At 40.9% G+C, this 144,179-nt stretch overlaps 3 protein-coding genes and 1 long non-coding RNA gene across 6 annotated transcripts in view; 2 read left to right on the top strand and 2 right to left on the bottom strand.

Annotated features, from left to right (window-relative positions):
* The window catches only part of smg6 (SMG6 nonsense mediated mRNA decay factor), an 11,905-nt gene extending 311 nt beyond the window's left edge, over nucleotides 1-11,594 (bottom strand). The window contains exons 1-19 of one of the 3 annotated variants that reach the window (XM_068716053.1): nucleotides 11,504-11,594; nucleotides 8,354-10,748; nucleotides 8,038-8,230; nucleotides 7,530-7,640; nucleotides 7,267-7,373; nucleotides 6,844-6,922; nucleotides 6,498-6,608; nucleotides 6,169-6,384; nucleotides 4,843-4,904; nucleotides 4,567-4,712; nucleotides 4,327-4,440; nucleotides 4,032-4,206; nucleotides 3,513-3,732; nucleotides 3,187-3,363; nucleotides 2,846-3,004; nucleotides 2,579-2,723; nucleotides 2,135-2,397; nucleotides 1,905-1,986; nucleotides 1-1,804 (exon numbers count right to left, since the gene is read on the bottom strand). The exon at nucleotides 1-1,804 is cut by the window's left edge and continues 311 nt beyond it. In XM_068716053.1, the coding sequence (XP_068572154.1) occupies nucleotides 1,674-1,804; nucleotides 1,905-1,986; nucleotides 2,135-2,397; nucleotides 2,579-2,723; nucleotides 2,846-3,004; nucleotides 3,187-3,363; nucleotides 3,513-3,732; nucleotides 4,032-4,206; nucleotides 4,327-4,440; nucleotides 4,567-4,712; nucleotides 4,843-4,904; nucleotides 6,169-6,384; nucleotides 6,498-6,608; nucleotides 6,844-6,922; nucleotides 7,267-7,373; nucleotides 7,530-7,640; nucleotides 8,038-8,230; nucleotides 8,354-10,748; nucleotides 11,504-11,594 (4,977 nt within the window). In that variant the 3' untranslated portion in view covers nucleotides 1-1,673. Of the gene's footprint in view, nucleotides 1,805-1,904; nucleotides 1,987-2,134; nucleotides 2,398-2,578; nucleotides 2,724-2,845; nucleotides 3,005-3,186; nucleotides 3,364-3,512; nucleotides 3,733-4,031; nucleotides 4,207-4,326; nucleotides 4,441-4,566; nucleotides 4,713-4,842; nucleotides 4,905-6,168; nucleotides 6,385-6,485; nucleotides 6,609-6,843; nucleotides 6,923-7,266; nucleotides 7,374-7,529; nucleotides 7,641-8,037; nucleotides 8,314-8,353; nucleotides 10,749-11,503 lie in introns of those variants that run through there. The other 2 variants (XM_068716054.1, XM_068716055.1) reach the window with 2 other exon arrangements.
* An 8,689-nt stretch (nucleotides 11,595-20,283) lies between these two features.
* LOC137876735 (uncharacterized) lies at nucleotides 20,284-24,657 on the top strand. Its single transcript, XR_011103456.1, has 2 exons — nucleotides 20,284-20,365; nucleotides 23,527-24,657. It is a non-coding gene; the product is annotated as an uncharacterized lncRNA (long non-coding RNA).
* A 4,652-nt stretch (nucleotides 24,658-29,309) lies between these two features.
* Nucleotides 29,310-31,009, bottom strand: ovca2 (OVCA2 serine hydrolase domain containing). Its single transcript, XM_068716529.1, has 2 exons — nucleotides 30,641-31,009; nucleotides 29,310-30,114 (listed from the first exon to the last, which is right to left on the bottom strand). The coding sequence occupies exons 1-2, from the start codon at nucleotides 30,792-30,794 to the stop codon at nucleotides 29,606-29,608; spliced, it is 663 nt and encodes a 220-aa protein (XP_068572630.1). The 5' UTR covers nucleotides 30,795-31,009; the 3' UTR covers nucleotides 29,310-29,605.
* Nucleotides 31,010-53,139: 22,130 nt separating this feature from the next.
* LOC137876456 (reticulon-4 receptor-like 1) lies at nucleotides 53,140-124,977 on the top strand. The gene is made up of 3 exons (XM_068716052.1): nucleotides 53,140-53,337; nucleotides 121,333-121,787; nucleotides 122,790-124,977. The coding sequence occupies exons 1-3, from the start codon at nucleotides 53,325-53,327 to the stop codon at nucleotides 123,687-123,689; spliced, it is 1,368 nt and encodes a 455-aa protein (XP_068572153.1). The 5' UTR covers nucleotides 53,140-53,324; the 3' UTR covers nucleotides 123,690-124,977.
* The last annotated feature ends 19,202 nt before the right edge of the window (nucleotides 124,978-144,179 follow it).

Genomic DNA, 144,179 nt, shown 5'->3' with positions numbered 1-144,179 from the left:
TGTGTTATGCAACATAACAGAACATAGATTACATGCATTTTGAGCATCCAAACTCCATCTCATATGCACAGAAACATTCACTATATATAACTCAAAATCAATGCAGAGCAAACACACAAATACTACATTTGTGTTGAATGTTTGTTTACAGCACATCAGTGAAGTGTTGCTTGAACTTGATGGTAATTGTACATGCTGTAATTTGTGGTGGCATATCTCATGTATCTTATTTCGACTAAAGAAAAGTGGGTCATGTGACCTCGAAAAAAAGTTCAGGAAAAATCACACACGGAGAAGGAAAACACATATTGGTGATTGAAAACATTACATGAAAAGGTAAACTTCTGTGGTGGTATGAACTGAAAAGCACAAAAAGAATGAGTGGAAAGCTAAATAGAAAATAAAGCAAAATAGAAGTCAATATCAGAGACCAAGCCTTCTTCTAACATCATGGCTGTCTGTTTTGTTTTAAATAATAAAAGGGGTGGAATTTTATTCAAAAAGGCTAAATCCCATAAAGATCAACATAGCATAATATTCTGCAACTGAAAACTCACTACAAACCAACAGAGTAGTATTGATATAGCAAATATTATGCATATGTTTGTACTGCTCGAAACCATAAACAAATGATAATTCACAAACATGTTTGTACCCAGATCTGTAAAAAAAATATGGTTCTGTTTTTGGGAAATTTCTTCAAAATGCTTATTATCAGAGTAAAAAAAATGGAGAAATGGCCCCCCGAGGAGGAAACTAAACTTTTTACACATAAGCTCAAAAACAAGTAAAACACAACAATTAAGTATGAATCAATTTTGTTGTTGTTGACTTCATCAAAATATGTCCTTACAGTATCCAGACTTAATATTACCATCAAGCTGGAGGGACAACCCAAGCTACCAAACAAGCATGAAGCACTTCCTGAGTTTGCAGGAAATACCATACCTGCAGGTGATGACTTGGAGGTGCTGAAGTTGCACAAGGGCTCAACTAACCCTCACTACAGTCACCCATTGTTTACTGTCCTAACAAAGAGCCTCCAGCTGTGCTTCTCTTCGACTACCTTTATCTCATCGCTGCTGTAGAGGCCAAAGCAGTCTATGCGACTGTGAAGTGTGGAAGTGCCAGTTATGGCCTTCATTACCGTTGTCTTTAATCAATTAAATGACCATAAACACTCTCCTTCTCTCTACACACTCACCAACAAGGCGCAGATGCTCAAGGCCGGACCGGACAACTTACATCCAACCTCTCCATTTCTCACCTCTTTCCTTCCTTTCCAGTCCAGCCTTCCTGAGACTTGTCAAGTCTCCCTTTCACTTTCTAGGGAAGCCCACTGATCTTAACACACACACACACACACACACACACACACACACACACACACACACACACACACACACACACACACACACACACACACACACACACACACACACACACACACACACACACACACTTCATCACAAGTGGGAAAGGCTCATTGAAACCACCCTGCTCTCATTGCATTTGCTTGTATTTCATATGAAGTGTTTCTACGCTTTCTTTATCATTTCCTCTCCCCTGTTATCTCCTCTTCTTCCTTTTTCTGCTTAAGTGTGTCTTCTCTCGTGGCTGAGTGGCAAGCAGGCTTCAGCAGTTGGGTTCCTTTGATTCCAACTTAGTCTGGTTCAGCCCACTTTGGCCCAGCTAAGGAAAGCAGGGATGTCTCGCACTGGGACGTTGCGGGTCAAAGCTTTGACGCGCAGGTTGCGGTCATCTGTAAGGAGCACCACCTCCCTTTGGAGCCTCACTGTTCCATCTGTGAGTGGGGGGGGGGCAGAGATAAACTTTATTCACATCAGATTACACGTGTGTTAGGAAATCTGTACACTGAATGAACGACAGGCAATGTTACATACTTCTCTGATCAGGCATGAAATCTTTTGCCTTGTCTTTGCAGTAGTGGAGGCAGCAGGACAGAATCACATCATCATTGGTACCCTGAGGAAAAATAAAAAAACGGTACAAACATTTTCAATCAGAAGTCAACGACTGTTTCCCAGCAAAAGAAAAAGCCTGAAATCTGAAACCAAATCACCAAAATTTAACAAGATTAAATAATACGAGCTATAATTATTTGGGCTCTCACCTGCTGTCCAGAGGTGTCTTCACTGCGGAAGGCAATAGAATCAAGCTGATTTCCTCTGCTCGTCAGAGCTCGGAGGTATGGTTCCCTGGCTTCGAATCCTTTCTCCAGGAAAGCCACAGCACACCGGGCCTTCTCCTGCACGGCCCGCACATGGGCCGCACTGACATTATAGTTGCCGCGACCGCCAGTGACGCGTCCACCTGAGCCCACTCCTCCACCAAAGTTGTCCTGGCCTTTAGCCAAGCCATCCAACTCTGTGATCACTGTGAGAGAGAACACACATCGCTTGAGTAAAGTAATAAGTATATGTAAACAAAGATGTCCTTTTTCTACACTTATCAGCCAAATGGGGCATTCTTATGATTCTAAACACGTCACAACACCACGATTTAATCCTTCTTCACTCATCCATTCATTTGTTTCCTCTTTTCGTTTCAGTCTTACCGATGAGTGGCACAACTACTATGTATGTTCCACACTGAAGGAGTTTCTTCAACCCTCCCAAGTGATCAATGAATCCATTGGTATCTGGAACCAAAAAGAGAGGCCTCACTTCCAGCTCCAACTGCCCGCCGGTCTGCAGCACCGCCTAGAACACACACGTTTTTTGATTAATCACTTAACATATCAAATCTCAGACATACAGGCTAATACCCATCACAATATACATGTTTGAATATGTATTGTTATGCATGTATACGTGTGTTTTACCTGTATTTTGTCCCTGCGCTTCTGTTGCTGTGCCAGTTTGTTTGTGAGGTCGTGGCGTCGCGCCTTCAGCTGTCTTATGTCATTCTCGCTGTCTCCCGCCTCCTCCTCTCCTTCTGATGCGGAGAGAGATGACTCCGCCTCGACTATGACATCATCAGCCTACCAAACACACACGGGTAAGACAGATTTTCAGCAATTTTGCTTCCCTCTGCAGTGAAGATCTAATTTACACAATTTTGTGTCAGTCAAAGTTTGAAAGAAAGGAGTGCAGTCAGAGATGAAAACATAGTTAATGAGGAAGAACAAATATTTTAGAGGGAAAGTAGGAGAAAATCTGTCACCTCTTTCTCTGTTAGAGAATCCTGCCTGCTCCTTGAATCCGTTGAGTTGGTAGGTGGAGAAGTTGCCACAGAGATGTATTTGCCTCCCTTGAAGGCCAACAGAGGCTCTTCCTGTCCACACAAAGCCTCCAGAAAGTACTTCAGCACCGTCACTCTCTTACAATCTGCTGCTATTGCCTAAGGAACGAGAACGGAGGTAGATGAGCCTGAGAACTGGAAGAGGACAATTAGTGGTACCGGTCAAATCTGGCATGTTGAAGGTGACAGAAGAATTATCAAGAAGCATGTACCAGGGCTGAAGAAACGTGCCTTTACTTTCCACTCACCATGTCAGTGTGTCTGTCTGTGTAACACGGCTCCTGTGGTGCAGCAAGCAGAGGGATAAAGCCAGCAAGCAGCCGGTCCTCCTTCAATTGCAGCACAGTCAACTCCTCATCGCCCTCAACTTCTTCAGTGTCGACTTTGAACAGCGGCACTTCCTCGTGGTCTACACGGGCCAGCATGTTGCACAGGTCAGCCAGGCACTGCCAAACATCTGGGCTGTAACTTGAGAAAGAAAAACAGCCAAAACTGATGCTGAGGAATGAGTATTTTAAAGAACTACTCTCTCAAGAGAGTTGGTATGAGTGGTTTGTGTACAAGTACCAGTAGAGGGTATGAGCAGAAATCAAACAAGAACTTGAAGAGACTATAAATCAATATATATTTCTGTCTAATCATTTTGTCTAATCTTTTTTAATTTAATTTACAAACATGATAATATGTCAATGTTGTGTTCACAACTTGTTTCCACGGCACTGAAGTGGCCCAAAAAACATTAGTCACTGCAGGTTTAAAATGCTCACTCTATACTGCAGGGTGGTGGGTTCCACTGGTCTGGTTGCCCCAACATCCAGTCAGACCAGACCTTGATACTTGGCAGTAGTTCTCTAAGGTCCAATGGAAAGGCAGAGACCCGCACCATACCCTCATGCTCCTCCCCTTTACCCTGCTCGTCTCCATCTGCCATGGGGACTGGTTCTAAAAGAGAGAAAGAGAATTTTGTTAAATACACTTAATAGACTTTAATTTCAGTGTTCCTGAATTAGATTCTAGAGCCACAACTTTAAGAAATGTAGCTGATACTTTCTGTGTCCATACCTGCAGGGGTATCCCTGAGCAGCTCTGTGCAGCGCTGCACCAGTAGTGCGAACATGCCGAGGCCCAGGGCAGTGCTTTGCTCCTGTAAAACGGACCGCACTTCTCCGTCTTCACCTGACAAACACAAACGATAACTTAAAACAGTACTTCCTCAACACCCTTTCTACCAACATTACCAGCAGCCCCAGCATGTGTGTGTTGATTATTATTATTATCATGCGATCCTGTGTGCAGTATCACCTCTGCTGTGGGCATAGTGGATGGTGAACATGTTGATGGTGATGATCTGCAGCATGTGTGTGAAGCCCAGTAGGGCGGGGCCATGCTGGAGCAGCGTCTTGAACTCCAGCAGAACACGGCTCGCCACTCCAGGGAAAGACTCCATGCTGTGTAGGCAAGACGCACACATTCATAAAACATACAGGAAAAAAAAAAAACAGACACACAAAAATAAATAATTCATAGACTCATTCAGTCTATGAATTTAAGAGCTGGAATACATGAGACAACACTCACCCCACTTTAGTGAAGAGCTTTCCATGTGCATGCAGGAAACTCAGAATGAATCTCTTATTTAGCTGGAGAAAAAAAAGAGAGAACAAGCACATGACAAGTAAACACATGACTTCATCCAGTGACAGTGGCGAAACACAGAGAGAGATTTGGAGCGGATGTCACCATTTAAATGCACCAGAGGATTTGAACAATAGGAGTGGGAGGAAACGGACTGAAAGGGTACTGAAGCTGGAAAGAGCAAAGAGGACACACATACAGATGCCTCTCCCAACAGGATACATTGACAAATACTAAACAGAAGCAGTGTACACCGGAGAGAGACTGATAGATTTGATAAAGGTAAAGAAAGTACTTTCTGCATTTGTGTCGGATATTTAAAGTAATATTCTCCAAAACCTTAATTTGAATAGAAGTCTGTTAAATCACTATCTATGGCAGAATAAGGTAACACAGTGGTGATTTAACCTCCAGCCTGCTGATGAAAGCTATTCCATTTGCAGTATTACTAACTGTGTGTCTGTAGCAAGATTACCGGGAAAAATCACAAGCAGCTATCTTTAGGAAGTGAGATCCAAATTCACACCTGTAAATTACCGCTGATCGCCATAGGTGCCGCCAAAGACACCAAAACAGAGATCTTCAAGATTGGAACTTTAACATTTATATTAGAATAATCACTGGTACTGCTATAAAGTATGTACAAAATTGGTCCTTTTTTTTTTAAAAACTCAAAAGTAGTTTCTACAGGAAAGAAAACAAAATAGTGGTATGAAAAACCCACTCCTGAAAGCAACAAATGATTTGCTGTGTAATGAATCAGACAAAGATGAATGCCTGAGCCCCTCCCCTTAGTGGGGTACTGGATACACACACCCAAGAAGACATTGCTATAAAGACCTAGGTCTTGCTGGAGAAGGTTTATCTTATCTATCTGCAATATTTGCCACAATGTCAATTAGGAGGCATTGACATAAGTTGCTCTGGAAAATCCATCCTGTTCTCTCAAATGCCACTGTTACAATTGACAAGAGAAGGCAGCGAAACAATGGATGGAGAGATGGTTGTCCAAATACACCAGATAAACACTTGAGAGAACAGCCCCTTCCATTAAAAAATACATGGTGAATCATTGCAACAAAAATGAAAACAAACCAAAAAAGGGCCAAAAAACGAAAAGATAAAAGACGGGGTAAGGAAGGAGTTAAAAGCATCTAACATAGGAACGTCAATAAAAAAACCAAAAGATTAGTAAAGAGAAATGAAGGCCCACAAAATTTGAGAGAAAGAAAGAAAGAAAAAAAAGAAAAAGAAAGAAAGGGATCTTACATCACTAGCGCTTAGACTTCCCAGGTCTCCATCCTGTTCGGAGTCTCTGCTGGATTCACTACCTCCCCTCTGAGACGATGGGGTTGCCGCTTGTCTGCTGGTGCGAATCCAAATTTCCACACGTGCTCCATCTTCCCCTCTTCCTCTTCCTCTTACTGCCGGCCCCCTGGAGCCTCCTTCATGCTCCTGCCTCCTCCTTCGCTCGAGCTGCTCTTCCTACAAGAACAAAGTCTGTAAACAAGAAGCACTCACACTGCCGAAACTTTTTGGTCCCCCCCAAAAAAGGTAAAATATTTGGCACATTTAAACGACTTAACTTTATGTCTGACCTTGCGCTTAGCTTCCTCAAACAGACTCATCAGGCTTTCCTTTGCAGTCAGGATGGGGTTGGAAGCTGCCAAGCTGCGCATGTAGTAATACACAGCATCCAACTTCCGCTTCTGTAAATGTGAAAAGTGGAAAGCAAGTAAGAGGGAGGCATCCTGCAGAAGGACGCACACTGGGTGGGTGAGAACAGACCATTACTCTTTAAGTGTAATTTAATGTGTTTTTCAATTATACCATGGATATGCCAGGAAAAATACAGTCAGTGCCATTCAAGTTATCCAATTGTGCCTGCAAAGAGCCTTTTCAGCTCTCAACCTACCACCCCTACTTAAACTACACATCACTTACTGTATAGACTGCTAGCAGGGCCAGCTGGTTATATGGTCGTCCATTTTTGGGGGCAATCTGCTGGGCTTTCAGGTACCAGCTACAGAAAAATGGAAATGTTTAATTATGAGATACCGTCAGAGAGACTATGTGGACTTTCAACATTTGCTGCTTCTACTTTAAATTATACGGTTCTTATCTAATTGGTAATATTTAGCTAGGAAGGAACTTTATCTTCAAAGTTCAAAGTTTCATATTTTTAGCAGCCAGCATCTCAGAAAAAACAAGTCCAAGACTGACTCCTGACTCCAGCTACAAGATATTTACATTGTAGCCTCCTGACTCAGTCAAAATCAAATATTCAATGCCAATACACATCCAGTGCTTTTGAATGTGTGTTAAGAAATTTCAAAATACGTAGAAAATGCTTGAATTACAGCTTACCTGCGAGCCTTGCCGTAGTTGGCCGAGTCACTGGCTTGTTCCCGGTAACGTGCTATATCTCCCTGACAGATCATGCAACGCTGTGCACTAATAAGAGCATACTTCACCTGGAAAAGACAAAAACATTTACCAATTTACAACATACTTTTGAATTTTAATTGCCCAATTCAGGGATATGCATTGGAAATATATATCGGATCATTTGAATATGCATCATTTGATAAATCTTAGAACATATGTACACAGAATAAAAGGTGCTGTACCGTTTTACGTAATGGCCGAGCCCTGATAGCCATGCCGTCCATGTAATCCTCTAACTTAAACTGGTACACTGTCTGCAGCTTCTGTAGCAGCCCATCAAAGAATAGTGCCCCCTGTAAAACACAAACAATGATCACCAGACAATCAATATATATGCATATGCATGTACACATACAAACTTAACAGGCTGTACTCATAATCAAAAATGTTTTAATTGTGGCCTGCTACCACTACAAGAAAGAAATGGTTTTGGACACAAGTATTTCTTAGGCAGCGTATTAACGAACTGTGTATTGTACTAATTTGGGTTTACTGATCAGTGCTTAACCAAATACTAAGCAAGGTCCCAACTGTGTATCCCATTAAGTGTCCAAAGAGACTAGTTAGTAATCATCTGCCTTGACATATCCTCAAGCAAGAATATGGCACACAGATGTCCGATGCTAGTTGCAGTAAGCTCCTGATTTTGTGAAATGCTGCCCTGTCTGAATTTCTCCACACATTCCTTACCTCATCAAGCAGCGTAAGCAGCATGTTTCTGATATGAGGGGTGTTGTCACATGTTGGGTCTTTAAGAAGCTGCCGGAAGCGCTCTATGACCTGGTAAAAGACATTCTTCCATAAAGACTGATCCACGTTCTGAGAGTCTGAGAAGTCGATGTCTGTCAGGATGATCTGCTCATATAGCCCCAAAAGGTCAGCTCTAGAAAACATAACAGGACAGTATAGGAAAGTGACAGCCAAACAAGTGCAAGCCAAAAGAGTAAAACAACCGCACACACACAAAAGAAAAAATGCCACTAACACCCCCCCCCCCTGTCCTCACCTGAGCTGGGCCATGCGATCCAGGCCATCAGCACTCACTCTGTCCCTGGACAGCAGGTTACTGAGCTGGAGCTCCTGTGCATCCGCAGCCCTCAGCTGCCTCCCCAGCTCTCCTCTGGCTTGTTGCTCCACCTCTTCAAATGACAAACTACCTCCTGCAGCAGGCTGGGAATAGCCTGCTCCCCTGTAACTCCCACCGAACTGACCCACACCAGGACCCGGGTACATACCATTGGGGGGAGCCATTTGGTAGGGCCCCATATGATAGGGATATGGATAGCGCTGGTTGGTGGTCGTGCCAGGACTATGTGAATTACTGGTGGACATGGGGTAGCAGTAGGGGTTGTCAGAGTTTTGGAATTTGTAGTAGGCCATGGCAGCAGCTTGCTGGGTTCGAAAGTGCTCACCCTGCGGGACCGGAGGACTGCCTGCTACCTCATCATCGGTGTCCAGAAAGTGAAGTTGTCCATATCCGGTCCCTGTCTGGAGATATATAGGCTGTTGGAGAGATAAATGCTGTGAGGACTGGGTGCTGGTAAGAGCAGGTTTCTGGTCGGGGTTATTGGGATCCCAGAGTCGTCTCATTCCTCCTCGGCCTCCTCGACTCCTGCAAGCTCCGCCTCCCCTAATTCCACCAAAAAGTAGCCTTTGCCCAACCTCAGGTGAATTGGAGATGTCTGTGCGAGCTGGAAGCACCAGGATACCTCCACCTCTGCCACGAGGAACCACAACTGGCTTGTGTTGCTGTGATGTCCTGCTATGTGACGCGGTACCAGACGTTTTTTCGAGAGACACCTGCAGGATTCCTCGACCTCCACCTTTGTTTCCTTTCAGTCTGTTCCTTTCTTCCCTCCGCCTCTCTGCACTTAGTTCTTCCCCCCCACCTCTTCTCCTCCTCCTATCTTCTGCTATGTCACTCATCTCACTCCCTTCCGTAGATGATTCCCCATTAGCTGTCCAGCTTTGTAAATGACTCCTTCGTCCGACTCCACTATTAGCCATCCCCTCTTTGTTATTGTGCACAGGCTCCAAGCGGGGCTTGCTACTCTCCACATCTCTCCCTAGTCGAGGACCATCCAGGCTGGTCACGCTGCTAGCTGAGCTACTGCTGTAAGTTCGATTCCGTGAGCGCCTAATATCTGATTTGGAATAGCGTTTTGAGGTTGGTGTTGGGATGTTTGCATTGGATTTGTTTCGATCGCCTCTTTCAACAGCCCTGTCTGGATTTCTTTCTATCTTTGCATCTTTCTCAGCATCTCTGGATTGGTTGTTGTTGTCTCCTCTTCGGCTTTCTCTGCGATTCTCTCTTCCTTTGCTTTGTTGTGCGTCTCCAGTCTTACCAGCTTTGGTATCCCTTTCTGCTTCTGCTGCTCTCCTGTCTCCTTGCTTCTCAGCTTTCCCGTTGTTGTTCCTTCCACCACCACCTGCTTCATCTTCTGTTCTTCTGGAATCCGGATTCCTCTCTTTTTCCTTATCCCCTCCTCTTCTCCTGCGGTTTCCCCTTTCCCTCTTCTTCTCTACCTTTTCATCCTCCTCTTTTGTCCCCCCCCCCTGGTCTCTCCACTCCTTGTCAATTGTTTCCCCTCTACCGCAACTTAACACTTCAACAGCTTGGCTATCACATCCCACTTTACCCCTGTCTTTCACACAGAGTTGTTCTACTTTGCTAGTAATTTTCTCCACTGAAGCATCAGAAGGTAATGGGGCTTTTTCCACATCACGGCTCCCATGCTTTCTGTTTGTTTCACTGGATTTAGATGATTTTATGTTTTCCAGTAGACCTTTTACTTCTTTAGCTTTCCCTCCCTGCTTCTGAATGGATGTCTTTTTGTTACCCTCCCTTTCCCCTGAACTCAACTGGCATTCTGGCTCAGTTTGCTGCATATTCTGCCTGGGGGGAGGCATATCCTGCTCCGTTCCAACTCCAGAGTCCTTTCCCTGGATGCTCCTGCGGCTCCCAGGTTGATAAAATTCTCGGTCGGGTTTGCGGGCTTTCCGTGTTGGCTTAGCAGCTCCAGCAGCTTCCTGGTGTTCTCTGTCATTTTCAACAAAGCATTTCTCTTTATTTGCTTCTGATTTAGGCTGAGAGTGAAAGCCCTTTCTACAGTTCTGAGTGTTACTACCGTCACCTCTCATCCTGTCTTCTTCCGTTATGTTGGTGTCTGCCCCGTCGTCTGTGCACCCATATCTCTCTGAGACTCCCCTTTTCTTACTCTGTGATGGTTGACCATGATCATATGAATCAGCAGCCAGGGGATCACTTTGACCAGTTTCTCCCTCTTCACTGTCACGGTGACACCGTCCATGTCCAGCTACCGGCTGGTAGCGCTGTAGTTCAGGGCGTTTTCCTTCACACTTCCTGTGCTGCTTGTTTACTAGATGCTCCGCCTGCTTCTCTGTAGAAACAAAAACACAAACAGTAAAAAGATTGCGTTTGGGTGTTAAAGAATAAGGTTGTTGTCTTCTTGTCAATAAATCCCATGAAAAAAACTAATTTAAAAATGCCTCAGACTGTCTCTCAGTACATTGTAATTGTGAAAAAGTAAGTTATCGGTCCACATGGGAAATGTGCAGCTTCAAATAAAATTGCAATAACGTTACTTCCAACAAGCACGAGAAACACACAACACGGTTGTCAACATGTTATATTAAGTTTCAAATAAACCTGTTGTTCTCTTCTGGGAAAACAACGCTGTAATGGTTCACGTTAACGATCGTTGTAGTCAGTTAAATATCTGACTTTTAACTAACGCTTAAGGATTAATGTTGCGAGAGTCGAGCTTATCTCTCGTAATACCTTTCAACGTCAACGTTGCATTCAAATAATACGGACTCGTTCGTCCTATTAATCAACTTAAAGTACATGGAGTAAATATAATTGACAATATGGCTATTAGAAACAGGGTTTAGTCGTGAAAGCAGTCGCTTATAAATTATCTGGTGTCGTTATGGTTGAAGGGGGCGTTTAAAACAGACCGCGCGGGACCAAAGAATGGGTAGGCAGATAGCTAGCTAGCTAACAACATTAGCTGGTTACAAACTTAGCAACTCCGTAGGCTACTTTTTTATAACTTGGAATACTTCTTTACTTAGATTTATCGACTTTTTCACGAATGTATTTCTTTCAGTTATCTACTTCACTTCATCTCACCGTTCTGACAGTCAATAATATCGACTGAATTCGACGTTACAGCTCTGAGTTCCGCAGCTGAGATTCGTACTCGGTCCAGTTCGTTCGCCATCTTTGCTTTCACTAAAACAACAAACACAACAAGTATGGTGGCCCAGCTAGATCAAACATGTTCACCGGGCGACACAAAAGCGAAGGCAGTTGGGTAATGGAGTACGGTCCCCTGTTAATTCAACCTGAGTGACAGGTTTCCGTCTCTGATCCTTTACTTAGGTAAAAGGAACAATATCATACATTTTTAATGTTCCATTATAGTAAAAGTCTTGCATTCAAGATTTAACTATTATACATCTATTTCACTAGGCTACGATAGCAAAAGGTTAACTTCGTTTTTTAAACTAAATGAAACACAAAAAGTCCTTATTAGTCTCACACAGAATATACTCATGGAAAGAAATCTTTACGATGTTTTTTTCTCTCAGCCTTTCGGTTAATTGTATTCATATCTGTATATCTATTTTTTATTGTGACTATCAACATAATTTCCCCTGAGGTTATCAAACATATGTTCTGTTGATGTAGGCTAATTGCTGGTTTTGTGATATGTCAAGCTATTGCTATCCTTAACCTATGCTATGTATACTATACTATAATATGTATATTCAACTTTATCTTAATGTTTTCTAAAAATTAAATAACAAATAGGGATTACATCTTTCCACCAAATGTGTTTATGTATACATGTGTTATTTGATAAAAAAAAAAAAAAAGGATTGTGGATGAGTTCACAAAGTTTTCCTCATAGTCATAGACTCTTGGTTAATTCTCCAAAATATTTAGCTATTAATTAAGTCTATAATTATAATATGCATTTTCTGTTTTAATCTGACGTGTGTGTCAGTCTAAAATGTTATGTAATTCTTATGTAGGCCTTGACCTACATATAAAGCCTGGGGGAAGGGGGCTTAAAGTTCTGCACATTATATAAAGAAACAGGCAGACAGATATCCTATATACACCCTCAATTCAACACAATAGCCACTAGATGTCAGGATTGATTACTTATTTGACTTTTTAGCTCAACTGTCCTGTAACCCTCTGGATTGGCCCAACAGCAAACTTTCTCCCATCTACTTTTGTTTTCCATCGAAGTACTTTATTTGAATGAAGCACATCTCCTCCTTATCACATCTTTTCTCTCATGTCTTCCACTCGTGACTGTGATGTGAACTGACACATTGCACGAGAAGGGTAATTGTGGGACTGCAGAAACAAATGACAGAAACAGAAAGACTGTGAGTAGTGCGTGTGTGTGTGTGTGTGTGTGTGTGTGTGTGGGGGGGGGGGGGGGGGGGGGGGGGGGGGGTGCTTGGAGAGTTCAGGCAGACATCATCGGTGTGGCTGATGCTAGAGTAAACAGCTTCATTTCCCTAGCAACACCAAATTAAAGGCACAGAGACTCGTGTCCTTGCTATAAATCTCCCACACATGATTCTTCATCCAGAGCCAAACCTCCTCTTTTTCCATACACGCTCCTTCATCCTGTCACTAAATTATTCATCCAAGGTGCTGGATGGCTCACTTCTTTGGCATAGTAATCAGATATGTCTACACTTATGTGTGTGTATAATATAAGTTCATCTGGTCCTAAATTGCCTATTATAGTATATCCTATACCACAAAACAGACAGGCAACCGTTAAATTGGGCTATTCATACAGTCTTATAGATCATGTATTTATCTATTGTTTGCATTTTCTGTTTATTTCAAAATGTTTCTAATTGTACAAGATTTGGTTTTACTCTCATGGTCTTATTTCATTATTGTTGTTGTCTATTACTATGTTTTATTAATGTATTTCATATTTTATGTAAAGCCCTTGCAATGCAAACTTAAATTAAGATGTTGATCATGATTCTTTATGATTCTCATTATTCCGTTAATCAACCCTTTCTCTTTTTTTCATTGTGTAATTACGCTAATTTGTTTGAGGTACAAACAATAAGCCACTTTGTGTGTGAATGCAGAATACTGTTTTGATGTAGTGCTAGCAGTGTCTCTTGATGAAGCACTGGCACACCAGGGGTTGTAGAATGTTTCGTGTCTGCAGTGGAGAGGTGTGAGAGAGGGAGAGGGGGGGGGGGGGGCTGCCGGAAGTGGTGGGCGTGTGTCTCCCTGTGTGTGCGTGAGTCTGTAAGTGTGTGTGCTTGCGTGCCTCTGTGTATGTGTGCAGAGTTCTGATTGTCAGTGCTGCACCATAGTGCAGGTGGAGCAATGCAGGATGATAAGAGACACAGAAGGACAGAATGGGGGAGGCAGGGAGGTGGTGAGAGAGGGAGACAGAGAGAAAGAGGAAGCGAGGTAAAGAAGTGAGGAGGCATGATGCAGGAGGAGAGAGCAGGAGGGGGAGACACTGTGAATACAGATGAGAAAAGCGGGGGAAGCAGGGAGTTTTTGCAGGTGAATTTCTGACACCAGGGGGTTTCTCCAGCCCAATCATATCTCGATGTCTTCTGCCCCCATGTCATCCTCTCTCTCTCTCCCTCTATCTGTCTGTCCGTCTCTCTCTGTCTCCCCCCACTGGGACACTGGGAGGTGGGAGGAGATGACTTTTAGAGATGATTGGAGTGGTGGAGGAGGAGGAGGACATATGGGGGAATACAGTCAGCAGAGAAAGGTGGAGAAACAAGAGTGGGACATTGTGGTTGAGGATGGAGCGGATTGAAAACGCTGGGGTTAGAAATCGGGTAACAAATCAACAAGAATGAGAATGGCAGAGAGATGAAAGTGAGATGACTGAAATGGGATCCACGGAAGTGGTGAGAGAGACAGAAATGAAAAAGGGAGTGTGTAGGAGAGACAGACAGAAAGACTTGTGTGACGCATATTTGCTGGCACTAGATGTTTGGAGTATATCCATTTTGACTGTTTTTTAATGTATAATTCACAAAATGAGATAGAGGGAGTGACAGGGGAGGAATGAGCTAAAAGACAATATGAGATAGAGTGACGTGTCGGTGCGGAGGAGCCAAACAGAAAACCGAGAATCTTAAACAAAGAATGCAGAATGGATCACATATTGTAGCAGTGGAAGCTATTGACTGTATTAAATCATCTGATAAAAGTTTCATTAAAGACATTAATCAAAGACAAAAACTACATTTCATTACTCCTGACTATGTTGTGCACTAACAACATCATCCTCAACCCTTACTAAACCATTTTTAAGTAGCTTCAGGCTTGTTAAAATCATTTTACTCCACATAAATTATTGTCTTATTCAGTGTATTTTCAGGATTATCTTGTTCCAACTCTTCATTGGAGCTGAGTAAATGTATCAAATGGCTGCACTTTTCCACCAAATAATAATATCCTATATGTTCTTGTGCTGCAAATTACGATATAGTTGGTATCATTTACAACTTGTTTTGATCTTTGCTCTAAAGTTCTGCTTATTTGAACATTATTTGGCTGCAGCCAAGAGTGGCAATCAAGAGTGGCCTCCCGTGTTACGATGCCACTATCTGGAACCAGTTGGCCTACATGAGAACAAACTAGTCTACAGGCGTTTAAATACTATGCTTTTAAGTTTTCTAATATATGTATCCAGGACTGGAACACAGTACAATTAAATTGATTGCACACAGCATGAGGTTGTAATGACACAGGTCTGTGAGTTTTTTTTTTACAGCTGATTTTGAGATATACACTGTCATTGAAACTCCTGCTTCATTTTCACTAGGCTATGTATATGCAGTACATACGACGCCCCCTCTTGTACACACACATACTCACATACAGCTGGCACTGCACGGTAATTACATTCAGCATATGACTTTGGCATAATGTTTTGAAGTTTTGTGTGAGTCACTGTTGGAGTTACAGCAGATGAGACGAGACGGGATATGACTTCACAAAAGGACGAGCCATGTAGGCATCCTTTTCCACAGATGCTCTGTAAATGTAATGAAATCATGGGAATAATCTTGTCATGTGCATCTCAGGTAAGTCAATTTTGCAGGAGCCATTTAATCGTCTCCAGAGGCTGAGGAACACATGTCACTGAGAAAGTAAATGAACCATTACTCGCATGTTTCTTCCTCCCCCTCTGTCACACAACCTTACAAACACACAAAGACACACACACACAACTATCCAAAGTTTCTGACTAGATATCTGTCACTGCTTAGGCGTGTGTGTGTGTGTGTGTGTGTGTGTGTGTGTGTGTGGGTGGATGTGGAGTTGCTGCTGTGTGTGAGTGTGGGTTTGCGATCTCACAAATCTTGCAGGCAAGAAGTGCACAGAGACAGAGGAGGATAACGACGCGGGGGCGAGAGGGGTTTCACTAATAAACACCCACTCTTTCTAAACCTCCATCTCACTCCGACACACACCCCCACCACCACCATCACACACACACACATGCTCCTCCTCCTCGCCTATCTGAATCCTCATTACGGGCACGTTTGGCAGGACGGAGTCCTCTTCTTCTTCCTCCTCCTCCTCCTCCTCTCCCTCCCTGTCTCCCTTGCTCTCTATCTTTTCATTTGCTCGTTCTCTCTTGCCCTGCTTACTGCGTTTGAGATAGCTTGGCAATCAAAGGGAGAGAAAACACAAATGAGAGCGGGGGGGGGGGGGGGGGGGGGGGGGGGGGGGGGGGGGGGGGAGGCTCACTGGGATTTCAGTATGAGTCAGAATGGGAGCAAGGGAGGTGGGAAGGCAAGGTAGGCGGTCGTGAGGAGAGAGAAGAGTGTATGGGAGGGATGAATTTCTGTTTCTTTCTCTCTTATCTGACTGCAATCTCTGTTTGGAATACAGATGAGGAGATAGAAAGTGAGGCAACAACTGGGCATGACAGAGAGATAAAAGATTTGAACAGGAAATTATCTGCATCCTGATACACAATCAAGCTTCCAGATGTACGCAAGCTGAAAGTTGAATACAAAATGAAGGCGGACTGCCTGAGGACTAATGTCAAAACAAGAAGCAAAAGGTGAACTTCTACAAATGATGAAATTAAAGATATTGAAATGATAACTTAAAGAATATGATACTGTTGCAGCGTTTGTGTGTTTATGGCACCATAGGGCCAGTAATTACATTACATTTACATTACAGTCATTTAGCAGACGCTTTTATCCAAAGCGACTTACAATAAGTGCATCAACATTGGTAATCAAAAGAACTACTAGTCACCAGAAGTCATAAGTACATTTCCTTTTCCAAACAAGCATCTAAGAGCATGAAGCAGAGCATAACTCAGAGCCAAAGTACAGTGCAGAAACAAGAAAAACAGTTAGTGCTATAAGTAATACGAATACAATAAGTGCAAAAAGCTAGTATGAATACAATAAGTGCTAAGTGGAAGGCTCAGGGTAGCACTTCCTGAAGAGGTGAGTTTTCAGCCTGCGCCAAAAGATGGGCAGCGACTCTGCTGTCCTGACGTCAGTGAGAAGTTCATTCCACCACTGTGGGGCCAGGACAGAAAACAGTTGTGACCGGGTCGATCGGCCGCCAGGACCTCTGAGGGACGGGGCAACTGTTCCTTTCACTGCCCTGTAGGCTAGCACCAGAGTCTTAAACTGGATGCGAGCTCTTACAGGTAGCCAGTGTAGAGAACGGAGAAAGGAAGTTGTGTGGGAGAACTTGGGGCGATTGAACACCAGGCGAGCTGCGGCTTTCTGGACAAGCTCCAGAGGTCTGATGGCCGACGCCGGGGCTCCGGCGAGTAGAGAGTTGCAGTAGTCCAGGCGGGAGATGACAAGAGCCTGGATGAGAACCTGCGCCGTCTCGTCAGTCAGGAAGGGATGAATCCTCCTGATGTTGTAGAGCAGGAATCTGCAGGAGCGTGTAACGGATGAAATGTTTGCAGAGAATGACAGTTGGTCATCCAGGGTCACACCCAGGTTCCTCGCAGTCCGAGTTGGCGTCACCACGGTATCATCAATGGTGATGGACAGGTCCCGGTGCGGGCAACCCTTCCCCGGGAGGAACAGTAGCTCAGTTTTGTCTAGGTTGAGCTTGAGGTGGTGTGTCGTCATCCACTTCGAGATGTCAGCCAAACACGCAGCGATGCGCGTCTCCACTTGGGTGTCACCGGGGGGAAATGACAAGACCAGCTGGGTGTCATCGGCATAACAATGGTAGGAGAAGTCATGCGAGCGAATAACAGAACCCAGAGATGTTGTGTAGAGCGAGAAGAGAAGGGGGCCCAGGACTGAACCTTGCGGAACCCCCGTAGTCAGCATGCGTGGTTCCGACACGTCCCCCCTCCAGTAATGAGAGACAGTGTACAATTTAGGAGGGAGTAAGTGAGGGACTACTTCATTCACACTTTTTTGTCATTCATCCCCCCGCTTGCATATTCATGTGAGGTGTAGAAAGAGAAAATTGGACTGTGTATGCTTGCGTACGCACGCTTGCACAATGCTCACCCTGCATCTCACGTCAGCACATTTATATTGCTGTTTGGTGGCAGTCAAAGGATATTCTACAGTTTTGAGGCCCAGGGGTGAAAGATTCATGCTCCTCCTCTTCTGCAATAATATCTGAGGCAAGTTTACTCTAAAAGAGTAAGGAAAATAGAGCACAAGTCACTGACCAAAAATGTAATAACAGAGTGAATAAAATCTTAATGTTGACTGGCCTCTGTGGGTGTATTGTTGATTTCCTACCGTGTTGCAAGGATGCTTTCTTTTTCTGCTAAGCGATAAACATACATCCTAGTGGGCTGCCTCTAGTGGGGATACGAATGTAAATTTTAAAGTCATGGGTGGAGTGAGCAACGGTCAATACATCTATTCATATTGCATCATCCTTCAAACATCAATGCAAGCAAATAATAGTTATCCTTGCTTAGAACACTACATGTTCTTTATAACAAATTCAGTTTCTAAATATATGATTATTCTGGACAAAATTGTACCGACATCCTCAAAAAGAGTTGTTTAAACAAATATATATATATACATATATATATATATATATATATATATATATATATATATATATATATATATATATATATACATATATATATATATATATACATATATATATATATATATATATATATATATATATATATATATATAACGTTGAGTAACAGATTGTGTTCCTACTGTTTGTTTCAATGAGTTCATTGAAATCCAATCACACACTTGTGTGAATTTCATTTCAGGGTGTATTCCTCTAAGAGTGCTGGTTTTGTGTTTGTTGCATCAGAAACATGTTTACAGCTGAAAAACTTGTTTACAACTCAATCAAGCATTATTATGAATGTATGAATTATGACTCATAAAATGTTTAAAATTACACACTGGAGTGAAAATGGATTGAAAATGATGTGGAGCAATTTTACAAATGTGATTCTACATTTGCTGTTGTTACATATTTAAATCTTAAAGTATCAAATTAGAGATATTAAAGAAACGTTCCTTGCAGCCTGCATGATATTGCTTTGATTTGGACTTTAAATTGAGAGTGGAATTATAATTTACCTTTCTTTTGAAATCCCTTGTTGTTGAAAGAGAATACATCTCTAATTTATTCAGCAATGTCTGGATAAAGGAGGCGTGTGTGGAGGTGGGTTGTGCAGGCGATAGATCACAATCCTCACCTGGCGAGTGTTTGGAGTAGTGCCGGGCCATATAAGTTTTCTCTCAATTTCCACTCTCGCGTGGCGTCACTGCGTGCTTCCTCAATTCAAGAGGACCCAAAGGGGCATTTAAATCATGCGTCCTAAGTGAATCTAATCTACAGGCTGCTGACACACCTCTTTACGCACGAGGGTCTCCCCCGAATGTGTTGTGAGCTCAACAGCGTCGGGATGGTTTATGCACGACTCCCGTCACATCTCTGCCGAGGTTTCTGCAGCTGTGTTAGAAACTAAGTTGGATCGAGTTTAATTCATGAAATTACACAAATATACAAAAAAAATACATCAACGCACTGCATCAAACATGCCCAGTCACTCTAAGCAGACAGCGGCAGTGATTCATCGCCTCATCTAAACATAATTATTTGCTCATCGCTATCATCATTTGACAAACACATTTTGAACATATTCGTGTGTTAGCTCTGGAGACGTGTTTTCTTTTTTTGATATTTTCCAATAAATCGACTGCATCGAGAGAGAATTGGAGCTGTAACGTTTTGGGTTGACTGATTTAAACATACATAATATTATTTGTCGATACATCAAAGTATCCACTTGGACCGAAGCAACAACTAAATCCAGCGACAGAAGCAACAAAAAAAATAGACAATCTGAAATGTATCCCTTGCTAAATTGAACGACGATGCAGTACGCTGTTAAAGCAATATTGGAAGATGGAAATGCGATTAGCCTACACTCACTAATGAGCGACTTCAGAGACTTCAAATGTCTTTATATTATAGGAATATTCTCGTCAGAGCTTTTAATATTTGACATTTCATTGTAAAGAGCGACATACACAACAGCCATGCTATTTCCATCCTCCTTTTTAAAGACCTGCACAGTGATTCAGGCTATACTTTTCCTCCCCTTTATAAATAGCTGCACTCCTTTCAATGACGTGGGATACGCACGTACATGTGTAGGTGAATCTTTGAATGAGCTCTCCCTCTCCACCTTCCTCCCTCCCTCCCTCCCTCCCTCCCCCGTACCCTCTACTAGTTACTACGGGATCTCTATAAAAAGCCTACGGTTGATGGGAGAGCCCGGTCTGTATGGAGAGCGACTTTGGAGAAGATCGAGACGACAGCGTCTGTGCGCGAAGACTGCATGGCACAGATTTGCGCTGACAGTTTCGTGTTGATGAAGATAGCAAGTTTAGAGATGCAGACATATTTCTACAGCAAGACGCCGCAGCCATGGCCACAGAGGGAACTTTGACTGAGGTAAGTTAAATTCATATACAGACCTGATTTTGTGTGACTTTATCTGAACCCTGGAGAGAGAAAAATCCCCTCTGATTAAGTGCAACCAAGAGAGACGGTGTATTCGATGGGCCATCCCCTTAATAAGCCCCATAGTCTGTTTTGACTGACGCTATTCCCATCTTCACTCTCCGGTTGGAAGTTGCTGCAGTGTGACTCATTTTCTCTCCCATGTGGGCAGCATTCTGCCTGCAACCTCAAAAAATATATAGAGAATTTCGGAAAGGACCTAACTGCAGACAAAAACCGCCTTCTAGATGTGTTATTTTCTGTCAGAGTCTGGCTCAATCTGTTTCAATAACGCACGGGACAAATATACTTTTATACATATATCACCATTGGTCATGTATGTTCACACAGGTTGACACTAGTTCACAATTAAAAAGGTAGGCGCTGTTTTGGTTAACCGGTATTGTCTACCTGATGTGCAAATGCCACCGTGCAATGTACACTGGCACGTGCGCAAACACAGAGGCGCACATACCCCTGAGCCCCAATGTGTGTGTTTATGCATGTTTCTTGTGTGAGCGTATTGGAGGAGTGAGGAGGCGGGGGTGTTCCTCACCAACCCCTCTACATTCTCGGGAGCGCGTGGCACCGGGAGGTTTCCGGTGATAGTGATGACATTATAGCCATCACTTTCTTCCGGTGTGGCGGTAAACTCCTCGCCTCCGCCTCTCCCCCTTTTCCTCCTCCTCCCTCCCCTTCGTACACTTCCGGTCGGCTTTTTCATTTAACTTTTTTTTTTTCAGTCTGAGTTCTGTGACGTCGTCAGCCAGTGAAGTCAGCCCTGCGTCATTCTTGCGCACTTTGCAGATGATACGCAGTCATCTACTATAGCCCTTTTATGGGCATAGCGCGCACGCACGCGTGCACGCACAATGCAGTGTGATCCTCTTCCGTGCGGGGGTGTGAATGCGCAATGTGAGAAGCTCGTGCGCGGACAGTACGAGGGAGGAGTGGGTGGAGCGAGTCAATGAAACCCCTTGTTCATTCACAACTCGTTGTTGTGGCTACTGTTGCACTGACGTTGATCAGACAATGTCAATTAAATCAAAGCAACGTGACATATTCTAATATAATATAGAGATAATAGTAGATTAACCGGCTGTTATGATAGAACAGTGTATGATACCAGAACAATAATTCAAACAACCTTGTTCATCATTATACTGAATGCTATATCTTAGTGTAATGTAACAGCATAATGCTGAAATCGTGTGAACTAATATAAGCGTTTAAGTGTCTTCTTATTGTTAGGCTTTACAACAAAAAAGAGTGAAGATCCACCAAAATCCAGGCTCACGTTCACGACTCTCTTTTTATGATTCCGTGCATATTTCACTGGATGCTGGTCAGGTTAAGCAGTTTCTCCCGGGTGCCATGGAAACCGAGCCAGACCAAGCCACTGCCCACGCGCTCTGATAAGCCAGGCAGCAGAATAGGACGAGAGCCGATTGGTTTTCTCGTGACGTGACGTCATATGCCCGTACCCTCGGGCACGTGACTTGTCGAGCAGTAAGACGCGTGACGGTACTCACCACCTGACCAACATCTACTCGGTGATGAGAGCAGAGACTGCAGAGCCTGTGGTCCACTTCAGACACGGTTAAGTTGGAGAAGATAGTATGTAATGGGAGATATACTTTCAGAGCAACCAACTATAGATTTAATTCGTTATGAGTTAAAATACACATTACTTTTCTCAACTAAGATTTGGGATGTTGACTCTTTGACTCGATCTGCTGCAAAAATGACACCTTTAAGTTGCCTCCCCGCTGTCAGTGTCGTCCACTTCAGCACCGCGGACAGCGCCGAGCCACAGCGCCGTTGTGTCGCTGTCCCAGCGCCGTGGTGCTGAAACACATGACAAGGAACCTGTTGCAGAGACCCCCTCAGAAATGAATATATTTCAACAAGACATTTGCTTGTTGAAATTAAACTAATCTCTGTTAGTGGAATATCCTCATAAAAGTGAAAAGTGATGGCTATCTTTTATGTTTCTTCTTCCTAGACAGACTTGATTCGTTGTTGTAAATATTTTGCCTATAGTTCTTACAGAGGTGGACTGCTGTCAGTGGTCTTTAGCATAATGCACCATAACTGCCTGGCTTTAAAAGGCCCCTGTACTTGGCCAGTGACTCACCTGATCTAATTAAGGACATCTCCTGGTTAAAGGGACGAAAAACCCAACAGCTTAAGGGTGGAGAGGTCGAATAGGAGAGAGTTGTTTTTTGTAAATGAGTTAGACAGATTCGAAAGTTCTTATTCAACAATTACTTGTTTGGGGCTGCTTGATGATATGGTAGCCAATGCAATAATAACCCAAATACTCAACATAATCTCAACCTAATGCAATCTCATAATTGGGGGATATTCCTAAAAAGTTCTTATTCTCCTCTTGTTTTGGTGACTTTGTTTCATTACAAAGGTGACCATCACGGGGTGATCGTGGCTAAGTGGAGAGCAGGGCCGCCTTTCAATCAGAGGGTCAGTGGTTCGATCCCCGGCTCCTGCTCTGCTAGTCTCATGTCAATGTGTCATGAGTTTTCTAGGATCTTACATTCAGATAAAAAATTTGAGCTGGATGACTGAGAATATTTGTTGACATATTATTACAGTTTGTACCTTTGCTTGACTGACTGACCGGCTAATCAGTATAATGTATAGATGATTCATTGATTGCTTTGGAGACCAAGATTGAGACACTATCTAGAAAATAGCACAAGACAATTAGACACTTTGCAACGTTTGAAAAGAACAAGATCCATCCACCAATGTGTATTTGCTTTTCATTTTACCCCAGTTCAGAGGATAGCAGTAAAGGCACATTTTGGATAGTCTTGACCTCAAGTTTTAATCAGCAACATGTTGTTTTAAAGTAACAGCACAGGGCCACGCATAATGGTGCAGAGTTGGCGGTATAACTTAAGAAAATATGGCCATTATGGTTTAAGCAGTAGCATTGAGCATCTTATACTCTCCCACATTTACTATTTAGGTCACTGGGATACCCCTGGTCAACAAGGACTGTATTGATCAGCATCCACCTCTTGGGAATTGTGTCAGGCTTGATTCCAGTAATGTTATACCTATATCCTCTCCTCTTTTTGCCGATGCAGGTTTCCACAAAGGGGAGTGTTTGCCCTTCTTCCCATCTCTTCCTCCTCACTTGGCCAGAGCATCAGCACCTTGGCTTTAGACTGCTTACTGCTTATACAGTGTCACAGTACAGTAACAGTCTACAGTCATGGCTACTGAAGCCTGGCAATGCACCAAAACACCACACTGAAGACAGCGTGGACATGCAGAGGCCATGCCGTATAGTGATATCTACCTAAAGGGGAAAAACATCATGGAGACACTGTTCAGTACACTGTGTGTCAGACATTTCTCTCTGTGTCTCTCCTGCTCAGTAAGGAAACCTGTGTGGGCTTGCATTGGGGGAGTCCTACACCATGTAAGTGCGTAATATCCAGTCTCAAACCAATGAGACCTGCGGTTTCGAGTTACCATGACAACACCAGCTCTTCCTCCACCCTGCTGTCTCCATGGCGACCGTGGCTTTAGATTGTTACTCTAGCAACGGCACCACGGTAACAGTCTACAGCCATGGTCGTTAGGGGCAGGTGACATCAGGAAGGTAAAAAGTTAGTTTGTTGCTAATAAGTGAGTTTGCATACAATTAAGATGTTGAAGTTCTCTTCTTATTTAAAAAGTAGGTCAGAGGTCGCTCACTCATCCACATACACTACTGTCTGGAGGAGCACAGTTGTCAGATTGACTTGTTCCTGACTGGAACAAATATTTCCCTGGATAATTTATCAAAACTGCATATATAAACAATTAAGTTTGCAATGACACATATAGACACATATGGCTTTTCACTTTATCTTTATTAGGTAATGATATTTCTTCATGGTTTGATTATTAATCACAGTAATGAATGCAAAGAGCACATGCTGAACGGATGAGTCAGCCAGCTCCAACACCTGTTCCCCTCTCTACTTATCAGACAAGAGCAGCCTCACTTTTTTGCAGCACAGCCAGGAATTCCCAGTAGGCTCCGCTGTAACCTGCAGGCGAAAATAAACCACACACTGGGTCCTATAGGCTAACCCACATGTATGCATGCACACGTGCAGATACTATGGCATGCTCACAACAAACACACACACAGACACACACAGACACACACACACACACACACACACACACACACACACACACACACACACACACACACACTCACACACACACACACACACACACACATAATGTACAAAGAATGTACTAGTCCTTGGCCTATTCGTCTATAATATTCAGAGTTATTCTGCCCTCTACAGGTCAGGAATTGTCTGTCATCTGCTTATAACAGAGCTACTAAACTTTTTCCAAGTTGAAATATTTTGGAGCAAAATATGTGCCTGATTTAATAGAATGAAATAAAATAAAATAAAACATTTGCCAGTGTTTTGTGGATACTTGCTTACATGGCTACCTTTCAGTTTGTAACTGATGGGACAGATGGTGGTGGTACTTAAGTTCTGAGTAGAAAAACGGGTTAAAACAAGGCAGATGCTATTTGAGTGACTCCAGATTCCACCATAACAGAAAGGTTGATATGTCTTTCAATTTATGTGTGGCAGCTGTTCAAACTCTGAGATATTCGACACAGTTGCAGTTCTTCAAAGTTAGTAAAAAAAAGGGGTGAGGTTGGGGGGGTGGAATTGATAGAACCAAAAAGTCAGCATACAGATCATGGCTACACCAAGGTAAAATTATTTTACAAACATGATACAATCATATGAGACACATAGTGCTGTCACTGTGTATCACAAAGAATACTGAAGTTGTTTTGAGAAAAGACTATTTTACTCTTCACTGCATCCCCCACCATCACATTCCAATTATGCATAATTTCCTTTGTCTGTGATCTTAAAAAATGGTAACATATTTGCTGTGTGCTGACTGAAGAAAAGAAAAGAGAAGAGAAGAGAGAGAAAGAAAAAGAAAGCTGGATGAACAGTTGTTTATCCTCGGCCTCCCTGTACAATAAAAGCTCATGTGCTGACAGATAAACAACAGCACATAAACTCTTACTGTTCAGGGCTGAGAAGCAAAGTTATCTGACACACACATACACACATACAGTCATACATGACTTTGTTTACATTGACTTACTTTCATTTCCTTGAGACTTACCTGAACCCTATACATAACTATCAGCCTAATCCTAAACCTAACCTCAACCTCAACCTAAACCCAAACCTAACCTTAACTTGAACTAAACCTAACCTTAACCAAACCTTAAACTAAGTGTTAATGATTTAAGTTATGGGGACGTGCAAATTTGTGAAAAAAAGTGAATTCATGTATAATTATTATGAAGCCTTTAAATCTTTAATATCAAATAAAAAATTGTGTGTATTATAGTATTAATAGTGTATTAGTCTCAGACCCCATTTGCATCAGGTTCCAGAGCAAGACTGAGAAAGTATTGTGTAACTTAACATCCACCAAGGGTTTAAGGCTTTGATTATGGTCTTTACTTCAGTAGCAATGCAATTGTTATCGCTTGTTTAAGATCTTTAGTCTGCAAAGTATTCCTCTACATCGATATCCCTGAGCTACACAAGCACAGCAAAGGCTCTTGATTGAATTGTTGTAACATCCCCTTTCCACCTCACCAAACCTTTTACACATTTTATAAAACTAAACAAGATTGCACAACAGGGACCACATTTTTGGGGGATATGTGAGCCAAGACGTGCCCTCCCCCCCCCCTCCCTCGCTCTGTTTTGTTTTATCCAGAACCTACCACAGTTCTCCTCCACAGTCTCGATGACTAATATTTACCCCAGCAGAGTCAGTTAGGCACCTATAAGGACAGCCAAACCACAGCTGTCCTCGCCAGGGCCCAGCCACGGCCTCTAAAACAGTCGAGTAAAGCACACAAGCAGACAAATGACTGCAGATGACCTCATACATCAAATGGATCGCCTCAGCTGTGTCCTTAGTTCACCTCCTCAGTCAACGGTCCACACAACCCCTGAACATAGTTACTCTGGTATTAAAGTTTGAACCAGATACAACCACTATGAACAGGTTGAGTGGTCAATCACAGGCAGGACGTTGCATTAACTAACAAATGATCAAATCACAGCCATATGGAGGAAGCAAAATATGCAGATACACACCCATGCACTCATAGGCATGAACACCCTCTGTACGTTGTATGGGCCTAGATTACACACCATGACTGCAGCATAGATTTCTTCACTGTGTAGTTTCATGTCATTAGCTGACACCGACTGACTTTTCTTGCCTTTTCTGTTCTTTAAATAGCAATTTGACTGACAACTCTAAATATACTCCCACTGTTCCCTCTTTCATATGTCAACACACATCACACACGTCAAACACGCTGCATATCTAAACAGCTCTCACATCATGAGGTTAGGTTGTTTTTTCTATGCAAACTATGCGGGCGCAAATGCACCAGCCCATACACACAAATACAGGAAGCAGGGAGACATGGCTAAATCCCATGTGATACTGGACACAGGCCATACCTCTGGAAAACCTCCAGCATGATGTAACATCACATCTATCTGCATACCAACGGTGAAAGCACACACATGCAGACACGGCGTATTATGTTTTCAGAGGTGTGAAACATCAAGTTAAAAATCCAAATTACACAACAATCCCTGTGTCTTCAGCATCTTCTCTTTGTGGGGATCAGATCAATTGTAGATTACAATGATGACAAAAGTACACACATCCAAAAGTTGTAGGCCAGGTGATACAATCTCAAGTCCTCGTGCTGAATATCACAGATTATTCCAGTGAGAGCTGTCAGTATAGCGGTAGCAATAGTACCACGGCAGAGTTGGTCAACTTTGTGAGTGTCTGGACGAGCCTGGGCCATGGGATGACCAGGCTCTTTGGAGTTTAAGTGCAAGTCTTATATAGACACATTCACCACATGGCCCCTCCCCTCCGTCCGTCTCCCATAACAACAAATGCTCCATAATCAAAATAGAGCCCATCTGTGCTCTGACACACCCCTCTGCTCCAACCCCCGTACTCCACCGGGGGAAGAGGGAAAAAGTGATCCTTCAATCGCAGCGAAAACTTGTATGTGCCCTTGCTCTCCCTTTTTAACCACAAAAGCCAGAGACATGCAGAGTGGGGAAAAGGGGGAGGCAGAGAGAGAGAGAGAGGGAGAGAGAGAGAGAGAGAGCGAGGATGACTCCACCCTCATCTGTCTCTGTCTCTCATTCCATTATTTCCCGGTTGTTGTGCAACAGGGGGAACAGATTCCTGAGAAGGGAGTCACGGCTCTGTTGTAAAACTTACTGGCAAGAGTGTCCCTCTGTGTTTTTCTTTTACTGTTTCCCTCGCTCACTCACTCTCACTCTCCATTCGCCTCTAGTTGTTATCAAAACCATGTGTATGAGTGTGTGTGTGTGTCTGTGTGTGTGTGTGTGTGTGTGTGTGTGTGTGTGTGCGCTGTGAGGTCTTGGAGGGACACAAGGGCCACGGGGGAGCACAGGAGACAGTGAATATGAGGGCTATTATGGAGAAACGAGACTACGACATAGCCATGATATGTGGGTGTGTATGTGTCAGTTGCAGCAGTGGCTCATAAGATGTTGAAACAGGTAACATGTTAAAAAAAAACATGAAGACAGATTCAGAGAGCAAGCGTTTTCGTGTACAGGAGAGGAAGTTGATGTTCAGATGTTTAACTGTGGAATTTCATGTCAGAAAGGCAAATCACCACCCACAACAGCCCGCAGTTGTCTGCAGTTTTCAGATCAAGAGTGGATTGCGAGATATCCAGACGACTATTTTTGTCCATGTCATGGATGCAGCAGACATACAGCGGGGTACGTTGTGCATGACACACAGGATGTGAAAGGGAGGAGGATGTTGCGGAGAGTTCGAAGCAAGGTAGAAGGAGATGAAAGCAAAACGGGAAGGAGGGAGAGGAAGAGGTGGAAGAGAGAGAGCACACATCTGGAAACAATCGCAAGAGTGCAGTCTGACGTGCACATGCTTCAGCTGTAAAAGAACAACATGTCCTTAAACTTGTCTCTATAAGTCTCATATGAGGTACCACCTTCATGCATCCCTGTAAGCAAAACACCTCAACTAGTCATTGAGATGCATCGCCTCTGGATGGCAGACCAACTTGTCATTCATGTAACTTCCACGTGGGTGAAAATGACTCAGTAACCACATGACGATGTGTAGAGATGACTCCAACAATTGATCGTTTTCATTTGTACAAACTCTCAGGTATTTTTAATACCCATTTGTTTCCGTATGAGGTTCTATTGTTACACAGCTACATGAGTGAAGCAGTTTGCAAAGCAATGTTATGCAAAATATTTCTCGAACTAATTAAATCAAGGTTTCCATCGTAGCTCTGAAATAAAATTCTTGTTATAACTTTCCACAATTATGGAGGAGTCTTCTCAGGACCTCAAAAATTCAGTCCTCTGATGACGTGGCGTTGCAAATATGAAATGAGATTGCAGCACAAGGAAAAAATGGAAAATACATTTACATTGATTCCAAAATAATTATTTCCTTATATTCATTTAGTTTCCAAAAATGTCCTGATTGCTCCCATCTGCCAACCAGACCTGTCTCTTTCGAAAGGCATTAGTGTGCTGCAAACAAAGTAGTAGTTGGATCGCCTTGCAGCGTTTAAAATTCTGTTTATATTGTAACAAAGCCATCATGATAGCTTTTAGTTACACATGTTTTTTCTGCTATGATGAATTTAAATATATGTTACAAAGAAAAAGTAATGCATTAGCAATGATTTAAGCAATAGAGTCTTAATAAAGGTGACTTGAGAGAAACAGAGAACAGAACACATTAAACAAACAATTGTCACATTTTATTGTCTGTCACAACACATCTTCCCTGAGAAGAACAGCAGTCTGTTTTGGACAGATAAGATCAGAAGAAGTGAAAAAAAAAAAGCTTCCAGAGAACAGAACTCATGACATGAATGTGGCATTTTTACCCAGAGGGCCTCTAGAATCAATTATGGCATCACAAGATTTATTTTTTAATATTACATAATCAACATTCTTTTGCCTCATTTAAGCGCTTGAGTCTGATTTCTTGGCTCTTCACTTATTTAACACCTGACCGAGTTTCTGAAACTTTGGTTTCTCACTGGAACCTCTTGAGAAAGTCCTGGTAGGCTTGTCTATGAGCAGATGCAGCCGGGACAAAATGGCCACTAGGATGTGTCAAGACCTGAGGGTCTTGGAAGGAAGGGAGGAGCTCCCTGCTCATGTTGTCGGGGATGACTCGGTCTTCCAGTCCAAACACATGCAGGGAGGGGATCTGGAGGGGAGGGTTGTAGAACTTCTTGTGCTCCTCACATGCGCTGCGGAAACCAGCGACAAGGATGGAAAAGCGGAAGTTGAATTCTGGCTCCAGTTTTTGCTCCTGAAGAGAGCACAACATGGCCACAAAAGCTGCTCCCTGACTAAAGCCCAGGATGCCATCAAATGGTCCTTGGGTCTTCACGGCTTCTCTCACAGCCGCCACGCTCTCGTCGAGCCCCAGGCTGTCCTCACACTGCTGCTGAGCACTAAAGCTCCGAGCCTGGATGTCAGAAAACCACCAACCCCTCGAGTCCTCGTCGCCTCCAGGGCCATTCTCTTTCTCCAGAGCTTTTGAAACAACAGAAGAAGAAAGTGGTTATCCTGCTGTGTTACATTTTTTACCGTAGATGAGTGGGCCAAAGTTTTTGTTCTCTGAAAATTACTCTTAAACATTTATTGAATCTTTAATTAGGTTATTAGTGCATGGAAATATGTCAACATTTCCTTCATTTTATATGTGTATTCTGTATTCTTAATATTTTTGTAGAAATTAAAAACCTGCATGTTCTAATCTGAAGTCTAACTGCAGTTGATATTTATTTAAAGTGTTTGCATACAAGCAGGAAGTTAGTGTCAGATCACAATTAATGAATTATCTTGTTAAAGCTGTTAACATGAAGTACAACATGTGGCTGTAACATCCCTGATTTGTTAATAGGTCATTGTAGAACACATATTAAATATAAGCAGCAATCTACAAAATGAAAACAAGCGTGTCAACCTCTAAACTTGCAATAACATAAAAGTCTACCAGCTACTTCTACTTACACCAACAGTGTGTTTTGGTTGAAGGCAGGTGGAGAGTTTGACCCACCTTCACCGCTGGCTTGCTGCACACAGTGCGGTGCGCTCAGGTAAACGAGCTCCACGTGTTTCTTCAACAGCTTCCGCAGAGCTCCTGTCTTTTCCCGGAACGAGCTGCCGTTCTGACGGTAACCGTGGATGCACAGGACCCGGAGAGGTGCCATGAAGGAGTTAGCTTAGCTGACTTAGGTAAAGCTAGCCAGGGAAGCGAGTTTCAATAACAGTTCAGATAATATTTACTTTAATACCAGTATGTAAGAATAACAATTCGTCGTTATACAACAAACCGCTTTCACTGGTCAGATAAAGTACACAGCAGTTGAAAGACGAAGAGTTGTGTAGCTTATAAAATACCGAAAGTGTAACTCATGAAGTCAGCCGGAAGAAAATAATAGTACTTCCGTTTATTATTTTCAAAATAAAACCCTAGTTGCTAAACGTGACTGAAATGTTTTTCTCATTACCACTGTATAAAATAAAGAATACACTTAAATATGAATATATAGCAAATGAACATGACCTCGACATTTTAAAATACCTCTTTTAATTTGTAGTTGCTACATGCTGACCCTGTCAAAATTGTCATATTTAATGTTTTTAAAGAAGCCAACCTGATTCGCTATACCCTGACATGTGTCAAAACAGTCATCAGTCTGTTTTTCCTCAGATGACACTCAGTGACTGTAGTGGCTCAAAGTGACAGAAGTTTTAACAGCCTTTCAAATCAAACTTTTTTCTTGTACATTACTGCAGCGGCAGCTCTGATTAACAGCCTGCTGAACATATGGCTCATACTTATGATGCGGCAACCATTCAGCTAAATGACTGTAACATTGTTGACTTAATGAGGTAAAGAGTTTTGGCCTTATGATGTTCTCACAGGAAAAAAACCTTATCTTGTGTATTATTAGTTCATTAGTTGAACTTCTGAGTTGAAAGTTAAATAAACTCTGTTCTCTTTGGTGTATTCTGGTCTGAATTATTCGGACAGAAAGTTAATCCATTATACATTTGTATAATAAATTAATTGTGTGGCTTTTGCATGATAAAGCTTTACACATTTCTGTAGAGAAGTGCAAATCAATTAGAACATGCATTTGTGGCCTTGAGTTACCTTCATGGTGAATAGAATGCCTTTATACAGAGCCTTTCTACCGTAGCGACCAAAGCGCTAAACAGTTAGCCTCTCATTCACTCATAGACGCACACATTAATACACAAGCGGTGGCAAGGTGGGGTTCAGTGTCTTGCTCAAAAACAGTAGGAGCTGAGGAACCCCCAACCTTGTGATTAAAGGACAACCCGCTCTACCTCCTGAGCCTCAGCCACCCCATAAACAGGCTATAGAAAGCCCAGTACTAGCCAGAGCAACTCAGTTTCTCATCTGTATTTACAACCCAGGACTTAAAATAAGACACATTTACACTCATGATCTTAACCATTAAAAAAAAAGAAAAAAAAAAAGGGAAAATAATCAAGCAGAATTCTTCCTTCCACCTCTCACCTTCATCACAGATGCATTTTGCATTTTGTCTGACTGATGCTCTATAGTATTTGCATGCATTTCTGGGGCAGGAGGATTGACTCATTACGAACTGGTGAGAGGCTGACTCCTAAAGACTCAGATGAGAATGTCTCTTGCTACATCTCAGGCAAGCCAGGCGATATAAAGCAGCTATTGAAAAAATCATGACATTTTTTCAGTACTTAAATCTTTCATCTCGCTGTATCAACACAAAAAAAAATACTGACAAGGAACTTTATTTTCAACACATAAAAGTGAAATGCTAATTCTAGGCCACAGGAGCTCACTTATCAGACTCTTTTTTAGCTTCAGTGGCAGCACAGTTCTCCAGGACTCTGTGAAAAATACAGACATTATCTTTGATCCAGATTCCCTTTTCACAAACATATGAAGGCAATATCCCAAACACCATATTCTTACTTCAGAATGACATGCAAGAGTTGGTATTCAGCCAGTCCTCCTAAGGTTTTAGGGATGGCCCAAAGCAGTGACAGCCAGGAAAAAAAAACAATGGATGGAAGTTTTAATCAGGTTTACCCTGCATTGATGTATCATGCCTTGCCCATGTTTTCCTATAATTCCCGACATCCAAAAACAACGTTTTCCTAATGTAGTACTGGTGTGTTATTTTCTGTTGACTCATATCTAACACATAGCCTATTTTGCTTTTCATTGATAAAAAAAACAAATAATTGATGTGGCTCCGGGGCACACCTTCTATGTTTACCGAGATGTTTTGTGAGCATTTGTGTGTCATGAAAGAGCTCAGGGTCAGGGTTTACCCAGCTGGGATGTGATTACAAAGCAGGGAGGATGGCGACTGTTTCGTAGGTGCGTCCTCAAGGCAAGGCAAGCTTTTAAATTCAGAGACATGGTTTCCACTGCTTCTGTTTCAGGGTCTTCGTCAACGAACGATAGTTCACTTTGATGATGTTTTTGGAGTAGTCTCACAGGCAGGCTCCCTCAATTAGGTCTTTTGTTGCTGAAAGAGCGCACGTGTTGCCTTGCCATGACGCACATGCTATTTAGGGAAAGTGAAAAGAAACACAAGGGACAAGGCTGCTGTTGATGTTCTCCAGCACTGGTGAGGAGCAATGTGTCCTTCCACTAGGGAGGCAGAGAGAGACACCTTTGCTGTTGGAGACAAACTGCTCCCCTGTTTAAATTTGTATTTTTAATTCCTTATAGTATTGGTTGCTGCAACATATTACTCTTTGGCTGTCCCAGCTGTCCATATCCAATCAAATCTTTTAATAAAATAAGGCTTATTAAAAGTGCAGGAGCGCTTCAAAGTAGCAAAATGTAAAAAGCACTTGCTGTGAAAACAAATCCATGCAAGTGGCGTTGTGGAAAAGATTGTGATTACTATCATTTCTGTTAATATTTGTAGAATGGCTACGGGCAAAGGTAGACAGCGTGGCAAATCTGTTTTAGAAGAATACTTAAAAAAGTTACCAATTATGGCTGTGGGGTTAAATCAGGTCTCCCCTCTAATAGTCCACATGGGGGCAGTGGTGCACTGTGATTTCAGATTGTATGGTTGAAGCGGACCTCACACCTCCCTGGCTGCAAAATACTACCAGCAAGCTAAACCTACCTGTGTGTGTGCCAGAACACAAGAAAACAAATCCACTGCAAGTCATTGCACAGAATAATGATTGAGAGGGGAGTTAGGAATAAGGAAAATTCAGAAAACACTTTGCACACAGACGGAGGATTACAGTATCTGTAACAAGAAACTCCTAAATGTATTCTCACTGTAAAGTCAGCTGCTGATGTACAGCAGAATCCAGTGCAGATGATCACCGAGGACACACAGGTTAAGCTTCACAGCCAGAGCCAGGAAGCCAAAATAGAGGGGGGTGGGGGGTGTCATGAGGTCAGAATGGCCTGCAGGTTGTGTCCTCCAGTGGAAGATCTGTGCTGCTGTCCTCTACAGTGACATTATTAGAGACCCTGTCATTCTGCCATGTGATCTGTGAAGTCTGTGTGCACACAAAGGAGGACGGAGAGGAGTATGACGAATGTCCTGTCTGCTCCCGATCCTCACTGGAGCTGGTGATGTAGGCCATACACAGTGTGAATGCCCCTTGGAGAAAAGCAGATGGATGAAAAGAAACCCATCTTTATGCTTGTTGGAAGTGTTTATCTTTAACTTATAAGTTGTATTCAAGGGAGACACCACTACGATTCTTATCAAGACAAGCGTAGTGCAAATGGCTGCTTTGTTGTATTGTTGACAGCTTAAAAATGTCATCACTTGATGGGACAAAGGTCACAGGTGAGGCAGCAGAAGTTGGACACATGCCATTTATTGTGACAGAAAATGTCAGTGTGTGACATTGTTGTCATGTTTTTGTTGTGCTTTCCCATCCGGCTTATCAGTGTGACACTTGTTTTGGCCAAATGCAAGTAAACATTACTGTCGTGCCCATAGGCTAATCAGAATCAGAGGTATGTGATATAATCAGTGTGAAGGATGGACAGACTGATGATGATCTGTAGTCCCCTCCTATGAAATCACTGGAATAATCCTTACACCATTTGACTCACTGACTATTTCTTCTTTGCAGCCTTGAAATCTAAGAGCTAGTATTTATTTAAAGCATTCAGTAAGATCCAGATTACTCACACATACAGGAGGGATTCCTTGTGATCTCAATGGTTAGTGTTTGGGAATGAACCGTGCTATATGACTCAACTAGTAGGAATGAGGCTCATATCACCTCATTCGTTCATATAGTAACAGGTGAAGCTGGCCAAGTAGGAGGATAGGTTTTGCAATTGTTTTAAAACAATACTTTTCACTCCACATCTGACTCCACATTTGTTAAGATTTGGGATCCAAATTGACTCTCCTGTACTAAGTATTTGATGATTTATGTGGCCCTCTTGAGTGTGGCTTAATTTATGGTTGATTTTGAACTACCTTTTAGATCATGCACATTGAACATCCTCAGACTGTAACCATTTGGCCCAACGTGCGGATAATTCCAGCTTGTGTGGACATTTCTGTCACGGCAGCTACTAGACATTCATGAACAATCATTTGCTACTCTGAAACCTTTTTGTTGGTTTAAATCAAATGTCGATGGGTGTATTGGGATGGGGGCCTGTGTGTCTGTGTCTGTTGTTTGTGTTTTTGCTAAATACCTGTTCTGAAAGTTTAAAACAAATCTTTGGACAGATTTTCATTGCAGAGCTGTGATAGATGGATAAAGAAGGAATTGCATAATAAATTTGGCAAAATCAGACTGCTGAAGCCTCGTAATAATTTTTCTGAACTTAAGTGATGGAATGCATTTTACATAACTACTATATAGTACAATTTGTTTCAACTTTTTGTTTCATTTGACAACTCCTACTCTTCAGAAAAAAAGTAATATAACTTATCTTAACCTATTGAAAATGATCTTTTACGTCTACAGGAATATTTTTACACTGTTGTATTGATTGATTGTATTTGACATTACTTTTACATCAGAATCACATTAGCAACAGATTTTTCCGAGGTCAGTGGGGAGAGAAGAATAAATTACAGCAAGGAAACTGTGTATATATATATATATATATATGGGCATATGAGTATTGTATTACAGACTTGAAAGTATGTGAACTGATCCTTTCAGTGAATCAGCAAAGAGAAAAACATTCTTTGCATTGTAGAAAGCTACTCAACATTATTCTCTGGTGTATGTTTCAAAATGATGCACTGATGTATTGCTGTCCAAATTCTCAGCCCATTGGCTGATGCAGAGCTAGCAGAACTTCAGTGGATTACAAGTGGTCCTGATGCTTTTGGCTGCAGGCTTCCATAAAAAAAAAAAATAGATCAAAGAGATCAAATTGATGAAAGTCTAGAAGAGGGAAGAAACCATGGCCCTACCAGAAATAAAATGTTATGATCAGACGCATAGGAATCAAACACTGAACATGGGAAATCCCCCTCTTTATCCTCACACCATCATCCGCTTCACATGCTGCTAAATTATTCAATTTAGTGTTACATTTATTTCAAGATCAAGTAACCACTACATATGTTATTAAATATTAACCCAGTCCGCTCTTCTGTCAACACAAAGCAATGACTCGAGTGTCACTAGTGTTGCCGATCTTCTCGAAAAAAAAAAAAGGTGTATCTGTCATCCAACATTCAGAGAGACAAATGACCCTGAACATTTGCAGAATTGTAGGGAATTTGGGTTGTGTAGAGAGTTTTCACAGCGCCTAGCAGAGGAAGCTGCAGCAGGATAAGTGTCCAAAGGGAGGGAGAAGGGTGGACACGGTGGGCAACGAAGATGAAGATTGACGAGATGAACAGAGAGGTAGTGTATCAGTGCTCTCAGAGAGACCATGGAGAAAGACATCCCTGTCTAACTTCTGGTGAAAGGTCTTCTGGCATTTCAATTGCCTTGAGCAAATGGAAACTTAATAGAGGCTCGCAGGAGAGGCAGAGAAAAAGTTGCAGACTATACTTTCTCACATTTTATTGGGACCTCCTTAACAACCTTGTTTACTTTCCACTGCTCTGAATACATTCTCAGAATTTCTTAAAATGTAACAATAAAGGACCATACCGACATTTTACATGTTATGGTCCAATATCTATACTGTGGGGCTTGTAGATGGCACACCATCTGTGGAGGCCTCGCGCAAGTCACATGATTTAGTTAATTTATTGTATTTAAGAGGTTGTTGTTGGGCAGCTATGAAGTCTTGGATGTTGGAGCAACTTTGAAATCAGAAAGAGTTGTTGCTTGTAACTGCATTGCATGCCATGGGAACAAAAGCTGCACCAATCAATATTGTTCTCCTCAACCTTGAATAAAATGAGGCTGCAGCATCGCTTAAACAAATGCTTGAACAAATGCCCTGAAACAAGATTTGTTTACTTGCTAGCAACAAAGCCCTCTTGAGAGACTGTACTAATTATAAATCTTGTCCAGTGGCGCAAGGTCGGGTGACACTATTGTAGAGCCAGAGTCCATAGATGGATGAGGTTGATGGATAGGTCAACAAAACACAATACTTTGCCATGGGAAACAACTGTGTGTTTCCTGTTTCCAATGGTCAAAGTTGTTGTTTTATTAATCAATATCACAATTGTTCCCTCACCTTAACCACATGGTTAATATTGTCACCATGGCGAAGAAGTTCCCCATAACCTTAATAAAGTAGAAATTTTAGCCCAAACCTAACCTAGTCGAGTTTGAGACTAAACCTAACCACACCTGAACCCCGGCGCTGTCAGATCATTGTCTTGGTTTTATGTCACATTTACTGTATGGTTCAGTTCCTCAGCTCTCATTAACCCAGTTTTCAAATGGAAACAGAAACAGAACAGAAATATCTAATGACTACTATGTCAATTGAACATTAAACAAAACTGGATATTTTTCTTAGAAGTTGGAGGGGACTAAAATAAGAGTGGTAGCCAGAAACAAAACTCAAATGGGAGGATAATATCGCTTCATGCTGAATGTAGACTTAAGCCAGAAGTTAAAGCTCTATTGAACATATTATCACCTTACAGACAGATTACCTGCTGCAACAAGCAAGTTTTAAGTCTTTGCATGTTGATATTTGCGCTGCAGTGAAAGTGTTCCAGAAGGGAGGAAGAGTAGATGGCATGATTTGGAATATTGTCATACTGAGTGAGACATGCATAAACAATGGTATGGTTATCCTTTAGAGAGAATCATCCCGGTGGAATATCCATGTCACCTCACACATCTGATCTGCCCCTTGTCAACAGGCTTCAGATAGAAATAAGAATAGTTAATGCTTGCATGTTTAAAGAGAGACACCAGTGACCAGACAGCTGTACCCTGCAGGTAACCGGAGTCTTGTGAGCCTCTATATGCTACCAAAGAGCCCAGCTGGGACCTGGTAGTGAGGCAGCTGTTTAATAGGTGTGGTCTCTGGACCGGCTCCAAGGCAACTAAGCTTCCAGAAGTGTTTTCAGTCCCTCCGTCTCCTCTCAGTGTGTGTGGTTGTTTTATTTTTAAATTTTTTATCCTTAAAGATATGACGCTAGTTTTAGAGAGGTGTCACATATAGGCTGTGCTAGTTGGGTTTATTAAAGATCTTTTGTTGCTGTGAAAGTGCACACAGGCCTACTGTTGTGTTGTGATGCACATGCCAATTAGGGAGAGTTAAAAAAACACACCCAGGGGACATGGCTGCTGTTGACGTTCTAACGTACTGATGAGGAGCCATGTGACGATCCCCGGGGGAGGCACAGAGAGAGGGAGCGAGAGAGAGAGAGAGAGAGAGAGAGAGAGAGAGAGAGAGAGAGAGAGAGAGAGAGAGAGAGAGAGAGAGAGAGAGCAAATAAGAGGGCCTGTGATAAAAAGGTAGGGGAGAAGAAAGAAAGTGGGGAGTTCCTATACTCAGGTGTAATGTGGCCCTTCCCTGTCACAGTGATTTATGAGGAACAGAAATATTATAATATTGCTACTGCAAATCTGAGAAATGGGAGCAAGAGGAAAATAAGGAGGTTTAAAAATGTCTGTATATGTGTGTATGTGCATCTAAGACAAACAGGCAAAGGGGCAAAATTCCTATCAGCCAAAACCAGAAAGGAAACTATATCGAAACAGTAAGTAGACTTTTAGTAAAACACATGCTGCTCCTGATCTACAAACTGCACATACACACCACTTTGATATGCATTTGCAATTTGTGTACATCTTTGTGCTTATATACACCATGTGATGTCTTTGCTTTGTCAGTTTCTCATTTTGAGACTTCTTTTTCATTTAATTTAATTTCAGTGAGTAAGAGCTGCAACTTTATGGGATTTCCCAGAAATGTGTGCTTTATATGCATTGGTACAGTCGCGTGTACATGTATCCATTGCTCATTTAGTGGCTTTAATTTACCTTATCACTGCAGAACATGCACAGAGAGAAAGGGAGGACAGCGTGAAAAGACCGATAACCTTGAGACAAGGTTTCTCGATGTGACTCTCTATGCTTTTCCTTTTGAAGTATTGCTCTGCATTGCCTCTTTCACACCCTTATCACATTCATTCATGCACCATGTTTCACCTAACAACCCCCCAACAAACACACATGCATACATTCCAACATGTTTATGTGCTGCTACCCGCTGGTTTGCTATAGTGTTGTTTGATACATTACTTACATACACATTAGTTATGCGCTTCAAGTACGAGAGCTTGTGGCATTTCCAAGATTTTAATTACCACATAATAATAATAATAATAATAAAAATGAAATATTGGTATTAGTATACACAGATGGGACTGTACTGCTGATCTCAGTTAATGAGAATATCGAGAACCATGAGATGAATCAATCTTTCACTTTGGCAGAACATTTACATTTTTTGTGTACCTAACTTGATAGCAATTTGTTTACGCTGGTTGCTCTGGGGACCTCCAGTCAGCACCACCTTTTAACCTTCATTTTGAAAACGTCATCAAAAACTTGTACCGGGAAATGTCGGTAATGTGATTTCAACTCTGTGTCTTATAGACCTGTTTTTTGCTTTTTTTCCGTTAAGAGGGAGGAAGTGAATGCTGGTCATGAAAAGAAACAAGGACGGCTCCTCAAATCTGACGAACAGTGAAAATGTTCCCACAGAGTGAACGTCACTTTTGGTGCTGTAGTGGCGGGACAAATTGTCATTAACGGGTCAGCCGGCCTGACTCCCACTCAGGTGTATTCATGTGCAGCACTCCCATTTAGAGAACACACACACACACACACACACACACACACACACACACACACACACACACACACACACACACACACACACACACGCCAACTAATTCCACTTCAAGTGAAACATTTACAACATTTCCTCCTGTCATTAGTGATGGATAATAGGTGGTGAGGGGGTGGGGGGGATTCAGGGGGCACACATCTAATAATAATGGTATGCAAAGTCAGAAAGCTGAGAGATGCAGAAGGAGTGGAGTGAGATGAAATGAAAGGGGGCAGAGGGGGGGATTAGCTACAGCTATTAGCAGCTTCTAAAGTAATCACACTCATTAGTTGCTATCAGATTGGGTTAGATGGTTATAAAACGAAAGAGAGGGAGAGAGAGAGAGCCAGAACATATTCCTAGCCTACCTCTTTCTTTCACCGTTAATACCAGAGATATATTGACTCCATACACAATGTGTTTAATAGACAAGTGTGTTGGAAGAGGTATTCAGATGACATAAAAGTAGACATACCACACCAAAAATACATAGTACAACAGGTACTTCTTTCTAGCAATGTTGCTGGGTGGTGTTAGTATTGCAGGTATGAATGATGGATAAAAAACAATGAAAATAAGATCCAAGATACTTGTAGCTTCCTTCACAATTCCCTTTGGAAATGAGTAAGAAGCCGTACTATATTTTATTCATTTGAGGAGATAGATTGTCCATGTCATCTCTGATTCCTGTGGTGAGAAGAATGTTTTCTAACAAGTTTTGACTCCAGAAAACAGGAATGTACCCTGTATTGTTCACTAGTATTTTTGGTATTGTATTCTGTTTCTGTGAGAGTTCAGAGCGGCAGTTGCAGGAAAGTTAGGAGTGGCCATGCAGTATTTGACTGCATACAATAGAGATGCTGCTGGCTTGGTTTTCATGAATAATTTTCACTTTATCCAACAGTGCAGAAAACATATTGAGGTGGCCAATGTTGTTCATGATTATCATTAATTAGTACAATAACATTTTATCAGGAGAGGTGGCGTGCAGAAGTGATGTGTGTTTACTTTGGATAGAAGAATGTAATATGTTGTGTATTACAAAGCATCTAAGACCTACTGCATACACATTCACAGTATCCTAATCCATATTGTATGCTGATTTTATATCACAACACTGCCAAACAGTACAATTTTGAAGTACATGTTATGCTATCTAACATTTCTATTCCGCTACATTTATTTAAGAGATTTAGTTAGCTATTTTAGAGATTCAGATTTTACAAAACATGATCAATAAATAAAATGCCATGCATAGTTATAGATAACCCAGATATACACAGTTACATTAAAATGACACTTGCACATGTATCATTGCAATCCAACAATATAATACACAATAATATTCTGCATGAAGAGTACTTTTATTTTTGTACCCTTTTTGCTGATAATACTGTACTTCGCTAACATGTTTGATGCATACATTTTACTCGTGACAATATAGGTTGAGCTACTGCAACGTCTACCTAAATAAAAGATCTGAGTGAAGATGATTTGTGTCTTGATTTGGACATGTCAAATAACTTGAGACTTGAAATAAACTTCAGACCAGCTCTTGTACTTAGTTTTAAAAGAGAGTCCAGTGCCATTTCTGGGCAGAAAGTCAGGAGTCAAAAGTCTCAATTTGTGACAAACAATGCTCCCCACAGGCTATTCCTCTGTCTGAGAGATCTGGTCCGGTCTGAGTGGACTACAATTGCCTGATCGTATTCTTTCACGGGATACGATGCTGTTCACTTTAAGACAGAAATAAGAAAAAGTATGTGATGACAACAAGAAGAGGGAACAGTAAGGACCCATTTCTTGGCCAGGAGGGGCTTAAGGTTTCACTGCTGGAGGTCTTAATCACTACTCTCCACTATCTCTAGGAGTGCTTTTGGTATCTATCTGTACTCACAGTGCACTCTGGACAGAAAACTCAGTGTTGATTACATTAAATGTGATACAGATCTGGTGCCGTTGCCACTGGGTCAATACAACTGACAAAAGAGAAGGCTAAAGATTTGTGTGTCTGTTTTCAGCTCACTCAGCACTCCTCTCTCTTCCTCTGAAGCCTCAATACACCTGATATGTAAAACCTCTCTCACCACTGTACTTCTCACTGTGACTCTCTCTTACTTCAACCCAATTTCAAGGTACTATATGTCCCAATTAACATATATTAATCGCTTTGTATTGCCAATGTGTGAATGGATTGAAACATAACTTAAAAAGTAAGACTTTCCCTGCCTTTCTGGAATGCCTGTAATGGCCTGCAGACTGATTTCTATGTAAGGATGTGATGTTTATGCACACTCCCAAGTGCCTTGACTCAACTACCCTACAGCACCAACACTGTGTAGCTAACGTAGCAAAAACACCGTCTTGAGCAGAGCTTTCGGCCAAACAACCGACTACTCATTTTAATCAAGCTGGCTGCTCAATTTTATAGTTTTTTTATTCTGATAAATTAGTTTTGCCTTTCTGTATCATTCCCGCCCTCAGATGCTCGATATGAATTTGTGTGAGAGTTTGTGTCCTGCCAACTAAAGAGTGGAGACTCGTCTTCAGTGTTTGACAAATATCAGCAAAATAACTGATGACAAAAGACATTAAGAATTGCATTGGTTGCACAGACAAGGGACATCCTGAGACGACCAAAAAATACTGGTGGCAGCACCTTGATGATTGCACAGTAAGCATTAAAAAGTCCACTGAAACCTCTGCAATTTCCATATTCGCCACACACATTTATGGGCTTAATGGAATTATCTTTATTTACGTTGGGCTTTTTACGTATGGTGTTTTTTTAAAATGTTATATATATCTCCTTCTAATGGCATTGACCAGACTGACATACACAAATAATGTGCTCTCAGTAGCACAGATTGATCAAGTTAAATGAAATGGCTGAGATATTTTAAGAAATATGCTTATTTGGTTTCTGGCCGAGGGTTGGATGAGAAGACCAACAGACACCACTGTCATATCTGCCTGTTAACTATGAAGCTACAGTCAGGAGATTTTTAGCTTAGCTTGGCATAAAGACTGAAAGCACAGGGAAACTGCAAACCTAGCTCTGTCCAAATATGAGAAAGTCCTAAACCAACCAAGAAATAGTCTTCCACTATTTATGCTTAGTGAAGCTAAGCTAATCAACTCCTGGCTGTAACTTCATATCTGATGACATGAGAGTGGTATCAATCTTCTCATCTAACTCTCTGCAAGAAAGCAAATTAACATATTTCCAAACATTTCTGATTATTCTTTTGACTGCTGGAGAGAATATTGTGTTTATGTTTACATTTCAAATCTTTCTCATGAATAGCTCCATAGCTTGTGTATCACTTTCCACTATCCTCTCAAATGCCTACCCTTAAACAAAAAATAAGCACTGCTTAAAAAGAACAGAGGATATTTTAATGGCTTACGGCAATTTTAAATTCAAATGGTAATATGTAAATTTGATTAGTTAGTTCTACCAAACATATTTTATTCACAATCAAAAGATTTTCTGCTCTTTCGTTTAATTTTCTTTTTCAAAAGCCACATCTGTTTATTAGCCTACTGTTGAAAACAGCAATTAATAAGTTCATCCAGTTCTTCAAAATCTTAACAAAATAAGAAAAGAATGTGATGAAAACAGAGAGGCTATCAGCGAGGTTATTATGCATTTGGTTTGGTATTGTTGGCTTGTAATTTCCCTGTGGTATTCAATTAAACATTATTTATATATCCCTCTACTTTTGAATTATTCATGAAGCTTATTATTGCTAAAATGTTTGAGTGAAGACTATTATCTTATTATGTTTCATATTTGAAAACGTTAAATGTTAAGAATGAGTGGCACTACTTAAAACAATTAGTGAAACAGCACTGCAGAGGATGAAATGGTGGGGGAAGGCTAATTATTGGAGGGAGATGGGAGTTATGTGAATCATAGTTGTTTGCTCTGGTCCGTGATATTTTGCTGTTTATGAGTAGAATAAATGTGTTAAGCAGCGAGGGGCTGAGCGGTCGCTTGGCTAAGAAAGCTTTGCACTCTGTGGTGGGTGGTGTACTCGGCTTGCAAATGTTTACTTGCAGTTTTCATAGCAGTCAGATAATTGTGTCGTCCAGCAGTCTTTCTCAGCTTCCTTTTTAAAGGTGACACTGTTGCCCCGCAAGCAGTGTTTTTACCAAGTGCTACAGAAAGCCTGGCAACAAATGAAGACAACATGTACTAATAAAACAGGAAGGGTGGTGATATTACAAACCCAATTATGAAACTTGGATCCAGATAAGATATAATCACTTCAATAAAAGGGGGCTTTTATAAAATACTCAACATATTCAGTCCGCAATTCAGCATTTACTCCTGTGTGAGTTACATTTGCAAATAAAACCCAGCTCTTCAAAAATGAACCTATATATTTGTTACCTATTTTTAACGACTAATATTTTTTGTTTTTGGCCACCTGTTGAATGTAAGTCCAATATTCACTTTCTTTTCACTCTGTTTTTGGTCTCCACCAACTCCTGAGGCAAATATCTGGCTCTTAAGCTGCTAAATACTGAACTATGTTCACCAGCTAGTCTTGACTTTGTCTGTTTGCTGTGCACAGTGCACTGTGGGTTTTAAGAGCTTTTGCTCTGAAAACAGCTAACTGTAAATTATGCTATGAAAGCAGTGAGCAAAAACAAATCGATAGGTTACGATATTGTAACCCACGTTTTATAAGCACAGGCGGGGCCCTCTACTGGACTCTATAGGTGATAAAAAGACAAGCGGTAGGCACCCTACACACAACATTACCCCACCCTTTCCACCAGTCCTGTGTTGTTCTAGACCCTGAAAAAAAACGGACACGTCCAAGACATAGAAACGTATGAATGTACAAGGCATCAACCACAACATTGCCATACATAAGTCCTCAACACTCAACCCACCGAACAAGGCCGTTGACTGTAGAGTGTGGAAGTGTGTCCTCCTGCCTGCAGGCTTGGGAGATGCACTCACAAAGGTATCCTGCCAGGAGTTTTTTCGATAGGGCTTTACCGGCCACACCATCACCGAAGCACACAAACAGTTGTTCAGAGCGCCTGATGGTGGCTGTGTGTTCAACATAACATGCTAACGCACAAAGAAGGTATAGCGGATTTCTGGCTGACTGGCATTTTCCTGTATCAGACTATTCATTCGGCCAATCCTACAGTTCAGAATGTCAGTCCAAGATGGAGGGGTAGGGGCGTGAAATTGGGGAAAACGCTCAACATGCCCAAGCCTGCAGCTACCTGCGCTCTCAGTTGAAATATTTGTCAAAATATTCCAGCGTCTCCCTGTCACGCAGCAGCGTGGTAGTAGAGGCTTCATGCTACCTCACCAGACGGCTAACTGTGGAAGCAGGTGGGCTGCTAGGCCCTTGTCGTGCGGGGGCACACTTGGATTAGATATCTCCATGCGAACTTGCACCCCGAGAAAATCCACCTAACCTGCAACCCGCCTCCCGTCTTCAGGGTCTGCTGCCAGGATGCCTCAACACACTGGCAGATGACTGCTAGAGGGGGCGAGACGAAAGCCAGGCAATAAAAATGGTGGAGACGGCCCACCAAGCCCAGAATGGCACGTCTGGTGGTCATCACTAGCAAGAAGTACTGGTGAAGAGATATCAGTGGTGGTCTTCCGCTGAAGCTGATGTACAGGACTCTGATAAGATATTGACGTCAACATCGTCTGCAGATGAAGTCGGTGTCTCAGCAGAAAACTGCACCAAACTGGGAGCGTGCTGACCTTCACCTAAGTTACTGTAGTCATAATGCACTATGACTATGCATAAGGATATATGCAGGTATATGTAGAAACGTCATCATGCAGAAACATCAGCTCACATGGGGAAATGTTTTTAGAAGGGCTTGCTGGGAAAATTGCATTTTGATGCTAAAACATGCGTACTTTGACCAACATTTAAATATTTGAATAAGGAACACCACTGGAAAGCTAAAGATTGATATAAAAACCTAAAAAAACACACAGGAACCTTTTAAGGAACAACTCAATGTTGATTACAGAAATAATAATTGACGTTTATAACCCTTTTGGATTTAGGTTTACAACGTGTATGCCCACATTTGACTTGTACGACCATTTAAATCACTTGTGCATGTTACAGTGTCTTAGCAGGAGCATGTTTGTCTGTATGTGAACACCTCAAGGTGAATGCCAACGGGCTCTCCCACAGGGACCAACAGACGCTGTGAAGCGCCACAGTAAACACAGCACTTTGTCTTCCTCTCTCGCGCTCGCTCTCTCTTCCCGTATCTCATTTCCCCAAACCCTGTAAAACAAGATAGACAGTGATAAAATACAACAGGGAGAGAAAGATAAACGATAGGACAAGTGAAAGATATGGATTGGGGAGATAAAATAACTCCTTCATTTGGGTTGGGTCTCTGAGGAATAAATGCAGTGTGTGGGCAGATACTGCTGGCAGTTTACAATCTAGCCTATACTGCTTTATGTAATCTATTCAACATTTCCATATGCAGCTGTGGCACTGTTCCCGGCTGAAATTAAGTCCTGAGCTGTTGATTGACCACAGAGGATGAAGTTACATTGTGAGCACTGCTGGTGGTCTTTTGATATTCTCTGACCGTCCTTTCTTTTCATCAGTTTGATAGAAATGCTGTTTCTGTTTCCTCTGGTTGCCTCACAAAGTGACTCACTGCCTCGTTGTGCTTTGTGGAATTCATGGTTTTATAATGTAGCTGGATTTGCGGTTTTCACGGTAAGCTATATATGAAACAGGCAAGGAAAGACACACTGTAATGTGAAAGGTATGAAGTGAGAGCATGCAGCTCCAGGAACTTAAGAGTAATTGAAGAACATTCTCGGGCTGGAGTCCTCAGCGAGGACACAGTGTAACGTAGGAGAACAAAACTACAAATTTGCTGTGGTTAACAACATGGTGGTCGATAAGCCTCATTATGTTACCCTTCAGAAGCAAAAAGGGGAGATGGGAGATGGGCTGCTTGAGTTGGAGGTTGGACTTTGCGTGTGTTGTTGAGTGTTGGATTTTGTGTGCGTGTGTGTGAGGTTGAGTTCTGCTGCAAATGAAGGCGGTAGAAAAGAAAGACGAGCGTATAAAGAGGGAAAGCAGAGTAGCGAGCGGACCTTTCTTCTGAAAAGGTCGTCCAAATAGCTCCAATTTTCAGGCTAATCAGAGAGGGATGGGCTGGACACTAATCGGCTGGTCAGAAGGTTGTGAAAGGTCACTAAAAGGTTGTAGAGGTCACATCGGCCTGCCACAGATCACCTGTCCATCATCTTTGCGAATGACCTATTCTTGCAAGGTGAGCAAGAAAGCGAGACAAAGAGGGGTTTATTAACGTCTCGGTGTTGCATACATTTTGGCTTAGGTGAGACCAACAACATTTAACTGAAAATAGACCGAGTTCATCTGGTTAAGAAAGAAATTAGCCTCACAAGAGCAGATAACAAGGAGGGAAGCATGTAATTCACAGCGGTGATGCAGGGATGCTGGATGAGAGGGCAAAGGGGAAAAAAATATGTTTCCAATTAAACAAATTCATATATATTATGCATCATGAGGAAAGATGAACAGGAGCGCAACAAACTGCCTATTGGAATCAGATGGAAGATGAATGAACCTAATGTCCTTGATGACTTCTCTTTCATCTCTATAATACAGTACTTTATCCATACAAGCAACTGCTGTAGTTCATGATCAAAAGCCCACAGTTCTCTCACAGAGATATTTCCTGGTATTTACGAAAGATTTTGATTGTTTCACCCACCAACCAGTTTTAATCATGAAATACAATCCCCAAACAATGGTTGGTTACCTGCCAGAATTACCCATAAGTAGATAAGACTAAGCAACATTTGGCAGATGAGGGACTAGATGGACAGATGGTGGCTGACCGGTGTTGACATCAAAACCAGGAAGAAGACCTTGTTTGCCCGAAAGGTTTCACACACAGAAGTAAAACTTGGTTTGGAGGTAATTTATTCTGACGATCTGATAGTGTTGCATAAGTGCAGGTGTTATTTTGATCGAAATTAGCAGTCGACAGGAGGTGTGAATACTGTCAGGTACCAATAAATGGAAGATCCACTCCAGATGTGTCCTACTTTGGTGAAAAGTCTGTTCGTGATCTATGTCCACTGGACGTTTCATGGTGGACAAGGATTGGCTACAAAACTATAGTTGTGATGTGACAAAATCATACTCATACGTGTTAAACTGAGATTTAAGAAGAGAAATGTTTCTCCTTCAGCAAATCACCTAAATAACAGCGTCAAACACCTGCATCATTCTGCACTGTGAAGCTCCAACATCCAAGTGACGATGAGGAGCAGCCACAGAGGTCTGGGCGGGCTCACTTCGTTTCAACTCCACACCTCCAGATTTCTTTTATTTTCAAATGTCTAGAGCCCCAACAGATGACGCGGCTTCAAGTGACATCACTTGAGGCAATTTATCAGACTTTACACAGCTCCCTCTGGAGCCACAAGGCTTTACAACTTTTTTTCCACATATGTAGTAGTACTCCCCAAGACCCTTTTCAGTGCAAAACACTGCGCTCCATAGATACATTATACAACACATAATACTCTCTGCCCTATTCATAATTAATTTCACATGTAATCATCCTGAATTAACCATGTAACTCTAGCCCTGACTACATTTCTGATATTCTACTCAACAGATGTATCCTACCCCTGATCTCAACCATCTATGGACAACTTTTCACACAATTAAGAGTATTGCTGGACAATTATCACACTTTTTAGTGACATATTACAGTCATTTAATACTGAGTATCAATACTGGACCATCGAATAAAGTCTGACTACTGAAGACTGAATATCAAACGTTAGTTAGTGGATTGCTCAAGTAAATCTTCATATCCGTCATCATCTTAATTTCATGAAAATACGCAGATTCATTCTAATAGGGCCCAAAAGCGCATTACTTTCAAGTATAAAATTGATGTATTAAACCCTGCATCCAGTCCCCAGACAAATCACTTTCTCTTCTCCATTTGCTCACAATGAGCTGCTGATCTTGTATAACATTAAAACCCAGAGTTGGATTTTACACACAGTCTTTTTTATGGCTCTATAATGCAGAAGTATTAGAATTATGGAGGACCACACAGCATATTTTATTAGGCCACTTATACAAGTGTTACACTTATTTGTCTCACTGTAGCATAATCTGAACAAATGTATCATGATTTTTGCTTTACATGTACCACGTTTTATACTAGAGTGCTTATGATACTCTCAATACACTAATCAGATGCTTAGACCTGCAATTTACAATAGTTAAATTCATAATTTTTAAAGAAACAACAAATCATGGGAGCTATAAAATAAACAGAGCGTTAGGCTAAATGAGGTTAGAGAATTGACTGGAGCACAAGAGAACTGACTGCAACACTAAACACAAATTATACATATTCCTCTTCTTTTAAACTAATAAATACTTGCTTATGTGAAATATATACTGTATATATCACACACACATACACACACACACACATATATATATATATATATATATATATATATATATATATATATATATATAAATAGATATAAATGTGCGTGTGTGATATAATATGAAAAGCTGAGTGTCTCCCAACCTGGACTCAATATTACGTTCCCCATGAATTGTATGGTTGTTTCATACATCATTGTTGTAGTTAAGACCACCTAAAATAAGACCACGTCCTGACCAAGTCCAGAGTTTATCAACGCCGAAACAAGACCAAGACTTTGAGGGGTTGCGACCAAGTCAAGACCAAGACAGGATCAGTCTTGAAACTAAATCCAGTCCTAGACTCTGAGATCGAGACAAAACCCAGTAAAAACGCGATCGATTCCAAGACAAGATCTTCAAAAACTGGTCTAGAGACCAAGACCAATCTCGAGTACTACAACACTGTATTTAACTCGATTAATTCTGCAGCGAGCTCCAATAAGAACAAAACAGAACACTTTTATGCTCCAAAACAGCAAATTTGCTTGTATTATTCTTTTCTGTAACAATTATTTTTTGTTGATTGCAGAGTTGTTGCTCATTTTAGAGCGGATTTGGCTCTAGTGCAGCTATTCACAAAACTATGTAAGAGTCAGATGATCTCTGATGGCATGGACTGATACAAGCACTGCTGATGTGTTCATTTTTACATCTCAGTGTAGAATTAACATGCATGATTTGCATTTAGGAGCAGATAGTAGTCTACTCCTAGTGCCAGTTACTAAAAATGGATTTTCAAAATCTGCTACAGCGTCTCTCTAATGAATTATTCCTATATCATATTGTAGAATGGGGAAACTTTGGGATCATTAAGGCCAAACTGCTCTGAAGAAAGTCCAATATGGTGCTAATAGGAAATTGAATATTACATTTGTCAGGTAGCCAGAGACACAACTCAGAAGGAATGTTTATCCACTCCAAATCTGCTGGTTGTGTAAAAAGGTAAATGTTTGCTGTCACAATAAAAACTTTAAATTTACAAGTACATTTTTAAATTGTTTTAAATGTAAATTTAACTGACACACATATAACTCTTCATGGTTTCATTGTCTGACTTATTTCGATACAGGCACCTATAGGGGCAGTCATCTCTTTCTCCTGTCTTGATGCTCAGCTCCAGTTTTCACTGTTTTGTACTGCCTTCTTTGTTTTTAAACAATGACAACTAACACTAAGCTATGATGAATCTTGCTCCTGCTTTGTGTTGAATTACACATCCTTTAAAAGCTGGTTCTGTATGCGAGTTTGGCGTCAAAGATGGATGCTATCTGTCGAGGGGACAGTTTCCTCATATTTAGTAAACTTAAGCGAGGTTCATTTTAAATTTTCTTGCTTTTTTTGTCAGCGTACATTCTGAGAAAAGTCAACGCATGTACAGTATAAATATGAAGTGGGCGACAAGACTTGATGGACTGTCAAAAGAAGATAGGAAATTTAAACTGAGACTGCTGGACTGATGGACTGCTGCAACGGCACATCCCAGTCTACTCATACAAACACCTCAACATACGATACATCCACTCCCAATGTGCACAACTACCCCAACACACAATCCTGCACATGCACACCAATCACATCACACACTCTAAATGGTTCATTTAAACGGTTACAATTCACATTTTAATTGTTTAGGCTTTGTTGCTTTGTGTATGGTTTGTACCTAATTTGCAGTGACAATATGGATGCTAATATGAGAACAGTTCTGAATTCTGAGGAAGCAAAGAAAGAGAAAAACTGAGTGGTAGATGTCACCAGAGAGAGATAATTTAAACACAATCAAACCACTCATCAACAACAGAGACAAACACAAAGTTAGATGAGCGAGCAGAAGGAGGGTATAAAGACTGGACGATACACAGAGACAAACCTGGCAGCAGAGGGAAAACAGGATGCGTCAGTTCTGCCCTCAAAATGCGATGACAGAAAAACATTTTCTGCTCCACTTTAGGAAATATGAAACAGAAAGAGGCCAAATTCTTTACAAAAAATGTAATTAAAATTTAAAGAGAGAAATGCCTCCTCTGACCAAATTAAAAATGCAGCGCCTCCTGGAAGAGAAAACCTCCCCAGAGACGACTAAATATATCTCAAGACTCCAAACATGATGGTATTGATTCTGCTGCACATCCCAACACAAAATCAGAAGCATTCAAAATCACTCATATTAGAGTTAGCAGTGATTAATTGCTTTGGCAGTTTCATAATAAAGTTTGTTGGATTTAAAACCGATGATAAAAAAACTCAAGAAAAGTGGGAAATATTGATTGACAGAGCACTATAGGCTTCACACAATAAAATAGAAGTATTTCAGTCATTGGAAATCTACTGCAAAAAAACAGGTATCACAGAGTAGCAGCAACAATATCTGGGCACCAAGAGTCGCCAGAAACGGAGAAAGACACAGACTGACTGAGTGACCACAAGCTGGCCATTGAGTCTGCTGAACACAGACCAACCTGGCAACCTAGAGAAAACAGACTATGTCAGTTGTGTCAACAACCACAAGTAAAAGACAAAGTGACACCTCCTGCTTCACTGCAGTCTGCATTCAAATAAAATAACCAAGTTCTTTACCAAAATAGAAAAGAAAAGAAAAAACAAGAATTTGACACACTGTCGGGCAAAACAAAATGTGATATCTACTTGGGGAAAAATTGCTATAAAAAACAGCCCGAGAGAGAGTGAAAGTAACGATTGCTCCCTTTCAGAGAGTTTTATTATTATGAGAGATGAGTGGCATTTTAATGGTGCAGCTGTTCGAGGTGAGGATAATTTCAACTGTTAACCAAGTACCACAACCAGTGCACTAAATTGTTTTAAGGATATATTTGCAACGTTATTTTACTACAATTATGGAATATCATCTTGAAAAATGCAAACCAAACCAGGTCTTGTCTCTCTGTTGGTCTAATTCTGATTCATTATACTCAAATACTGCACTTCATTTAATTATTAGAAGAAGCAGAAAAAGAAGGGAGTACACGTGAATTGTAATTGAGGCTTTGGTGATATTGTTTATGCAACATTCACCCCCATAAAGCATGCTGAATTGTTAAATTGAATTGAGAGAGATAAAAGTAACGGAAGACACTTGGACATGTAAGCTGATGTGTGTGTGTGTGAGAGAGAGAGAGAGAGAGAGAGAGAGAGAGAGAGAGAGAGAGAGAGAGAGAGAGAGAGAGAGAGAGAGAGAGAGAGAGAGAGAGAGAGAATGCTCTCGCTTTCATCATTCACATCGCTGTGGGAGGGGGATTGAAGCGGCTGCCTCGGAGCTCTCCGGTAACGGACACAGTAGACTGCACTGACTCACGCTGACGATCCGCACACAGCACCTCATAGACTCTACCTGACCCGCAACCTGACAGCAGGAAGACACATAGCCGAACTTTTCTCTGAATTTTGGAGCCGTGGTCAATCCGCTCTCGACTGTTTCTCTTAAAATTCGATTTGGCATCAAACAAAGTCACAGGCTACTCCATGTTATTGATTCATAAACACCAGATGGCGGTGAGTTGAAATATCACTAGAACACATCTGAGCGTGTTGGGACGGGACCGGGTGTTTTTTCTTTTCTTCACCTCGTTTATAGCAACTGACGAAAAAAACACTTCGTTTCTACCGGTGGCGGACCTTCTATTTTCGTCTTAAATTGTGTTAAACATCCTCCGACCCCCCCCCCCCCCCCCTTACATCCTCCTCTTCCTTCACCACCTCCTTCTCCTCCTCCACCCGTCTTCACTTGATAAAACAACAGCCACCGCGGAGAGACAAGACTCCAGCCTACCTGCCTGCGGTCAAAAGGAATCAAAATAACAGTTTTTCAACCGGCAGCTCAGGATTGGACACTCACAAGGATGCTACTTCAGCACAGACACCACTAGACGGTCCAAACAGCGGCTGCCAATATGTTTAGGCGAGGTAAGAGAAAGAGGATTTCACTTGTTTTTGTTGCTGATGGCGTGGAGCGCGTGTGGCTGGGCTGTTTATTGATGTGTGTGTGTGTGTGTGTGTGTGTGTGTGTGTGTGTGTGTGTGTGTGTGTGTGTGTGTGTGTGTGTGTGTCTGAGTTGATACAAATTCTTGAGAGTGTTTTTCATTATTATTATTTATAAAAGTGGAGTAGCAGAAGAGCCTCTCGCTGCGCTTCATGCTGGCGGCCGGGTATGCAAGGGGAATTAAATATTTATCCACTTCATGTAAAAATTATTCTTAAAATAGCGACCTGCTGCCGCACTGCAGTTTGTAGGACTTGCCTGCACGAGGATGGCTGGTGCCGTTGCTTGCGCGAGCCAGTGAGCGTGAAAGAAAGAGAACTTAGGAGAGCGCGTGAGAACGAAATTGTCGGGAAGAAAGTTCACAAATTTTGTCTTAAAAGTTTCACCTGTTTGGGCACTGTGTGTGCGCGCACCTATACGGCTCGGGAGCGCGCGCGCGTGGTTACTTTGACGCGCAGTCACACCAACAACAGGATATTTTGACTTCTGTCTGCGCTCAGGGAGAGAGGGAGGCTCTCCCGGTGACCGTGTAGGCAGGAGAATAACACCACGCGCCCCCAACACCTTGCTGTTTACTATCACACTGACACGCGGCTGTTTTGTGGTGCGAAAAGGTATCAGGTTTTACCACGATGACCTTGCCTCTGTGCGTGTTGACAAGGAGGCCCCAACCCCACTGTTAAGCCTCCTTTTCTGTGGATGCATGAACCTGCATGTGTGTGATAAAGAGAATGTCTAATTAGCTGGCTTTTGACAAATCATAAAAGGCCCTACCACAAACTGATGATCCAAGTTAAAAAAGACCATTTGCCAATACCCCCCCTCCAAAATATATATAGGCTTACAAGTGGGGCTACTGTGAAAGGCAGATTGTCAGTTTGCTAATGAGGATAGCACACGAGTGACTGAACCCTGACAACATAAAAGAAAAACATTCGTTAATAGAGACACTGGAAGTCTATCATTCGTCATATCAATGCGGGCCAAAGCAGATGAGGGAAACAACGCGCATACATCCGTGCACATCATTTTCTATTAGCTCACTTGGTTGGCCCGAGTCGGGGCACAAGCTGGGCGATCTCCTCATTAAGGGTGGGACGTAATGGGCCTGACAGAGGGCTGATTAGTGCTGCCATCGTATGTGCATGTATGTATGACAGAGCAAAAGAAAGACAGAGAGAGCTTGCTGGCTAGAGGCAGACAAGCTTTAATTTGAATCCTGCTGTAATTTCAGATGGATAACACCCACCCACACACACACACACACACACACACACACACACACACACACACACACACACACACACACACACACTCGATACAGTGGTGATGGCTGATGCGTTGTGCTTTGTATCTCCTCCTACAAATATGTGGCTGTCAGTAACAATAATAAAATTCAGGGTAATTGTGCACAGTCTGCCTGAGATACAGTTATCTATGTCTGTCACCTTTACCCACAGCATCTCTCTGCGGTGGGATAAAACAAGAGAGAGAGAGTGAGGGGAAGGCAGAGGGGGAGAAGTGTTCTTGTGTAATGAAAACTCCCTCTCTTTTTCTCTCTTTGTCTGTCTCTCGTTCTTTCTCTATCTCTCTGCTTGGCCAGTTCCTACTGCCAGCTCCAGTCTGAGAGCAGAGAGGCCTGGCAGGCAGATTGGCTACTGGTTGGTTTGGGTAGCTGCCGAAGCTTTGTTTCCCAGCTTGTTTGAAGCTGGATTTGTTTCCCTTACTTGACTTTGCCTCTGTTTCCAACTTTAAGTTGTCTCTGTCTTTATCTACAGCTTTTCACACACACACACACACACACACACACACACACACACACACACACACACACACACACACACCTTGAACAAAACACATGCCAAACCTTAAAATTAGTTATGAAAAGAAAAGCTCTTTTATTAAGAAAGACACAAATGAAAGGCTTTATTGTGCTCTGTCACAGTCTGTAAAAGTACACACGCTCAGAGTTGCATTTAGATTTTTATGGTTTCAGCCAAGCCTGCAACTAACGATTACTTTTATCAACGATTCATCTGCCGATTATTTTCCTCAGTTAATCAATTGGTCTATAAGATGTTAACATTTGAGAAGCTGGAACCAGCAAATATTTGGCATTGCAGTTTGAACTTTTTTTAAAATGATCAATATAGCTGCAGATTAATTTAGTCAATAATTGATTTTGCTTGTTTTTTCTGTATATTCTATCAGGTATCAATCAATCTATATCATTAAATTATTAATTTACACTTTGCATTGACTAATGTCTTGGTACATTGTCATAAAGCCCATGCTTATTCTGATTTAGATTTTGCCCAAACTAAGCACTATTCATATTTTTTTTTTTATTGTTTCAAAAGATTTGCAGCTTTTTGCCTTAACTAATAGTTGCTGGAATTTTGAAAGGTTAAGGAGTTTTCACAAATATAAGATTCTAAACCTAAAATAAGAGTATGCATGCATTCATACAGCGATAAATACAGTGATTTTGAAAAAACTGTTGGTTGAAAGCGGTTTGAGTGAAAGCGATGACAATATAATCTATGGTTTGGTCGACAAAGAGCTATGCTGTGTCAAGAATTTTATAAAAGGCAACTGGAAACTGAAACACTGTTGTGTTCTAAAATGTTTATTTTTACTTTCACTAAACAGTTTAATGTGGTGTTTCATCTACACTACAATTTTTTTTAATCCTATATTTGTTTACATTTTGGCAAAATGGCACCATTAACAGTACTGTATACCACATTAGCTATAAGTAGTTCCTGTTTGCAATATAACCATATATAAATATAACCATATATATATATAAATATTGTTTGTCTCAAAGACACACAAGTTCAATTTATATGGAAGACAGCATGAATTTTAGATTTCTACATGTGATCCTTTTGGGGTAATAATGTGAATGAAATGTATGTAAACTCCCTCTTCTCGAGTTGGGAACTTGAACTTCTAAAAGGCACGACACTGTCTCTTCCTCTTATCATCCCTTCATAATATGATTTCATCCTCTCGCTGTCGGCCCCCGTCTATGAATATACTGAAATCCACAAAAATGTGCAATATCTGAAGAACGTTCTGTGATATTACCTTCAGCCACGATAACATATAGCTAACTTCAGCTCAGCACTGAAATCCACTGATCAATATCACTACACGATGGCAAAACTGCAAGGCACTGTTCCTTCAGAATATAGCCTCAACCTCGCCCGAGGGCCAATGGCTTTCTCCAGGTCCAAATGGGAATAAAGTCTGCCCTGATTATGGAAGTTTCCGGCAGTTTTATGGAGTTCCTGCTTAACTTGACCCTAAACAAAGGAGAACGCTGTCCTGATTCAACCCAAACATTACATTACAGTCATTTAGCAGACACTTTTATCCAAAGCGACTTACAATTCAGTATCAAAGTATGTTGACCCCTTTATAAGTTATTAATGCTAATTAGGTGGAAATTTGTCATCAAACGCACTTTCTCATTTTATCTGATGGCATTGCAAAAAGACTTAATGCTAACATCCTTACTTTGTCTCTCTGAGCTGACAGTTGCGTTGGCACACACATACATTGTGCCTGCAGGCTGTTGTCAAGTCTACAGTCAAAACAATTAGAAGCTTCTGTTGCTGTTTTGTGTTGCTGTGTGTGTGTGTGTTTGCATCTTTGATAGCCATGGTGGATAATAATAACATATGGATTAGTGACAAAATGTTTATTCGGGTCGTGAAGCACCAAATGGCGGGGTAATTGAGTGCTGAGATTGATCCAAATTTGCTCTTGCAGTACCGACATCCTGAGGCAGCGGACAGATTTTACAGATTAGGCAGGGGCACACAGTATAGGGAATGTGACACTTTGTGTGAATTCTGTGGATGTATCATATTAGAGAACTAAATCATCTTGGGATCTGATGACTGGAATGGAATTCATATGATAATCAATTACATCTCTAATGCAAGTCACAGTGGAGAGCAAGATGAAACGCTTCAGCACACGCAGCAGGCGTCCGTGCGATGGCCGTGCATATCAATGCCCTCTGCAACCGCTCCTCCTGCCTGGTGTCAAGGTCACTCACAGACTTCTTCTTTCTTCTGCTGCTTCCTGAGCTCAGTGTGGTCTGCCTGCTCAATTACATTTGATCATTACGTTGCACTACAATTTTCCGGAATAATGTGTGTACCGTTCACAACCGATAAACCACGTTTAAATGCGTTAAAAATAATTACAGGGACTGATGTTTTGCAGCTCCGAGCTTCTAAAGTGATGAACTCTCACAAACACAAAAAAAGAAACACTCAATGAGTTTTTTTGATGCGAAACAAACAACTAGAAATGATGCTGCACAGAGCATGAAATGGCATTTCACAACGGCCCTGTGGTGTTTCATTCCAACTTTCTTGCCAAACAAAGCTCTGTCCCATTTATCTTTACGTACAAACATACTGCTTTGCTCTTTCAACAGTTGATAGAGCTAGCCATGACAAAGGAAACATTTGCAGAATTTTACATTCTTAAAAACAAAAAAATAAAGTAGTAAGAACCATAAGGCTAGCAATGAAATAGGCTACTACTTGCTGCTGCAGTCAAGTTGTTGCTGGATTGTTTGTAAATATGGTGCACTAATTTGCTTATGAATCACCGCGGTTCACCTTGAGAGTCAGCCACACACACACACACACACACACACACACACACACACACACACACACACATAGCAGGAAGGTCCTTTGTGAATAGAATGCCCAATCAAATGAGACATACCTCCCTATCAAGAGCCCTGTGGAGGCCTCGGATTGCAGGTTCACTTAGCAACAGCCAGGCTAGTTGTGCATGTATCGCGTGTGTTTGATACATAGCCAGGGATTTAGAGGCATGGGTGTGTCAGCATACGTGAGCATGAGAACGTTTTTGGATGAAAGGGAAACAAATGTGCATGATCACATCGCAAGAACAGTGATCAGTGAGTGTGTGTGTGTGTGTGTGTGTGTGCATGAGCTCAGGAAGTGTTGTGTAAATGTCAGAGCTGGAGTACTAGAGACAAGCAGAAAGCGAGGAAAGTCAGAGTAAAGTGTGATGCAGAGACAGAAAGATGGACACAGGGAGAAAATGAGTAATTATTTGGAAACAGACTTCACCTGGTGGATGAAGGAATGAGAGAGAGAGAGAGAGAGAGAGAGAGAGAGAGAGAGAGAGAGAGAGAGAGAGAGAGAGAGAGAGAGAATATTGAGCTGACGGGAGCTGATTGTGTGTGTGTGTGTGTGTGTGTGTGTGTGTGTGTGTGTGTGTGTGTGTGTGTGTGTGTGTGTGTGTGACTTTCAGGCTGATTTTAAGTTTCTCCCTTGTTTGGACCAGTAACTCTGGTATTTTCCTGCCTCCAGAGGTAGAGACAGTTGGACAAACCAATCGCTTGCAGCAGCATCCTTGTTTGCTGACTGAAGTGCATGAGCCACTATTACTCATGTTAACGCTGGCGTGTCTTATCTTATAATATAAGATAAGGTAAGATAAGCCTTCATTGATCCCCAGAGGGGAAAATCGGGGTTGTTGCACCAGCACAAGGACAGAAATAACTGGTAGATATATTATAAGGTGTGGGGCGCATGTGAGAATTCTAACAGTACTGTAGTTGACATGTTGCAGGGGGGTTGGAATTCTTGACATTTTAAGCCATAAACTTAAAATCTCAGTGAGGTGAGAAGATCAATCTCATGTCTGTACATAAAGTACAGAGCTAGAGTAGCTTAGCTTAGCATTAAAGCGGGAAGTAGGGGAAAACATCTAACCTGGCTCTGTCCAAAGTTAAAAAATATGCCTAAAGACATCTAAAACTTACAAAACAACAGGTAGTACCCTGTTTGTTATACTTGTAGATAAAAATGTAAACATTTGTGACTGTATGGGGAAATTATATGTTTGAGCTCTTTCATAAAACAGCAGTTTATACATCCGGCATGCAGGTTGCCAGATTGGTGATGGATCCAAATGCAGACTCCCCGTAAAACCATGAGCCGTTGTTTTTACATTTCTCATCATGCATTTATTTAACAAGATACAACATGTCGAAGACTGAGATTTAGAGGCGTTGTAAGGCTGCTTTTTTCACTCGGTGCATGAAGTGCACAGCTCGCCTTGTTCGGCCCAGATTGATATTGATATTTTCTCCTCATTCTCAGACAGAAAGCAATGAAGCACGTTTCCCAAGATGTTGGACTATTCCTTTTAACTAAAGCCATTAATCAACTAACTGACACCAGGCTTAAAGTCCCATATTTGTTCATTGCTGCTGATGTATTAGTCAAAAGGTAACACCACATGGCACATTTCTGAACGCATTGATGAAATAACGAAAGAAAATCAAATCCTTTGTGTCTCACTCCCTTGCAGGATATATCTTCCCTCTCCCCTCAAATCTCCCCCATGTCTTCTCTTCTGTAGCTAGTTCTCTCCGTACCTGTTGAATAATTGATAGCTGTTTTGGTTTCCGATAAGGCGTTTGGGGTCCACAGCTCTCAGCAGTATGGGCTTGCTGCTTCCTCACAGCAAATCACAAGTCCATTCTTTCACTCTATCTCTCTTCCCTTCCTTCACTCTGCCTCCCTCCTGTTTTTTCATCTTGTCTCCGAGAATATTTTGATATGCCCCACTCACATTCTCATGTTTGCATGCATGTACTGTATTGTAGACAACAGCCCCTATTCCAGGTTTTGCTCTAGATAAGCTCTTGCTATCCATCTTCTGCACCTGATTACAAACAACTAGTGGCGCAACGGATCATAAAACTAACGGTTTCGGATCGTATCATGGATCAGAGTCACGGATCAGATCAAAAATCGGATCAGCACAAAAGAAAAAAGGGAGCAAATATAACTTTTAGAGATCCCTGATCATGTTTTTTTTTGCCGCTGATACTAATTACAGATCATTGATGATCCATATGGGCAGATACAGATCCCTTTGTTGTTTGGTTATAGCAGCTGGTCTACAAAGCTCCAGGCTTTTTTTTTGCCACTGTCCCAAACATCATTTCAACCACTCTGAAGTCTGTAAACCATCAAAAATTCTACATGTTATCCTTTTACTTTGATCAAGTAATGTATGGTGTTTTTTCATAAAGGCAGACTATTCAAATGATTAGGAAATGAAAGATTGTATTTTCATTGATTAAAACAAATCTTGTCATTAGTAGTTTTAATGATGTATTATAAGCTGCTTAGAGCTTAGTGCAAACAAGTCATAGTTCCCTCTCTAATATCTATGTATGTTGTTGTGAAAACATCTCCTTCAAACAACTGGATTTATTCAAGTTTCTCACCAAAACCACATTTTACGAGATCACATGTGAACACATCATGATAACATTATAATTTAACTCCACCCAATACTCATTTTTACCAAACAGAGACGGAACGCATCATAATGTAACTGAACGGAACCTTTCTTCTCTTGTCCAGATCTCACTCAGGACCAGAGCTTTATCCTTGTGTTTGCAGCAGGTAGACAACAATAACACTCCATGCATGACAAATAATTCAACTTTGACCTCTCTGGAAGTGTTGACTCATCCACTTCAAATAGGTGGCATGCCAATGATCATATCCCTGCAGGTTAGTTTCAACCTGAGACTGTCATTCCATTGAGACTGTCTTCAAGAGAAAACCTCCTTTAACTCAATCAGCTTTCCTGGATCATATTTCATCGTCTCACAGATACTGAACGAATACACCCTACTAACACAGCCTTTTGCTTTTCTTTTTGAGCAGGGCTGTTTTTTGATCTGAATGCTGCTTATGTGGCCTTCGTCTGACTCACCGGATCTAGACTGGGTATAAGTCTGTCATTGGTTGTGTATTTCACACGGCATTCATCTCCCCTTCCGTTATCTATTTTGCAAGGGCAGCGTCACCGCATCCTGGGCTTGGCGCCACCCAAGATGATTGTGTTTGGATTAAAAAATACAAACAAGCCAGAGTATTTTTTCTCTCTATAACAGAATGATACTGTGTGGAGCCAGACTTTTCTTTAGCACTGACACAGTGGTGGAAATACGTCTGGCTATGCAAGACTAATGTGGCCTAGGCTTATCTGACAAGAACCTCCGGTGGCGATACAAACTGTAACTGTTGTCTATCAGGAAGAAAGATGGGAGTAGCCTGGTGTTGTTAAAGAAGCGCAACACCTTATATGTCGGAGTGGAGGGCTGGGTACACAAAGGTTGTTTGACTGCTGAGCATTTCCTAACAACAGATAATGCTGGTATATTTTTTTTGTGGCTGCAATCTTTGCAGAGCAAAGTGGTTCTTCTTTGAACCATGACAACAGTTGTTTTTTTGCCTACCTTAACTACGATGGTGGTGGTTGTTTGTCAGTGCATTCCAAATGTTGCAGATCACTATTACAATGATGTAGTCCAGTTTTTTTTTATCAATGAACCTACAGTTTGGACTGCAGGTGACTTTGCGCCCATAGAGCCCTTTTGTCCTGATTTTGCATTCAAAATGCTCATATCATAATTCAGATCCTTTTGTAGTTAACTTCATTCAACCTCATATGGTCCATTCACATTGAAGCTGTGTTTGTACTTCAGTTACTTCATAGTTAAGTCATTTTTCATTTATTATTTATGCTGTTTTGTCTACCCCTTGTAACAAACTGCAAATGGAGCACTTGAGTATCCCAAAATGTATTGGTGTATTAATATGCATGTGCAGAGACGGCCCTACAACTGTCTTTCTTCATTTGTTACCTTGGCCTCTGAGGCTCTGTGCTTTGATATCTCCCTCTCTCTTGTTCTGCTCCCTCTGTGCACTAAAGTGTTTAGAGCCCTGTATTCCGGTTGCCCAGCATGTGGTGAATTGAAGGAGATGGGTTAAAGAGTGAGAAGAGTTCATCAAACCCAGGACAACAAGTCAATTCCTCCTGATTTATTTACCACATCAATTCCCGTCCGTCCCACAGTGTTCCACACACACACACACACACACACACACACACACACACACACACACACACACACACACACACACACACACACACACACAAAACGTGCACATACAGAATCACTCCAACAGACACACGACAACTTACTCACAAGCTCTCTTTTACATTTTTTCCCTCTCTCTCTCTGTACTGCAGTATAGACAGACAGGAGCGGCAGCAGTAGCAGGTCTTACATAACTACATCACTGCATTAACGAGCCCATCTGCCTCTGACTGGTGCTTACACTTAGAGCTCTGTTCAAATGATTCACACAATACAAGTGCCAAACGATATAAGACCACCTGAACTGCCCCGAAGTAGACTGACCAGGTGAACCCAGACTTAACCTTCCTTATTGTTCGTCTCTACTGAGCACATTATTTATTGTTCAAAACGAGAAATACTGACTTAAATGTAACCACCATATTTAACTTGGCAAAAAGTGCAGCATACAGTATGTACTCAGTTGACAGTTTATTTGGTAAACAGTGCTAAAACTAAGTCCAATACAACAGTCCCGCAACAAATCCTACCTTGATGAAGGGTGTAATGTAACCCTACTGTTTTAGGGAGGTTTTAATGGTTACTAAGCTATCATTGACATATACAATTCAACTGCCCCTCCAAAACAATTTAAACAAAAATGAACACTATAACCGTCATGAAGGTAGGATTTATTGCCAGACAGTTATATTAAACCGTGTTAGTTTTAGCTAGGTGTACCTAATAAACTGGCTAGTCTTTCATCTTGTCCTGTCGTATTCTTAATGCATTGCTTCTTTTTTTCTGCTCCTCAGAACAATCAGTGAATGAATCGATTGACAGAAAATAAGTCATCAACAACTTTGATAACTGAATAATTGTTAAATTAATTTATTAATTGAAAATGCCAAATGTTTTGTGGTTCAGTTGTCTATTTTTTTGCAGTTTGAAGACATCACGTTGGGCTCTGAGAACTATTTTTTTCTCCCAGTGTTTTGATGTTTTATCAGGTACATTTTTGATTAACAAATAGTTGAGAGATTAATTGATAACAGAGATCATTACTTGCAGCCTTTCCTCTGTCCCTTGTATACCATTCATCTGTGCTGTACCCAAACTGGGTAAAGCACAAACACGCACAGACACACACAGACACACACAGACACACACAGACACACACACACACACACACACACACACACACACACACACACACACACACACACTTACTTGCCAGGACCTACTAGTGGGTTTAATGAAGCTCATCCTGTTCCATTTTTACTGATGCTAAATCCAAGTCCTGACTAAATTCCTAATTTAGCCCGAGAACAAATAGGGAAAAGCCAAAAATGACTTCACATCGCACAAGCCCACGGATAGGTGCACCGGCACACGAAGACACTGACGCATGAAATGGCTGGAATTGGAAGAAGCTTCTATTTTGTGGCAGTCAGTGTTTGATGCGTGCTTCAGAGTGATGACAGGAAGTAAAGATGGAGTGATGTGAGAGAACAGGAGATGAGGGACGTGTGAGAAAGTGTTGTTTGTCTGCTGCCACAGCTTGTTTGTGTCTTCAGTCTGACTCTCATTATAACACGGAGGCACTTGTGTGTGCGTGCATGTGTATTCATGTGTGTGTGATTGTGTCACACTTAGTCTTACATAACAATCCGATGCTCAGCTGGGGGACACTATAAGATGAATCCCAGGACGGCCTTTTATTGGATCTATTGTGGAGGGGTTTTTTTGGAACACAACTGAAAAAGTAATCAGAGACAAACTTTTGCAGAGCTGGAAAAGTCCTAAATGGGTATCAGCATCATTATTATACATCGCTGCACAAACCGGCAGCCATTTTCATGACATCACATTTATATTTTAGGCACCGCTGATGCTCTTTTCCAGAATAAGTGAGTCAGAATACTTGGTATGGGCTCTTACATATTTTGTTTAAAGCTTTTCTTTTTTCCTCGCCATATTGAACTCAAGCCTGGAAATGCTATTTTTGTAGCTGGAAGTTACAATAAATGAAGCACTATAAGCCGTATATTGTTGATTGCGTGATTAAAATGGGGGAAATATGTTAGAACCTATGTTTAACATATCAAGGGGATACATTCATATTACTAAACCAACACTGATACCATGCTCTGCGAATTAGAAATTATTTGTACTCAAGACAATCCATAGTGAGTTTTCCTTTTATTTAGCTTTTATTTAGCTTTGAGTTTATGTCAGTAATCATTGTGTCATCAAGTGGTGCAACGTGGCTGGTAAGGAAACATCTCATTTATGGCATGTTAACAATTGTACAAGACATTTGCCTTTGAGTTATGGAGAGATTATCACAGGCTGATATTATACGAATAGACCAGAATGCTAACCCAGAGCCGCATGTCCTGAAAGAGACAACATTAAATATAGTGAGCTTTAAATAAAAGTGTCAAGATGGTATAGCCATTGTTGATAGAGCTGGTTTATGGGCATGCTGCCGTCGCATGTAAGTGGTGTTTATGGGAGACGTGTGCATGCAGCATCCGTGTCGGAGGGTGCCAGCACAGTTGATGTCGAGGGTTAGGGTCTGTTAGAGGATGGTGATTACTACAATGCAGACACCAATGCATGGTGGCTCACAGTTGAAGTGAGGATTACTGTGGTGAGAGGGAGAAAAAGGGTGAAGACATCCACAGTGCATCCTCCTAACTCCCTCTCCCCTTTTAACCAACAGTGCATTAATCTTCTTAAGCTGTCAGCATGACCTAAAACTGATGATGCACAAGTGCGCAGAGAAGAGGGGAAAAAGTCCCGCCACGTAGACAACAGCTTGTGACAAATAGTGAGTTTAGCGCAGCTCACCAAGCTCATAACTGAGTTGTAGCACCATCGCCTTGGCACAATTCAATTACTGCTTTGAGAATGGTGCTTACCTCAGAAGTTTCTGCTCACTCATAAGTCAGTCCAACACTCCGCCTGGTGTGTGTGTGTGTGTGTGTGTGTGTGTGTGTGTGTGTGTGTGGGTGGGTGCGTGTGTGTGACCTCCCTGTGAACCAGGGCGGGCTGGAGAACACAGACTTTTGAGACCTTTTTTATTTTTGTTTTTACAGATGTGCAATTTAACAGATGGCATCGCTAACTCATAAGTTAATGTCAGTTCACCCAGACAACACAAGACTCTCGTGTGGTTATGCAGGTGTGAGTTATTGACAGGTGTGCATGCAGAAGCAGTGTGAAGCAAATGCTGTAACACTGCGAGGATGTGTGAAAGAGCGAGGAAAGGAAAACGTGACAGAGGATGAGAGGGGTGGGCAGGAACATAAACATGCTCATGAGCTTCATGAGTGGTAAGGACTGAATTTTACACCTTTGCTTGCACCTGTTATTTAGTGATATAATGACCTAAGACTATGAGATAATCACAACACAGCAGACGCCGACCTGATAAAACAGTCAATCCCGAAAAGCCTGTATGACCTGCGTTGTTGTTATGATTACTACAGTGCTACTGCCCCAATAAGGATCTGGCTACACTGCAGCACAGCTGTCATGAAGATTGGCTGCCTGCCCAACTACACCAGCTGTGCCAGCCCAACCATCACTTAATAACCCTGGGAGGGACGGAGGGTGCAAGGGGGAGGGAGGATGAGTTGCGAGGATACAAAAAAAAAGAAAGAGCAAGTGGTGAGGAAGTTCAGAAGAAGAGTTGAAGGAAAACTGCACATAGGAACAATGGAGGAGGCACAACATGGGGGCACAAGTGAGGAAGTGGTGAAGGAAGAGGAGGGGAATGCATATGCTTAGGCAGGAAGGAAAAGGTGACAGATTTTAGAAGCAGGGGATGAGGAACAGATGTGTGAGGGAAAAACACAGAGGTGTGATGCTCAAGAAAATGTGGCGCAAGAAGTAAAGCAAGGAAAAGCCTATAAGGGTAGGGTTGAAGGTGAGTTTTTGGAAAGGTGTGATGACGAGAGTGACAAGAAGAGAGGAAAGGTGAGAGAGTGATTTGTTAAAGGAGGAAGGGAGCTGAGGTGAGGAAAAACGGCTTTACGCTGTTGAATGGAAAAAGGACGAAGGGCGTAGCGTGAAAGAGATTGAGTGAGACAGAGGAGACGATGATGTCAAACAAGTTTTAGGTCGATTTCTCAGCCGGGCAGATCAATACCCCTGCAATCAGTCTTGTAATAGTAAGAGTGGTATGCAACCACACAGAATGCAGTAGACTTTATCAGAAAGTAACTTCTGACAGACCTGGTACAAACACTAGGCCTTGAGGTCTGACTCCAGTTAACATCTCTTAATGAACTAAACTAAATGCCACAGTAAAAGTAAAAAGACGACCTTTTAAACAGAACAAACATCATTATTGTGCATCTGTGTCTTTCTCTCTCTGCTACCTACTGACATACCTATCTAACTATCAATCATACTCTTCTAATGCCTTTTCTCTCTCTCCCCTCTCTCTCTCTCTCCCTCTCTCTGAATATGTGTGACTAACATCATGTCAGGCGACAACTCTCAGGGCAAATCATCCGTCCCCGGGGCAGATTTGTGCGGCACCGCTCAAGATTTAGGGCAACGATGAGTACATTTGTCTCTATTGCAAAGACAGGTTATGCTCCGTCTTCACGCTGACTGACGATGACTCTGAGCTGATACGTGAATATTAAACATGGCTATTAACAAAAACATATTTTCCTGCCAAGATAAATACTATATATCCCGGAAGTTAGAGTGAGTCATTGCCCTAACCTAATCAGTCAGCTGCCATTGATCTAAACGCATCCAATGCAAACTTCCTAGGGAGCTTCAGGTTTTTAGTTAACAGAATCAGGTACACTAACATTCATTGAACTTGGAAAAAACTAATTGGTATGGACATCTCCCAGGAACTGCTGTGGTGCTGCAAGGCACGGTTTAATTTCTTTATATGGACGTTACCTGGGGCCATGAGGGCTGCAAGAACAATAATATTGTATAATATAATGGGCATAAAAATAACTGAAGACTAATCTGTTTTTATTCACTATTGTGAAAAAAACAGTTTTATGCAAAGAGCAAACCAAATGAACGATGAAATGAAACATGAAAAATTTAATAAAATTAAATAATAGATTTTTGTATCCTATCATAAAATGTAAAAATAAAATGTTATATATATGACACTAATACAGAGTGCCAGGGTTCCCGCCTACCTCTCAGGATGTGTTCTGGTCTGCATTTCCCTCTGCCTGCTCCTACCTGCCCCTTCTCTTCCCATCTGTCTTCCCTGCTAGTCTTCGGGACCTTACACGCTCCGTTCAGCAACAGATCAAGACAAGCTACATCCTCTCCAAATGTCATTTCACAAGCATTTCCCCAGACACGTTCATGGAAGAGGTTTTTCATGTTGTCACATGTGCACTGCTGGTTGTACAACGTGTGGGAGTTGAGTCTACTTCTAGACGCCATATTTTTGTCTGGATCAGCCGGTGTGATAACTGTTATTTTGCATGTTTCCACCGTAAGAGGAAAAGCAGGATTTGGAGTAAATAAAGTGTTGTGTTGTTATACAGGTGGATTGAGGTAGAGGGACATTATTCCTCCTAAATCATTCTGGCATGTCACCAGAAAAGAGGGTAATAACCTAACCTAAGTTTGTTGTGTAAATAAAGACAAGGACACTTCAAAGGTGGATAGATTGGATTGAAGGTGCTTTATACGTGATTGGGAACATTTCTATTGCCGGCAGCTCGCAGCTAACGGCACTAACATCGCTAACAGTGCAAACAACAGCAACAGCGCTGACAGAGCTAACAGATTGTAACCGAGGGGAAACAGGAGGTTGGGCGGTACGCGTCGGTGACGGCGCCTTTGGTCGATGCGGCTTTAACAGCTCTAATCGGCGTATGACCGCAGTGCAGAGCGGTGGCCCCGAGCTAACCTGTAGGGCACGCTCACATGAACTATGGCCGCACCAGCTATGTCAACAAAGAAAGGAGAAGCTCCGATGACACCAACACACAGAGGGAGAGCGACTTCATTCTCTACTCAGGTAGACATTACTCCGCTTTACATAGCTAATAGGTGTTTGTTGTTATACTAATGTTCAGAATCCAGTATATGAATGTGAAGAATTTATACTAAAACTGTAAGCACACACTGCACACACAAACTCTCTCACATCATTATATTTTCCCTTGTTTACAACCTGACCACGCCCCATACTTTCCACTTTCCCCATCACACCACGAGCCCTCCAAGTTAACCCATGAGCCCCCTGTGGTCCAGGGACAGCTGAGCACAGGCTCACCTTAAAGAGTTAGCATAGTCATACCTGCTGGAATGGCAGTCAGTCAGCCAGGCCAGAGCAGAGTTAAGCCCTTGCTCTACTCACATCAAAGGGGACGGGCCATCCACAGCCATCTCCCCCAGAGAGAGAGAGAGAATGGAGGGGGGAGACAGAGAAGAGGGGAGCTGTCACACATTCCCTTTATCACAGGGAATTTTATGGTCCAGACCTGTGATTCTGAGGAGAGTTTTATGGGCTCACCAAAGATGGGCAGCTTCAATTCAAAAGTAGAGCTGTCTCATCACTTCCAAAGGTGTGTGTGTGTGTGTGTGTGTGTGTGTGTGTGTGTGTGTGTGTGTGTGTGTTTAGAGTGTGTGTTTGTCTGGTTGTGTTTGTGAGTTTTGGCCCATTTGTGCCACCCTTTACTTTCTTTACTTTAAAGGCATATTTTATCATCCTGACAGCTTATTGTTTATCAATCCCGCGTTGTACGAGCTGATTCATGCTCTGCCGCTGCCTTCCACTCAGACCTGCATTTTTAATTGAATGCTTCTCCACAAGGGCAGAACAAAAAAAACAATTACTCAATTTGTTTTGGGGGGCAGGTTGTGTTGCAGGTTATTTCTCCTTTCTTGGATATGAGCTGTCATTTTAATGCCAGCATCCTTGGAAAACACATCAGCACTATTAAGTTTAGACGCACTCGTGATGTTTTACGGGTAGATGATCAGATTTCAAGCGATTGTTTTTGTAGCCTGACAGAGATATTATCACAGGACTGACGTGGGCGTCGTTACGCGTCATACATAAATGTTGGAGTAAACGCTCCACTTACGTTGCATTAGCGAAACATGCTCTCTAGAGATTATTCATACTCGGTTTTAATTACGAGATGGTCTCACTACACAATAAGCCTCTTATCGGACTGTGAACATCACTTTATTTCTAAATGAGCCACTGATATCCAAAGCACATGTGCGTGCCCACAAACATGTGGGTGAGTGCTCACCCAAGCACACACACACCAAACATATACAGTACTTAATACAACCATTTATCTTAAGAATTATTCTTATTACTGTTATTATTATTATTGTTATTATTATTATTATTATTATTATTATTATTATTATTATTATATGTAAAGCCCTGACAACCTTTTTTCTTAATCAGCCTAGTATGAGTAAGTATTTGAGTATTTTCTCTCGTGGTTATCTCACATGACAGATTGATGTATGTCTTTTTGTTCTGGGTTTAGTCACTTGGTTTAAAATGGGTGTTGTTGTTTGCTTACGTTGCCAGCCACTGTCAATCACATCTGATCAAACAACACCCTCAGATAGCCCAGATGGAGAATTTGCAAGCTCTTACTAAATAATAACCAAGAATATTTGCTTCTGAACTTTAACTTAGATTGTTTCTCATTAAGACATGAATATTTAATAGTATAGAGAAACACCAAGATTTGAGACCAAGTATTCAGGGGCTTTATACTTATATTTTTTTCTGGAAACATGACACAGATTGCTTTTATTATGTTAACAGATCAACAAAGCGTTATTTTTCTTCATTTGCAAAATGTTTACTGAAATATTCACACAATCTATCTTCAAAGTGACAAGGATATGAGTTCCTTGTCCAGCAATTGCACACATAAACACATAGACACGCAATACAGTGACTGTAATCACTGTGGTCATAGTGTACTTCTGTGTCTTTCCACTTCAGCTGTGATGAGTCAGTGGCACATGTTTGAATATTTCTCCACGTAATTTGATTAACACAAGCTGTGACAATGCACATTGCATCACCAATAACAACTTTCACAGATTAATGACCTTTCACAGATGAAATAATGTCACATTGCAGCATTTCCAAAAAGTTTAAACAACCAAAAACTTTCAGAAAAAGATGTTACTGGAGCTGCCATTTTGACCAACATTCAACAACTATACAGGACAAAAATGGGTTGTAAGAGGTAGTGATGCAGATATCTCCAATAATAGAAGCATCAACAGGCTGTGCTGTAACGCATTGCATATATTGGACAACAGCCGAAAGTGCCGGAACTGTAAAAGTTCCATATTATGTATTCATAACACCACAAACTTCTCTGGCATATTGCCATTGCAATATTGGAAAAATGTTATCGCACATCACAGATTTTCCTCATATTGTGCAGACCTTATGTGTAAATATGTTATGTATTTACTGTTAGCATTTATGTCTACCTTTTTTCAACTGTTACACCTTATTCAGTTAATTCACAACATTTCAATAATAACCTCAGAGTACATGTGTAAATAGACTATGTATTTACTGAGCTTTGTTATCATCCCCAGCCACACGTTCTAACCATTCTTTAATTCTGTTTCCACTTTCCTATTCCTTTGCATATTTCTTCCTGTATTATGCCTGCCTGGGGATAACCTTTTTGTTTCACTAGTAGAGTGAAGATCAAGACGTGGGCGGAGAGCACACGTGTGTGTGTGTGTGTGTGTGTGTGTGTGTGTGTGTGTGTGTGTGGGCGTGTGTGCTGTCTATTTGTGTGTTTTTTATTTATAGGTATACAAGTAATTTTCATGCAAAATAGGTCCAACTAACAAGCAGACAAAAAAGCCCTCAACACGTAGAAACCCTTGAAAAGTATCTTAATTCCGCAGGAAACCCACAGACCATGGTAACACCGGAGAGAAGAGATAATAAGCTCAGACTGGGTGGAGTAATACAGGTCACATTCCACTGTAGAATCCATGTCATTGATATTTTTAATGACCCATATTGCTTATTACGGTAAACACACTCAAGGAGATTCACCTTTGGTTTCTTGTACAGCTGGTGATGCATAAATAGAGGCTTAGTCTACCGTAGTACTAATTGCTAAGTACTCAGTGTAAGAGCATCGTCATAGTAAATATTAAATGGACTGAAGTATTCTCAGGAAAGAGCAGTTAACTGTACTGGTTTCTATTATAGAACAGGCTGGTCCCAAAAAAAGTACCACATTATTTTTAGTCTTTCAAACTCCACTGCAGATTTTCTGCCTGTCTCTCTCTTTCTCACACACACACACACACACACACACACACACAGTATTGGTCATATTGAAGGGAGTTCATTCTACTGAGGACGTTCATTGACTGTGTCACCATGATATCAGGATATACCGATCGATTCTTCATCTACTAGGAAGTTAGAGAGGCACTAAGCCAGTCTAAAGAGTGGCATTATGCATTATGGACAGACCAATTAAGAAAGGGAGACAGAACTCCGGATGGAGATGAGACAGTGAGACCAAAATACTGAAATATGGGAAGAGAAAGACACAGAGAGACTGTGCATAAAGCAGATTGATGGTGTTGAACAAAGACGAGATGGAAAAGAATGATTTGAATGGATGAAAAAAAGCGACTCATCAAGCCAACAGAAAGAGATCGATGCAAATGAACAACATTCAAGCTGAGAGTGTATTGGAGCAGAAAGTGTTTTTTTAATTTATTTTTTATTTTTACAGTGATATAAGCTTGGTCCAATAACTATCACTCATCCAGCAGATAGGGAGATGGTACAGTGGAGCCGCTGTTTTAGAATATATAAGCACAGCTGTCGCCTACAGCTAAAGCAGAACGATTACAGCTTAACTCTGTAACATCTGCTGCTCTCCAGCCGGGGAGAGCAGACCGCTGGAAAATACCTTAGAGAGAAGAGTTAAAGACAGGGGTTGGAGCAGGCCAGGGGTCCTTTACGCTGTCATAGTGTGCATCCTATCTGTGTCACCCCTTCTTGTGATCTCTGTCGCTGTCCCACTTACCAGAGGTGGAAACGAAAGGAGCAAGCGACGGGGACGGAAAGACTGATATGTGTTAAACACTGACAGATGGTGGGGAGATTTTGCACCAAAGCCACAAGTATCTGCAACACCACCCAGAGAACTGGGCGGGTGTGAGTGCGCATGCATTTCTCGTGTGTGAAACAGGGGTTTGGCCTCATTAGGAGCTTGTATGGTTAGGAGAGGGCAACACTACCGTGAGAAGGAGGATCAAGAGAGAGCAAAGAGGAAGCTTGAAGTACAGCCGGGATTGAAGTCAGATTGAAGGCTAGTCTCTGGAAAGACTGCGAGAGGGGGACATCAAAGAAATGCAAGAAATACAAAGTTAATGGGCTCACTCATATGTGGAGGGCCATTCATGTAGCCTTGGCTGAACAACACATTTTAAGTAAGTGGAAAAGTAATAGGGAAAAAAGATTATTTAATGTATTAATTCCCATAAAGAATGAACAATTGAAATAGCAAGGCTTAAAGTCTACACTTCAGGATACAGATGTGTTGGAATGACCGACATTCTGATGATTTAGAGTATTTTCAGGATTTATTTTGTTACTGGGTGTGATGCTCGAGGAGAGGCCAAGTGGACAATAACATCTAATAAGATGTATCCCCATGGTACCACAAATGTGCTCAGCAATTTTATTTAAAAAAATCTGTAATTCTTTAAATACATAGTGATGAATGTCACAGGGTCTCCAAACACAGTATTATTGTTCTTTTATCACTTTTCAATTTGATGAAAATATGTTTTGGAGTGGTATTGGGCACATGAACAGACTAACTATCCTTTGGTAAAGATTGAAAAATAACATAAAAGTTGAGATGATTCATAAGACAGCACAAGTCAAAGTGTAACACAGTCACATTACTCACAAGGGATTTTATGGAACTTTTACTTTACTGCTTGAAAGTAAATTACATGAAAAATGAAAAAAAAAAGAATTTAGTTTGTGCCAAATTTTGTTAACATTGTAAGCTTTGGAAAAAATGCTCTGTGGCTATTCTTGCAATTGTAATCAAAACACAATAATATTATTAATACAGTGATTGTATTGTGTTTGTATTAATGAACTATTTGACCATTGTGCCCATCATAATACTAGTACTGTGAGTGCAGTAGGATCAAATTCAAGTCTAATCTTTCTCACGAAGGCTAAGTAGACTCCGAATTAAAAAACAGCCAGAAAAGAGGAATTTTGAGCAGAATTGATGAGGTGTAAAAACAAAATGGGGCTGCAGTGGCTTTGATCTTTTCACACAGCATTCCCGACAGCCATGCTGCAATGGGACAAAGATTCTATTTTATTTTTTTCATTATTTGATCCATGAATGTGGAAAGTCTCCCTACACATGGAGGAAACAGAAAATAACCGTGTACATTCAAACCGATTAAATGCAGAGCTCTGGTTTGTCTCGAGGTTTAAAGTGACAGGGTGTGATTGAGTCTGAGTGGCTGCAGAGGTGACTCACACATACTGTCATATCTAAAGAGTTTTCAGAGGAGCGTAGTACTCTTAGCGTTACAATAAGCGTTTACATCGTGTAAACAGGCAGTTGGCTCGCCACATATAAAGCAGCTCAGCAACAGTATTCCCTTTTCCTTAACATCACTCTGCATGCTTTAAAACACAAAATAACACACGCTACGCAACACACACACACACACACACACACACACACACACACACACACACACACACACACACAGAACAAATGCGTGTGTTACAGACCAACGGAAGAATGAAAACTCACCATTTCTCTCTCACACAAACACAAACAGACCTATGGAGGTCAAAGAGGACGTGCTGCTGATTACAAGGAGGTTTCATAACACTGTCCAGTGCCAGAGTACACAGAATTAGACACAGGGTCTGTGAGGCTTATGTTGTGTAATAAGGACTGAAGAGCAGGATAGACACAAACAAGAATCCCCTGTTTCTTCATGCGTATAGAAAATAAGTGTTTCAGTACAGACAGTCACTGAGTTGTACTGTATATGTCTAAAGGTCAATAGCTGGGATTTAATTTTCGTCTATGAAACTCAGCAGAGGTCATGCTTGAATTAGAGTTGGATATATCTGATGACAGAAAATTGTCAAACATATCTCTATATATTTATCTATGTTGTATTACAGGCAATGTTGAAAATCAATGAGCATGACTGCTTTATTCAAATCAATGCAAAACACTTTATTTGTCACTCAATTCGAGGCACTGCGTCAATATTGGATTTCCAGGAGATTTGCATCAATGTGAACTTGAAGACACACACACACACACACACACACACACACACACACACACACACACACACACACACAGGTGGTATATGCACATTCCTGCCAATGGTATTACATTATTTAACTAATCGACAGGTGGTGGTAATGCATGCAAAATCACATTAAGACTGCCGGCGAAGGCAGGCAAGGAGACAACTGCTAGGTTTCAAATTATTCAAAAGAACTGTCTTTCCACATGTTTTATGAGGAAGGCAGTGCATTTAACCCGTTTGTTAGACCTCGTGAATATACACATACAATACACTGTGTGTATTTGTGTGTGTCAGAGAGGGTGTTTTTCTTGTACACAGATGCTTAATTCGGCTCAACTTTCAGCAACGGACTGATTCCTCCTTATGTAACTGCGTTTCATATTTCATACTCTTCCATTTCAGCCCATCTGCCTGGCGTTGGAGGCTTCATAGATATAAGCCGAAGAAATGCTTGAGATGTGACAGATATGTTGAGGGGGAAAAAAGGAGGAGACGGAGAAAGAGGGTGAAACAAGCAGACAGCAGTCATGGGAGTGGGCTGAAGTGACTGAATGAAATACCCAGGCGTGCACACAGACCTGGGTCAAACAGCATTTACAGAAACTTTTCTGACTTTCTGAGATGCCAAGTTTAGAGATTTTGGCTCTTGGAGGAAAGTATTTAAAAGCCATTTCAGCCTCCTTTTCCCTGACTGATTACCTACCTGATTTGACCTGACGGTTAAAGCCCACACATCTGATGAGGTTGAACTGAATGCTGATATTTACATGCAACGGTGATTTGTGCCAGGTCTTTAGGGGTTTTAAGTGCGAAAACTTTGTCCATGTGATGTGACGTCATGCCTGTAATCCTATAAAGACGCTAGCAGGAAGAGGCGTAGCATTCAAACCCTCAGCGAATATTGTTCAACTGTCATATTCATCAGAGTCTGATCCCATTTGCGAGGATCAACACCCCAGGAACATAATCTCACAATAATCTCTCTGTTTGTAAACAGAAGTATCCCAGTGTTTGAATCAAATGTGTTTTTGTGTAATACAACAGAACAGACTCACATTTTATTTTACATGTTAGTGTCCCTGTCCAAATCAAAAACGGCAGTTCTTCACTTTTTCATTTGCTATTTAATGCCTTTGTGCGAGATGCTTTCTCATCATTTTTTTAAGTCTCCGTTGCCTGGAGGTTCACATTAAATAGTTTTCCCATATGCCTCTGACAGCAGCCAAAACACACACACACACACACACACACACACACACACACACACACACACACACACACACACACACACACACACACACAGTGAGAGAGAGAGAGAACACAATCTAATCCTCCTTTATTGTCCCAATCCACATCTCCTTTCACAGAGCCGCAGGAGAAAGGCATTTATGCAAAACAGGCTCAGTGCACTAATATGGATATACACAGACAAGTGCATTCACACATATGTTCTTTCTCTCCCAGATACATGTCCCAGATGAAAAGGTGTCAATTAATGCAGCAGTTTTACTGGGGATTTAGTTTCCATCACTGTATGCAAATTTCAAACTTGTTTGAAATAAATGCCCTCCCATCAAAAAAATTAGCTTTTTACCTCGCACTATTTTTGTCACATACATGCACCCGTGCTACAATCAGACATGCCCAAGCACACTCAAGCACACCGGTATGTCAACACTGACACACTATGAGATGTAGCAGCAATAGAAATCTGTCTAAACTGGAAATGATAAGACAGCTGTGGCGGCACATCACAGAGCGTAGCGCATTCATGTGAGTAGCGCGTATTGACTCAAGGAAATGTGGAGTCTGCAAGGAGTTAGAATATGCACATGCACAGGTGTGTTGTGTGACTTTAAAGAAGACAAATATTCACAAATTTTAAGTTTTTACACTCGGCTGAGAAGGTCTGCAGCACCACAAGCCTTTCTGAGGTGGAAAACAAACCAATTAAAAGAGAGAGAGATGACAGTGTGCAGCCAGTTACAATCAGAGGCAATCTTAGTGTCAGAAATTTAAATTCTAAATGACAATTTTTCCCCGCTGAAGAAAAACTACACTGAAAGTACAAAGCATCAGGGACATCTTCCTGATTTCCAGCTGCAGTCACATTTTAATTATCATAATCTCTTGACTGTTTCTCATCAGCTCGTGTTTGTCGGCCTGTTTGCATGTTCTGTTTAACTTTATGATTGATATTTAATAACGGAACTCCATAAGAGATAATGGCTTTTGACTGGATTCACTTCATCAGTTAACTTGATAGAAACAGCCACCATCCCTAATGTGTTGCACTTGCAGTGCACAGCTCCGTACCCTCTGTGACTTGAGAAATATACCAGGATCCCGTCAGCTCTGGAGGCTCTGTACATTTTTCGTACATGGCCGATTCGCACTGTAGAAATCCTCTCTATTACTGCTGACAAATGTAACTCATGTCGAGATTTCCTCCACACCAAAACAGACACAGTGGCTGCAGCCAAACGCTTTTTCTCCTTCATCTTCTCCACCCTTGTCAGCTTTCACCTCTGTGACAAACCTCTCCTGTTCTCAAATCTGTGAGATCTCAGCCTCCGACCATGCCAGACTGGTGGACGTGAGAGGATGCCCAATACAGTCGTGACCTCAACCACCTGAATCACAGCCCCTCTCCCAGCACTGCTCAGAAGAAACTGCAGAGAAAATTGCGAGAAATTGCAAACTCAGTCTGGATGTGACTGTCCTTCCATCCCATACTCTCGCTGTTGCACATAGCCTCAAGCAATCTGCATCTTAAGTAAACACAGACACATTTAGAAAAGCTGTTGAACATGTTGTTCCATCACAGCTATAAAAACCTACCTTGACTAACTTTACACACTTCTACCGATTAGACTAATCTACTTTCAGAGTTAAACATAGCACACAAACTGATCTCATTTGGTTACCCCGTTTCACACGTTTACTGCTAAAGGAAATTTGACAGCAAAGCGTCAAATGTACTTGGATCGTTGTTGTGGTAAACACTTCATTTTGAATAAATGCATGATCCTTTGCATGATCCTTTCTTCCACAGCAGACAAAGGGGGCTGCTATATGCTCTGCAGTGGATGGTCGAATTGTGGGAGGTGTTAAGACTCTAGCTAAACTTTTTAACAGTGAAGACAGTTCTGCTGAAAAACACTAAAACATTTAGAGCTCATAAATATCTTAACTCTCTGCACTGGTTCTCTAAAGCTTAAACTGAGGTGACAGGCAATTTTACTTCACTTCAATTCACTCAACTAGATTATAGTAAATGTAAAAGATGTATAATAAGCTCACTGTGCAGTGTTGATAAAAGTCAGCTGTCAATTAAAGTACTGTTGTTGATGCTATCAGACTGTAATTTGCAGCTTTTAGTAACACACTGCATTTTTATTATTTCTCAAGTACATGGCTTTCTGAGTGGGCTGTAACAGTATTCGGCATTCAAATAATGAGTTTGCAGTTGAGAATGAGGATGATAAAGGTTTCTAGATATACAAAAAAAAGCATACTGCAAACATTGTGAAGAAAATTCTTTGATGTTGATAATGATGATGATAGATCTTTCAGCACTCGAGGGTTATGCACAAGGCCAAACCCATCTGAGGGTCTCAGAGAATTTCCAAATGACCTTTCCATCACACAAAGAGAGTTTCATCTGCTGGAAAAAATTGAAAGCTATTGAAGCACAAAGCCTACATTGGACAATGCAATGAAGGCAAATGTAGATCAGGGAAGCTCAACAATTGATGCGACCAGTGTAGAACAAAAGAATTATCCACTCGACATCACAGTGCAGCTGCTGTACGGTAGTAATAGGGTTTTATTCTCAGACCAAGCCGTGCATGAGGCAGAGATTGTCCAGGTCATCAACACCTTATATCAAACTTCTTATTCAACTCATGCTCAGACTTGTCCAACATTCATGAGCAAATGTTTCCAGACGCTGAACTTGCAAAGTTATGTTCAAGTTGTGCATCAAAAACAGCTTCCCTTTCATGTTTTGGTCTGTCATCTTACTTCAGATGACAGTTACTCTGCTATACAAGGTTGTCAAAGAGCAATGTCATATCTTTTAAAGACGGCTTAAACAAAGTGACACTGTCTTTTAAGGATAGTTTCACAGTGCTGGAGTGTTAAAGAAGGAACAGTTGTTGTGTTTTACCTGGATTCAGAGCTTGAATATTTATAATAAACCAATGAAAACTATTTAACTAACTGGAAGACTCAATGCTCAAATGTACTCAAGCTGTTGCTGCCATTTACTTGCATCTCGAGTTCAAACGCATGCATTTCAAAAAGTCTATGTCTGTGACATCAACCTTTTTACTGCAATAATCATTCATTGCATGCAGTGATTACTTCCCATTATAAGAGTTTTCATTGTTAGTGGCGGAGTCTGCCGATCCCTCACTGCAGCAGGAATTCTCAGGAAACAATGCATGAATGCAATTCGGCATTACTGCTTATAATTTCTTTTGTTGTAATTTCATGTCATTGATATCAGCCTCACTAGTTTGCCATCAACGCTCCTCGTAATCGTTTAGCAAAAATGTGTAATTGTCTGATTTTTTTGTCAGTTGGACATTGTCAGCACGATAACCAACTTTACTATGTGGGATACCATTCACGCCATGTGTAGCATCAGTCTTTTCAATGATTCGGATGCAAATTATTGCAGTTGCAATCATTTTTGACCAACTATTTCACTAAAACAACATGAGTTTATTTAGCTGCACTGTAAACAGATACCCCACTTTCTCTACTATCGTATTTGTGACACAGTAGCTGCTCAACAAGTGTTGTAATGTTAAACGCCCCTTGCTGTTATCACGTTAAACACAGGTGGCGCCAAAGAACCCAGGGCTCAAATCTTTATTACAACTTCAAGGCAAAACATGTTACTGATACAATTAAAAAGTAGACGGTGCATGCCATTGCACAGTGAGGATGCATTACGACTCAAGATGTAGGTCAGTACAGATGAGAGCAACACTTTAACCAGAAACAGCGAGAGCCCTTAGAGCCACTCAGGCAACTTTTCCCTGATACACCACTAGATGTTTTTGCACACCACTATTTCCTTTTAAATTTCCTTCAAAGTTTTGTGTCAACGGATGGTTGAAAAATGTAACAGTTGAGGAGCCAGCTGGAATAGATTTACATCCAGAGAAAAATACAACTTGTAAAGCAGAAGATGTCAAAGTGTCCTCATCCAGGCACCTCATCAGCATCCTACAGTACTCTGGAAAAGGCCACTGCTGCTTATGCACATGAGTGGCATGACAGCAGGCCCCCCAAGTGCACATCCCTTTGAGGCAGAGCCACAGTTTTTTCCTTTGTTGTAGTGCAGCTAAAACATTTCTGAAATTTCAGATGCCTCAGTGGTGGCCTTTTGGTTAAAGGAACTGGAACACTTAGAGAGGGCGTCCTATTAACTCTAGTTGACAAAAAAACAAAACACTCAAGTTGGACAACCTTGACAAAACAGTCAAATGAAGCCATAAAAGACAGTCTTTGCATAAAAGTAAGCTGTATATAGATAGAGCATCATAAAATCACCAGGATATCCAGCATAGCTTTAAGTAGATGAAGACAGAGTGCTTCTCCCGGACTGCCACTATCGCTGAAACGTTGATTGAGAGCCGCTCTGATGTGTGCTGTTGTCAGACACATGAGCTCCATTGATCCTGCGTTCATGATGCAGAATGCCAAACAGTTGGAGAACGTCCTATAGATTCTACTTAACCCTGAAGTGTTGATCTTCTTCCCAGCGTGACAAAATCCTCGCTGAATACAAACCCTTTGTGACAGAGATGATTACCATTTCATTTTTGTTTCCTGCTGAGTTGGATGATTGAACAGTGAAAAAGAAGTAGTCTGTACATCCTGATGGGCTTTTGAAATCATGCATGCCGCATAATGTTCAAAGTAGAGGTTCATAGCCACCTACACACTCAACATTTGTCACACAATAATGTCTTGTGATATCATTTTATTAAATCTCATCTGAGACATTTGCATGTATTTGCATTCTCATCTGTTCTTATAAGAAGTGATTCATCAACAACTGGTTCAGCCTGATTCAGTTTCTTCAGTGAAACTGATCTGATAATGAGTTCTGTGTGAGAGTCATACTTTTACTCTGCAAACAGAGATCACTGTGCTCCAAATGTGAATGCTTAAATCTCTGTCCATAGTACAACAGTACAAGTGTTTATGCTTACTAAACATTGTCTTTTCACACAACACTAGCTGCATGCACCATAAATAGTCCTGAATCAATTATGCATATTCTACTTTCTAAGCAGAACCATAATTACTCATCAACATGGCAGCAGAATGTTGCCTATGAATCATGGGTGTTTTGTAACTAGCTTTGTGTCATATAACAAATTTATTTTTCAAAACAAAATGTGAGGCAACATGTTCTGTTTGAACGGCTCTTGTTCGTGTACATTCAGGTCAGCGATGTGCACAGCATAGCTGCAGCTCTCTGCCGTTGTTCCCCTTGATGTTACTTGCGGATGGAGAGTTTTCAAATGCTGTCCTTCCTTTAAAACACCTACCTGGCCAACATGTATTAGTAAATGGTACACGCTGAAATGTATTGTTAATCTATTTTTAAAGTCACTCAATGTGATTTGCATGGTGTTGTTTGAGACCAATAATGGTCCAATATGCAAATGAAACCAGCGTGATGTGGAAACTTGAATCCTGCAGTGGACATACAGGGAGAATCAACTTTTCAGAGTAGTTCAGGATGAGTTCAAGAAGGAGACTTTTTGTGCTCAGCAGTTAAACTTCGACATGAACAATATTTGCAATCCTAGATGGATGGGAGTAGGGGTAGGAAAGGTAGGTAATTAGAAGAAACAACAAGGCAATTATGGAAAACATATCAGACAAGTTATTTTTCAAGCAAAGTATTTCCATGCCTTGAAAGATGTCTGCCATAATCTTTTAGTATGTGTGCAGTGAGATGTAGCCTAGAAATGCTTAATTCAAATGAAATGATGCTGCAAAATGAGAGTTACAAGCTCAGGATTTTGGCACAATGTATTTTTCAACTACTGTAGCTGATATAAAGAGAAACCTTTCCTTGAGCTACAGACCAAATATCCCAAATGTTTCAATAAAATGTGAAGTGAGTGTCCTGCATGAGCATTTACAATATGTGAGTAGATTTATGTGTTATCTTCCTTTTTTTCCCATTTCAAATGTTCCTCTCTGTAAAAACTGTCACACATGAAGTCCTCAGGGCATCCTGGGGACTGAGTTGGCTTGGCAGTTTTACCATGCACCATTGATGTCCTGGTTTCATGTCTGTGACATTTGTGACATTTGTCTCATGTCAACACCAAGCCCCCTTTTTTTTGTCTCACTCTACAGTAGCCTTCAAAAAATAAATGAAAGGCCACAAGTAATCTGTAAAAATGGCCCTTGTGAGGTCTTGTGTTTCATATGCACCAAAACCTTTACACGGTTAACACATGGGACTTTCTAAATTAGCTTCTCCAACCACTGTGCCCCCAAAAAAGGTACTGCAGTCCTTTCTCTTTTTTTCTCTATTACTGTCATGCTCTACAAGAACACTGCATTTAGTACTGTCAATGCTGCTGTAAGCGCTGACCTTTTTAAGTCTATTTCCATCCCGTGGATCTGTATCTATAGTGGTTAGTGTGCACGCCTCGTGAAGCAGACTCCCTATTCTCCAATAACTCAAACAAACAACTCATGTCAACTCATGATTGTGTTTACTGTGCACTTTATAATCTCTGGTCACAAATTTCAAGTGATTTATGTTCACTTCGGCTTATTTAGATTCATCAAGATGTACCTGGTCAAATCTATTGCTAAAAATGACAGAATATGAATACAACAATTTCAATAAACCAGTTAATAATTAATTTGTTTTCTGGTTCCTCAAATGTGAGGATTTTCTATATATTTGAGTTTGGTCCTCTTGCTTTGAAGATGTGTGACTCTGGGAACCTATAATGGGTATTTTTAGCATTGCTCTAGGGTAGCAATGTCGGTCAGTTCATCCACCACTTTGGTCCAAAACTGAAATGTGTTGAATGAATTGCTATACAATTTGGTGCAGACATTCATGGTCACCAGAGGGTGAATTCTACCAACTTTGCTGATCCCTGACTTATCCTCTGGTGGCACCATGAGGTTGACAAGTGTGGTTCTGAGACAACTATCGTACGGATTGCCTTGAAATTTTGGTTCATACATTTGCTAATGAACATAAAAAAGTACATGCTCAATATAGATAGTAAATGTCGTGAACATTACATTACAGTCATTTAGCAGACGCTTTTATCCAAAGCGACTTACAATTCAGTATCTATCTACACCGTAGGCACAGCTATAGGAGCGATTTTGGGGTTAAGTGTCTTACTCAAGGACACATTGACATGAGACTAGTGGAGCAGGAGCCGTGGATCGAACCACCGACCCTCTGATTGAAAGGCGGCCCTGCTCTCCACTGACATTACCTGATGTTGCATGTTAGCATTGTCATTATGAGCATAGGTGTATGCTGATGTAGTATTTTAGCTCAAATCACTATTATGCCTACGAGAGACTCATGCAATGCTATTTACTATTTTCGGACATTTCATAGACTGAATTAATCTATGACTCTAAATGATCAACAGAGAACTTTATCATTAATGGCAGCCCTAATTTAGACAATGCACAACTTGATCACTTTTCCTGCTGTGATTATAGTCTCGGCTTTGTTTTTCGTCACGACCTATGTGCATCTTTCTATCACACACTTACAATTACAGCCTCTCCCACTTCTGTTTGTGTGACAGTGCCTCTGTTTACATGAACACCGCTCCTCTTTGACACCGTTTGTGGCGTCTTTCCTTTTTATCTTTCCCTCCCATCATTTTTTTCTCTCTGCTCTACTCCTGTCCTGCTATTATATCCGTCTCACTGTTGCCCCTCAGCTCTTAGCACTCAGGTAGACTCATTATATTTCAAGGCCAGCTGGTAATTAGTGGTATTTTAACAAGCTTGTGAATTGCTCCCAGTCCCACTCCTCTTCACCTCTCCTTTTCTCTCAGCGGCTCACACCTCCTCCTCCTCCTCCTCCCCCCCTCTCCAGCTTGTCTTTGTCTTGTCCCAGTCTATCTCTCGAATCCCAATTTCACGTTACAGCTCAAATCAGATAAACACCCCAGATGGAGTGGCTGAGCCTCAGCACTCTGCATTCTCTTCCGATTGTGCGATCAGCATGCTACCTTTGTGCATCTGCAATTAAAAACAGAGTAGGGAATTTTCATCACATCCGCAGTATCACATCATGTCGCATTTTCGTTTGTCTCATCTGAGCACTCAACACTGTTTATTTGGCCACCTTTCTTTTCCGATCAAATCGGATCTAATCGCCACGCACTGTTCTAGTATTTGGCTCATCATCATGTCTCCCCTGACTAATTTCATCCTCCCCACCTCACCGTGGCTCCTCCATCATTCTGCTTGCTATGCTGCTCACACCGACCTGTCTAATTACAGTGAAAAAAGAAAAAAAAGGAGACTGAACAAGAAAGAAGAAGACACATCCCCCTCTCCAACCCTTCAAGCCTCCTTTCTCTTGTTTTCCCTGTTCTTTCTTTCATTTTCTTTTTCCTCTCAACCTCTCGTCACACACACACACACACACACACACACACACACACACACACACACACACACACACACACACACACACACACACACACACACACTCCAGATGGGCGAGGAAGCTGTAGACGTGAGCCGTTGTCATCAGCAGATTTGAGTAACTGCGTATAAAAAATAAAAAAAGACAGAAAGGAAAACCAGTGATGGGAGCATTGCTTGTCTGTGTGTGTGTGTGTGTGTGTGTGTGTGTGTGTGTGTGTGTGTGTGTGTGTGTGTGTGTGTCTGTGTGTGTGCGCATGTGTTGTTCTGACACAAGTCACCTATCCTTTGTAACTTCAGGTAAACGGACAACTTAGAAAATACAGCAAAATTATTTAAAAGATATAAATTCAGTCTCACCTCCTCTCTCTCTCTCTCTCTCTCTCTCTCTCTCTCTCTCTCTCTCTCACTCTCTCACACACACACACACACACACACACACACACACACACACACACACACCTACTGAAGTGTACTTGAGCAACACACTGTATATCTCTGAGCTCGAGGGATCCTGTTCAGTTCTCCACTCTGACCTTTCTGTGCAGAGAAAAATATTGAAAAGTATAGAGTTTCCCTGCAGGAATGAATACACTTTCACACTTAACTACACAACAGCATGAGTTACTAACGCTCCACTGTTAGCTGTGTTTGATGACATCCAGATGTCTGTCAAACCTGCTGTTGTTGCCTTTTGAAGTTAACAGATGGAGTCAGAGCAGCTCGATTGGCTTGGCCTTTGTCTCACATGGGAGACTTCGATTAATTTAGGCTGCTTGGCCAGGGCTGGTTGCCATGCCAATTGGTGATCAAATCACACCGGTGCTTTTATAACCTCTGTTCTTTTCATTGCTGCCGATACGCTACATTTAGCCCAACAGGCGGCGGTTATTGTGTCTCTCGGCCTCTATTTGCAATGAACAGACACCATGTTCTCCATGTAACGCTGCTCATTATTTTCACCTGGGAGGATGAATACTGTAAATGAAACCAACCAAAAGCTAAGAGGGAAGAGGCTAGATGAAAACAAATGATTTTTCTCCCCCTAAACCAAAGATGAGATCATTGATGAGCTAATTGTGGGCTCATTATTTTTGCATTTTATTTTTCAAAACAAATTATCAGTGGGTAAATTGGATAGGAGTTTAACTGTTTAGTTGAGTGTATTGTTTTTAATGAGGCATTCTGGCGCACAATCAGCAACTTATTTGTCTATTCTTATCATTTCTGTCTTTGTGTTGTGAGCTGTTAAGAGAGCCCAATTTACTGTTAACAGTGTACAGTGAACAGTGTCTTCTTGCAGCAGAATACACAACAACAATTTGGATTATTGGGCATACATACAATCCAAGTAAAAAACAGTTTAAAGGAATAGTTGAACATTTTGGAAAGCAAGATGTTGATTTGACAATTATTGATTTTACGACGATCTATTGGATCTATTATGACAGTCTACTGATCCGGCTCGATAGGCTAGATAGAGGACAGGTTTAGTTTTTTTGCCGTCTGTACAGACACAATGGTGGACTACTATGTTTTGAATCTAGATCCTTCCTTTATGAATTACATACATATCAATCTTGTCATCCAACAGAAAGAAAGCAAATAAGCATACGCCAAAATGTGTAGTTACATCTTTAAACTAAAGTCAGAAACTACCAGCTTCCGCATAGGTGTCAAACAAAGGTTGTCATTTCCCAAAATGTTGAACTATTCCTTTTAACCATCATGCATTTTTTTTTTCTTTTTTTTTATTTTTCAGTAAAGATCTGAAAATGGTTGAGCCTTCTGAAGCTGCACTTGGATGTGTAAGATAGGAGGAGGTGTGTCATCATGTGTGTGTGTGTTCTGTCCTCAGAAATGGTCAAATAAAATGTATTTATGGTTTAGGCTGTCTTTGGCATTACTATCATTACTGGTGGCAGGTAGCACTGATAAGAGTATGTGTGTGTACATGTGTGCTTGTTTTTGGATTACAGTGGGATGGCAGAAGTGCTGAAGATGAAGGTTAGGGTTGAGCTAATGGTCGTTAAAGGCCCCAGTGTTTATCTTGTCCTTGTCAACATGAAATATAACCTCTCTCTCTCTGTGTGTGTGTGGCAGTAGCTGTGTGTTATTGCTGTGGGCCTCGGACGTCTGCTCACCTCTGAAAGCCAGATTCGTGTGTAGCCACCGCAGCGGATCATTGGGAAATTTAATTACCCGTCTGAAAGCTCTTTCAATCAGACAGATTACCCGCTCCGTGTGTGTGTGCCTCTGTGTTCATGTAAGTGTGCGTCAGGGTGTGTATGTGCGCGTCTGCCGGCGTACACGGTCAGTGCGTATGCGTGTGTTAGCACAGGCTGCCCACTGAGCACCACTCCTGGGAGCCGGAGCTCAGAGAGGCAGTAAGCGGGGAGAGAAACAGTTTTTCTTTTTTTAAATGTTTTTTTTCCTCACACAAGTGAGCGTGCGATTAACAGAGGGTGTATTTGATTGATTTCCTTAACGCAGACAAAAATTCGTCACAAAGAAAATCAAAAGAAAACTGAACCTTTGATATTCTGAACTTGGAGTTTGTTTTATTTAATAACAGTGTATGATACTAAGCAGCTCAAAAAAGCAGCAGATTCCATAACTTACGCAAATAAATAACCTTGACACCTTTGAAATGTACAGCTAGATGGAAAATCAAACACTAATCAATTTAGTATTGAAGTCTTAGCGACAGATTCTTTATATGGCATTGTAGTTTAATACGTCTCTTTCTTTACCCCTTCTGCTGAGGCCTAATCTCTTCGTCATGTGGGCTGACCATATGATGTGTTAGGTTTTGCTTTTTTCTCAACTGGACCAAATAAATCCTTTGAATTATGCTAAAACACAATACAGTGTTCAGTTCCAGAGCAATAAAGACAGTAAAAAAAACCCATATCAATTATATATATATATTTATGAAAGCGGAATGTGTGGTGAGGAAGTGCGTACCTCATGCACACTGCAGTGCAGATGTAGACATACAATATGATACATTGGCAAAGACATTTTCTACACAGCAATCTGTAGTAAAATGACTTAATTATGTATGCATGCTTAATTTATAAAAATGTTTAATTACTTTGGAGCCACCATTTCTCCGTGTTGATGATCTTTTCATTTTGTGAAGTACTTTGTAAATTCTGTTCCGATATCAGCACTATAATAGAATCAATGATTATCTTTCTGACGTATGATTGAGATTCCACAGCTGATGATGTTTTACAGGTAAATATTATGAACCTCACAGATGCAACACCATCATTAAAATGGCACTACACCTTTGCTGTTATTTTCATTGACAAGTCAAAGACAAAAGGTGACCAGGTTCTTGCGTTCAGAGCCCTGGAGCTTTAGAAGACACATCTGATGAAAAGGTTTCATCTTACTCTCTATTTTTAAAAAGGCATTTTCATGACCAAATCTCTTCAGATTTTATCTCTGAACAACTTTTAAAAATATATTTTGTTTGTTTAACTTGTCAATTTATTCAGTTTTAGCTAATATTTTGTGTAAAAAGAATGTAAAAAGAAAAATGACCTATTATTATTTTTATTGATTAGAAAAAATAAGAGGTTTAGTACCAGTAGTAGTAATAGCAGCAGTGTGGCTTGTATTTTGTTTGTATTTTTTAAAACAAGCTGGTTTCTCAAAAACTTTTAATTGGGCTTACTTGTTACTTGAGAGGGAAGAACAGATGATTACATTTTGTGATGTACCGTTTTGTTTATTTTTCTAATCCGGTGTATCTATAGTCTGAGCTATCAATCAAGCACAATGTCTTGGTTGTATTTTAAGATGTCTATCTCTTGTTATTTGGAGTTGTGGTTCCTTCTTTTTTTTTATTAACGTTTGGACAATTACAGCTATCATTGACGGAAGATCACACTAATTCCAGGATGAACTAGGTTGACATTAACGCAAGTGTAAAATTGGAAACCACTGAACACATGAGGAATCCAAACGGTTAAAAACAGTCAATGTCACCGAAAATTGAATTGACAGGAAAGATGCTCGTTGGTCTGACATCCATTGGAGGATTGATCAGCATTGGTGTAGATGCACTCTGAGTGCATTTTAGGTGATCAATTGATTGATGCATGCAGATTTCCAGTAAAACAATAGTTGATCAATATCTTTGCAGTTCAACAAAAGGTTCTTCTCAGCTTTGGTTTCCAGATTAAAAAGACGTATCTGAAGTCAAACTGATTGACAGCGTTGAAGCATAGTGCTTTTATTTAAAAGCACACTTCCATCTATAGTAGCTTTCAATGACTGAGTAGGTAGGGGTTCAATTACTCAAGGACACTTTGACAACACACACTGTGGTCTCGAAACAGTGTGGCAGTTGCAGGATTTGTTGCTTTGAACGCCAAGTTACTCAGTCTGGCCTGGAAACAGACAACGTACAGAACGTCCATGGGAGAGGAGATGGAACGGACAAGCTGCATGCCGATAAGAAAATAAATCTACACTGTCACTGGCTGGACTACTAGCAGATGAAATTCAGGAATACCAAATCTCTTCACTGTGCCTGACTGATCTACTGTTTGCCTGCTGCTTTGCATCCTTCTGTTGCCTTGGGCACACACCGAAACAGTGCAGATCAAAGAGTAAGCTAATGTGCAATGTCGCAACAAGATTTTAAACAAGATTGTTCAAGACTTCTCATTTGGACTCCTTGATAAAATACCATCATCTTATGACAGAGTGAGAGCCACAAATGCATTCAGAGCAGGTTGATATACTGATAGATAGTTGCAAAATATGATTGACACAGTAGGTGCAGGACAAAAATAGAGCAGACATCTGATACAAAAGTAGAAAAAAATTTAAATATAGATGTGAAGTCTTAAAGATTTAAGACCATCGAGGAGAGAAAACACAATAGCACGCAAAATGTTCAACTTATTTTGTATAAATAAAACATATTTTAGGGATTCTAGTAACAAATGCTCACATTTAATGGAGGCAATGATAAGCAGAAGGCTCCCAAAGTTAATGAGGTTCATTGTTAATAATTTGATGCCGAATTTAGAATCACCCCTTCTACCACTCTGGAGAGCTCCAAAACTCCTGGAGGTACACTTACCCCAGTTTGGGAGTAGTGGTACTACACTACAATATGCTCTTCAGTGTAGAAAACCCTCAAAAGATCCAGAGGCCTCATTTCAGATTCTCACACACATTTTGTGCTTCCAAAACAGCTCGAGTCAAACCGGTGATTTTTGCTACTTACAGTACTACCGAATTGGAAAATTTGCCAATTTTCTGACTTAACTTTTCTCAAAATGTCAAAAGTTCTCCTTTTAAAACGGAGCTTCTGCTGAGCTGCTGCTGCACTTTTCCCAGAGGGCATAGGTTGAAAAACAAACAATGGTCTAGTAACCATAGGTTCGTACTGAAAGCTGATATGGTGCCACAATGTAGCAACAACAGCTTTCTGTGAGATGAATGCATAAAAAGAGAAGACTGAGGGTTAGTCATTTATTAGAATTATCCATTCACTTTCCCAACCAAGATATCCTCAGTGAGGGAGATTCAAACCAAAATGACTCATTTCTGAAATATTTTTTCAGTAGCGAGCATCCACTGCACTCCACGATAAAATCGAAATATTTTATAATGAATGAGCCCACGATTTGTCTGTGTGACAGCAAAGTGACACGAGCGAGTAAAGCCGGAGTATGTGCATTTGAAGGGAGTGCTGTAATAGAGACACAGAGATGGGAATTGTTAAGACAGGGATATTATAGAATTATTATTGTTCAGAACATGCACTGCTGCATAATGCAAGAGTCAACGCTTTGATTCTTCCAACTGCTATGCCTTAACTTCCAGCGGTATATATGCTGTCTTTCAGCTTAAAACAGTATGCAAATGTTCTGGGAATCGAGTGCTTATTTCCTGCATAAAAACCATACTTATTCTGGTTCAAGTCTGCCTTCATTTTGCACTTGAATTAATTTCCCCTAAAACCTGTCTCGAGCAGGAGTGCAGCGATTCTTTAACTTTACCCTTATACAATGACCTATTTGCATTGTGGTTATTTCCATATTCATACCCTCACTCTTATTCTCCTGTTTCCATAATTATGACTTGTACCGTAGCATATTCCCTCGTCAATATCCATGCCATTGGCATCTGCCTGCAGCACTGCAGTTCTACATTAAGTATAATAAGTGGACAGTTGTGTTGAAATGTTGGGCATGCTGGAATAGTATGCATACAGTTGTGTTTGTATGCATTATTGTTTAAGTGGGAGTTATGTTTATGTAGACGCTCCACTGCTTTGGTCCATACGCTTCTCACATAATGTTTGACCCACATGAGTCAGTCTGCATATATATCTGTGCTTGTTCCTGTTGTACATTTTCATGTTTTACAATCAGAACCAGTCTCAGTTCAGCGATGAAAATTGATTCTCCGTATGGATGAGTCACATCACTGCCGGTTCATGTCTGTCACTGTTAGCTTCCTCAGCTCAGCCGTGGCACACTCGGGCTGTGGTTCCCAAACTTTTTAGACTTGTGACGCCTTATGATGAAGAAATGTCTACTTCTGACCCATTCTCCTTTGTTTATTTGGAGCCCTGAAGAAGTAATTCACTAGAAAAAAAAATCTGTCATAATTTCTTGGAGAAGAAATTTTTTTTTTTTACTGCTTTTCTACCCAGTTAGTCATATCACATCAGGTTGGGAAACTTCTCTAAGGTACACTCACAGTTTAGGTGCTGCTTCTTCACACTGCTTTGTGCAAAGTCTACCACTTTGTTCAAAACTGAAACATCACAAACACTCATAGTCCACTCACACTCTGACACTGACTGATTTGATCAACAGTTTTGTAAAACTGAGTTACTCCACAAAGAATCACACAAAAGCACCACATTAAATCCTGTGTTTACCAGCGATGAGATCGTTTCTTGAAATTAAGTCATTCCACATGAAAAAAGCATCAAAAACATTGAATCTACTAAAGAAATCTTAAGTCAACTGAGACCAAAAAGACCAATTAGTTAACTAGTTGACTAAGAGGGGGCAGCTCTACACTGGACCATCCTTTAAGGAAGGAAATAAGATAACTTTATTAATATGAAGCTGCTTGCGAAAATAAATCCTTGTAAAATAAGAAAAAAAAGTCTTTATGAATTCTCCTTTACATTTTTTTCAAAGTCAAAGAAAAGTGATTCGAAAAGACATCGGACGTAATCTATTTAACTAGTATCTGCTTATTTAGTTTTCTATAATTATTTAGCCAAAATACAGAAACAGCACTAAATACAATACAGCAACGCCATTTGCTTAAAAAAAACACTGCACTACAAATCATTCACGTTACTTGTTTGTAACACAAGAATCTCTGGGAGTTTATGCACCAACATATGGCACATGGGTACACTTCATGTAACCTGAACATCTTTACTGTAGCGCTCAGCTGAGAGTTGAACAGTGCCATTATAAAACACATATTTCTTAAATCCCCACAGTGATGTACAGTTATCATATTCTCTTTCCACATCACTGAGTGTAGGTTGAAACTTTTGATTACGCTGGTATTGTATGTGCATTTTACAGTTCAGTGGCTTGTTTGTAATGACTTTAAAGCTTATTCTAGCATGTTTTCTCGCGGCAATATGCCACCAACACGTGCACACAAGAGTCACACTCCCAGGTTGTGTTTATGTGACTCCTGCTCATTAGGTTTAACCCTATGGAGCTGACCTGACAGCATGTTGAAAATACGTCCTGCTCTCCATCTTGTATGTTCTTTACATTTCTCTCTCTCTCTCTCTCTCTCTCTCTCTCTCTCTCTCTCTCTCTCTCTCTCTCTCTCTCTCTCTCTCTCTTCACCTCTCACCTCCTTGCTGCATGACCATCCAATAACCAATGACACGCTTCATTAAGTGACCGTTTGAGTGTGTGGAGAAACATCTCCTGTTCTTCCAGGCATTGTTAGTTTTGACCTCTACTATCTCTAACATTGACCACTGAGAGACAGATTTTTACATATAGGCACGGTTGTATTAGATGTTTTCAAATACCTCCTACTGAGTCCAGTATACCGTATGGAAAATGGTACAAATTGTATCACATGCTTTCAAGAACATTATCTCATAATCAGCACCGTTCACACACGTACCAATCAGCACAGTTAACAGGACATGATGTGCCTCAGCTGCACTGTTCTGCTTCCTCATAAGAGGGACTTTCAATGGTGGCAGGCAGGCTTATTTATGAAGCATTATCTAATATTTTATCATAGCAGTTAATCTTACTCCATTAATACCCACATGCATCAACTATTATATCCTAGTGTATTCAAGGCTTATGGCTTTATCAAAGCTTTTTTTTTAACCACTTCTTCTCTCAGCAGAACAAAATCACCTTACAAACCACACAGCACCGAGCTAGCCTGTGATTTAAAAAAAAAAAAGCAGATATTAACATGTTCCTGTGTGCTGGGCCTGCAGCTAGTGCAGGTCAAAGCAGGTGACATGCTGCACTCACATGATGCGGCTAGGTTTGGATGCCGTTGCAAGTTAATTATAAGTTAGAGTGAGAAAAGTAAGATGTTTAGAGACGTGTGCAAAAGTGAGAGTAGTTGTATACACACATTCATGATGGCTTCATTAAGCTTCACATTTGTATCCGTGCCTGTAAGAATCTGCCGTCTGATGACTCCTCTCACCACGTTCTACGTTTTAATCTTGCTCTAATTTCTGTCTGCACCTCGCTAAAAGGTAGAAAACATCCCATACTAAATCCTATTTTTCTCTATCCACGATAACCTCTGACCTTGGCTAAGCCAGGGAAAAGCCCTCTGGGAAATGAAACATGAAGCCGGTTATTTGATGCCTTTTTACAGATTCCTGTACATTAACATTCAGAGAGACTCTCACACACACACACACACACACACACACACACACACACACACATTGTAACACATACACACACATGAATATAAGCACTGACCTCTACACTTGAATAGCTTTAAGACTAACCATTTAACATGAGGATGATCTTGTGAAGTAACACGTTGACTCTTTGACATCACTGGTCAATTGTACGTATTGATGTCGGCCTTTAGCAGATGACTTTGATAACGGACGGTCTGAGTGAAGAAGTTTTTTTTTTTTGGGGGGTGGGGGGGCGACTTTATCCCTGAGGGAGCAGTTATTCTGAGAGGGAATGGATGGTGTGTCACATTGTGCTGCGTTGTGCAGAAACACAACTGTTTTAGTAATAGCAACCCACTGACCTTTCCACTAATGCCTGGCACTCCCTCCAGCCCTTCACAGGATCACAACATCCAACACCTCCAGAACAGCATAGTCTGGTCAAATTTAATGAAATGCAGAAATTAAGCTCTGAAATGCAGATTGTGAACTACAGCCTGAACTGTGTGAATGACTCTTCACTACAGGGGTCGGGGGGGGGTCTTTGGAAACAGGTAAATTATCAACCATTATTTTATAGCATTTCTAATGCTGCAATGTATTATAGTTTAAAAATCTATAGAGAAATAAATAATTATTTTAACTTTCAATGGAATCGTATTGTGATGAAATCATCTAGATATCATGTAGTTTTATAATAACAAGCGCATACTAACCCAACTTTCACAGAAAGTCTGATCAAACTCAGTAAAATCAAACTATCGTCGTAATCTGATTACTTTGTATTTATGTGTAAACAGAGTTCAGAGGTCAGATTCATGCCATTTTACCCAACTGTACTTTCTATCTTGACATTAGCCGGAGTGACAAATACACTTGTCCTGCAACTGCTGCACCACTGAAAATATCAAACATGTTTATTGTTTGACAATGATTAAATAGGAGCTTGACTGTTGGCAACATGAAGCCAGTTTTGAAAATGTGTCCAATACATTGTCAAGCACTAAATAGCCTGAAACTGGATGGATTCCTTTAAACAACAGACATTACAAATTATTCATTGTTCATGAATCAAGATATGTCCACCCACCTTACCCTTATATTCTATAGAAAGACAAATAAATGCCTGTTTCTACTCTCCTCTCTCCTTTGTATATTCAGCATTATGCTTGATGCAATTCTCTCAGCTGCAGTTGAAACTGTCATGTATGACAGCTGTGTGAGATGTGCCACATATTTATAGGCACATTTTAAGATGGAATTCATTTATATTCCAGGTTTATATATCAGAGCTGACGAGCCTGGTTCAGAACCAATTATTATGATGCATTTCAAATTATTTGAATAAGATATTCAAACAATCACAAATCCTCAAATTTGGTCTCTGATTAACTGTGAACTGAGCGTCACCAAGATGCAAATAAGAATAACATCACAGACTAAAGTCTTGATTTTCTTGTTTCCAGCACACACACACACACACACACACACACACACACACACACACACACACACACAGACAGACAGACAGACACACACACAATGGTGATGTCCTACTTAAAAAATAATTCACAATGTAAGTACTGTTATCTTTGAAATGACTCATCTGTGTGATCATTATGATTGTTATGTAGACTTTGGAGTGATGCTCTTTTTTGACTTATTCTCACATCCACACTGAGGTTAGCTTTGATCATTACCATTTTATAAACTGACTTGATTTCTGCCAATAGCCAGAAAACTGAACACTGCAGTTTTAATGACTCTCCTCTGTGGCCGAGGACTGTGTCCGACAGTCTCCACTTAAGGTAGCAACATTGGCGTCTGCAGCCTAAAACATTAATTTAGCATCTTTTTATGTAGCGGCGTGGCGTCAGTCAGCGGCATATTCCTCCTCTTTTGGCAGAGGCGTGCTGCCTCTCACCACCTCTAGTCTCTGCACCAAGCCAACACATCTGTTGTATTTCTGTATTCCATTTAGCTGCTTCAGTTTCAGGGTCCTGATATTGCGAATGCTGGCTCAATGTCACGGCTTACTGGGACACTTGAATAGAATGGATTAGTAACACCTGTGCTTTTCCTATTTGACAAGTCAAAATGTCTTCTGTGGCGCAGACCCTATCCAATTGTAATCCCTTACACTATTCGTTAGCAAATAAAATAATGTAACGCATTACTCAACAATAATGCTGGTTTCAGCCAGGACACCCATTGCAACAATGACATATCAGCTAATTGGTGTGGTATTAAGGTGGTCAGCTTTATGAAAGCCAATATATATATATATATATATATATATATATATATATATATATATATATATATATATATATATGCAATCCACATAATTGTGTAGCAGGAAGTATGAAAAGCGACAACATCCCCTGACTTTCAGACAGAAGACGGTTGTTTGTGTTCCGTGGGAAACCAGAAGTCCAACGCTGACTTATTCGTGTTCCATACTTAAGTAACGCAAGTTAGTTAATTTTAAGTCAAACCACGATCTATTCCAAAACTTTACCATCTAGTTTTGTTGCCTAAACCTAAACATGTTGTTTACTGTGATGACTGAAGTTTGTTTTGGAATGAGTTTATGCATGTAACGAGTGTAAATTGACATGTGTTGCTGGACATTCGTAGGAGTACTCACGAAAAATGAGAATAATCTTTCTAAACTGCTCATCATATACCACTCTCTCTTTTAACATTACCTTGAAGTTATAACCATCTGGGGACTGTGCAAATCTTGTGAGAATAAAAGTAAAATCTGCCTCAAACTAATTATTTCAAGGGAGTGAAATTACGGACACCCTGCAAGAATGTCAATTTTTCACGTCTCCCTTGTGTCTGATTTTCCGGAACACACACAAAATACACATTTTATTAAAGCCTATGCCACACGTGCCTGTCTGTCTGTCTGTTTTCATCCATTTGTGAGACCAGCTCTGCTTTTTTTATTTTCTCATTCTTGTCCCATCTTGCCCTCCCGACTCCAGCAGCATGTCAAATAGATAATCAATAGCCTCCTGTGGCTTTGTTCCCCTGCATGCTAGATAATGGTTAGAGTTGCCAGTGTGCTGAACACACCTCATTAACCACTGGTTGCAGTGGCTTAGCTTTTTCAGTGCAGCCCCAGCCCCTAGTCAACAGTATGACTAATGCAATGACACACACATCTCAGCCCTGTTGCCACTTTATAGGTCCCGATTTTCATTGCACTTGGACTCACTCCAAGTCAAGGAAAACATTTTACATCTTTATTTATTTGTCCTTATGCACAAACATAAATAAATAAAAGCACACATATGGCTTCCTGAATGTGTTGTTGTATGGAGAGGGGTTTTTAAAAAAAAAGTATTTTTAAAAGTAATAGCTGAAATCCAGGAAGTGCATTTTATATCACACATACTGTATTTACACACAGACACAGACACACACAATGTAAAACAATCAACATGACTGTGGGAGGCCAAATGCAAAATATGCAGCCAAACAAAGAGAATTGAGAAATGGACAGAGAGAGACAGGGATGGTTGTGTGAATCGTAAAGATGGATGGAAAGGCTCAGAGATAATCCAGAGACTGTTGTCAGCAGTTCTGCCTCAGTGCATGTGTGTATGTGTGTGACAGACCTACATGTGATGTTATTTAAAGTCACATATGTATGGAGACAAACATCACCTGAACAGTGCGTGCTCTGCTGCAACGTTGACTTTCTCTCCACAAATCAATATATTGAGAGAGAGAGAGAGAGAGAGAGAGAGCACGAAATGTCTTATGTTCTTTGCCGAGAACGTGAATTAGAAAACTTTGCAATTCTCTGCAGTGCTAATGGTTTATTTACACATTCTCTTGCACATTCACACATCTAAAACTCCTGGACAGGCAGGAAAATAATGCAATCAACATGGACATATAGCCAATTACAGGACAGCATCAGCAGCATGGAAGGACTAACGGACAATTATAATTATTATATCCAGTTATATGGGATAAATTGTTTTATCAGTTTATTTGTATTATAATGCTTCAATGAGAAAGGAGAACTTTTTGCTTTAAGCCTCATATATATACGTATAGAGCACAACATCTCTCTCTCTCTCTGTGTCTTGCCTCCTCTCGTTGCATCTCTCAAAATATATATATTTTTTTACCTCCACCTTATACTCTACCTCTTTCTTGATTGGACAAGCTCCCTTACCGGAGATTTTGATTGGCTCAGAGCTTCGGAGAGCATTGTTGTGCCGTCTTTGTGTGATACAGAGACAAGGCTGACGTGTCTCTATTTCAGACGCTCACAAAGGTGTGCACGCAAATGTGCATGCATGCAGACCGCCTCACAAAGGCACATTTTTCTCCTCTTTTCACCCAAACACTCCAATGTTATGGTATTGATTCTAAATAATTGAAATGGAGTCATATCTGCACTCTATTCCCCAAAGTAATTAAGTAACGCAGGGACGGAGACTGTGTGCATCAGGTCCATCATGTCATCATGTTAGTGATCTTGTTCATTCCATTTCATTTCCTAAAAAAAAAGTCGTAAAATTTTAAATTCAATACTATCTCTCAGCACAGCAAAAACACAAGTCAAGACATTATTTAGTCACTCAGATCATTTCACAATAATGTTATGATTTGTTTGGTGGAATTGCAATCGCTAGGGGAAAAAAGTAGACCAAAAGCACATGGAGGCATGAAATTTCTTTTTCAAGGAACGATCTGAAGATTTTACTTCCTCTCCCCCAAAATAACCCTGTCAGAGCACAGACAATTTATTGTTCATTATTAAACATGTCTGCAGTCATATTGAGCGCAGTATGAAAGAGGTTATTTCAGTCACAGCTTTGCCGTTTTCCTCTAAAAGACTTCATTGGTTATCGCGGTTATCTGGAGATGGAGAGAAGCCAGCAATATTATTAGCTATAGGCCAAAAAAATCTCCTGCACATACACAAACCCCTTAAAAAACCACAACCTGGTGTTTATGTGTTAACTAGTGAGCTTTAGAGGCGCTGGTAGGCACATAGCCGTTTGACTCTTGTTCCCAGTCTTTGTACTATGCTACACTACATGGCTGCAGCTTATAGATTCATTTAAAACACAGACATAAGATTTTATCTGTATTGGTCTTCTTATCTAAATCCCAGCAAGACATCGAATAAGCGTATTTCCCAAAATGTCAAGCTAAAACGTTGCATTTTGTGGATAGTTTGATTATGGGCCAAAGATTAAAATCAATATCACAACATTAATACAAATAAGACTCTACTAGTGACATTTATAGTGATATGTACATGGTGAACTTATGTAGAACAATTAAATTGATATTCAAATCAAAGCAATGATCTTCCACTAGAATACATGACATCAATCACATGGGTAAAACAAAACCTTTAATAACCCTTTGTTTTTAATTGCAATTTGCTTGGAATCAATGTTTACATTTTGAAAAATAACACTGCACTGTATGTGCACATATCATCACAACAATGTTTGTCTGGAGGTTGTTTTTCATTATAGTAATCAAAAAACTATGATTAACATTGCGCAATAGGGCATTTTTGAACATTTGTACTGTTTTCTCACAAAATACTACACTTTAATGAAAAATAGTATCATGTGGCTATCTATAACTATTTGTCTGCATATTTAAAATTCTACACATTTACTGTTTTTAAAAATTACACTTTTAAAAAGATTGTTCAGCCTTGACAGAGGTATTCACTCTGGCCCTGGTTTATAAATGTAGGCCTCCCTGCTTCGCAAAAGTTACGAACACAGCACACATAAAATAACTGAAATAACCAAAGCTAACAGAATTCAACCGTGGAAGAACCATAACGTCCCCAAACATAATCAAACTTTGACCTTGATACGTCAAATGCAGTGATGCTAGAGGGATGTTCTTCATTTCAGCTTTGGGACTTACTCATTTTAGGCATAAAGAGTATAAACAACAGATCAGCAACTTTGAAAGAGAAATATATGAAATGTGAAATGATAAATTATGTCTACCTCCAGATAAATTGCTCTATTGAATTTCTTCTATCAATCATCTATCACTGGAGTCCCATGAGGCTAAGCTGAGAATGTTTCACTCTGCTGTATATCAGATTCTCTGAGCTCTTCTGTTATTGTAAATCACATTAACATATACATATAATCCACTTTTACATTGACATTTCCAGTACAATCACAGCACTAAACTCACAAATTACAATTTATTTTAGCTTGGTTAGATAAAAAGGGGTGGGAAGGTATAAAGGGAGTGATTGAAAGAGTGATGGAAGAGAAGGAGGAGATGTACAGATGGGTTCAGAACAAGGAAAGAAAAGATTACTGTGATTTGGATTTTTTAATGGCAGACGTGCAGGAAGAAAGAGGTGGAGAGAAGGGAGGGTAAGAGAGAAAGGCTACGTCAGGAGATGATGAATATTTCATCAAACTTGTGAAAACCTGGGAAAGAGAGAGAGCACATAATCAAGGGAAGGACATCCACATCTACAACTGTTAATAGGTTCAAACGTGATTCTAGTTATAGTTTTTTTATGGGGGGCTTATGCATCACTTTTGCAGCTCTGAGGTTTCATTTTGTAACCTGCCGTAGTTTAAAACTAGCTAGAAGCTACTAAGAAGTTAGAAAGGAATATTTATTCTCTCTCTCTCTCTCTCTCTCTCTCTCTCTCTCTCTCTCTCTCTCTCTCTCTCTCTCTCTCTCTCTCTCTCTCTCTCTCTCTCTCTCTCTCTCTCTCTCTCTCTCTCTCTCTCTCTCTCTCTCTCTCTCTCTCTCCTCTCTCTCTCTCTCTCTCTCTCTCCCTCTTATCACCTCTGCTCGGTCTTGCAGGTTTATTTTGGTCCTGTGCCTGTTAGCAGCGTACGGTGGTTGTCACCCTTATGCACCACCTCTTTGCTACCCACCCCTCACTCTTCCCCTCCCTCCTCTTCACACTGGCCTAAATAATTTTCTTCCTGGTAATCTTCATCTCCGCCTTTCTCTTTTGATCATTTTTTTTTCCTCCTCCTGGTCCGTCGGTTCAGTCTAGGCCAACTTGTGTGCCTTTTTCCTCTGTTTATCTTCATTTTCCTCCCTCCTCTTCACTCGGTCCATCTCTCCTCTTCCGGTCATTTAGTAGCTATATTTTCAGCAGAGGCAGTTTTGGCATTAAGCCTCTGTGCTGGGGTTCATCAGTGGCAGAGTGTGAGGACTCAGCCTGAGAGGTTGCGCGGGGGTTACTGCCATTGTGGAACTATAATTACCTCAGCTGTCAGTCAAACAGCAGTGTGTCTATATACACACACACACACACACACACACACACACACACACACACACACACACACACACACACACACACACACACACACACACACACACCTTGTGAAGTCAGTAGGACTGTAATTGTACGTTTGGATCTTTTACTTTATAAATACTGCTGCTTCTGCCCAACATCCTGCTGTGTGTCCCAGTTCTGATGCCAGTACGAGTAACTAGAATTATCTGGTGTGTAATGTCTAAATGTGTGTTAGTGTTTGTGCTCCTGTTTATGTATGTGCATGTACCTGCTTGGATTTATTTTTTATGACGCTTAAGTCTCTGTGGGGCAGTTTCGTCTCTGCTGACTCGTGCAAAATTTGTGTGAGTCAGCGAAGGTCATCTTTTTAGATTCCCCTTCGGCAACCGATCGCGTTGCTTGAGGAAACCTTAAGACATCAGAAACATACTTAGCTAATTAGGGAGGTCTAGTTGATATTTTTTGAAGGAATTCTCCTATAAAGCTATAAAGGGATAGCGGTGGGCGTACTACAGTATAAAACAAAATATCTGTAGGCCAGGGATTCGGTATTAACCTAATGGTGTGCAGGATTTTACACAGAGAGACGTCTTTGGGGTATGGCAACAGTAAATGGAAAAAATCCACAATAAAAATAAAAACCCTACATTCCCATTTCAAAACAGATTACGAAAATACCCTGTCAGTCACCCGAAGGATCATGCATAGTATAAATTGTTAAAATATCATGTCCATATTGTTTGGTATGAAATAACACCATTCAGTTGTCACTAAATTTGAGTGCAAAACAAACCAACAACCAATTATTATTTCATCCGGCAATAGTCTCCAAAAGTGACAAGAGTCTAAAATTGTTGTTTGCATTTCACTAAAGGCTGTATGTGCTTTCACTGGAATATATCTGGCCTCAATGTATCATGTATCAAATGGGTGTTACCATATGTATGTATGCATCCTGATCTCATTCACAGCGCCGTAATTGGAAAACAAAGTCAAATCCATTTTAAATCAAGTTTTGACCCCGCAAACCTTGAAGCATGCCAATTAGTGGTGGGTAGTGAGTGCAGTGCAGCGGAGACAACATCAACATTGTTTGGAGTGTGTTTAATGCTGCTAACATAGTGCCGCTTGTATGCCGATTGTGGATTCAGGGAGAGCAGTGTTAAATATTTCAGCTGATGTCCTCACGGGCGTTTGCTGTATTCAAAGAGAGAGAGAGAGAGAGAGAGAGAGAGAGAGAGAGAGAGAGAGAGAGAGAGACAGAGACTATTGATGTGGTTAACAGCTGAAAGATGGATGAGGATAGATCAAACTAAAGTAGCAATAACAATAAGGCAATAACAGTTTATTATCTTTGTTTTCCACGTTAGAATAACTGCTGTTGAGAGTATCATTTAAAGTGAAAGTGTGAGCTGTACGATTTGGATCCCAGCTGACTCCCACACAACGGGGAAAAAAAGAAATCACCTCAGCTGTTGTTGCTCTTAAACCCTCCTTTCACACGTTCTTGTGTTTACTCTCGCTGTCTCTGTCACTGAACTGGCCTCTACCACAACATCTATGTTTGAACGACATTAAAATCCAATAATAAGCAAGGAATCTGATCCATGAAGAAAAAGCCTTTTCCATCTCTGCCTGCCTCTTTCCTGTCTCAGTCTCAAATACCAGCACACAAAGCGGCGAGGGGTTGGAGATGTTTCCCCGGCTATTATTTTCATCTCTCTCCTTGTCGTAATACGCGCATCGCTCTGTTTTGATGTGTACAATAAACTTATCAGAGGAACACCACAGGAGGTCTGTGCAACACTGGGAGTGGCGCGGTGGGGAAGGCAGCTTAGGAGCTTATGGACAACCAACACAGCTGTTGTAGACAAAACAACACAGAGTTGAACCATTCTACATCCTGCTTGCTGCCAAGCATGGAAAATCATGCAGCGTTGCTTTCTTCTAACAGGTGCAAATGTTTATGACAACGAATGAATAAAGAAATAAACAAGCTGTAGAAAAATATGATGGGGTTGAAACTTGGCTCAACAAACTCTCTCTTAGTGTCTGTTCCTGCAGGCATTGCAGTTGTTTAACCATTACAAAGAACGGAGGCTATAATAAATGATTTTTTTTTACAACTGTGTTAAATATCCCACTCATTTAATGAGTCGCTGCATGTTTCAAATGCATCCTTTATCCATTTTCTTTTTGCTGGATAATGGCATCGCGCCACTTAAAGTGCAAAAATGGAGCGTAAACAGGTGCCAAATGTTGCACCCCGGAGTGTCTCTCACCCATTTGCCGTTTTCTCTCTTACATTCTTGTGAATATCTTTGAGTGTTTACTTCCACCACCACCACCCTCCTCCTTCGTCTATCCTCTCTCCCTGTTTTACATCCCTTGTCCTCTAATCGGACTTTTCTGAGAAGTATAGCGAGAAGAGAGAGACTGCTCCAGGAGATTTGAGAAGCCCATAAAGTAAAGCGGCTCTCTTCCAAAGGCAGCTAAGAGGCTCAGGGGAGGATAGCAGTCGCTGTCTTCTTCCAGAACATGTGCCTCAAAGCAGTGACATGGTGTCATAGTGAGAGGAGCACAGAGGAAGAGAGGAGAAAGAGAGAAAAGCGAAGGGTGGGGTGGGGAGGAAGAGAGACGGAGAAAGACAGAGAGAGATAGAACTTTGTCAACTTGTCATCCATTATAGATTGCCTATTATTCATTCAGGCCAAACTCGCCTTGTGCTGTGCTCTTCTCCCGCTTTCATCTCTGCTCTCTTACTCAATCCTTCTGTGCGTCTGTATCTGTCTCTAGGCAGAAAACCCGCTATGCAGTATTTTAGGATCTCCATAAGGGCAGCTCTTCTGCGTTCAGTAAAGTGTAGCGCTGTGCACTTCTTACAACGCTCACATCCCAAATATGTTGAGTACGATCTCAAAGAGAAAACTCGCACAACAAAAGAACAATCCACATACGAACTGAACACGGGATGAAGTAAAGAAAAACATTTTCATGCATGTCCTTTGTACAATTAAAAATCATTTTACTGTACACATCGGATGATTGAAACATAAAGATGACAGATATTTTAGCACTTTATAATTGTTTTTGAAAAGTGATTTTAGAAGTGATATTTCATTTCCTCGAACCCCGACTGTCTTCTTAAATTGTTCCAATGTGTCACATTTATATTTTGTTTCCGTGATACCACACGTAGTGGAGATGTTTTAAGCATTATTTTGTATAGCAATTTCCCAAAACTTTAGCCTGATTGAATATGTATTATATATATTTTTAGAGACCATTGCTGTTTCTTTTATGGAAACAACTACTGTAAATGCAATGCTCTCACATGTGGCTCACCACTTGGTCAATCACAGCAGTGCACTGCAATGCTTCACAGGATGCCAAAGATGCTATTCATGTTAACATACTGGGAAGCTGCTCAGTAAACAGTTTACTGCTGTGTAGTTGCCATAAAACAGCTTCAGAAGGTCAGAAGAGAGAGTTTGATAATTTGCTTTAGAAACCTGAATAGCTGTTGAGTGAGATCTAAGTGAAACAGTCGTCTTAGAGAGCAAGACCGTACAATACCAACCTACTGCAATACTGCAATGTCACACGAAGACCTGTAAGATCTAATTCAAACCTCTCACATTATTGCTTTTACAGATTTATAACCTTACACAGGATATACATATGCAGTGTGGGTTTAACAGAAGGCATTATGCATGGGTGTAAAATAACACTGCATTGGCCAAGGAGGTAAAGGATATCTACAGCTCACCTAAACTCATTTTCACTCTGGGCCACATCAGCATTATGGTTGCCCTCAAAGGGCCGGTTGTAACTGTAAGACTGTGTAAATGTAACTACTCCTAACATATTGTTAAATAACTCTCTCTGCATTTGATTATTGTTTATTCAAGTGTAAACATATTGTACATGCAGTTATATTAAATGTAAAAATATATTTAAGCACATTTCTGTTATATAACATAAATCCTTTTAATTTAGGGTTAAGAAACCCACATTACTCTATCAAAGATCAAACTTTTAAATAAAATAACAAAGACAAATATCATCAAGCACAAGTTATTACATTAACTTTGTTCAAAGCTTAAAATCCTTTCAAGGGTGCGTTTGCACAATCCCACATGAAGTATTTCATCTGTTGTAAAGCCACGTTTAAAGTAGTCTTCAATGTACTCACAATCCATTTCCATGTCAAATGTAGGGTAACCTATGAAGAGCTGTTTCTATGATTGTTGAAGTATCTCATAATTATGACTTTCTATCTCACAACTGCGACTTTCTATCTCATAATTTCGACTATGGGGATATTTTTATTATGAAGTCTAACTTTAAATGTATTTATTTTTTATTTATTTTTTTGTTACTTTTTGTTTTTATTATTGCTGGCGGAATCGCGGGCCACATAAAATGACGTGGCGGGCCGAATTCGTTGAGTTTGACACCCCTGTTCTAATGCATTCGAAGACGATGCAACATTTAAAGCTTTTCCACATATTACAGGAAATAAACATTTGCATGTCCAGCTAATAGTCAAAGAAACCTCCCTGCAAGATATGACATCTTGAGCGAGGAAACATTTTATTACACAACAGAAGCAAAAACATCTCAAACATTTAAGTGTGAGAATAAGCTTCTATCCTGTCTCATATTTTAAATACATGTAAGTATCAAATGTGGCACCTCACCGTCAGTCTGAGGAGATCAGCAGACTTCAGTATAACAACAAAAGAGGCCAAATTAACAAAAAGTTCTTGTCATAATCCTGATTTTTTTTAAACATCAGCTAAATACGAGAAACCAGATTAAACTGGACTATTTGCATGACAAAGACCAAGGACAGGTAAATAACTGCTTTGGTGGCAGAGCAGTAGGTTGGTAGGGATGAAATTTGGTTACCTGCCAGATTACAACATGTTAACTTCGTTTTTTGACGTAATGAGACTGCTTGAGCACATGTAAACGCGTAAATCGTGTTCCTTGGACTGATTTCTCACAATAATCTGGTTTCTGGTGTGCATGTAAATGTAGTCTGTGAGAGGAAGTAAGTCCTGTCAACAGGCAGGAGTGATTTAGTGCTCTGCAGTGTCAATTTGAATATATGCACCAGAGTTCCCCAAATCTTCTCGTTCTGGATTTCTTTCTATCCTGTCAGATAGTTTTCATTCTAGCGGTCCAATTAGGGTTCGATTTACACCTGAGCCGACAGGTGACTGCACTTAATTGCATAGAAGGGCACAAATCAGAACTGGTTTTGAGGATCACTGACGCACACAGGCACGTGCCTACACATGCTCAGACACACATCACACATGCATGCAGACACACCTTGCCCACACATGCAATTAACATTTCCAACTGCTCCCCCTCACCTTCTTGTCCTTCTGTCAAAGCTAATACATAACAGCCGTAAGACTAGGTGCCACTAAAACCCAACAAACAAATACTTTAACCTCAGTAGACCACATGAGAAACAAGAGAATACAATCTGCTCTCTGCTCCTGAAGTGCTGTCAGACTTCATCTCATCACTGGAGACGGAAAAGTTGCTCTTGCATTTGGAGTTGCGAGGGTGTCGTCCAGGTTTCTTTACACATAAACAAAATGTTTGCTTTGTGGCAGTTTAGTCAAACATTCTCAAGTCTGTTCTTTGTCATCAGTTTTTGTTTACCAGTAGGACTTTTAAAGGACAATTTCAGTGTATTACAATGTTTTGGCCATCATTTCTATTAGCTATGATGATGGAGTTCTCACCAAAGTAATCGCTGAGATCTATACGTGACATCGCTACTTAGAAGTCTGACAGCGCAAAAAACTAAGTGTGATCAGTAAAGTTCAGTCAAATTGTTTCGGAGGTTAAACCAAAAGTGAGCACACTGGAAATGACTGGAAATGACTGGAAAAATTGGGAGTGCGCACAACGATTGCATTGATTTTCTAATAATTAAATTAATGCATCATATTCGCTACATTTTTTGTGTGTGCATATTTGTGTTTGTGTGTGTGTGTGTCTGAGGTTTGTCTCATTCTCCCAGCTGAGAAGCATTGCTGTTAATTACTTAGTTGTTGATCGTTAAGAGGGCGATCCCAAGGCCTTATTGGATGGGGTGTAAATACCAGCTGAACACAGCAAGATGTTTGAGTGAATGTGTATGCTACATTATTGTGTGTGTGTGTGTGTGTGTGTGTGTGTGTGTGTGTGTGTGTGTGTGTGTGTGTGTGTGTGCGCGCCTTAGTGTGTCTGTAGTGTTATGCGCATTTTGCAAAGAGTGTAATTGCTGTGTACATTTTGTGAGGGCCAACCAGTGAGAGATAGATAATGCACTGCACTACAGGTAACAAATCCCTGTGCAGCGAATGCATTGAGCAGAGAAATCTATGGAGTTAAAGAAGTGGACAAAATGGCTTCAAAATCCAATTTCCCAAACCTGCTTTACATTCAGCAGGGAATACTTGCTCCTGAATGCAGCAAAAGTTGGTATTTTTTTTCTATTTCCACCCATCCCTCAGTACATGCGTCATACTGTACGTTTCTGAAAAAGGCAGAGGTCAGAAGGAATATTGAATTAAATATTAATATGGTGACTGCGGGTTTGTGTGTGTATTTATGTACACTGGTTTATTCACTTCTCATCAGAGATCTGCGTGTTTCTCTATCATACAGTATATGTCTGTGATACTGTAAATATATGCATGTTAATAAATGTATTTCTCTGAATTTGTGTGTGTGTTCCCCTATTCTCAGCTCTGCAAATGCTCATTTATGGTTTTCCAAACGTTTGTTTTTTAATCTATTTTACTTCAAAGGGGCACATGGAGAGCTGGGGGCCTTCTAGCATATGGGCTCTAATTGAAGGAGAGACATACAAACAGAGAGATAAAGACAGAGGGAGAGAGAGAGTGTGTGTGAGAGAGAGAGAGACATATTTGAGGTTGAGTGTGTGTGTCTGTGTAAAGGGTGTTACCTCAGTGAAGAGAGACACTTTACCATCATGCAAAACCCTGCAGCATAGAACAACCCTGTGTGTGTGTGTGTGTGTGTGTGTGTGTGTGTGTGTGTGTGTGTGTGTGTGTGTGTGTGTGTGTGTGTGTGTGTGTGTGTGTGTTGTCTCCAGGGATACCATAAGCTGGCAGTAGAAAGTAGTATTTGTAAGATGCATAAAAACACATAAACACACAGACTTATGTTACTGGCATTGCCTGCCAGGCCTCTGCTAGTTGGAGGGAAATTGTCAACCCTCTCTGTCTCTCTCACACTCACATCTACATTAACTTTTGTTCCCTTCTGTCATTTCTCACTCATTCTCCTCAGTAGGACTGGATATAGTTTGACATTTGGGATACTGGTGCCAAAACAAAGTCTCAGTACAATACTAAATAAATATATTTTTCATTTTTGTCTCACTAAATAATAAAGTGCCATATAAAATATTTCTACACCAAGCCGTCTAAATTTGTAAATACGTCTTTTTTTCTTTGTTTTAATTCTCGTACACACTGCATCTAAGAATAATTTTCTTTTTTGAATAATCTGCTCATTATTTTTCATTTCATTGTTTTTTCAATGAAATATCAGAAAATAGTGAAACTGGCCATTATATTTCCCAGTTATCATGACATGTATCATGATGTGTTGCAACATTGCACGTACTGCGATACGATGGTGAAATGATCCCTTGTGCAGCCTTAATTTGACAAAGAAAAGGAACACATCCTCACATTTAAGGAGATGAGACAGAAGATTGTTTGGCATGTTTAGAAAGTGATTGAAATTATTAATTGATCGGCAAAACAGTTGCTGATGAATGAGTGGTCAAATATAGAAATTTGGGCCCATCATATTAGCAGTAAAGTTAACTATCCGTCGCCTCTAACTTTCTCAATGATCATTCATTTTAAACGTCAATGTAGCCAATTACATTGCACAGCTGTTGTCGTTCATTTGCAATCATAAAATAGAGATTTGATTGACGTCTTTGTGCAGTAGCACTGTACATAATGGTTGCCTGGTAGTTAACCGGTAATATTTATGAGACCAACTACATTTTTAGTTCAGCTCTGTTAAAACGGTGTAGTTGATCATAGAGACAGAACAGAGCTTTAACCAACTGGGGCTGTGATACAGTTGGGTGCAGAACAAGAGAGTCAGCAGTTTTCCTAATGTTCAGGAATAAAAACAACCTTAAAATCACAGACAGCATGTTCAAATTAACTGGCTTAGAATGAATGTCGACTCAGCTACACACATGGACCAGAAACCTCCCCCCCACACACACACACACTGTTTTTACCAATTTTAACTAATACTCTCTCTCACACACACACACACACACACACACACACACACACACACACACACACACACACACACACACACACACACACACACACACACACACACACCACCCAGTGTCGGAAAAATCCTTGAAATGAGGCATCAGAATTCAGAGCCACGTTGCATGGGTCAATCCTTATTCAGATACAAAGACAAATTTGGAGGGAGTAGAAGAGGAGGAGGAAGATGAGGAGAAGGACTAGAGGAGTGGAAACAGAATGAGGAGAGGGGTCAGAGGAAGGTGGTGCAACGCAGGTGAGAAATTGAGAGGATTATGGAGCCAAGGTGAAGGTGGATTGAGTGGACGGACATAGAGAGTCAGCAGAGAGGATGGAGTCGGAGATATGCATTCATAATTCATTTCCAAGCTGGTGTGTGCATTTGTGTGTGAGGTTTCGGTGTGATGTACAATGTGTGCGTGCGTCGGATGCCGTGTTTTTGTGAAACCATCCAAGTACTACTCATTGGTGGAGGCAAAACTGTGCTTCTTAGCATATAAATGTGAGCATAGCAATGTGTGTGTTTGCAGGTATCTGATGTGTGTTGGTGTGTGCCTGTGAATGCATGTTTTTTGTGTTTTTCAACTAAGCTCACGTGTGTGTGCGTTTGCAGGCGTGTTTGTGTGCGACGTTTGTGGCCTTGAGGAAGAAAATCAAAACATTTATGGAGTTGTGATGAGTGCCGTTGCCCCTGTACTGAAAAAGATCAGGGACGCGCTGCATTGTGGGTACGCTTCTCTCTACCTTTCTCGCCTCGGGTGAGGGAGAGAGAGGAGTCACTCTGCCTGGAATAAAATGTTTCAGTTTAATTCAAAATCACTTTGTCAAGATGTCTTTTGTTGAAGAAACCTTGTGTGTCTGTGTGTGTGTGTGTGTTTGTGTGTAAAAAAAAGAGGTTCAAGAGAAATTTCTTGTCCTGAGTTTAGCCTCTGTAGACCCAAACCCAGTCATGAACAAAACCCTTCACCTTAAAGAGTTGTTCCACCCAAATCTGACAAAATATTTTCTCATTCGGCCCTTGTGAGTATCTCTCCATGCAGATAGTTTAGTTTTATTTACCAAGGCTTTGATGTATCCTTCTCTGAAACCTGTGACGCCACCCCGATACAATGGAGGTGAATCAAATTGTGTTTTATGATGTTCAAAGCACTGAAAAATGACATATGAAAACCTCTACGGTGACATGGCTTCCTAGAAACAGTGTCCCAGTTACCCTGGATAATCCGCAGACCTCTCTGTGAACTGTTTTTATTCAAACAGCTCTGTACCAAAACAAGTAGTGTCAATGAACTGCGAGCTGCTGCAATCACAGAAAGAAGATAAATAAAATGTAGAAAGAGACGGCATCCAAATGTGGACACAAGGCCAGAAAATGTAACACTGAAAAGAAACAGCAGCAACACAAAAGGGCAATGGAAGCAGGAAGTGGAAGTGAACAGAGGAGAGTAAGAAGGGGAATAAAGAGGAGTGGAGTGATTGAATTATGATGGCTGAGTGTGGGAATATTCACAGTCAAGAAATCTCAAGCACAGCCTGATCATGCGAACGGATGCCATGCCACATCATTTCTGGTGTACAGCCATTCTCGAAGCTCCAACAAAGCCCCCAAAAGCTTTCCGCTCCACTTTTGAGCTCTTGTTCATTTAAAATGAGGAAAACAAAATACAATAAAAAAACATGCCACACACAAACTTCACAATTTCTGGTACTTTTCTGACCCTTTTGTCTTCCAAGTCACTCGAATACGGATGAGATTGTTCGTTCTAGCGTGGACACAGAGAGTAAAACGTCCACTTAAAATGAGAGGCAGTGCTTCAAGATTTTCAAATAGTAGTTCAAGTCACTAACATTCACTATTTGTCATTTGCCATTTTAGACTTGAACACATTTCATCAGCTTTTATGCTATCACCTGGATGAGAATCTGAGGCATTACGCTTGACATTTTAGAGACGACAACAAATCACTTCAATTGTGTCTCTCTGTATCATTTAGATAAACCTATATTTGTACTGCAGAACTAATGTATATAAACTCCACTGTCGTTTTCTTCTTTTGATCCCTCTCATACTGCACTACAGAAAATGACCTCCAGATTATTTTTTAGAAATATCAGATCTGCAAACACATCAATGCCTTTGGCTATTTTTATCCGTCTTCTACAGTATGACGATGCAAAATTGAATGAAGCTACAGTTTCCATCAGCAATACGACAGAGTGTGACTTCATGATGAAGTTTGGACAGTGAGCCTGTAACTCAACAGCAGAGAAGATGATTGTACTGCAGGAGTGGTTTGAATAGCTTCTGTGAATGTTGAGTGACATGATGGGATTGTGAGTCATCGCTGGAATCTATTGTAACCGCTTTGAATTTAAGCTGTACAGCTGCTCCCCTCCATGGAGGAGCAAACTTTTCACAGCCACTTTTCAACCCTACAGGCGGAGAGAGGATCAGTGGAGTATCTCTTTAAATAGAAACAGGACCTCCGGAATGGGAGGGCAGACAGGTTCATGATCAAAATCAAAAAGGTAATTGAGAAAATGAGGAAGCGTAGCATAACAACCTAGGAAGCAGAAAAAGAGCGAGATGAGACATTTCCAGATGATTTTAACCTTCACAGAAGCCGAACACTATGACTGATGGCTGGAGTTTAACCAGCAACCTTCAGATTAGCCAGATCCGATGACTGATGGGAGGGAGTTTACCAGACATGCTCTTCTCGCTTCATCCATCTCTCTTTAGCTGATGGAGCAAAGCTGTGACACCTCCTCCTGTTCGCCTGCCACACATCCTTCCTTTCCCTCCCTTTCACTGCCCTTCTCATATTTCCTGACTGATGTCTTCTCTCTGCTATTTCTCTGTCATGCCACCTGCATGTATTTTCTTTCAGCACCACAGTGTGAAAAGTGTCAACAAGAAAAAAAGCGGGCCAAACAGGGGAATGTACAGCTCTTTGCCACACTAATATCATGCTAATGGTGTTGTGAGAACGCTTCAAATTGCTGTCAGTTGTAAACTATTAGAAACGTTTTAGTTCGACACTCTGGATTTAGATGGACGGGGTTGATCAGGCAATTTCATTCCAGCACAGTATACTGTATGTGTAGTCGTGCTCTCAAGTCATTAATCATTTTGTTGCAGTGGGTTTCACATTTGTCAGCTGCTAGATAACTCATTTTGGAACGAAACTGATCGCATCAAGCGCTGACAGTTCTATAGTGCTTAAAATCACTCTCCATGGGGAGCCTATTTAATGAGAGACCTCATGCCGACCCCCCCCCCACCCACCCCTCCTTGTTTTGACCAATCAGTCTGATAAATGGTCCATGCCTGCCTGCGATTGGCTCAGTCAAAAGGAAAGTGTGCACCAACAGCGTGTTATCCGATAAAACAGCCCCGTGACAGATGATCCCTCGGACATGTCACTGCGCCGAAATCGCTCACTTCACTTGTCATTCTGGATATTCGGATTTGTAACCCTTCATCTCGTTTGCCTTCTGCCTCCTTCCTCTTCTCTTCTCCCTTTTCTTGAATCTGTGTGTGTCTGATTTACAAGTGTAATCCCCGAGCATGACGGAAATGTCTCGCTCGGAGTGCCTCAAAAACAAATACTGTGGAAACGAGGTGCAAGAGCGCAGACAGTCGCTGCCATGAAAGATTTATGCAATAATAAGTCCTGATGTACTTTTAGCAGCCTTTGTAATAGAGACAGATGGGAAAGTAAACGAACAACAGGGAGGAGAGTGAAGGAGGGTGACAAAGGGTGATTCATACCTGCAGTATAAAGGAGAGAGCAGGGAATGATGTAGTCACAAGAAGAGGAAGAGAGAGTTCCTTGTGCTGAGGGGAATTGGACAAACAGCAAGGAAACGCTGGCCTGCCATGCTGCACTTTCCCTTCCTCTTCTCGTTGGCTTGTTGGACAGCCTCATTTCTCCCTGCTCTCCACTGAGAGTATCTGCCAAAGAGCGTTCCAGATTCAGTCATGGCAAGACACAGGAGGCCAACCAGCACCTCAACCACAACTGCTGTAGAGTGTGTGTGGATGTACACATACACACACACTCCACAGATGTTAAAACTATACACACACGTTCATACACACCATCTCAGCAGACGCCTTCTGCCAGATCAGGGTCAATCAGCGGTGAAAATCCTGTGAATTAGCTCCATTGGGGCTGTACATCTGCGTGTGTGTGTGTTTGGGTCACTTTGCAAGCTTGTGTGTTATTGTTCGGAATAGTGCATGTCTCATACGTTTTCAGTATGCTCATTGTTATCACCTACTTGCTTATTTAAAAAAAAAATATTTATGTTCCCACACACCCAAACGTATTGTTTTCTACAGCTCACATACTCAGATAATGAAACAATTGGTGCAAATGAGCATCTGACTGTGAACCACTGTATTTCTAAGTAAATAAGCACTTGCACCTGGATTTTAGTTTTCTTCGCTTTTTTTAATGATCAAGTGCAGTGTACACAGTGTTTCCATGTAGAGTAAGGAGTGCGTGGGTCTCGGCCTTCCATGTCTTGGCGTGCCTGAATGCATAAGTGTTTGATGCCCGAGGAGGGGGTGGCACACCTCATGGAAGTTTGACCGTGGCCCCTGTTTCCCACTGACACATGTCACCGTGTCGGTCTGCGTTATCGTGGTTTCAGTGAGGCAGGACGAGACGAAGAGCAGCAGCACTACTGTACTCCCGCTGACATCTTTCCTCCACTAATATGCAGGAGTTAAATAGGGAAAGCTGTGACCTGCATCATCTGATTATGCATGTGGAGAGAGTGCATATGGGAGGGAGGGGTGGGCAAAGTTTTTCTGAGTATAATAAGAGCTTGATTAGTGTTGAGATAAGCTTACCCTTTAAATGACCCAATTACTGCATGCAAAGAGGGTAGAGGTTATTTTTGAATTTTCTCTCTCTCACAATGTCTCTGCCTCTCTATCTCCATCCCACACACGCACACACGCACACACACACACACACACATGTATGCGGTCCCGCTGATCAGAGTAGACTTTGTGAATGTTTTTAATGGGCAAGTATTTTGTGTGCTGAACAGCTGTCACTATGCCGTCCAGGGGCCACAGCAGATAATCAGACCAGGTATTGTCAGGCGGGGGAGAATAGACCACACAGGACCGGTCCGGCGCTAATAGTAAAATACCTATACCTTGGAAAATTGTTTTTAAGCAGGCCTTCTCGTATTTGTTAAACAGGCAAGGCACCACGTAAGGTGCTTCATGATAATGAACATCGATTTTTCTTTCAAATTTAAGCACTTTGCTTCCCTGCTGGACAGAGGCAGACAACACCGCTGTGCTGGGGATCCTGAGGTTAAAGCGTTCGCAGTTTCCTATTATTATACAAGATTAGAAAGGATCATAGCTGGTTGATTTGCATGCTTTAGTGCATTAACAATGGCTATTTTTAAAGTACACTAGACAGCAGACTTTTAGATCTCATCATGTCGAGGCAGAGTATCATTGAGTGTCGATGCCGATGTACAGCTATAGACATTAACTCACTTGAGATGGGTTGTCCATATTGAGCACTTCATTGCCATTTACCTAAATACTGCATATTCACAAGCAAGGACCTTTTGAAAATTAGTGTCGGCTGAAAAAAAAAAAATCACATCAGTTTGTTTAGCGCGTAACTCATTCTGCTTGAGACAGTTAAGGACACACTAATGGAAAAATATGTTTAATACGAGTGCACTGACCATTTTGGGATGTGTATACTGCAATATTTTTGACCTTCAAGTCATGTCCCAATGGCGTTACAACCCTAACACAAGCAGTCAGACAGGATCAAGGATCAGGACTGGGACGTTGCTCAGGTTTGTTTCAAGAAATCAACTGTCACTCCTACTCTGCCTGGTCAGGCATTTGATTTGTCTGTAAGCTTTGCTTTAATTTTTTTTTTGGGGTCACAAAAGTGCGACTTTAAATTAAAGAAAATTTCAAAACTACGAAATAGTTATTCCAAGGCCACAGAGGATCAGTGGTGCAGAGCCGACAATATTGACCTGGTTTGTCTCCAATATGAAGATGGATGTAATGGTTATGTACTATATTACATGAGGGAAGGATTATATAGTGCAGAGATATTTCAGCTGTGTCTTTGAGGCAATGACGCCATTTAAATCTCTCATTAACTCTGCCAGAGATTTATCACCATTTGAATGAGCAACACTAAATGATCTTTGGGATTATGCTAAGCTAAATCAACCACCAACAAGAGAGGAGCAGCATCTATATCGAGTGTCTGAGCTAGCCGTCGTCCCTCCTGCACCCTGTCTCATTCTCTGCCTCCTCATTTTTGTAAATTTCACTTATTTATCTTCTGTTTCACTCTGTTTTGCGCTTGCTTTTTTAATTTATTTTTATTTCTTTTTCCAGGTGAAACCCTGCCACTGCTGCTTAATTACGGTTGATTATCTGTGTCTGTATATGGGTGTATGGGCCTGCGGCCTGCGTGCACGTGTGTGCGCACCTGGATGCACAAGAAAGTACATGTGATTCAGTGTGACTAAATGTTTTTTTTTTCTCTCTGCAAGTTGAGTATGCATGTGTGTTAATCAATTTCCAAGTGTTTCTCTGACTCATCTTACAGAAGGTCGTAGAATTAGTCGGCAGGCACAGCTGTGTTCTGTGCAGAGCAGACAGACGTTTAGACACCTACATATATAATGGTCTACGCCTGGCAAGAAGATCCCTGTCACCCCCATCATCCTTTATAAGCTACAGTCTCACTCGCTCTGCTCTCTTTCCTTCCCACACCGCCACGCTGTGCCTCTCTCCCCTTGCCTCTGCTTTCATGTTTAAGAGCTCCTCATTCTCTTTGAGTTTGATATTGCCCATTCCCCCCCCCCTCCCTCTGGCTCTCCTCTTCTCCTTTTCCCTCCCTCTCTCACATTCCCCGCTCTGTTACTTTTTCCCTTATGTTTACCAGAATGAGTGGCAGGTGTCTCTCCTCCAGATGCCAAGTTGTAGTTGGGAGGCAGTTGCGATGGTGGCCTGACAAGCAGCATGTGGATGTGCTTTTTTCTTTTTTCTGTGTGTGTGTATACACATTATGCCTGGTGTGGAGGGATGGGACAGAGGAGAGAGATGGCTCTTGTAATTGAACCCTGGCTGTGCTTGATGAAGCTTTCAGCTAATATCTATCCGAGGAGGCTAAGGTGAGAATTTAACCAGTGGGAAGCAGATACAGAGAGAGCAAAAGAGAGAGCAAGAGAGAGAGAGAGAAAGAAAGAAAGAAAGAAAGAAAGAAAGAAAGAAAGAAAGAAAGAGAGAGCGAGAGAGAGAGAGAGAGAGAGAGAGAGAGAAAGAGAGAGAGAGAGAGATGTGATTAAAAAGGCATCGCTTGCTGAAATGGACAATTACTGGTGTAAAGTGAAAGCCATGCATGTATACCAATCCAGAGGACAAAAGGACATCTTCACCAGTGTGATTATGATCCAATCAAGCTGGAATTTGAACAGCAAAACATATTTGACGATGTGGTGTAGTAGACAGTACACTATCACTTTTCTATCTGTAGTGACTGAAGTTTACTGTCAGTTTTTAAAATGTAGGTTTTTTTATGCATATTAGATGAGCAGTAAAGAAAATATTTTCTTTGCTTGCTTCCTTTTTCCCATGAATCCCCCTTAGCATTTTATCATGTTTTTATTGTAAGGCATTTTGTAACTTTTATTTAGAAATAAAGTTATTAATTTGTATTCAGTTCGAGTAATGTAATTGGCAAATGATTTAGCACAAACAAACATAAAAATTAAGCTGCAGCCAACGTACTGTGCACCACTCTTGTTCAACAGAGCACCTGGTTGACTAAATCACAAAACTGATTTCACTCTTAAGAAGGTAGTAGGTATCAAATGAGCTATAAAACATTACTGCCCTCACCAGAGATTCACAGCGGGCCAAACCACTTTTATGGAAACTCACCCTGATTAATTTTCCTACTTAACAGCAGTACATGGGAATATGCGTCATGAAGAATTACTGGTGAAACATATTTGTATGTACCTGGAGTCTCCTTACTGTGAGGCCTGACGCTTGGCTTAATGCCAGCTTGATACGTCTGCTAATTGCTGATTTGCAATTAGCTGCCTATTATTATGTATTGCAGACTGCACAACTGCTGTGGAGCTGAACAGTCGAAAATCCAATGATTTGTAAACATGGTATCAAGAATATGTAGTTGATACAGGATTGGAGATTTGTCCTCTTTTAAAAACAACTTATGCATTATCTACACGCTTATACTATTGAAACTTTGAACAGCAATTTTTTTTTTTCTCATTTGCTCCACCAAAAGCAGACTAACATTATAAGTTTATAAAAACAATGCCATCTGAAATGATAAAATGTTTGAACGACTGGATGCTAATGGGAGATTTGCTGCCCCCAGTGTCACAGCCATACGGTATCACATTCTGCAGCTGTAGTATCTGATGTAATCACATCCATCTCTCAATCTACATTTCAAACACCCACAAGCAGCAACCAGAGATGTAAACACGTCTGCACACATTTCCCTCCGATCGGCTCAAATGTACAGTATACACGCAAAACTACGGACACGTACACACTATATTGCACAATGAAAAGCAGAATAATTTACTGGATATAATTGGAAAGAATAGAAGAGGCAATGCAGAGGAAGAAGAAAGTCAGATATAACGTGATGGTGATGAAAATACAAAAAAAAAGAAAAAAAGAAAAAGACTGCAGGGGTAAACAGAAGGCAACGACGAAGCAAAAGCAATTGGAAATGCAAACTAACACCAGAAGCACTATCACAAGTACGTGTCAAGCAGACTTATACTGTTGAACAAATAATGGGACCAGTGGGAACACCGTATTGGTGAGTTTAACAATGTAAACTCACACTACCAGCTGGTAAATGACAATTGTCATCTGTGACGTTGTTGAGGTTTGAACAAAAGGAAAATTGCTTAATTCTCATCTATCGAAACCCTTTGTAGTCCCCGACTCCCATGCAGAGCATACTTCGCCAAGACATGAAGACCTTAAGATATACATACACAAAGAGCTAAATGTCATGGTCATGTCAATTTATACAATAAAATGTAAAAGCTCAAAGGAACTAATAAAACCTCAAACCAAGACAATTCAGTTTTGTCAAGCAATTCTCAAAAAGAAACACAAAGACACAAGTATGCAAACTCACAGATGCATACAGACATACACACATACAGCACATGAAGATAAAGCTGTGGCGGAAGGAGGCAGAGAAGCATGAAGCAAAGGGCAACACACATGAACAAATAAAGTGGAGGAGTAGAGAAGAGGAAGACAAAATAGAGAGATAAAATCATTTTGATTAGCCTTAGGGACTGAATACACATTGTATGTTACAGCTACTATATAACGTTTGACCAATCAATGCTATAGGCAGACTGTGAGAAGAAAAAAAATCAGTATGAAACAGATAACAGTCAAAGGAGGAGGAATGGCAGAACGTACAAGTCCAGGTGGAGAAAAACAAATCAATCTCTTTGTATTTTTCCAAAAGAGAAGGAAGGGTAAAAACCTCAATGATCTATAATATGAAATGTGTTTCATGAGTGTAGGTGTGATTCTATTTTTTTTTTTTTTGAAAAAAAAATATATAAAGTTGCAAAACAGTGCATGCACACTGCACAAACTATCTGAAGATTGTGTGTGAGCGAGTAGAATAAACCCCTTTTAAGATTTCAATTAACTAATGGTAACATTCAATGTTGGAGGAAGTACTCTGATCTTCTAGCAAAAGTAACAATAGTATACAGTAAAATACTAATAAAAGTAAAAGTGCAAAGGTTTTAGCATCATATACTGAAAGAAGGCTACCAAAAGTAAACATGTTCATTATGCAGAATATCCATGCCAAAATATAATATAATTATATTGTTTGATTATAATTATTGATGCATAAAGTGATGAACACATATCACTTTAATGTTGCAGCTTGTAATGGTTCATGTAGAGCTCATTTTAATTACTTTATATATTGCTGGGCCGTTATATCTATAACAATGCATAATAACATTTCTTTAATTTATTGCAGAAAAAGATAGAATATATTCATAGTGTTATGAGTTGTTAAACATGTAAACAAATATGAATCAAACTGTTAATTAGCAGCTAGTTAACAATTTAAGTTTGTACATTGGTTAATCACTAATGAAATGACAAATTGGCACACTGTACGTGTCAATGATAATTTATGAAGAACACATTATTTTTTTCATATTTGTTCACACAAATTTGTTCATTCAAATTTGTTGTTATCTATAACAGAGTCTGCAGCCATGCTAGCAGCTCTGTGAGACTACTGTATACTAAATTGGTGCTGCATGCTAATTAGTGCTAAGTACAGGCTTAACTTTGCAGGTATTTGGTCATAAACCCAAATACTGGTCAGATTTAAATATTGACCTGATGGTGGCGCTAGAAAGAGGTCAGGGGATCAGCAAAGTGATTACAATTTATCCTATAGGGGACATGAATCTCTGTACCAAATTACACTCTAATCCATGCAGTACTTATAATAGACATTTAATTAAATACCCCTGTCCTACATGATTAGAAGTGTTTGTTTCATAAATTGATGATAAATTGTGTATTACTATTAATGATTAAATAGTAAAAACCATGCACTGTTTTTCACACACTGATCAATTTTGAGATTTTTGGATATACTTTTTGTCTTTTTGTGGAAAGAAACCATCCGAAATACACATTCTGGTGTTTATACTAAATGTTTTCCATTTGCATCTTTAGATTTCTCTTGAATTCACCAAAAGTTAGTCTTAGATAATAGCCTCATTTGCATATTGAAACATAACACTTCAGAAAACTTGTCAAACAAAAATAATTGTCTTAAACTGGGAAAGTTTCACGGTGAAATCTATTTGTAAAAACATCCTGTTTCCCCTGTTCCTGGGGTGTCTCCCTTTAACCACCTTTGTTTATAAATGTTAATTCATACAGTATTAAAGAGGACTGCATTGATTTGTTGTTGGTACCACAGGACAGAAGACTGTCTGCCATGAGGACAGCTGGGTTTTTTATGAAATGGTCAGCCTTGTCAAATACAACAGACACTGCTCTCACAATATGTTCCAGATAAAAATGTCACGTATACAGAGTATACAGAGCGACATGAGCACAAACACATACGTACCTGTGTGTTCGTGGTTACGCAAGTGCACAGAGCTATACAGACACATAATACGGCTCTGTCCTCTGCTGACATTTCAGAACATGTTGTTCTTTACAGAGCAGTAGCATCCTGGGCAACCTGACATCTGTCTATCACATCTGTCCATGTCACTGACGCACACAAACACTAAAGGCTGGACACATGTCAGCACATGATGTTAATATTGTATCGTAACCCTCTCCGTCCAGTAATTAATCCCCGGATCAGCATGTTGCCATCCTCATCTCCTTTAGCCCTTTCTTTTTTTTATTTTCCTTTTACCTCTGTGGCCACATGATACATCAAACACTGGAGTGATCCAACACAGGAAAAAAAATCAAATAAATAAAAAAGGAAAGAGATGAGGGGAGTCTGAAAACAAAGAGTAATATCCACTTCACAGGCATGCTGCAGATGATTCCCGCTTCATCCTCCATCTCCTCTCTCTTCCCTTTTCCCGCTTTCCCTTATTGTGGGAATGTATTACAGGTGAGGTGCATGTTCACTTGTAAGCAGGAGATACATCGATTTTTCTGTCGCCTTTCGAGGATAGCCAAAAGATATAACGCTGCGCAGCCCTTGATAAGATGTTGTGTGTGCGCTGCATCGTCAAGATTGGTCCCAGGAACACAAAGAAAATGTGACAATCAAAAAAAAATTATAATAATAATAATAATAATAATGACTGTGCACACTCACACACTGCTCCAAAAATAGCTTGTTTTTAAGCATGTGTGGTGGTAAAGGCGCCTCTTAGTATTAACGATTTTCAAGGTTTTTGCCAAAATGGTCCCCTGAGTTTGGATTTGAGATTAAGATGAAGATAACAGTGAAGGGTGGGCAAGGTTAAGGGTTAGGGTAAACAGTTTGGGAATAGAAATATGGGCTCACAAAACAATACATGAATGTTTGTGTGTGTACATGTGTGTTTGTAATTTGTCTGCGCTGAACCATGCCCATTGTTGTCCTTGTAAACTGAGAGCAATGAGTGTTCCATTGAGGATGTGTCTGATAACAGGAGCTCTGCTGTACGACTCCAATTAATTCTGCTCATCTTTTTCTCATGCTCTCTTTCCGTTCATCTCTTTCCTTTTTTTTTTTTATTCTCCTCTCCCTCTCTCAGGTTATGGTGGAGTGGAGTTACTGTTGGTGCTGTGTGGCCTGGATCTCTCTCTGCCCTGCCCTCGCCACTGCATCTGCTACACCTCACCTAGCACCGTCTCCTGCCAGGCCCACAACTTCCATGCCGTGCCGGAGGGCATCCCTGCCCAGAGCGAGCGCGTCTTTCTGCAGAACAACAAGATCCAGCGGCTGCTTCGCGGCCACTTCTCGCCCACCACCACCATGTTGTGGCTTTACTCAAACAACATCTCCTACATACAACCCTCCACCTTCCATGGCTTCGACCGCCTGGAGGAGCTCGATCTTGGGGACAACCGGCACCTGCAGGCTGTTGCTTCAGACACCTTCCTGGGCCTGGGGAGGCTACACGCCCTGCACCTATACCACTGTGGCCTGATCACCCTGCCTCCAGGCATCTTCGCGGGCCTCAATAATCTCCAGTATCTCTACCTACAGGTACATGGATAACAGCCGGCTTTTATCTCTACTGTGCTTTACATCTGCCACCACAATTTCATTATGGTGTAATCTGTCCATCAGCCTGGCTCAGCACTTACCTCATATTCTGATTTATTTCAATTGGACAGTGATCGAAATGCTAGCCGTTATCTTGAGTACAGAGAAAATAGCACAAAGCAGCCCTTACATACATACATAACCTACAGCATAGCTTCTGGGATAAACCGCTGATAGCAGTTGAATTGAAATGCAGGATTGGGTATACAATTTCATTATTTACATTGTGGGTTTATGAGGAGAAAAGACTCTACTATAAGGATCTCCTCTCTATATTATTGATGGGAAAATCGATTCATATTGACACTGAGTGAGTGGAGTGGGGTGAAGTTACAGCTTGGATGTTTGATAGCATACGTCATCTGTAACAGCTTGTCAAACATACAGAGAGAGAGAGAGAGAGTGTGTGTGTCTGTGTGTGTGAGTAAATCAATCACGAACATTTCCGACGGGCCTCCCTTCCTTTAACAGAGTCCTCAAATGCACCACTCAAAGGGCAAAGAAGATCCTTTCTGACCCCTTATGCTGCTCACCACACTTTTTTAGCTACTTCCCTCTGGAAGCCGCACAGATCATTCTGCATCAACAAAGGATACAGACTTTTAATTCCTTGCATAGTCCAGCTATTACCTGCACTTGATGTGCTTTGTTAATGTATTATGTGCAATAAGGCAAACCTATTCTTTGTGTTGTATAACGTATGTATGTATGTATGTATGTAATACTGTACAGAACTGAGCTAAAATCTGTACAAGAACAGACTACTGCTGAAATCAATGTACAGTAGGATAAGAATGTTTTTCCAATAACAATATATCATATTGCAGCGAATGTATCTTAAATTACTCATACAGTATCAAAGTGGTGTTCAATGCACTGCACCCCATTTTAAGCTTCTGTTTGTTTGTTTTTACCTTCCATCCTTCCCGTACATCCTGGCAGGACAACCAATTGGAGTTCCTGGAGGACGATCTGTTCATCGACCTTCTGAACCTCAGTCATCTCTTCCTGCATGGCAATAAACTATGGAGCCTTCGCCAGAACACTTTCCGTGGTCTGGGGGTCTTAGACCGCCTGCTTCTGCACCAGAACCGAATCCAGTGGGTTGACCGCCAAGCTTTCCATGACCTGCGGCGCCTCACTACCCTGTACCTGTTTAATAACTCCCTCACTGAGCTATCCGGATCCAGCTTGACTCTACTGCCGGCCCTGGAGTACCTACGACTGAATGACAACCCGTGGGAGTGTGACTGCAAGGCGCTGTCACTTTGGGATTGGCTGCGTAGGTTCAGAGGCTCCACCTCATCTCTGATGTGTGGTTCACCACCAGAGCTTGCGGAGAAGGACCTGAAAACGCTGAAGAAAGAGGAGCTGCCCAGTTGCCTGCCAGCAGAGGGTCATGCACATGGGGCCCCTGGTGGGGAGATGGAGCACGGAGAGTCTTTGAACCACCTGAATCGTCACAGAAACCATCACACCCACCATCAGCGGCCATACTTGCCCCATGGGGATCAGTACAGCTTGCCTTCACCCTCGCCCCTGCCGCGGCCACCCAAGGGGGGCCGCAGAAACTGTACCCGTCGGGGCCGCAAGGCAAAAGGGGGGCTGAATGAGGTGCAGGTACTGCGGGAGGGGGGTGAGAAAGACTATACTCCAGATGGAGGTAAATACGATCTGTCTGGAACTGCAAGGAGGAAGAACAAGTGCATCCCCAGAACTTCTGTCGGCCCACCAAGTGGGGTCCAGAGAGCCAATAATAACGCTGGGTCACACTTTGCAGATTATACCTTCTGTTTACTAACAGCTCTGCTGCTGTCACTCATCTCTGTCATCCTACGCTGAGACAGGAAACGGACACTTTTGTTCTGGTGATCCAACCTTATGATTCATTCTCCTGAACCACCCTGTCCTGGCTCTTTCAATGAGGCATGTGTGCATAACAGTGAGTGTGTACATGACTGTGTATAAAGAACATTATCAAATATCTACTGTCAAAGTATCCCTGCTGTATTAAGGCAGGAATCTTTATGACTCATAATCGAAACATGGGAAAACAGGGAAAACAATTTAACCTATTGCTTTGATGATGTCACCAAGGGAAACATCAGGATAACTCTGTAGCATCAATTGCTTTGCTAGATCCACGCGCTTATGAAAAAAACATACAGCCACATAAAATAACAAGTCAATGACTCATTCAAGTAACAGCGAGAAAAGAAAAAAAATGCACAATATGGATCAAAACAGTTCAAGGCTCTGACTCTATGTTTAGCCCTCCACACAATAATGCTCTCTCAGAGCACCCTCCATCTGTCACTCACGCTGAGATGAAGACAGTCATTCATAACTGTCACACTGCTCACTCAATGGCACCTTAAGATCCAGAAGCAAGTTACTGCAGACATCAGTAGCAGTAAAGTGAATCATCATACTGTCATTGCAGTAATAACTAGAATCACTGTATATCTAGTAATAAAGACATTTTACTTGCATGTCTCAAAAGGAAGGTGAACCCACTTTGATGCACATTTTTAGTCTAAACTCACTAAAACACCACTGGTGTTGTGACGCATCTATATAACTGACAATTCTTCAAACTAGTCCTAGTTAAAAGGTGTCTGTTGTCCTTGCAACACATCTCCTTAAAAGCCATTCAGAACCAACCTTTCATTGTAAAGAGCCAACTGGTCACAGTCAGTGTAAATGAGTGAGTGAAAGAGTGTCTGTGTAACTGTTTGTATTGTGTGAGTGTGTGTCTACTTAAAAAATACAACAACAACAACAACAACAACAAAAAATACTAAAGCCATGCGGGTAGAACGACACTAGATAAGCCTAAAAGAGAGCCAGTGGCCAAGAAGGACAAACTATGGAGGTACGGGACGACTTTATTCACTCTTCAAACTCACTGGCTACAAAACGGAGGCATCAACGAGCCTGAAAGGTCAACACATGCAGGCCAAGGGAAAGCCAGAGCCTGGCTCACAAAACGTCTAACTTCCAGAAACTGTTATGTACTTTTACTTTGTAATGCTGTGGAGGCTAATGACACAAATATATCCTTCAAGTACAGATGATTCAATCCAAATAGTCACAGGAATGTTTCAAATGCTGGAAAAAAAAAATAGCCCTACAATCAAGGAGGAGTGCTGATTACCACCACAACATACATCCTGCAATGGTTTAACCGACTGCACAACAAAAAACAGCTCAGAATATGCGATGATCACCACAGGGCAAAGGGACTGACAAACTCCTGCTGTCCTTGTCCTCTCTGGTGTGTTCAATGTGCTCCAAAACAGGTGGACTCGACAATCTGTAAGCACCGAGCGGAGAGTTGGATATTAATGCTGCTACATCCGAGAAGGCCGCCACTTTCTGAGGCTCCTTCAGGAAATAACAAGGACAGGGAGGACCATGGGACACGGTGTTCTGTATGAACCGGAGCGGTTCAAGCACACACACACACAACCCTAACGAAGCCCGATCACCTTCACAGCCTTCCTGTCACACTGCAAACTACTAACCCCGGTTAGTCCAGGGATTTTCAAATCCCACAGCAGAGCACCACAGGTTATGACTTCAGACCTGAACTATTTCAGAGTCCTTCACTTAAAAGTCTAAAGTGCACAACTACAATAGGTGAAACCTGTACAGATTACACACGGGCCATCCGGGTACCTTAACTAGCCAGTAATGCTAAAAGTCTTTATTTCTTTTTAGCATTACACAGTTATAAATTCTATTTTAAGATGGAGCTGCCCTTGTATGCACAATATGACTAAGCTAAAAAGCTAAAATCATGGCATGCTGACAAAAAGCACAAGAGGTTACCAGCAGGGTTTGCTGGCGACCTAAACGTGTGTGGTTTGGAGGGGAATCGGAGAGCAGGGGCCATATTTGTACCCTGCTTGTGTGCGTTTCCTGCTGAGCCCCGCCTTTTTATGTCTATCTATCTAAATGTTGGGTACGAACAGAAGCCTGTCACTGGTGTCATTCTTCTGACATGTAGGATTAGAGACCCCTTCTGGTGAACTTGTTTGTGCTGCTGTGAACCCAGAGGTAATGTAAATTGTGTCCGTTTATTCCTGTGAGGATGATTTTTTTTTCTTTTTGTAAAAAAAAAAAAAAGAAAAAAAGAAAAGAAAAAAAAAAAAAGAAGAAAAAAAAGGGGGAAACTCTCCGCTGTGTCTCTCTAAAAAAGTAAAAATAAACATGGGAGCCAGGAGCTGGAACTTTATTTTTTATTAAATAAGATTATTATCATTATTTCATTTTTTGTATTGTTTTGCTGACTCATTCAAGATATGGTACACTAACACAATACTGCCCCCCTCCTGATCCTCCTCTATGCTTTTCTATCCCCCTATTCATCCCTCTGTATTTCCCTCCCGCCTTCCCCTCCCCTCCCTCCCTCCATGCTTGCATTTCTCTCCCTCCTGCTCCACCATCTCCTCTCCTTTCTCTTCCATCCTCGTTGCTCCCTCCTTCTATCTCCCTATTCTTTTTCTCTTTCCTCTCTTTCTTTGTGCAGCCCAAATGTTTTGTATGTGGTTATCAAACAATGCCAGACTCAAAAGCTGTTTATAAATAACATTAAACAGAAAGTGTCCTCAAATGGCTGAGGTGGTCTGTGTTTGTTTGTCTCGCTTTAGTAACATGCAGATCTGTGTGAGTGCGTGTGTGTAGGTGTGTGTGTGGCTAATAGACAGACCTCGAAAATGAGCCCTGAGGCAGACTGATAAGACGGTGAAAGGAAAGACAAATTGTTTTATAGTCAAAAAAAGGTAATGGAATAAGTGCGCAAATTCACCTACTGCTGCTGGGAGAGAAACACCCACATTTAACCAGGATGTATTTTGGCCTCCTTCATGCCCTAGTTTCACTCATACACTCAGCAGCCTCATATAAAATATGCAGCAGAATGACTGTAAGCACCAGCACACACACACAAACTCAAAAAACGCACGCACCTGTCGAGCTGTATTAGCTGTAAAGGGGGGAGGTGTCTTGCGTCAGGTGAAGGTGAGGTCAAATGGAGCGCGAGCATGTGCTGCATCCACTTTGATCGCTCGCACGGTGTTCACATTTGTGCACGAGTGTCTGCACGTGGCACCGGATTGTTCGCTGTCCGTGTGCGTTTGTGTATTATATGCGCGTGTCTACCAGTGTACCAAGTATGCCCACTGTCACAGAGGGCATACAGATCCAGCCTGACAGCCGGCTAGGGCAAAGGGAAGAGGTGTGCCTCTGAGAGACAGTATCACGGCTCTGTTTGTAAAACAAAGCTGACAATTGGGAGGGGGAGAGAGAAAGAGAGAGAGAAAGCACAATGATTAAAAAGGCAGAGAGGTGGAGATGTCTGCGGAAGAAACCCATGAAGTAGTTATCAGTACCAAACAGAGCAGCAGCCAGGGGAGAGGAAGTGGGCCTAGTATGTGTGGCTGAAGCGTCAGCTCCGAGTTGTGTCCGTCTAATCACTGCATGCGTCTACCAAACAAAGCCGGGGCTGCAGTTTACGTGTGTCCACCCATGGAGAGACACACTACATGTGATGAGGAGCAGCGTCTGACTCAGAGCTTCAGTCTCAATGAGTTCAGGGAGAATATGAAATATGAATCAGTTTTAAAAACAGTCACACTGGTAAAGGCACATTTATTATGAAGGGACTTAAAATGTTTAATGAGAATCTCATTAAGGAAAAGGAGGGACGAAGGAATGCAGTGATAAAGGGAAATATATATATATATATATATATATATATATATATATATATATATATATATATATATATATATATATATATATATATATATACACACACATATATATATATATATATATATATATATATATATATATATATATATATATGATGCCGTTAAGGACGATCAGAAGCATGTGAGAAGTTTAGGAAGGAAGGGTTTTACAAGGTAGTAAGGAAAGAGTTAGGGAAAGAGAGGGATGCACAGGGAAAGACAGAAATCATCCATAGAGACACATGTATACAGGCCTCATGATCAAACAGAAGAACAGCTCATCCACTAGTTCATTCCCCAAGCTGAGGATCTGAAATAGCCGCATGTGAATATTTATATATGCCTATGTTCCCTTCCAAAGGCAAAGAGGCCAAGCAAAATTGATTTCTCTGTGTGAATCCCCGAAGAGTTGAGACTTAGCAAGAGAAAAGCAGAAAAGAGCAAGGGAGAGTGAAAAGAAAGAGATGAAGCACTGCTAGAAAGAACATTGGGAGATTTTGTGAAACATGCGGGAGAACTAAGACATGAGAGACACCTTCAGGGAAATGCAAATGTAGGATGTTGCAACCAAACTGATGCATACACCATTTGTCCCATATTCACTCTCTCTTTCCGAAGCAAAATGTCCAAAACTACACAATTTGATTTTCGCTGCCGTCGCCATCCAAGCGCATGCCGTCCATCACGCACCAGCTCACATGCCTTACAGTACCTCCCTGCAAGCACCATTTAACACCAGCCGTCTTTTCAGGACCATAACTCCATCAGGCTTCATTACACTCATTACGGGCGGATATCTGATTTTAATTAGAAGGAAGGTCAAAGTGTGGGGCCGTAATGGAGGAAACGAGGACGCGCTTTCCTGTTCGATCCAACCCGAGCTGTCTAGGGAAAAAAAACATCCATTTCAAGTCAAAACATTCACTCGCACTTTTACTGTACATTTAATGTCGGCTTTTACTCCATCTTCGTCCAAACTCGCCCCACAAAGTGGTTCCATTATTCAATATGTCTTTCTCTTTTTAAAAGGTTAACAAAAGTTCTTGTGCACATTAACAAAAAGGGGAGCAGTCAGATACAGCTGGAGACATTTTGAACCTTTTCACAGAAGACACTGGCACCAGGAAATCTGAGAAATGGTATTTGAATACGTCTTTACATTACATTACATTACATTACAGTCATTTAGGCTTTCATTCAGGGTAGCACTTCCTGAAGAGGTGGGTTTTCAGCCTGCGCCAAAAGATGGGCAGCGACTCCGCTGTCCTGACGTCAGTGGGAAGTTCATTCCACCACTGTGGGGCCAGGACAGAAAACAGCTGTGACCGGGTCGATCGGCCGCCAGGACCTCTGAGCGACGGGGCAACCAATCACTCCGAGGCAGCAGAGCGAAGTGGTTGGGCGGGGGTGTAAGGCTTGACCATGGTCTGGAGATACGAAGGAGCTGTTCCTTTCACTGCCCTGTAGGCTAGCACCAGAGTCTTAAACTGGATGCGAGCTCTTACAGGTAGCCAGTGTAGAGAACGGAGAAAGGAAGTTGTGTGGGAGAACTTGGGGCGATTGAACACCAGGCGAGCTGCGGCTTTCTGGACAAGCTCCAGAGGTCTGATGGCCGACGCCGGGGCTCCGGCGAGTAGAGAGTTGCAGTAGTCCAGGCGGGAGATGACAAGAGCCTGGATGAGAACCTGCGCCGTCTCATCAGTCAGGAAGGGACGAATCCTCCTGATGTTGTAAAGCAGTAATCTGCAGGAGCGTGTAACGGATGAAATGTTTGCAGAGAATGACAGTTGGTCATCCAGGGTCACACCCAGGTTCCTCGCAGTCCGAGTCACCACGGTATCATCAATGGTGATGGACAGGTCCCGGTGCGGGCAACCCTTCCCCGGGAGGAACACAACACTTCATCATCTGCTGCGCATGCTGAATCAAACATGTCAGAGTGTTTTCCTCAGTTTTACAGTAACTGCAGCTTCATCAAATGTTTCGTCATCCTGGTCAAATGTTCGAAACAACTGAACGTCTCTGTATCTGCACTGTAACATGGCGCGCTACGTTGTGTCAGAAACAATATTTGTGTTTCTAACTACATTTTGAATGCACTGTTCCCTCATCCAAACCATCTTGAATAACAGATCAAACAAATCAATTGAAGCACATCTGTAGAGAAGAGACAGCTGAATAACACTGATGAACCATGCTTGGACGACGTATTTGTGGGCCTAAATAATAAATACTGCGGAGAGCAAAACAAAGACAGAGCTGACCGAATGTATTTCGGACCAAACATACATTAACAAGAGTCTACAGGAACACTGGCAGCTCTGTGAGACTGTACTTAAGCAATTTAGAGCTAAATGCCAACATCAGCATCCTAATTTGCTCATGATGACGACACTAAAGTAACAGAGTGGACGTAGAAGAAGTGACATGAGAGGGTGGAGCTAGGTACAACTGAACACTGAATAAGACATTTTTAGGTTACCTTTCATGAACTGAAAACACACTGTGAAAGGGTTGAAGTTGTAAGACTAAAACACAGACAACTCCTACGACAGACAATGCCGTGGTAGCGAACTGTCAATCACAAGGTAGCTACGCCCTAAAAAGCATACCCTGCCTTATCGTCTATTTTACTCTAAATGGGACTATATTTTACTAAATGAACATCATCAGTATTGAAGACTTGAAACTAGCGATTGAGACCATAAACTCACGTTCACAATGTTTACTGAAGTAATAATTCAAGTGAGAAGTAGAGTCATTTCTCATAGACTTCCATTTAATTATATAATCATGCCAACATGGGTGAATAAGGACTAAACAAAAGTATTTGATTAAAAACTTTTGACCTGATGGTGGCCCGAGAGGAAAAGTCAGGGGGATGACCAAAGTCAGGAGGACGCATCCATGGGTACAATGAATGTCTGTACAAAATTTCATAGTTATCAATATAGTAGTTTTCAAGATATTAAGTAAGTGTTGGAGCAACCGGCAAACTGGCAGACCGACATTACCGTTCTTAAAGCCATGGTGTTAGCAGGGCTTAAATGTGTCAGTGGCGATGAATTGTGTTGGAAAATGTTTGACCAGAACATGTAGAAAGAGAAGACCTTTTGGCTCACATAATTGAAGCAGCTGCACATGAACATGCAATTATATCTCAAAGCTTTGCCTATTTGGACCCACACTGGCTGCCCACATGGGACTGTGTGTGGCTGCCTGAATGAACAGCCTGAGCAACTTGTCTGCTGCCTCCCCATAAAAGGTGATTTCAGTTCTACTGAAAGTGCTTAACTGTCCTAGATTATACACACCAAGATCTCAAATCAGGTCAGACACCAGCCTAGTGCCCAGTGACCTGTGCAGATGACTCACTTCAAGATCTATGTGTGAAAAGAAAAGCATCATCGTGCAAAGAGTCACTACAGTTGTAGAGTATTATTCAATGTGACCCCATATATTCTCAGCTCCTCCCACTAATATCCTTCCCTGAGTAATATGAAAAAGCTTTTCTTGTATTTTTTTCTCCTTTTTTTCTAAAATAAGGAGAAGAAAAAAAGTTAGGAACATCAGCAGAGCTCCCCTTCTAATGGGGTCCTATCTATTATTTCTCAGTGTTCTGCTGTGCTGGGTGGTTTTCTAAAAGAGACAGCGTCTCACTTTCAGTCCTCTACCTGTCGTCTAGATGCTGTCCCAAACTCATGCCTACACCACAAATCCATCTATATTATTAATTATTTGCAACTTTGAAGCAGTGACTCATTCTCTTTATTTTTTGTTTTTTAAGATGCAAAAGTCCCCCCACAATGATTTTTTTTGTATCATTCACTAACGACATCAATGAATATGATAGGTAGTGCAATTTTAAATTAGACCTGAACTATCCTTTTCAAACTGCTTCTAAGTGCATTACAAAACAGACATAAACACACATCAATGTCACAAGCACAATACACAGACAACTCAACTCACAAAGATTGGATTCATGTGAACACAGAATGTGTACAGAGCTGATATCTGAATTCTACACTCTGATCTCATGATGTTTTCACAAGCTCACACCAAGATCAGAACAGCCGAGATCAATCGCACAGTGATGATAAACTTCCTCCGAAACCACATTATAGATACAGAGCTTAGATATTATGTGGACGTGTAGTTATTCCCTGGAAAAGCAACTCCAACCAGAGCGTGGAGTATACTAATTAGTGCACCGATATGGATCAATCTAAGCCAAGCGATCCACTTGATTTGCAGCAGCAGCAGCCAGGCTAAACACATGCACTGCATTTTCACTCACTGACATGAGCACATTGAATATGAAAAATGACAAATGCATGGCTTGGACCAGACAATTACAAGCTGCTAACCATCAGTGCATGGGAACAAATTAATTAAATTAAACATCCTAATTCACCACTTGTAAATCAACAAAGCATAGTGATGCATCAGTCAAACAACATCAAAATTAAAAGAAAAAATAAGGAAGTAATCCATGCAGGTTATGCAAAAAAATAGATGATAGATAACATAAACATAAGCAAACATTTAAGACAATGATCTCTTAAATTAGGTTATGAAATAACTGATATGCACTGAACAGAACATGGTACAGGATTAAACTTGTCAGGATCTCAGGTGGACAAACTGGAAAGATATAAAAACAAATATTTGGTATTTCTTCATTTCAACTTCTTATTGGCCAAATAAGGATACATCTGTCACTGGTTAAAATGAGCAAATAATTTACCTTGTCAGTCAGAGTCCAATCAACTCTGTATATCAACAAAAAAATGTCCAGCAGCCAAGCACAGAGTGAACAAATCCTAGACATCCACGCATGACGTGCAGGTTAGCAGGAGCAGAGGACACTTACCTGTGTAAGGTAAATCAGTGGTTCCCAGTATCCTGATATGGAAACCTTGGAGTGGACCCACACAGGAGGCGCTTTCCTGCACAAAACCATCCTGAAGCGACATGATTGGACAGCTGGCAGGTGTGTCTATACGCGACATGAGTGTTTGAAACATATAGTTGTCACACGGCAGCAACAGCGGTACAGCTGGTTTAAATAGACCGCCTCACTGCACGTAACCTGAGGATCTTTGAAAGAGCAAAGTGTCAAACCGGAAGTACAGTAACTTCACTGGCAGAAATAATAACTGGCAGATTCAGCCAGCTGTAGCTTACTATTATTAGCCATAGAGTTTACCAACACTATATTAGCTTTGTTGCAAGTGTGGGTCAAACTGCATGGTGTTCGGTTTGTATTGGTACGCTCGGTCAAAGATAGTTTAATAAGGCACGACACACCACTCTGTATTATTTTGATGTTACAAGAATGAGTGGTGTCCTTTCGCCATTCAAAAACACGAACAAAGTGGTGACTCATTCAATCTTCAAACGATCGACGTGGTGGCGTCACGTAGTATACGTCATTGAATTATTGAAATTAAATTATAAATTTTACTTAAGTGAAAATAGCAATGCCAGGATGTCAAAATATTCCAGATAATAACATTTTTATCTGAAGTATTTAGCAAAAGTGCTCATTATTCAGAAAAATGCTTCTCAGTACATTAATCATGTTATCGTATGATTTTGCGTCAACATTTAAGCAGCATTTTAATATGCTGTTGTATAGTTTGTTCTATAACAATGCATCATATTTTATGAACTCATAGTTTTTCTATGTGAAATCTTAAATTGCAATGTAACTAGCAACTACAGCGGTTATATAGTTGAGTAAAAAAGTATTGTCCTTTGTGGAGCATATGCAGGGAATAGCTAATACTCAATTTAAGTATACTCAAAAATATACTTGCTAGGTACTGTGCCTGAGTAAATCATTAAAAAAATAATAATTGCAATTTATTGCTGTGTTACTGTCCAGTCCTTCCTGAAAAGCAGGCAGACTTCATTGTATTTAAAGTAACTGTCTCATTGAGAACAGTAGAGAGATGGGCAGGAGAATTTACCATATGACAGACAAGAGTACTTTGCACCGAGTCTACGTCTAAGTAACAAAGCCTAAGTTATGAATAATTATGAATCTGTAGTCAGCACACAGAGAGCGATGTTCACCTTTAATCCTCTTAGTCCTGAGTGCAAGGATCAATACTGAATCAAATCACGGTGAACTTTCTCATGAACTTGGCAGATCTTACTAATATTGCACGTCTGATAAATGGCTGCATAGTAACAGAAATTCTCAGATAACACATTCATGAGATTGGAATAAACAGAAAAACAAAATTTAAGTGTACATTCCCAGCCAGTGTAGCAGCTGTAGCACAGCTCTTAACAGAGGAGAGTTGTGAGTATCTCAAAGTGCAGTAGGCCACTATACAAAAGGGCCAATCAGGCCTCAGAGCACACAATACTGAGACTGTCCTTCTTAAAGTCAAGAATGACTTTCGTCTGGCCGCGGATGATGTTCAGCTGTAATCCTCTTAGCTCGGAGTGCAGGTTTCAACCCAGCACCGCTCCATTTTGATCGTCTGTGTCAGAAACCATCCATAAGGTTACTTACATGGCTTCTCTTGTGCCATAAGTAAATCACATGAGGTCATGAGGCCAAGATGTGTTTTCAATGTGTAAGTCACATCACACAGACATATTATTTGAGAGATACTGTGAGATTTGAGGAATTTGTCCCACAGTATTTTAAGATTCAAGTGTGTGGTGCTCTAGCATGAGGAGTGTAAAGCATCGCGTTGTTGAGAGGGAGAAAATGGAGCAGTCCTCAGGAGTAGTAGTTTATATTCTCAGGAATGCTTTCAATTAAGGGCTTCTCTCTTTCCCTTATTAATTAAAGTATAAGCATTTGGAAAATGTAAACCACACAGAGAAGGTGAAAGAAAGAGCGAGAGAGAACAATGAGCTAAGTGTAGGTGGCTTGTGCCTTGAGCGTTTTGAGTGTGTGCGTGCACATCTTTAGTGTTCACATAATGGCAGACAAAACAGTCAGGAGGAGGGAGAGAGCAGGGCGGTAGCAGAACTCAGAAACTAACGGAGAAACAAAAGAGCTTCTTGTCATTCTCATCCTTATCTTTTTCTCCACTTCATAACCTCGCCCTGTTTATCTGACTTGTATTGCAGATGCACAGATCCATCATGGTTTTTTATGAGTCTTCCTGAGCCATGTGTGTGAGTGAGTGAGTGAGTGAGTGAGTGAGTGAGTGAGTGAGTGTGTGAGAGCGAGAGCGCGCGAGAGAGAGAGAGAGAGAGAGAGAGAGAGAGAGAGAGAGAGAGAGAGAGAGAGAGAGAGAGAGAGAGAGAGAGAGAGAGAGTGTGTGTGTGTGTGTGTGTGTGTGTGTGTGTGTGTGTGTGTGTGTGTGTGTGTGTGTGTGTGTGTGTGTGTGTGTGTGTGGCAGAGGGTTGGTTACAGCAAAGAATGCAGTGTTTATTTGGTTATCATTAATTCCAAGTCACAAGACTGCTCAGTGTGTCCTTAGAGACCAAGGCTGATGTAGCATTCATGTACATCCTCAAGGCAGGAATAATATTGACAACATGTTGCAATGGTATTTATTGACAAATCCTTTGCAGGGATGGTTGCCACGGTATTTATCATCATTATGAATTACAATTTTGTTCGGTGGGCAGCTTACTTGTGGACCAGCAGAAAGTAGTTTAGAGACGGAGACTGGAACATGTAAGCAAGCATAACAGAATTAATCATAGGGATCATCACTGGCTCCAACACATATACTGCATATACTGTATATCATTAGGGTTGCTTCTGTTCTTGTTTTTAAACCTTTATTCAAACAGGTACAAGTAAGATTACAATCATTTTCAAGACAATTTTAAGAGCGCAGCATAAAATGTGTAAAAACAACAAATATGATGCACACAATATAAACAAGCTGTGCGAATTGCCCCACACTACACAATAGAGCATAGAAAATGCAGTTCAGTTCAACTTTTAAAAGGTTTTTGAATTCTCAGGTGACCATCCAAATAAATTACAATACAAAACCTTTGACTGAGAGAGTTAAGTGAAGTCAGTACTTAAATACTGACTTGAATTCATCAAGAGTAATCACCTCAGGCAATTTCACATCGAGGGAGCAGCATATTTAACCCCTCAAACCTCTCTGACGTGCCGTTGGGTCAATCATTACAAACCCTGAGAACTTAAATCTAAAAGTTTCCAAAGATACCAAATATATCAGGCTCAACTTGGGGGAAATTAGCATTCTAGGTGGTGCAGCCATACAAAATATGTACTTTGAATATTTCACTCAAGTGTGGACATTATACAGGTACAATGAAGGGTTGGAACAAGCTGATACAGAATATAGATATATATGACATTGTGGATTAAGTAGATTTTCCAACCTTAAAAACTATATGTTAAGGGGTGAAATGCCAGAACACAGCATTAGTTGTTTGTTCAAATGCTTGAAAAAAAGATATGCTCTGGATTCCATATAGTGAACCTTTAACTTTTTCCCAGCACCAGTGGGCTGTTTCAACTCAGTGTTTTGATTCCTGTTTTTTTATCCAAACTAAATTATGGCAATTTGATCAATGTTTACCTCAAAATTGTTTTTAGTTGTACAAAATAACATTTGAAATTTAAAACTGCAAAGGAGAAACCTATTATTACTGCACAGCAGTTATAACTTCCCTTAACTTTCTTTTTGTATGCAACAGAGGGACCAAATTCTAAAGAATGAATTCCCTAGAAACGGAGGGAATCTGTCCATCACTTGCTGGTTCATGATAAACTCAATGGAGCTGCGTATTGCTCATACTCTTCTAAAAAGTCCCCTGAAAAAGGCGATCCAATACTCATTGTCACTCACTGTTTCTCGCTAAAGCTTTCCTCAGCTCCCCATCCGAGAGCCCATTAATATCTGAAGAAAAAAGTGATGGAATTGAAATCTTCCTTTTCTCTTTTTTTCCTTCTTTACTGGGCAGAAAAGCTGTCAGCAGATTATGTGGGAGGACAGCGAGTTGACAAGATTTGTCAGTTTTCTCTCTCTCTCTCTCTCTCTCTCTCTCTCTCTCTCTCTCTCTCTCACTCACTCACTCACTCACTCACTCACTCACTCACTCTCTCATACACACACACACACACACACACACACACACACACACACACACACACACACACACACACACACACACACACACACACAGACAGCAGGGAAAGCCCATCGCCCTTACAAGCTCTGACCAAATAAATAAGAGAGTCACGAATGAGGATTAACATAACAGGATAAACATGCAGATTTCCATGTGTTACATGTTATATCCTTCTGTGCTCATCATCCTGGCCTTACTTATTGCTTTTTGTTTCCTCCATCAAACCCTCTCTACTTTTTGTTTTCTCCATCATTCTGTCTACTTTTGTCTCCCTCACCCACTCTCTAACTCTGTCACCTCTCCTTATGTCTCACATCTCAGTCCCCATCCCCTCCTCCCTCTTCTTTCCTGCCAGATGCCTATGATTCATATTCAAAGTGTTAATACATCCTGCTGTTCCTCTTTTTCCTTCCACCCTCTCACTCTTACCTCATCTTCACGGTTTCTCCCTCTCTCTCAGCTGTGCTCCTCTCTCCCCCGTTCCTTCCCTCTCCGCCTCCTCCTGTGCCTCTTAGATAACTGTCTTCGCCGCCGACACTTTCATCACTGTAAGACCGATAGAAACGGAGGGTGCGACACCCATCCATGTCACCGTGTCAGTCCCTCTTCATCCCTCTGTGAGGATTCCTCCCATCTTTTCTTCTACAGCAGCTTTCTGAGATCCATCACTTCCTCCATCTTTTCCTCTTTGTTGCTCTGTGAGACTTTTTCTATGTTGTGCTGTGACAAAGTTGCTTTAACGTCTTCTCATGAATGCCTCCATAGAGGGCCGCTATATATATGGTTCATATATGGTTCAGTAGTTGCACCAAAACAAACAAGACTGCTATATAAGTTCCTTTTTTTAAAATGGAGTTACAAGTTAAGTTAACTTGAAGGATTTGGGAATGATGCAGTCATGTGTTCAGCTACAATCTTGCAGCGTTGTCTCATTTTGACTTTCTAACCTGTAGTGGTGTCTTTAATTGTTACTTAAAGTGAGGGCTAAAAAATATGGTTAACGTTATGATAACCTTGATAAAATACAAGAGGGTACATGAGTTCAGGTTTCTGGCAAAAACAAATCTTTACTTTACCCGAGGCTGCCTTTCAGTTAATTAATGAGCCCCTGGTGACCTTTTCTGAAAAAGAATGGGAAACATCTCACAATTTGCATAGTGGTTGAGGTCCTGTCCCCCAAAATATACTAGTTTAAACTTACTTTTCAGTATTTTAACTGATTGTTAATAACATGTATCCTGAGCCATTTTGATTCATACATTGGATTCTATCCTGTCAGGTATGCATACACATGAGGAGGAGCAAAGATGTCCAAGCCAAAAACATGAGGCAATAATAGATATTATGGTGCAGTTGCTATTGTCTGTCTTTAAAGCTGTTATAGTCAATGCTATTTTCTATATCAACAATGGATCAAAAAACTGTGAATGTGAAAGAGGTCGCTTGTAGTGACAAACCCACTGAGAATTATCAACCATCTCTGCAGTTCCCCTCAGCTCTACGGAGCATTTTTTAACTCATTGTTTTGGTTTTGCAGCCTTTCTGCCTTGGTTCACTAGAGCTCTTGTCAGATTTCCTTTCAGTCGCAGCATCCAACTGTTTTCAGCAAAAAAACTCACTGTACACCAGACAGACAAAGTGAGCACCTGCTGAATATAGTGGAGCATTTTGGCAGCTAAAAAGCCAGATATTTCTCTCAGAAGAATGATAGCCATTATCTTTATAGATAGTGGATTTATGCAAGCAATATCTGCTGGATCTGTAAATATGCAATTGTTTGCAAAAAGTCAATCAAGTTAAAAGGTGATAATATATCAGCATTGTGTTAACGGTTGCATTTCTGCTGTCAAAAATTCAGTTCAAGCAGGTTTAAGTATATTTGTAACTAGGGAATACAGATGTGGATTATTTCTTATATTTCATGTGTAATTTGACAAATGTCTGTTTCAAAATGTCACAAAATCACGGGATGATGTCGTCTTCTAACTTGTCTTGTATCCCTTAAACCTCCCAGGATTTTTGATAACTTCATCCAACCTCACCCCAATCACTTCATGTGACTGATACATGGCTGTTGTTCACAAATCAAAAGAGAGTTCGGTGAAACACAGAACATTTTCTGTTCATACATTATCTTACAATTCACAAGGAGTTCGCTTAAGTCACGCACACACATGCAAACACACACACACACACACACACACACACACACACACACACACACACACACACACACACACACACACTTGGGTGACTCAGACAATGTGCTCTGGTGATACCAGATTGGAGGGGGGTTTACAGCAGACAAATACAGCTGGCCATGCTTGTACACTCCACTAAACCATTTGTTCTGCAAACACACATGTCAATGCTCCAGACACAGAAAAACAAACACGCACATTCACAGTTGCCCACATGCGTGTGAAGATGTTCACTTAGCACCAAGTTCTGTCAAAACAAATCCAGCATTTCATAGTCATGATCACTTATGTAACATGAACTGCCGTCATTTTCCAAAAACATGGCCTTTTTACTTCTGCTTTTATTATTGCACTATAGTATTTATTTAATCACCAACTACAGTATAATTTCTTATGCAGAGATTAAAATAATGCTGATCTGACAAGGCTCCAGTCTGTTCCCATATGGAGACTGCTGAACCATGTGCATGGTCTGTAACATCCTCTTGCTCAAGCCTTCAGTTCTTCTAGATCAGCACTTTCAACACTAATAAAGATTCATCTATTTTTGGCGTGAGAGACAACTGATAGAAATCTGACCCAAATTTTTCTTTCACATAACAAAATGCATTCCATTAAAAAGTCAGGCAGAGGCATGCTGCATGAAGTGAAGCTCCATCTGGCTGCGTTGGCCAGTCCTCATTATTTCTGCCTGCCCAGTGGCCCAGTACCACACATGCAGCTATTTACTGATGACAACTAACTTACTCCACAGGCCGGGAAACTTTTGCTCTCTCCTAGGACTTCTGGGTAGAAGGCACACAAAAACATACATATATCCATTCCTCTCAGGTATTACTCCTGAGGTTATACGCACAGACATGCACACTTTTTGTCTCGGGTGTGTTGTCCCAGACAGATAGTCCTGCTCCCTCATAAATGTTAACCTACATTATATGTGCATCCTAGTTCTGCCTGGTGGTCTGCATAACCCCTCTATCTTATGAACGTGAAAAGCACTTTAACAATTTCTTTTGGCTACAGAGCGGGTAACCTCAGGAGTCCTCTGATGCAGTTTTACCCTAAATTATTGTTGTTAGTCCCACAGAAATCAAGCATCAAAGTAAACCTTGATGTGTGCATGGTTTGTGTGTGTGTGTGTGTGTGTGTGTGTGTGTGTGTGTGTGTGTGTGTGTGTGTGTGTGTGTGTGTGTGTGTGTGTGTGTGAGTTACAAAATTGTATATAAAATATCACGGCTAAAATACTGCACTGTACAGTGTAAGTGCAACTGAACTGTGGTTGTGTTGGACTCCACATCAAAACAAATACATCAGCAAATTTATCACCTTTATTATATCAAGAATGTCTGATTTAGAAAAACGCTGTCTTCACAGGTCTCTCTAAGAAGTCAATTAGACAACTGCAGATGATCCAGAAAGCTGCTGCTAGCAGGACGGTAGCAGCAGCTTTCTGGATCATCACTAGAACAAAGAAAGAGGAGAGCATCACTCCAGTTCTCAGATCTGTAAACTGGCTTCCTGTGTGAATTTTAAAGTAAAAGATATGAAAATATATTTCTGACCTGTTGTTACACCACGTTAAGAAAAGTCCAGAAATCTCAGATCGTCTTGGACAGGTCTGCTTATACTGTCGCTAGAGACTAAACTAAATATGGAAAAGCAACGTTGATTTCTATGCACCACATATCTGGAATAAAGTTCCAGAAAACACTATTCATTCATATCTTACACTGTACTTTTATTATGTTTTGTATTGTCTTTGTGCAATTTTTGCATCCCTGACCAAGTGAATTTCCTTCTTGGATTAAAAAGCATAAAACTAAAGTTAGCAAAAAATGAACAATAGTGTGTGAGATCAACAACAAATGAATGGATGTGTGAGCGAGTTATGTGCTTTGGAGGTGTTGAAGGTCCACAAGGAAGAGCAGATGATGCAGGGTGGATAAGACTAAGCACAGTAGACCCACTTTTGTAGCCTGGGAGTGGATGAACTGTCGACTGTCAGCCGACTGTGTGCTGGACTTGACATTCACGGAATTAGGAATCAATGTCAGTGCCGTTCTGTACTTCTTCCTGTGACTGCTACCTTCTGTGTGTTTTTCCCTCTGTACTGTATCGTACAAACACACACTTAGCAGATGGAGGTGTGTCACTGATTGAAGCAGCCTAATTGCAACATGTTGCCTTCTCAGTCAGTGCTTTTATCACAAATCACAAATTAGTGGCTACACTGGTCATTATTAGTTTTTACTATATGAGCCTGAATTCAGCATATTACATATTTCAGCTTTTTTAGCTCTCTGGCTTCTGAAAGGAGGAATGTGAACAATGTCCTCCTGCAGTCTTAAGACAACACAATAACTCACTATTCCCATGAACACCCTCACTACAAGACTATAAGTAATGAAATATGTCATTATTCCTCTGCGAAACACATCTTTCAGCTGCCACAGTATGATAACCTTCCCTCCAATTATATCCGTGCTCCAGAAACACGCTGCGAGTAGAGACTTCTTTGTGTTAAAGTAATCTACTGTGACTCTTGAACGAGGACAAAGAAAACGGCTTTCTTTAAAAAAAAAAATTAAAATTAAAAAAGACAGGCAGAGCAGAAATCATTTTTCTTATGAAATGGAAAATCCTTTTGAATGATCTCAACATTTCATTGATTTCTAAGTGAAATGGGATGCCTGATTAAACCCAACTCATTAGCAGAAGGTGCAGGATAAATGGAAAGGCAAAGAACTGAGAAGAGTGTTTCTAATTAGACTCAAAACGACCAGAGAGGATCTGTTATGTTATTAGAAAGACATCTACATTTAAAAAGGGGAGAAGATGCCACTTACAGAGGATTAAAGGGCAGATGCCATTATTAGAGCACATCCTAATTTACACTCTCCTATTTTAGTATCAATTTTGATACCTAATTTGATGGAACAACAAATACGAATTTTCCTGTAAGTTTTATTTTGCTAACCTCTGTCATGTTTGAGCCTTAATGAATATGAATGCTTGCTGCCAAAATGTTTAAGACTTTAAGTAATACACGTTTCGGTTAAGGTTTTAACCATTTATTGTTATAATATGCATTTTAATTCAACAGAGGGAGGCTGGGGAGTTGGAGGAGAACTCTAGCTCAGTCAGGTCTATATATAGACACAGGCTGTTCATATCTAGACCTGGCTGAGCTCAGTTGTTGAGAGCAATAGGTTGTTGACATCCAGTTTTCTTTTTTTTTACCAAAATGTTTTGTTTGTTTTGCTTTGTTCTGTTTGTCTCTCCCCTATGTAAAGCGTCTTTGGGTACTTAGAGCACTATATAAAACAAAAGCATTATTATTATTATTATTATTATTATTATTATTATTATCCATGATTGGAGGATGTATGGAACATGTGACTATACAATTGATGATGCTGTATGCAAAGCTCACAATCACAAAGTGTATTTCAAAACGAAGTGTGTAGCTATGAAGCTAGATACATTTTCCCAAAGAGGATCTCACAATCCTCCAGCTTGTTGCTATCTACATATATTCCATGCTTATACTGTATGAATATTTGCTATACGTTTACAGAAAAAGCTGCTTTTCTTTATACTCTGCACTGCCATGTACCTTAACAGGGGCTCAAGCATTGTTGCATTTATCCCCAATTATTAAAAGCTAGAAAAGAGCTAGGAATAGTTTACTGGATAATATTGTTTTAATTAAAATTACACTCATTAATAGTTCTAGCATATCATAAAAAACTGATAACACCCAAGGCAAGTGTCACATAGTTGCAGTTTTATAAGACAACAGGAGAATAGCACATTGGAATTCATGTAAAGAGGAAAATAGCAGCAATATCTTCAAGATACGAGCCAACATTAATGATTTAAAACCATATCCCTACAAATTATCATCAGTAATATTCTGTATAATCTGTCATCAGTAATAACAAAGGGTATTTAAGCACATAAAGGTGGTGTCTCTTGGTGTTGCTGATGCTGACTTTGAAATGGAGTTCATAGTTTTTTTCAGCCAGGAAATCCAAAAGTTTACAGAGTTTGATAAAGAAACAGCAGCTGAGTGTTGGTAACTCATGTAAAACATACCTGTCTTTAAACTTTGAGGTCCTTTGTGATCCGTTTTTCAATGAATGGTGTATATCCTGCCTTGCAAACATGTTGAAGCCGTTTCATACCTTTTGAAACACTTCCATTAAATGTTTTAAATGTTTTTAAACTTGCATTTTGATATAGTCCGCTTGCAGTCTTCTCCTTAGGGCCGCCATCTCTCAATATGCATTACCACACTCTGCAGTGGATCATGCCACCGTGACATGAGAACACATTAAAACGTGTATGTGGGTCTTTATACAATGTGCTCATAAAAATATTATGTTAACAGCGACGTAAGCAGTTAAAGTGTTCATGTACCTTAACCTTTAAAGTGCATTTCCAGTCTATGTGCCATATGCGGTTGCCACTTCGTAAAATTCAATCCTAAAAGGAAACTCAAGCGTATCTTCCAACAAAGATGTTTTTTTCATTTTCCAACAATACCAGAACAGTCAGGAGAATGGAGGAGCAAACACACATTTTTCAGGGGACAAAGAAAAGAAGCAGGTGCACAAAGACAGAGACGTTTGTGCTGGGACACACCCCATCTGTCTTTTGCTTCTTCTCTCTAATGTCCTGGGTTGTGCAATACTCTCTTTGAAACTTTTTTGATGTCAGATTTCGTCTGTCACATGAGTGCTGAAACTCTTTTGGTAAAGGATGCAGCAACATGGAGTCCAAGGCAAGTTTCCCTACAGGGACAATGAAATACTCCTCTAATCTACTTAAAAAGGTGCCGCTGCCGCTCAGCGTCCTCAAACACGAAGGACAGATGCTACACCTTATGTGCAATCGTGATAGGTTTTTGATTTTGATTGGGTCTACGACTTTTATTCCAGTTTCTATTTCTGTTTTTCATCTCTTCCTGTGTTCCCGTGTGAAATTCATGAACACTTAGCAGGCAGGAAAGAGACTCGAGGCTATAATGATAATTTAAAAAAAGAAGACGTTGAAATAATTGCAGCATTTTGTGAGTGTGATTGATAAGTGGGGGCTTTGTGTGTATGTGATTAAATATGTGAGCTCACATACTACATGTAGGTTAAATGTATGACAAAGAATGTGAGCAGGTTGATGTAATAGCACAGGGAAGAAAAGATCATTTTTACACATTAACTCCAGTCTGACAGCTTCTATTCTCCAATCCCCCATTTAATATAAGCCCTATC

The sequence above is a fragment of the Cebidichthys violaceus genome, unplaced genomic scaffold (genome assembly GCF_023349555.1).
Source record: "Cebidichthys violaceus isolate CVI_PGR_0920_01 unplaced genomic scaffold, fCebVio1.0.p SCAF_20, whole genome shotgun sequence".
In the NCBI taxonomy this organism is placed as follows: domain Eukaryota; kingdom Metazoa; phylum Chordata; class Actinopteri; order Perciformes; family Stichaeidae; genus Cebidichthys; species Cebidichthys violaceus.
The sequence above is the reverse complement of the archived record's forward strand: the minus strand, read 5'-3'. Positions and strand labels throughout refer to the sequence as shown.

What these genes read in the sequence shown, in the direction of transcription:
- ovca2 (XM_068716529.1), bottom strand. Translation starts at nt 30,794, where the DNA reads ATGGCACCTCTCCGGGTCCTGTGCATCCACGGTTACCGTCAGAACGGC. An exon ending in GCAGCAAGCCAGCGGTGAAG is followed by an intron (nt 30,115 to 30,640) that starts GTGGGTCAAACT and finishes TTGTTTCAAAAG; the next exon opens with CTCTGGAGAAAGAGAATGGC.
- LOC137876456 (XM_068716052.1), top strand. An exon ending in TCCAGTATCTCTACCTACAG is followed by an intron (nt 121,788 to 122,789) that starts GTACATGGATAA and finishes ACATCCTGGCAG; the next exon opens with GACAACCAATTGGAGTTCCT.